This window comes from Nicotiana tabacum, chromosome 3 (assembly GCF_000715075.1).
Source record: "Nicotiana tabacum cultivar K326 chromosome 3, ASM71507v2, whole genome shotgun sequence".
Taxonomy (NCBI): Eukaryota; Viridiplantae; Streptophyta; class Magnoliopsida; order Solanales; family Solanaceae; genus Nicotiana; species Nicotiana tabacum.
Window position 1 is genome coordinate 126,196,255 of NC_134082.1, and position 144,179 is coordinate 126,340,433.

The 144,179-nt window shown below is 38.3% G+C and overlaps 1 protein-coding gene across 3 annotated transcripts; it reads left to right on the forward strand.

Moving 5' to 3' along the window:
• The first annotated feature begins 136,705 nt into the window (after positions 1-136,705).
• LOC107829648 (putative Peroxidase 48) lies at positions 136,706-140,601 on the forward strand. 3 transcript variants are annotated; one of them, XM_075249890.1, is made up of 4 exons: positions 136,706-137,407; positions 138,928-139,143; positions 139,691-139,856; positions 139,973-140,601. In XM_075249890.1, the coding sequence occupies exons 1-4, from the start codon at positions 137,150-137,152 to the stop codon at positions 140,434-140,436; spliced, it is 1,104 nt and encodes a 367-aa protein (XP_075105991.1). In that variant the 5' UTR covers positions 136,706-137,149; the 3' UTR covers positions 140,437-140,601. The 3 variants fall into 3 exon arrangements, with proteins under 3 accessions (XP_075105991.1, XP_075105989.1, XP_075105990.1); XM_075249888.1 differs by having other exon boundaries at positions 136,710-137,407; positions 138,984-139,143; XM_075249889.1 differs by lacking the exon at positions 138,928-139,143 and having other exon boundaries at positions 136,711-137,407.
• The last annotated feature ends 3,578 nt before the right edge of the window (positions 140,602-144,179 follow it).

Here is a 144,179-nt window from a genome sequence, read left to right on the forward strand (position 1 = left end):
CTGCCAACTATAGGATCTAGTGGGCATTCCTGTTCAACGCTTTCAGCCTCAATAACGACCCCATGAATATCCTCGTACTCTAGATAATCCTCCCCAATGCTAACTTTCCTCCATAAAATCCCCAAAGTCATACCTCACCTTCCCAGTACTCTATCCACAATGCACCGCCATATGCTCCATATCCATAAAACCCTTAATGGCTAGCACCGTCTCCACAAATGTCTTACCCACCTCTACAAGCATATCAACCACCTACCCGTAAGAGGTTCCAACAGAGGCCAGAGTACAAAATGAAAAGGCAGCAACAAAAAGAAAAGTCTTTCACTCCTATTGGATAATCATATGCCAGTTTGTTCCAAAGATTGAGGCAATTGGACATGTTGAAGTCGATTCAGATAAAAATGTCGAACCTCCTTCCAAAGAATTTTGATTATTCTCAAAGGTGTGCATATTGATCTAATGCCCCGGGGCACAACATAGAAAAGTGTTGGAATCTAAAAAGAGCAGTCTAAAAGCTTGTTGATACAGGTGACATTATCGTGCAAAATCTAGATGCAGCAGTCACTAGCCAAAGTCCATTGCCTATTCATAATGAGACACATATGGTGGGTATGATTTGTGTTGAAAAGGAATATGATAACTCTTCTGAATCCCTTGAAGGGCCACTCGCCGTAAAATTTGCAGCGCTATCAGTCTCGGTTCCAGAAGTTGCTCTCAAGAATGAGTCGTCAAAGAGGACCCAAAAGAAATTTGCTAAGGTCAATGTGATGGAGACTTGTGAAGGTCCTAGTAATGTCGATGTGCGAATTAGTGGCTAATATGTCGAGCTTGGTAATTGAAAAAACACTCCTTTCTTGGTTAGCCATGAAGGGTCTTGGTAGTTTATTTTGTCGGCGTTTCCGTTATCCGGGTTATTTCAGGGTTGTAATTCGGATATTGTCTTGTGACTAAAACCCTTCTATCCTTTTATTTTTCCTAGCCCAACTTGTCTTATTACCTCGTTTAGTGCTATCTAGGTTTGTTCCAGTATTGTAACCCCAGTTTATTTTGCTTGTTTTGTTGTTCGAACCCTTTCACCGTCTGTTTAGCAATCTCCTATTTTCTATTATTTCTAGTTAGTTTTTGTTTAGTTCTTTTTTCCTTTTATAGTTCTTTTCATGATGACTCAAGTGGCATGACATGCATGTGGAATTCTCATTTAGGTCTTAAACGTTAGTCTAATCATGAAATAAGGTTTGAAGATGACAGGGATATTTGAGGGAAATAAGTAAAGATTTGGACATTTGAGGTCATTTAAAGCCCAAATTGTGTGAAACTGGGCCAGATAGTTTGGGAAGTTTATAGGACGACAAGAATTTGTTACAAGAGAGTGCGTCCCAAAAAATTTGAAGCAAGCAACTTTGAGTTCAAGTGCATCTCAAGTTACAAGGTAAAGCCAAGAGAGTTTGTCCCAAACTGACAGAGGGTATCCATTGTGAAGAAAAAATCACCCAACGAGAGTTCTGTACTTGACAAGGCACTAAAGAGAATGGAAGGCATATCAGTGATATCAATGTCGAAGTTACAAAAGAAATATTGTGCATGATCTTTATTTTTCATCCTCAAGTTGCATGTGTTGTACTTGGCATTTTCAAAGATTGGGAGGCCATCTTAAGCTCCCAAACACTTTATACCCTTGGATACCCTTTTGAGCCAGTGCTGATTTCTTTGATCTCCCCTATTTTGGAATAAAGTTAGAGTCACTAAAAAAAATCCATGTGCCCATAAGGTTTTTTAGAAGTTCATCCCGAAAGAAAATAAAGAAAAAAAGATAAGAAAAGGGAATGAGATAAAGAAAAAAAAGAAGTCCCAAAAAAAGAGAAAAAGGAAAAAAAGATAAAAAGAAGAAAAAAGAAGAAAAAAAAATAGCAGTAACAAAAAGTATTCATGTGAACTACGTTCAACCTAATTCTTGTTACAACAAGATACATAGGCAGCCTTACGGTTCGGTCACTTTAAATAAAATATTTCATAGTCCCACGAAGTCAAGAGTGGGGCATTTTGTCTTAGAAATTCCATCTAAAAAAAAAACAAAAAAAAGAGAGAATAAGATTCTCTTGTTTTAGAAATTGGGGCAAAGTTTTAAAATGGATTCCAAAAGTTGTAAATAAATTAACCATGTTGTCTTAGTTATTTTGAGACTTTATGATATCCTCTCTTTCTAACCTGGTCCAAAAACCTCATTACAGTCCAAAAAAGACCTCCCAGATAATCTTTAAGAGTGCCGAGTTAGCCATCCCAGGAGTATATGATATTTATATCATGGTTAATGTCTTGTCATCTGCACAACGAGAGGAAAAGGGAAGAAAAGAACAAAATGAGAGAGTCTTATCGGTGAAAACCTACACAGGCACCATAAGGAGGCAGTAAGTTGGGAGAAAGAACAAAATGAGAGAGCCTTGATGGTGAAAACCCTTCGGGAACTACAAGTCCAATAAGAATCGTGAATCAGAGATGATCAGAGCATTGAAGCCCAGTTTCATGGCTTAGAGGTATAACAAGATTAGAACATTAAACTTACTGTACAAATTAGGCCACGTAATCCAAAATGCGTGTCATGGTCATTAAAGTTGGTATCCACATCCAATAAGTTTCTACTTGGTGATTTTCTTGTTAGATGTCATCTCTTTCTGTTGTTCCCTTAACTTTATTCTTCTTGCTTTGTTTAAGTCATCTTGATTCTGTTTTCTCAGAACAAGTAAAGACTTCAAAATTTGCTACCAGCTTTCTAATTGCACAAAGCGAAGTCTGTCTAGTACATCAAAATGGCTTAAGTCAGGAAAGAGTAGTATGCACACGAGGTTGGTGACAATTGACGTGCTTTAGGATTTATGTGAAATGCAAAGATTTAGTAAAATGTCTATTCATGAACACAATGCAACAGATAGAGCCATTTGGGGCTTGAACGAATTAGAGGTGTTTTCTATGATAAGGTTTGACAAGAAAGTGGTTAGCCAATAACAAGCAAGGTCCCCAAGTTGAAATCAAAGTTACAATGGTAAGTGTAGGAGCAATCGCCCTCAAAATCAAGACCATAAACCAACCAGCATGTTTAAACTCACAAGCTTTCTTTGTTTAAAACAGGGACGAAGACTATGTCCAAATCAAATCTTGGAAGCTTGAATTTTTCAAGTGCCATGCCCCAAACTTTGTCAGCACAAGGGCTGTTTGAGAAGGTTTTACTTGCTAGGCATTCCCCTAGTTGAGAAGACCATTACCTTCTAGGTGTTTTCCCTAGTTGAGAAGAACCGTACCTCCTAGGAATTCTCCCTATTCGGAAGAGTTTTTAGCTTTCCTTAAGTTCAGGGGTCCCGCCTGGAGAATAGGGTTAGTTTTAGTTTCCTTAAATTATTAATCTTTAGAATTCCTTAAGTTCAGGGGTCCCGCCTAGAGAATATGGTCAATTTTAGTTTTCTTAAGTTGTTAATCTCAAAGTTCAGGGGTCCCGCCTGGAGAATAGTATCAGTTTTAATTCCCTTAAGTTGTTAGCCTTAGTTTTCTTTAGTTCAGGGGTCCCGCCTGGAAAATACGGTCAGTTTTTAGTTTTCTTAAGTTGTTAACCTTTAGTTTTTCTTAAATTTAGGTCTCACCTGTAGAATAGGGTCAATTTCATTTTTCAATTTTTGTAAGTTGGATAATCATTAGTTTTCCTCGAGTTCAGGGGTCCCCCTTGGAGAATAGGGTGAATTGTTAGGTTAGTCAGACTTAGTTATAGTTTTCCTCAAGCACAATCTCAAACCTAGGAGACACACTTCCTAGTTTAGGTCATTTAAGTTCATCCCTAGGAGATGCACTTCCTATTTGAGTCATTTGAGTTCATCCCTAGGAGACACACTTCCTAGTTTGGGGTCATTCAGGGGTTATGTGGTCAAGATTCATCAGAAGGTCAAACAATTCTTTGTTATCCCGAAGTAGCTAATCAGAATGAAGCATGACAGTGATAGAAGAGGACAAATTTAGCAATACTGCTACAAACTAACAACCACATTTTCAAACTAACAAGATTTCATTTATTTGAAACAGGGGCAAGAAAATTTGTTCGATCTGCAGGGATCCTCCATAAGGAAAGTATGGTTCAAGGTCATTGAATTTTATTCTTTCTGTAGGGATCTTCCAGGAAGAGAGCATGGCTCAGTTAAGTTCATTTTCAGTTGTCAAGACCCTCCTAGATAATGAGACTAATTTTAAGTTCCCAGGACCCTCCTGGATAATGGGATTTGATTTAAGTTTTCAGGACCCTCCTGGATAATGGGATTTGATTTAAGTTTTCAGGACCCTCCTGGAAAATGGGATTCAACTAACACTCACAAATGTTCCCGGTACAAACTGGGGCAGAAAATTTTCTTTGTTTTGTCTATTTTGTTATGATTGCAGGCATCCACCTGGAGAACAGGGTCAACTTTCAATTATGTTCAAAATCAAGCAGGAGGATCTCTCATGAAGAACATGGTCAATTTTTAGCTTACAATTTCAATTCAAAGAGGCATCAGGAGCCCGCCTGAAGAACAGGGTGAACTTTCAATTTTCAAGTTCAAGAGGTATCAAGAGCCCGCATGAAGAACAAGGTTAATTTTCAGTTTTCAAGATCCAAATCAAACACAGCAAGAGCCCACCTGAAGAACAGGGTCAGTTTTCAGTTTCAAGTTTAAGTCAGAAGCAGCAGGAACCCGCCTGAAGAATAGGGTCAACCTCCAGTCTTTAAGTCAAATCAGAAGTAGCACAAGCCGCCTGAAGGACAAGGTTTGCAAGCTCAAGTCTACTCCAAGTTCAATTTTATTTAAGTGCAAGCAACATGGTGCCCACCTGAAGAATAGGGTCAATTTCCAGCTTTCTTCAAATTCAAGTCAGCAGGATGCCCACCTGAAAAACGGGGGGAATTTTAAGCTTCATGTTGAGGGATCAAGTGGAGATTCAAGGAGGATTCAAGACAAGAAGTAGATAGGATCTTGTATTTTTCTCTTATTTTTGCTGTAATTTTTGCTTTCAATTCATGATGTAATGGCAGGAACCGCGGACCGGAACCTCGACGGCACCTCAATCGGCTCTCCACCTCGGTATACTCCATCGCTTTTCTCACTTTTGAATTACACGTGGCCTAATTCCTTTATAGCCAAGGATATGTAGGCAGCTCAAATACCAGGGCTCAGTCAAAATCTTTTACCCACATTTTTTTTGAATAAGTGTCGGGTCTGAAATCAATTAAGTCACTTACTTGTTTCTTTGCTCAAACACACTTCGTGTTTCCAAGCAAAGAGGGGAAGCAGTAAGCACGTAATTTTTGATCCGTCACATTTTTAAAGCTATTTTTAGTGTTTAAATATTTAGTTTTATTTTAATAGTATATTTTAATTAATTAAGAGTAAGTTTTATATTTTTTTAGTCTTCTTAGCCCAAAATTAAGGCCCAACAAGACATGGACCCTATCCAATTTCCTAAATCAAAGCCCAATACCCTTTAAACCCACCAAAAACCTAATTTCCTTAAAAAAGAGCTGACCCTATCTCCTCTTTCGGGAGACCTTTCAAACCCTTCTTCTTCAGCACAATCCTTAATCCTCCATGACCTAGAGTCGCCGCCAGTCTGCCTTCCCCCGGCAAAAATTCGCCAGAAAAAGAGCCACCGACCAACTCCTCCCATCTCGAGCCGCCTTCACGAACCCTTTCACCTTCTACTGCCCAGTGACTCAATTGTTTTTTTAACCACCATGAACCTCTAAGCTTTGCCATCCACGTACATATCAAAACTAGTCGCAAAACCCATTTACAATACCATTTCAGATCAAGAGTTCAACAATTTCAAAGATATGGATGTGCGAATCTGAGTCAAGTTCGATTTTCGATTCTTTGAGGTGTCCCGTTTGAGTCTCTTGGTCAATAGTGTTCCTAGTTCAATTAAGGTCTGGTCTAGCTTTTGTCACTCGCTTTTCAGTCTTGTGCTACCAAATAATTGAGTTTAAAGGTCCAATCCCTTTTCTCTTCCCTTGAATCCCTTAATTTTATTATGTGATTTTTTTTGTTGATATATTTCTGATTATGTTATCTTTTTGAAGTAATATGAAGTTCTGTGTATGTACCATTATCGAAAATTTGGGGCTTATCTTATTTAACGTGATTTAATTTGTATTGCTTCATGAATCAATTAAATGAAAGAGTGAACTAATGAGTTAAGTTGAATAAAAGGAGCTGTGGGATTTGAATTCGAAAGGAAATAGAGTTGGGTTAATGTGACGTGATAATATTTCTATTTCGTTATTGCTAGTTTTTATTGACCGCTAGTAGCATGTTTAGGCCGACCGCACTTGGGTAGGAAAACTGTAGGCCGCTTCTTTTATTTTGCCGAGGTAAGAGGTCATTCTCTTTAGTTTATATTTAGGGGAATGCCCCATAGACATTGTATATATTTTTATCCGGGGTATGCCCCGTAGTATCATGTATTTGGAGGTCGTGACGAACCTCGTGAAAAAGTATAGTATACAGTAGTATTTAGGATAAGATTTTACTTTCTTTATATATTTTCTTTTATTAGGTGGGGATGCCCTCGAGCATCTGTTGTGTTTATTTTCTTTTATGTGGTTTTTTTACCTCAATTTGAATATTTATCATATACACAATCATAATAGTTATGGGACTCGGGGAATGCCTAACACCTTCTCCCTGAGTCAAATGAACCCCCTTACTTTGAATCACTGGTGCAAACTATTTTACTAGTCAAATGTGTTTTAAGGGATTTTGTTATTAAAAAAAACGGTGACCCGGCACACCGAAACCAAATGTTAGGTGGCGACTCTGAAAAGTCCTTTTCAACACAAACTTTTGTCACTTTCTAATTGGAAAACCCTTTTGAGCTTCAAAAATCACTTGTATGTATTTTTAAAGAGGGTTATTGATGAGTTACAAGTACCTTGGCACAAGTACTTTACTTTATGTTTTGATGATCTAACAAACTTACCATTCAAAACCAGATAAGGAACCTGTTACACATCTATAAGACCTTGAGATCACAAAGTTCCTGGTTGGGATCCAGCCTTTGGGAAAGCAAGGTAAATGCTATTACTGAATCAAAGGACATGCAGGAGCTGACCGTAGAAGAGCTAGTTGGAAATCTGAAGACCTACGAGATGAAGAGGAATATAGACAATGAAAGAAGAGAACCAAAGAAAGAAAAAAACCTGGTACTCAAAGCTGATAGCAATGAGTCAAGTGAGGAAGAGTAGAAGGAAAAGCTTAGGGAACAGGGCCCTACCAGTTTCCGAGGAGACTGTATGAAGTCAACTCTCCAACAGGAAAGTTGTTGCTTGCACACGTTATTGTACATGAATAGTGCAATAGTCAACTTTCTGTGGAAGGCTTTTTACCTACCTTGCTTACATCGTTGTAAGTGATGTCACACACGTATAAATACAATCAAGGAAGGTAAAATGACTTACTTCATGAGAGAACCAGATAAAGGACCTGAAGCATGTCTGGTACAATCATTCAAGTTAATCGACTCAAGATAATTTGGGCAGTAGTGCTTTAGATTCACAGAAACCATATTAGGGACCTGATACCTTGGTGTTCCCCTGACAGAAGTATAAGTCAACTGTACAGCTGGAAAGCAACTGCAGAAAGTGACTGCCTACAACAGTGCAGCAGATAGTGCAGCAGTCACTTCCCATTGAGATTGGACATCACTAAGGTAATGTCTTTTGTAGTATAAACCTTATACAGGGCACAAGATTTAGGTTCCAAGACTTGCAAGATTAGAAACAAAAATCCTCTCTCAAGACTTGCAACAACCTCTCTCAAGAACAAAGCTGCTGCAATCTCAAGGACTTGATCCAAACACATTGACAATATTTCAGCCACCACGGCGAAAATGAGAACATTGCACTAGGAAAATGTTGTACCCCTTGCTCGCTTAGATGGAGTTCTGGCTGTGGATCCAATCGACATCGGTTCGCTCGTAGCCATCAATGGAAATTTGGTTGTTGATCCCGAAAGCAGCATTTGCTGGGGTACCCGATCAGCTACTCCGAACGCACACGGCGGCGAAGATGGCGGGATCAGCCTGTGGGTGATCTTCGAGATGTTGCATGCCCAATAGGTAGCAATAGCCTAGCTCCAAAATCAGAACCACACTCCGAGCAGAGCTGAGTTCGAGCCATCCTAGGAAGTCATACATGTCACACCTCCTTTTTACCTACACCCCCAGAAGGGGTATACTATGGAGTTTTTCCAACTTAAAGTGACAATCAAAATGAGATTTATTTATTTATTTAAAGATTCAGAGTCGCCTCTTGGGATAGTTTATGGAGTCCTAAGTCACCGGTTCAAATCTCGAATTGAGGAAAAGATTGACTTTGTATCATAGTCCGCGAACCAGAAATCCGGGTAATGATCTGTTAACCCGGGAGAAGGTGTTAGGCATTCCCAGGTTCTGTGGTTCTAGCAGGGTCGCTCAACTGTTATTATTGGCCTAATTATCTGATTTTAAAACATTTTGAACCTATGTGCATTTTAATTTTAAAAATCGCTTTTATTTATTTTAAAGAAGATTTAACGTCGTCTAAAACATGTCTTTGGACTGCGCCACATGAAATGCACCCGCAATCCGAAACACATTTTATTCAACCTTATTAGAATTGGATTTGGGTCACATGAAATGCACGCCCAAGTTTAGGAAGGTAATATTATAAAAATAACACGCCTAAAGCAACTACGCGTTTTTAACTTTGCGAGGGCCATGGAGGATTTGCTAAATGGCACGCCTCGAGTTCTAAGGATTTAAAAGAAATAATTAAATGAGGGCCACGCATTTGAGATTTTATTTGGCGCGACACACCTCAATTATCTTTAAAAGGGAATTCACACTAAACTTTGGAGGGCCATGAACTATTTGAGTTGCCTAATATGGCACACCTCCAATCTACTTTTAAAAGAACCCAATTAATCAACTAAGGGAAATTTGCGGAGCTTCTACTTGTTTAAGCTAAGGATTCTACATTACAGGATTACTAAAACGCATTGCATTAGAAAGTTAAAAGCCCAAAAGGAAATTATTTCGGTCACTAAAGAACGAAATCCCTTTAAAAGCGTCTTCAGGTTTTGGGCTTAAACCAAGCCCAATTTTCTGATAAGAAAAGCACCCAAAGGTCCGTATCCAACATACCTTGCAGCTGGGCCTACGTGAGGCCCTGTTTTTCATGTCCCAAATATTCAGAACACCCAAATAATGTCACTTACTGATGATACCAAGAAATGAGATTGATTCAGTAAATTGAAACTCTAATTTTAAACGTCAACACCGATTAATCATCAAACTTCATGCTTTCAAAATTATATACATATTTGGACTGATTTGGCTACTGAAACAAACCAGTGATCAATGAGTGAGTCGTTGGGCTCGAAGGACAAGCCCAAAAGCCTAACGCTGGCCACTTTTAATGTCTATGTTTGGATTCGAATACATCTAGACTTGCACATTCCTCATGGAAACTCAAACCAAAACTTTTCAACATTAACACCATTCAATCCACAAAAGACAACATGCTGATTATTGGATTAAAAACCAACCTAAACCCATTCTTTAAGAATATGAGTACCAGAATCAAAAATGGAAACGACATGTAAATAACAACCAGATCTCTTAATTGTCATATATTCTAACTCACCCTATAGCCCTTTATACTCAAACAAAGTTCAACTTCAGCATTTGAAACAAGCTGACAACAACTTCAATAACATTTCAGAGCAAAGATGATCTGATAACTAAAATTGAGTGCAGACAGAAGCTTCAATTAAAATTCAGAATAAAGAGAATATAAAATATATCCAATACTTGACTAGACCTAATGTTAGTCAAGCTTTCATAATAGTTCAGAATCATGCTGAAGTTCAGTTATACAATACCAAAGTCTAACTACTAATGCAAATGGACAAAATGCTACCCAAGTTTCATAGTAGCCCTATGGCAAATGCACTAATAGCACTCATTTACTTGAACCAGAATTCAATCAATTGAGACAAAAAACAAATTTCAAATGAAAATTAAAGCAATGCTATTAAAAGTAGAATAATGTCATGCTTCAAATTTAGCTTTTTGTTTCACTCTTCAAGTTCATTTCACAACATTGAGGCTCGAAATAGATACCTGGAGATTTGAAAGAGCAAAGAAAAGAGGAAGAAATCAGTAGAGCATCAGCAAGAAGTCAGCAGCATAAGTCAACCAGATTCAGCAATTAAGACACTGAAAACAGCTCGCCAATTCAATGGAACAGTGACCCTTAACAAGCTTGAACCAGAAAACTTTTCAAAAATCCAATATCAATCCATTTGAAATCTCAGAATAAGAAACCTTTGTTTTCAGAAGTTGAAAAAAATCAGAAATTACTGAAAAAGTCAATGAAACAGTAAAACCCAGCCGTTATTGATTTTTCTGTATTTTCTATCTCTTCAACACTGCCTTGAATTCCAAGTTAGAGAGCCTTTATAGGCAAGGCATTTAGGGCAGCTAGATGAGAATCAGATTTGCACCTAGACCCTCTTTAAATTTTCATTATAACTTAGGAGTCCTTAAGTTAAAATTCAGAAATTCTCTTAGGTCCCTTCCCCATCTTCCTAGAAGCTTCCATTTCAGTTATACAAAGATTCCCTAGACTAGACTACCCAAATTATCCCTTAATGACCCTGTTATTACCTCTGAAACTAAATAGGTATAAGGTCAAATTGACCCAATGTTTCAATCCAGCCTGGGCTTGCAAGACTCAATATGAATCTCTTATTTTTTGGCTTTTGATTTCAATCAAACCAACAATCTATAATCAAACCTATAATCTAAATAGACTGACCCGAAATTTCCACAAATGAAAAACCCAGAAACCCCTTTAAAAAAATGAAACTAAAAACAAAAAAGAAAAGAAAATGAACCAATAAAATAAGCTAGGCCTGGTTATTAAACTAGTTATGCAAAACAGAATAACCGAGCAAATGACACATGATGAAGAAAAAGAAGAAAGGGTGCAAAAAAAAGATAAAAATGAACTTAGACGCAGAAGAAGAAAACATGCAAGAAAAGTAAGTGAAAAATACCTAAAATCTGGACGGCTTAATCTTGGATCTTCAGAGGAAGCTTCAATTTCTTGAACGAAATGGGCCTTAATCGTGTGTTTTCAAACGAGAACGCACGAATAAAGCCAATTTTGGCCTTAAAACTTCGTTAAACTTCACCGATTTGAGTTTTGGGATTTTAGGGTTCATGTCTTCCAATTAAAATTCGAGGAGTTTAGAGAAGATTCGAAGGAAACAAGTTATGGATTAGGTACGAGGGGGTCAAGGGGAGTTCGGGGTGTTGATTTGGGGCGATTTGGGACCAGCGCCGCCGGCGACTAGCGGTGGAAAATGGGGCGGTTTCTAGGGTTTTTTTCAGTCGTCTTTGAAGGAGACGAAGAGTGAGGGGGCGAGTGTAGGAGGGGGTGGGGTAAGGTCTTCGGACAGATTTATATGGGGGAAAGGGTCAATTCTGAGCCGTTGGATTTACAGGGATCAACGGCTCAGATCAAGGGCCAAGGATACGGCATCGTTTGGTTTTAAGTGAGACGGACCAGGTTGGGGACACGGGTTTTGGACCAGATTTAAGGGCAAATTGATTTGGGCTTTGGGAAAATTTCGAATTTTGGCCCAAACTAACTCTCTTCTTCTTTTTTTTCCTATTTCAAAGCAATTTTTCCAAAAATTCTTTTTTTTTTCAAAGTTAAATTTAAATCTAAATTAAATACTAAAACCTAATTAACCTATCAAAAGCACTAATTAAATCTAAATAATAATTACTACAATTAATAAAGAAAACAAATTAAAAGAAAACTACTCTAAATTCAAAATTAAAATAAAAAGTGCAAATTAAACTATGTTTTTGTAATTTTTCCGCTTTTATAGACAACAAATTTGCTAATTAATCTTAAAATATAGAATTAAATCCTTAATGCACATGCCACGTATTTTTGTATTTTTCATTAATTAAACACAATTAACATGCACAATCAATATGCAAATAATAACAGAAAATGCCACAAAACCCCACAAAATTGCAAACAATGGATAAATTATTTTGTTTTGAATTTATGGGAGTAATTCATATAGGACAAAAATCACGTGCTCACAACTGCCCCTCTTTGCTCGGAAACACGAAGAGTTTTCGTGCAAAGATAAAGTGAGCGTATACGAGCGATTTTTACCCGTTTGAATACTCCGTGGAAAGCATTTTTGAAAAGATTTGATCGCACCCTGCTTCTGAGGTTACCTACATAGCCTTGGCTATAAAGGAATCAGGTCAGTGTAGTTCAGGACGTTTTGGTAGCTTGGACTACTATGAAGCTGTGATTTCACTACTGCTGTTGCTGCTACTGCTTACTGAACCCCTTATTATACCATGTCAAAAAATAAAAAAAAGCTAGACTAGACTATGATCTATGCATTATAAAATCCTATCTATATCTTCAAACTTGCTCTTGTGGTTCTTGTTGCCTTGTTGACTTGTATTCTCCCGGTGAAATCCCTTTGTTGCCGACTTGAATTGTAATCTGAGATGTTTTCCCTTTCTCCAGGTGGATGCCTGACTGCTGAACTTGAATTATATTCCCATGCTCTCCAGGTGGGCGCCTGACTACTGAACTTGAATTTTATTCTCGTGCTCTCCAGGTGGGCGCCTGACTGCTGAACTTGAATTGTATTCCCGTGCTCTCCAGGTGGGCGCCTGATTGCTGAACTCGAACTGCTTCTCCCTGTTCTCCAAGTGGGTGCTTGATTTCAACAAAAATAGACAAAACAAAGAAAATTTTCTGCCCCAGTTTGGTAGCTGGGCACATATGTGAGTGTTAAACTGCATCATGTTACCAAACATTATCAAGAATTTGAAAGCTAAATCTTGTTATCCAGGAGGGTCCTGACAACTCCTATTTAAACGAAAATTTTAAAGCTAAATTATGTCTTCTGAAGGTATATCTTATTCTAAGTCTTGTTATCCAAGCAAGTTTTAAAACTACATCCTATTATCCAAGAGGGCCCTGAAAACTCTTAATTAAACGACAATTTTAAATCTAAGTTATATCTTCTGGAGGTATTACTTCTGCTACATCTTCTTATCTAAGAAATTATTAAAGTTACATCCCATTCTCCAGAAGGGTCCTGAAAATCAAAGGTCAAGTTTTATCTTAAGAGTGACTAATTTACAGCTAGGTATATTACCCTACACTAGAACTTACACTAAATTTTGTTATCCAATGGAAATTTTAAAGCTAGGTCCCATTATTCAGGAGGGCCCTGACAGCTCTTAATTGAATACTATCTCAAACATGCAAACTTTGAAACCAACTTATATTCCTTGGGGTTACATTTACGCTAGATTATGCTACTCATGATTGTTTTGAATTTTAAACTAGGTCCCATTTTTCATGAGGGTCCTGAGAACTTCAAATTAAATCCCATTATCCAGGCAGGTCATGAGAACTTCAAATTAAATCCCATTATCCAGGCGGGTCCTGAACGTTTACGGTCAAACCTGTCTGGTGCTTGACTTTCTTATGGAGGGTTTCTCTTAAACAATGAAACTTTTTGCCCTTTTTTCAATCAAAGAAAATTCTTGTCAATTTAAAATGTGGTGGTTAGTTGATGGCATTCTTGCTGAAGGTCTCTCTGCTGTCGTGCTTTGTTTTGACTGGCTTCCCCGAACTGGCCCTGAACCGCTTGACTTTCCGACTGACTTTCAACCCACATGACCTCTGATGACCCGAGTGTTCTATACCTGAACCGTTGTTTTACACTTCTAACCCCTTTAACTGAACCTCTGCATCTCCCATGGATTACTAAATCATTCCGCTAATGGAACTTTCGCTAGCACTTTATATCCCACTTTACATCATACTATCTTTGGTATGTTCTGGCCACACTGTGCTTTGCGATTTTTGAATTTGGTAGTGAGCTTTGAAATTCCTTCTTATTTTCTTAAACAAAACTGACATTGGGAACACCTTAGAGAAATAAACCCAAAAGAAATGAAATGCAATGACTTTCAGAGTTAAGGATAAAAAAAATCCAAAACTGGAAGACTATCTGAAGGGGAAAAAGAAAAGAGACTTATCTGAGTGGAGCAGCTGGCATCAATGATCATGACATGCATTTCAGATTAATCGGCCCAATCTATCCAACCAATGAACTTTCAGTTGCTATACTTTGTTGCCCCGGAGTTTCCATAACCTGACTTCTTCGCCAAAACCTTGACCTTGTTCAGCCCGCGGTGCCCTGAAGAGCTTTCGCCAATAAGCCTCTCTCATTTGTTCATCTCTCAACTCACTTTCGCCTTACGGTGCCGGTAAGGGTTTTCACCAATAAAACTCTCTCATTTTTTATTTCTCTCAGCTTCCGACGCCTTACGGTGCCCGTGAGGGTTTTCACCAATAAGACTCTCTCATTTTTCATTTTTTTGCTCGGACCAGAGTGTTGCCCCTGATATGAATCACCTCTACTTGCTCGACTTGGCATTTCTCGAAGACTGATCAGAAGGTTTTTCTTTGGACCATAATGTGGGCTTTTGGATAGGGTTAGAAAAAAAGGGCATCAAGGCTCAAAACAATTCAAATGGGTTCCAAATTACAACTTTCAGAATCAGGTTTCTTACACCAACCACAACTTTTGCCCCAGTTTATTTGCTTGGGGACTTTTGAGATTTTTGTTTTGATGGGACCGAACCGTGAGACTACCTACGTATCCTTACAAGGAATCAGGTCAAATGTAGTTCATGTCATAGGAATTGCTCTGTTGTTGTGATTTTTCTTTTCTCTTTCTCTTTTCTTTTCTTTTCTTTCTTCCTTTTTCATTTTTTTGTTGTTTTGTTGTTTTGTTGTTTTTTTTTTCTTTTTCTTCTCTTTTTCTTTTTTTTCCTTTTCTTCTTCTTTTTCTCTCTTTTTCTTCTTTTTCTTTTCTCTTTTTCCTTTACTTAATCTTCATGCTTGCGTTTCTGATCTTTGCTACTGATTCTGAAAGAGGGGTATGAAAGAAAATAAATAAGGCTCAACGGGGTAACAAGGGATAAAGTGTTTAGATAGCAGAACAAAATGCCTTCATCATTCCAATTTTCAAAACATGCCAAGTACAAACACATAATTTAAACAAAGAGATCATACGTAATATCTTTTGACCACATCAGAATTGATGGCCATTTCTACACATTTGCCTTCTATATCTGTTAAATGCAAAGCACCACTGGACAACACTCTAGCTACGATGAACGACCCCTGCCAATTTGGGGCGAACTTGCCTTTTGCTTCTGCCTAATGAGGAAGGATGCATTTCAATACTAACTGACCCACTTCAAACTTCCGTGGACGCACCTTCTTATTAGATGCTCTTGCCATTCTCTGTTGATACAACCGGCCATAACACACTGCTGCTAATCTTTTCTCATCAATCAAACTCAGTTGCTCCATGCGGGTTTTGACCCATTCATTATCATCAATTCCGGCCTCAACGACAATTCGAAGGGACGGGATTTCAACTTCCGCGGGTATTACTGCTTTAGTGCCATGTACTAACAAATAAGGAGTTGCCCCTACTGAAGTACGAACAATAGTACGATAACCCAATAATGCAAAAGGCAGCTTCTCATGCCATTGCCTAGAACCTTCCACCATTTTTTGAAGTATCTTTTTTGTGTTCTTGTTGGCTGCCTCGATTGATCCATTCGCCTTGGGGCGATATGGGGTGGAATTGCGATGTGTAATCTTGAACTGTTGACATACCTCTTTCATCGAATGACTATTGAGATTAGCCCCCATTATCAGTAATGATCACCTTTGGTATCCCAAACCGACAAATGATATTTGAGTGCACAAAATCAACCACCACTTTCTTGGTTACAGACTTGAATGTTTTGGCCTCTACCCACTTAGTGAAATAGTCGATGGCCACTAGAATGAACCTGTGCCCATTTAATGTTGATGGCTCAATTGGCCCAATGACATCCATTCCCCATGCAACAAAAGGCCACGGTGCAGATATTGTGTGCAATTCAGATGGTGGAGAATGAATCAAATCTCCATGCACCTGGCACTGATGACATTTGCGCACGAAACTGATATAATCTCGCTCCATAGTAAGCCAATAATAACTTGCTTGGAGAATCTTCTTTGCCAGCACGTGCCCACTCATGTGTGGTCCACAAACTCCAGAATGTATTTCGGTCATGATAGTTGTGGCCTGTCTAGCACCTATGCATCTTAACAATCCAAGATCTAGAGTTCTTTTGTACAAAACTCCTCCACTGAAGAAAAATCCGCTCGCCAACCGCCGAATTGTTCTCTTTTGATCGCCTGTGGCTTGTACCAGATACACCCCCATCCTGGTATATTCCTTGATATCATGAAACCAAGGCTCACCATCAAGTTCTTCTTCTACCACATTACAGCAAACATGCTGATCGTGGACCTGAATATGCAACGGGTCAACATAAGCCTTATCCGGATGATGTAACATTGACTCCAAGGTAGCCAAAGCATCAGCAACATCATTATGGATCCTTGGAATATGCCTGAACTCTACTGATCAAAACTGTTGACAAAGATCATGCAAACATTGCCGGTACAGTATAAGTTTTAAATCCCATGTTTCCCATTCCCCTTGAATCTGGTGCACCAGAAGGTCCGAGTCTCCCAAGACCAAGACTTCCTAGATACCCATGTCTGCAGCCAACCTCAAACCCAAAATGCATGCCTCGTACTCAGCCATGTTGTTAGTACAGTAGAAACGAAGCTGAGCCGTAACAGGGTAGTGATGTCCTGTTTCAGAAATCAATACAGCTCTTATCCCAACGCCTTTCATGTTAGCAGCTCCATCAAAGAAAAGTTTTCAGCCTGGCTCTCCAACTTGTTCCAACTCACTCAATGTGCATTACCTCTTCATCAGGGAAGTAAGTCTTCAAAGGCTCATATTCTTCATCCACTGGGTTCTCAGCCAAATGGTCGGCCAATGTCTGGGCTTTCATCGTAGTCCCGTTCACATAGGCGATGTCAAATTCTGTGAGCAAAATATACCACTTTGCGAGCCTCCCTGTGGGCATAGGCTTCTGAAAGATATACTTTAATGGATCCAAACGAGAGATAAGGTAAGTAGTGTAAGATGACAAATAATGGTTCAGCTTCTGTGCCACCCAAGTTAGGGCGTAACATGTCCTTTCCAGGTGAGTGTAATTAACCTCGTAAGATGTGAACTTCTTATTGAGATAATAGATGACCTGCTCTTTCCTACCGGTGATATCATGCTGACCCAACACGCAACCAAACGAATTATCCAAAATCGTCAAATACAGAATCAAAGGTCCCCCCGATTCTGGTGGCACCAACATATGTGGGTTCGACAAATACCCCTTTATCTTATCAAATGCTTCTTGACACTCATCTGTCCATTTGACCACAACATTCTTCTTCAACAGTTTGAAGATAGGCTTGCAAGTTGTCGTAAGTTGAGCAATGAACCTGATGATGTAATTCAACCTCCCTAATAAACTCATCACCTCAGTTTTGTTCCTTGGGGTGGCAATTCTTGGATAGCTTTGATCTTTGATGGGTCCAATTCAATACCTCGACGGCTGACTATGAATCCCAACAATTTTCCAGATGGCACATCGAATGCGTATTTTGCAGGATTGAGCTTAAGGTTGTACCTGCGAAGCCTTTGGAAGAATTTTCTCAAATCTCTGACATGATCAGACTGCTTTCTAGACTTTATGATTACATCATCCACATAAATCTCGATCTCCTTGTGTATCATGTCATGGAATATAGTTGACATTGCCCTCATGTAAGTTGCCCCAGCATTTTTCAAACCGAAAGGCATGACCCTGTAGTAGTATGTTCCCCATGGCGTGATGAATGTCGTCTTCTCCGCATCTTTCTCATCCATTAAGATCTGATGATAGCCCGCATAACAATCCACAAAATACCCAAGCTCATGTTTGGCGCACTTGTCAATCAGAATGTGGATATTTGGCAGTGGGAAATTGTCCTTGGGACTCGCCTTGTTGAGATCACGGTAATCGACACACACCCTAGTCTTGCCATCCTTCTTTGACACAGGTACTACATTGGCTAACCAAGTGGGATACCGAGTGACCCGAATGACTTTTGCATCAAACTGCTTGGTGACCTCTTCTTTGATCTTCACACTCATGTCAGTCTTAAATTTTCTCAACTTTTGCTTGATAGGAGGGAATGCCGGGTCAGTGAGCAATTTGTGAACCACCAAGTCAGTGCTTAGACCCGGCATGTCGTCATACGACCATGCAAAAATATCTTTGTACTCAAATAATGCTTTAATTATCTCTTCCCTGAGTTGAGGTTCAAGATGGACACTTATCTTAGTTTCTCTAATATTATCTGGGTCCCCTAAGTTGATTGCTTCTTTATCACTCAGTCTAGGATTGTGTTTTTCTTCAAAATAGCTTAATTCTTACTAATCTCTTCAAAGGCCTCATCCTCATCATATTCCGATTCATCATCACACTCTATTTCTTGAATTTCTATTTCAAAATTAGATTGGCTTTTAAGACTGGGCCGGAGATTCTTCATGCATGTCATGCCATTGAAACCAACATAAAAAGAACTGTACAAGAAAGAAAAAGAAAAGCAAAAATAAAACTATCAGAAATGATAGAAAAGGGAAATTGCATTTCATTGAAATTGAAAGATAACAAGGTTTATACATCCAAATGGACGGAACATAGAATCTGAATTACAATCCTGGAATAATCCAGATAAACTGAAAAAAAATCAAAGCAAACTACCAAAACTCCTTCCTGGTGGGGAGAGGAGTAGCTTCCCAATTGTTAATCTTTGCACTAGGCCCAACAAATTGCACATCCGCCTTACTAGAACCCTCTCCAGCTTCCACTGTGTTCACCTCGTCGAATAATTTCTCAAACCTTTCAAGCAACTCCTTATCAGGACCAACCACAGAACTGGGAACTATTGTTGCTAGGCGTTTCTTGTGTCGGGCCTGACAAATGATCTGGAGAGATGTGGGATGGGCTTTGGGAGGACCCATGCCCTCTGTTTCAACTTTCTAGCTCATTTTATGTCCGCAACTGTGGCCTTGAACCCCAAACCAAATGTATCCACATTCTTAGGGAGGGAATCCGGCTGTACGATACCTTGCAGAGATGCACCCAAACCTTTGCCCGGTACAAAACCATTTTTCAACATTTCAACGGCTACCATGACTGATGCAGAAGCTACCCTCGGAGTTGGAATGCACTTCCCTTCTAGAATGTTTTCTACCGATACCGTGTCAAAAACCTGATAAACCCATGGCCCCTTGTCATCTTCAAACTCTATGAACGGAACAATGGCATCACTGTGGGCACACAAATTATCCTCGCCGTGCACAACAATTTCCTGTCTATCCCATTCAAACTTGACCATTTGATGCAGAGTAGACGGGACCGCTTTTGCAGCATGAATCCAGGATCGACCTAATAGCAGATTATAAGAAACAGCCACATCGAGCACCTAAAACTCCATGGTAAATTCAACTGGCCCTATTGTAAGCTCAAGCACTATGTCCCCGACTGAATCTTTCTCTCCACCGTCGAATCCCCGAACGCAGATACTATTTTTGTGAATTCTTTCGTCATCCACCTTTAACTTGTTCATAGTGGAAAGAGGGAAAATGTTCTCACTAGAACCATTGTCGATCAACACTCGAGTAACCACGGAATCTTTGCACTTTACCATAAGATAAAGGGCCCTATTGTGCTCAGTGCCCTCTACGGGAAACTCATCATCAGAAAAAGTGACTCGGTTTACCTCAAATATCTTGTTAGCTATCTTTTCCAAGTGGTTTACTGAGATTTTGTTAGGAACATGGGCCTCATTTAGGATATTCATCAAAGCCTAACGGTGCTTGTCTGAATGGATCAATAATGACAATAGTGAAATCTGAGCTGGTGTCTTCCTCAACTACTCCACAATGGAATAGTCCTGCACTTTCATCTTTCTCAAGAATTCCTCTGCTTCTTCCTCGGTCACAGCTTTCTTCACTGTAACCGGGTTATCTTTGGAAATCTTAGCCTTTCTCAACTCTTCGGGGGCAAAGCATCTCCCCGATCGAGTCAAACCATGTGTCTCACAAACTTCTTCTTTAACCTTTTTTCCCTTGTAAGTTACTGTTACTCGTTCATAATTCCATGGGACAGCCTTGCTGTTGACTATTGGTAGCTGAGTTACAGGTTTGATAATGACAGGATCTGTGTGAGCACCCTCCACAATTACGACAGGCTTGTTCGCCACCTCTAGGACCATCACTTTTGCTTTTTCTTGTTTCACTACAACACCACTTGAAAACCCCTTCTTGCCTACCGCAGATGGTTCACTGTCTGTCCCTTTCAACTTGATCGCTGACTTCTCACTTGTTGACCTTTCAATCGACATGACTTCACTGGATCGAATCATCATGACGGTCTGTGAAGGCTTCTTGGGCTCCTCTCCTTTATGCACTATCTCGATTATATTTGTCTCAGGATGGGCCGGTAACAAATTCTGGTTGATATTGGGTGCCTCCGGAGCTTGGACCTCAATCCGATTAGTATCAATGAGCTCTTGAATAACTATTTTCAATTGCCAGCATTTCTCTGTGTCGTGCCCCGGACCACCAGAACAATATTCGCAACTCATAGAGTGATCAAGATTCCTTAGGGTAGGATTTGGCAGTTTTGGCTCGATCGGACTCAGCATACCCAATTGTCGCAACCTATGGAACAAACTGGTATAGGATTCTCCCAATGGAGTGAAGGTTTTCTTCTTTTGTAACCTCTCGTTCTTAAATGCTTGGTTGGGCCAGAAACCTGATCCAAGAGGGTTTTGGTAGGCTCTTGGGGGTGGATAGACATTTTGTAGAGCTGGGTATGTATTTTGTGGGATTGGTGCACGCCATTGTGCGTAGGCTGGAGGTTGGTTGTACATTTAGGCATGGTGGACAGAAAAATGGGGGTCTGGTGGTGGGTAGTAGTGTTGGGGAGGATTATACGGGGTATGGAGATAGGTTTGGTGGTAGGTACGAGGCTGATGATAGTGGTGAGGTGAACCCCTGGGTCCGAACCAAGCTCCTGAATCGATCGTTGCTACATCCTCTTTCTTCTTCTTTCCAATTACTCCCCCAATTCCGCTTTGAATGGCCTGGGTAGTTGCCTTAATAGCCGAATAACTCATGATTTTGTTTGTCTTGAGCCCTTCTTCTACCATACCGCCCATCTTTACCACTTCATTGAAGGACTTACCTATAGCTGATACTAGATGACCATAATAAGTATGTTTTAAGGCCTGCAGAAAATAATCCACCATTTCGCTTTCTTTCATTAGAGGGTCAACCCTTGTTGCATGTTCTCTCTACCTGAAACCATACTCCCTAAAACTCTCATTGTGCTTTTTCTCAAGTTTCGTCAAAGATAGACGATCCAGAATAATTTCGAGATTGTACTGGAGGTGACAAGCAAATGCCTGGGCTAAATCATCCCATGTGTACCATCTTCTGTGATCCTGCCGAGTGTACCATTCCAACGCTGATCCACTCAGACTCCGATTGAAATACGCCATTAGCAGCTCGTCTTTCCCGCCAGCTCCCCTCATTTTTCTACAAAAACCTCTCAAATGCGCCACTGGATCACCGTGCCCATCATACAAATCAAACTTGGGCATCTTAAACCTTGACGGCAATTGCACATCTAGAAACAAACATAGGTCTTTGTAGGCCACACTTACTTGACCTCCCAACCCTCGCATGTCTCTGAATGACTGTTCCAGGCTTTTAACTTTCCTGAACATCTCCTCATATTCGGGATTTTTAGATAGTTTTTCGGTTTCCGTAGGGAGGTCAAAATGAGGAGTGTAGGAATAGGGTTCGGGAACCTTGAAAGTGGGATCCAGGGGTTAATACTGGTTGTCGTGAGTCTGGAACAGGGGCTCACTAGAGGATCGGTATAATGCAACAGGTGGGTGTGCTATAAAAATAGGAGTGACTGGTGGAGGAGGGTACGAGACTTGTTTGGGTGGTGGAGCTTGTGATGTATGGGAAGTGGTGTCGTACCATTGTTGGTAGAGGGGAAAGGCCGAAGATGAGTTCACAGTGGGAGGTTCCTGGGGCTGAGCCAATGGCGGGATAAAAGCAGGGTTGGCGGGGTAAACTGGCGGTGGGTGCCCTTTTGCCCATGTTTGGTACATTTCAACCATCTGCTGCTTTAGCTTATACAACTCATCTTTCAGATTAACCTCCGATTCTTCCACCTCTTTCGACGAATCGACAATACTTGCCTCAAGTTCCTGGTTGGCCATGTTCAACTTGTTTTTAGACCGGGTATTGTAGGAGTGAGTTGCCAGAATGCCAATCAAACTAACCACCGGCCTCAACTAGAATTTCATCAATAACAAACTTGTTAGCGATTAGGGCTTTAACAGATAGGCAACCGCACATTTGAGGAGTGAATGCACTGTTATGCATTTGATCAGTTGCTTGCGTCATTCCGGCTTTTCCTTATTTCCATTTGCAACTTCTTTTTTCTCTTTTTTTTTTCATTCTTGTTTTTCCTTGCTTGATCTCTCTTTGTTTTTATTCTCTCATGACTCTTTCTTGCTTTGCCATTATTTACTTCTCACTGTTTCTTATTTTCTCTCTCTTTTCTTTTTCTTTTCTCTCTTATTCTTCCTCTTTTTTTATCACTCTTTTTCTTTCTTTTGGTTATGGTCGAATCCTAGGGAGATTGCCTACATATCATGACCTCACATGAATCAGTCCAAGCGTAGTTCTTGAAGATAAGTGCATAAAACAAATAACAAAACACTTTGGGATTTTCAAATTTTTTCCATAAAATAAAACAGTTTTGATTACAACCACTCATTCTACCAAATTATAAAATTAACAGACTCGAAAAGGGAAATTAACAGACTCTGACTCAAAACAAGACCAACAGACTCTGACAGAAAGGTGAAAACAACAGAATCAAAAACCAACTAACAAACTCCAATAAAAGAAAATGCAGACTAATAGACTCTAATGAAAATCATGAATACATTAATGCTGCAAATGCTCCTGGGGCCCGCGGGACATCATTAGGTCTCGCCACGGGCCTATATGCAAGATCCCTTTGAAGCCTCTTCAAATCACTCATTATCTGTCGGACAAATGTCATCACTACCTCGAAGAAAATGGTGCGAATCATATCCTCAAATGTTTGGCATTTCACGACAATGTAGTCGGCAATAGTCTGACCCGCTCTCGGATTCTACCCTTTTCCTGAAGCAGATGCCCGACCTGTTGATTCCGGGCTTCTAACACCTGAGTGTCATAGAGATGTTGATTTTGAAACTGTTTCATTTCTTCCTCCATCCGAGCCATCAAATCATAACAGTGTTCCCTATCAGCGTTAAAGTCCTTGGCCTGCTTGGCTGCCTCATTCTCGAGGGTAGTCATTTTTCTCTTCAGGCTGGTGATTTCCCCTTCATACTTTCTTTTCATTTGCCGCACAAACTGTGCCCGCTATTTTGCATTCTCCGCCAATTGAGCCCGGACTTTCGCCAGACTGGCCTCAAAATTTTCTAGGTCATCCTGACACTTAAGGGCTTTCCTTTTTAGACTGCTTATGAGCCTTTCATCTGCTCGGCTTCTTTCCGGGTTTTTAGCAGCTATTTTTATCTTCCGGATTTGAGCTTTAAGGGCTTCATTTTCCTGGGTTAGTATTTTCTTTTCTCCCTCATCTACGGCGGCTTGCAAACCATTTTCAAACTGAAGGTCCATGACTTTCCTTTCCAACTTGCTTATGGTAGCCCTGTACTCGTTTTCTTTGGTCAACCAGTTCCATTACACCTGTGCTCCGTCGGTGAACTATTGGACATGGGGTCTCTTTGCGGGCCTTTCGGGCTCATGATGAACTCGGGATCTTTTACCATACCAAGCAGTGTAACTAGGCTCCACCTCGCCTCTGGATATATCTCGTACTTGGGTTCTAAGCTCTAAGAATCTGCACTGATGCCAAATCCGATGCACTTTTTCTTCTGGAAAAGCGACTTTTGGTTCCAACTTAATAACCTGCCGACTCAAATCCTCATCGTGTGGGATGGTCTGGTATTGGCCTAACTGACGTAGAACTCGGTGCGGAGCATAAGGCTGGATACTCCGAAGACCCATCAATAGCCGAAAACATACCTTAGTCGACATGTAAATTACTTCACTGACCGAGAGCCACCCGAATGTCCATTCGATCTTATTTGCAGTCAAAGATCTCAAATGAGAATGCCATGCTTCCGTACCATCCGGGAACTTATAACCCTCTACCCGTTTTTCATGTTTTTCAATGCACTCGAGGCCAGTCATACCACAATTCAAGTATCTGGGACGGTGGCAAAGGTGTTCCTCCATCCATAATTGTACTAGCATATTGCACCCTTCAAAGAACTTACCCCCTTCTCGACAAAGGGTCAGAGCTCGGTAAATTTCTGCCAAAATCATCGGCATTATGGTCCCATTTGCCTTTTTCATCATAAAGTCGGCTATCCCCACGAGTCCTAACTCTATGTTCCCGTCTTTTCTGGAGCAAATCAAAGTACCCAGGAACGCCATTATAAAAGCTAATCCTCTCCGAGCTTCCCACTTGTCTTGGTTTCCTGCATGAGTAAGACCGGTATTTGACGTCTTAAATCCGCGGGGATTCCCGTAACGTCGGTACAAAAAGTACAATACAAAATCCTTTAGTCAAATTCCATCTCAGATGTCCCGACTGATGCTTAACAAGTCCAAAAATTTGTGAGGGGTTACTGTTCTCGGTGCTATCGGGTATTGATTTCTAAGATTCCCCTCGAAACCGGCGTAGCCTGCTATCTCTTCCAGTGTAGGAGTTAACTCGAAATCAGCAAAGTGGAATACATTATGTGTTGGGTCCCAAAATGGTATCAAGGCCTCAATTATGTCCTTTCTCGGCTTAACCTTCAAGAGCCCGACAAGACCGCCCAATGCTTTTATCATAATTTTTCTGCTATCTTCCCCCAAATCATGCCACCACATATGTAGCTCCAAAGGGATCTCTTCAGGACTGAGAAAGATTCATTTTGAGTTGTGCTCATCATGCACATTTATATGGGTGATTTTCATTAAAAGAAAATTATGACTCATTTTGACTCAAGAAAAATGACCATTTTTTTTTCAAAATTTCAAAAAAATATCCGGCTTTGCCAATACGGACTTTCAGCACTTCGAAAACGAAGATTTTAAAGTTGTGTCGGCTAACCAGCTAAAACCTTTAAAATGACTAAAGGTAGTTGTTCTTGCAAAAACTGCCTTTCGACGCCCTTTTGAGAGGACATTCGGCTATTTTTGACAAGAATGACATCACCTTACTTATTTGCAATAAACATAAAATTTGTTCTTTTTGGGCTATTTTTGCAAAAGGAAGTTGGATCCGATGGGGGTTGCCTACGTATCTCACATCCGGTGAGAATCAAACTGGCGTAATTCTGGCAAATAAAATAAAACCAACTATTTTCAAAACAAAACTATTTTTTTTTTCTCAAAAAATTGGGCAGAGTTTCAGTACCATTTGGACATTGGTTTTCCAAAACAGGCGATTTAACTCACTTAACCTTCACATTGTTATTCTCTTTTTTCCAACTTTCTCCCATTATTCAAAAGCCGGTCAGCATGCAAATCCAAATCAAATAAATGCACAAGTAGCAAGTAAGATGTATTAGGATGGTCTTTTCATTTTTGGTACACCTGTCCGAGACAGACCCAACCCCTGTGTTGAGTCTCCAAAGTCAAATGCACGTGATGCAAGCAAACGTTCCTAATAGGGATTGGACATGAAGTCTTGTTATACTAGATTTAAAATATGGGTTTATTGTTCTAGACCTAGCTTACCTGACCGGACAACTCAAGCCGAGGGGGGCAGCCTACCGGGAATAGAGAAGTTTCACCGGCTTTGCAACTTGTCCGAACCTCGTTCTAAATTTGGGATATGACTCTAATAGAAAAGAAGTCACACGAAGTGCACACTTCTCCATGATTTAGAAGACTCAGAGAGAGGATGGGTTTCATGGCAGTTTATATACAGTTCACATAATATCAAAGCGGTAAAAGCACACTTAGAACATTAGGCTCAAACATGTAACAAAATCAGATAATTAATAAATCCAACTATAACATTTCATCTAAGCTCGAATTCCTGAACCCTGAACCAGATATTCTGGGTTCGATCCCCAACAGAATCGCCAGAGCTATCACACCTCCTTTTAATCTACACCCCCGGAAAGAGTATACTAGGGAGTTTTTCCAACTTAAAGTGACAATCGAAACGGGATTTATTTATTTATTTAAAGATTCAGAGTCGCCATTTGGGATAGTTTATGGCGTCCCAAGTCACCGGTTCAAATCCCAAATCGAGAAAAATATTGACTCTGTATCATAATCCGCGAACCAGAAATCCGGATAAGGAATTCTGTTAACCCGGGAGAAGGTGTTAGGCATTCCCGGGTTTCGTGGTTCTAGCACGGTCGCTCAACTATTATTATCGGCCTAATTATCTGATTTTAAAACATTTTGAACCTATGTGCATTTTAACTTTAAAACCGCTTTTATTTATTTTAAAGATTTAACATCGTCTAAAAGATGTCTTTGGGATGCGCCACATGAAATGCACCCGCAATCCGAAACACATTTTATTCAATGTTATTAAGATTTGGATTGGGTCACATGAAATGCACACCCAAGTTTAGGAAGGTAATATTATTAAAATAACGCGCCTAAAGCAACTACGCATTTTTAACTTTGCGAGGGTCATGGAGGATTTGCTAAATGGCACTGTCACACCTCCTTTTTCCGCCCCCGCGAGGGTACAAGGGAGTTTTTTTCAATTAAAGGACAATCAAAACGGGATTTGTTTATTTATTTCAGAGTCGCCACTTGGGAGATTTAGGGTGTCCCAAGTCACCAATTTTAATCCCGAATCGAGGAAAAGAATGACTCCATATTACAGTCTGCGTACCAGAAATCTGGATAAGGAATTCTGTTAACCCGGGAGAAGGTGTTAGGCATTCCCGAGTTCCGTGGTTCTAGCACGGTCGCTCAACTGTCATATTCGGCTTGATTATCTGATTTAATATATGTCGAACCTATGTGCAAAATTTAACTTTTAACCGCTTTTATCATTTACTGTTATTTTTATCAAGAATTGCAACATCGTGGAAACACATCTCGAACCACGTCACATCAATGCACCCGTGGTTGTTGGCGTATTTCAACTCTGTTGAGATTTGGATTTGGGTCACATAAATGTGCACCCGAGTTTTAAGAAAATTAAATTATTAAAGGCGCGCCTAAAGCGACTAGCGTATCATTTACTTTGGGTGGGGCCGTGGAGTTTTGCTAAACGGTCCATCCCGAAGTCTAAGCAATTTTAAAGCAAATATTTACTAAGGGCCCCGCAATTTTGTATTTTTATTCGGCGAGGCTCATCTCATTCTTATTTTTAAAAGGAATTTGCAACGCCATGGACAAGCATCTCGAACCACGTCACAATCAATGTACCCGTGATTAGAGACACATTTCGACTCCGTTGAGATTTGGATTTGGGTCACATAAATGTGCACCCGAGTTTAAGAAGGTAAGACTTATTAAGGCGCGTCCTAAAGAGACTAACGTATTGTTATTTTAGGAAGAGGCCGTGAAGGTTCATTAAACGGCCAAATCCAAAGTCTAGTCAATGGTTATGTATTTAGTGAGGGCCCCAGTGATGTGTGATTTATTTGGCGAGACTCGTCTCATTTTTATTTTTAAGGATAAACCTACAGTGACTACATTTCTTCTATTAAGTTTGTCTCTAAAAATAAAAGAAAATTTCTCAATTAATTACATACTAAAAACGTAACTTATTAGTTATTAGTTTACGGCTAATGCGAATGGAAAATTGCGACCGAGTTTGTACAAAGAAAAACTGCTTTCATTCTATATTCTATTATTTAATAACACTAAAACATGAGATTGACACATCATAATATCAAAACAGATTAACTATTCTTTGATTAATAAAAACTAACATTATTAGATGAAGAAGTTATACATATGCGACATCATTACTCATTTAATCAATCAACTACATTTTTATACAAAGAAAGGAAAATATTATTCAAACACAGATCTAAACAGGAGGAATTCAACAGGAACAAAGCCTGATTAATATTTCATTTCTCTTCAAGCCGAGAGTGTAAAAATGTGTACCTGGAAATGGCAGTACAAGAACAAAAGAATGAGAAGTCAGCAGCAGTTATAACACAACAACAGCAGGTTCAGTAACACCGCCAACCAGTAACAACCAGTAGAATAACCCAGTAACGGATTGAAAAAAATCAGTAACACCAAAGTGCAATCGCAGTCGAAGCAGAAGAGAGACGGATACAAGATGCAGTAATTTACTGATTTTGAATAACCCTCGAGAAAAGACAAACGGAATTTATTCAAGTAGAAGTTCAAGTTGTCTTTCTCTTTTACTCTCTAACACTCTTGAAATTTTCCAGAATGTATTACTCTCAAAAATATTCTTCCAATAATAATCTCTAAGTCCTCTCAATAATGTTCAACCCCCTTTTAATGTGTCAAATGACCCTATATATATAGCAAGACAAGTCTTGAATCCCCAACCCGAAATTATTCCCCCAAGGCATGCTTTGTCCCCACTATCTAATGTTTTCTTTATTTTAAACCTTGTCCCCCATGCCTACATTAAATAAATACAACATCCCCAACCCATTATAATTTGTCCCCCATGCCTAACATAAACAAATGCAATATTCTCCTCCACTACATTATGTTTTGTCCCCCATTATGTTAAACAATTATATCAAACACCACCCCATTATATTTTGTCCCTCATGCCTATATAAACAATTATAATAATGTTCAATTACCAAACTACCCCTCCGACCTTATTGCAATTTACCATTCTACCCCTGAACGTACTGCAATTTACCAAACTACCCCCATCAGCTCTAAACAATCAATTAATCATAACTTAACCAAAATATAGTCAAGATGACCAATTTCTCAACAATCTTCAACAACAAATCACACGAACACGATGAACAATATAACTCAAAATTAATGGAATGAATTAACCATATTGGGAACCAATCCTGGTTAGTTTAGGCCATCAATGGATGAGCAAGGATACAACAATACAAACAACAAAATACATGATTCAAACTAAATCAACAAATCAAAAAAACAAACAAACATGAACTCACATTAAATCACTGGATTAAACATGAACTTTAAACAAAGATGGACATGAACTAAGTCTATTTTTAAACAACAAACATGACGGATTCACATGATTAAAACAACGTTTAACAATTTCTGAAAATACATAAAACACATGAAACAAATTGAACAAATAATTAATTAAATTTCAATTTGAATCTAACAAACATTAAACTAACAAATTTTTACCTAAACAATAAAACAAACATAAAATAAACATGAAAAACAAACTAATTAAATTTCCATTTGAAATCTGAAAATTAATTCAACAAAGCACATGAACAAACTAAAAATTTAACAAAACGATGAACAACAAACAAAACAAGAATCAAACATTTAACGATTTCAACTTCGAGAAATATAAAAACGAAATATGGACAAAAATAAGACTCAAAACCAACTAACCGGGGATGAACAACGACGAACTCGATTGTATGGACTATTTCGACAAACTCCGACCAAAGCTCGAACAAACGACGATGAAGGCGAATTTAAGCAGCAAACGAAGAAGTGAAGCAAACGACGCAGCAGTAGAGGCCTCAAGCTGCTCGACGTGCACACTGCACAGTAGGGTCGTTTGGCTGAGAGCAGCTGTTCGTCGAAGGAGGAGAAGCAGCGTCAGCTGCCATGGTAGAAGGAGGAGAAGCAGCAGCGACGAGCCTCGATGAAGGCAGAAACAGCAGCAGCCCGGGTTGTTTGCTCAAGCTTCTGCTTGAGCAGTAGCAGCTGCGGTGAAGAAGGCTGCAGCGAACAACAATGGCGGAGCAGACAGCAGCTATGGTCGTCGACTGTTGCGGCATTCAGCAGCTATGGTCGTCGAGGAGGAATACGGGGATGAAGAAAGCTGAAGCGGAAGCAGCAGCAGTGGCGTGAAGGAGGAGACGCAGGTCGTTTTGGAGAAGGTTGACGGAGAAGGCGACCAACGACCATGCGAGCTCATGCTCGAGCTCGACGAGGCGGCGACGGTGGTGTTGGAGCTTGTTCTGGGCGTGAGGAGATGGAAAGGGCAACCATGGGAGGCTAAGGCATCCATGGTTGTGTGTTTGGAGTTTTGGCGGAGAAGAAGTAAAGGTAGGGGGGGGGATTGTGTTCTTAGCTTTAGGGTTTTTTCAAAAAAATGAAAAATGAAGATTAGGAACGGTTAGGTCATTTTGGGGTTAATGGGGCGGACCGGGTTGACCCGGTTTGAAGTGGACCGGGTCATGGGGAAGGTTGGGCAATTATTTGGGCCTGGGGTTGAAATTTGAAGAAGTGGCCCAATCCGATTTTTCTTTGTATTTTTGTTCTCTTTTCTTCTTTTATTTTCTAAAACTAAATTATAAAAATACTTAAATTATTATTAAGAACTAAATTAAGTTATAAAAGCGCAAATTAACTCTCCATAACAATTAACGCACAATTAAGTAATAATTAAGCATAAAATTGTATATTTGGACATTAAATGCTAAAAATGCAAAAGATGCCTATTTTTGTAATTTTCATTTTTTGTAAACAAACTTAATTACTAATAAATTGTAGAATTAAATCCTACATGCAAAATGCGACATAGTTTTGTATTTTCTATTAATTTAACAAATAAACATGCACAGACAAATACAAATAATTATCCAAAAATGTCACAAAATTCTCAAAATTGCACACCAAGGAAAATTATTTTATTTTGCATTTTTTGGGAGTAATTCTCATATAGGGCAAAAATCACGTGCTTACAGGCACGCCTCGAGTTCTAAGGATTTAAAAGAAATAATTAAATGAGGGCCACGCATTTGAGATTTTTTTTGGCGCGGCGCACCTCAATTATCTTTAAAAGGGAATTCACACTAAACTTTGGAGGGTCATGAACTATTTGAGTTGCCTAATATGGCACACCTCCAATCTACTTTTAAAAGAACCCAATTAATCAACTAAGGGAAATTTGTGGAGCTTCTACTTGTTTAAGCTAAGGATTCTACATTACTAGATTACTAAAACGCATTGCATTAGAAAGTTAAAAGCCCAAAAGGAAATTATTTCGGACACTAAAGAACGAAACCCCTTTAAAAGCGTCTTCAGGTTTTGGGCTTAAAGCAAGCCCAATTTTCTGATAAGAAAAGCACCCAAAGGTCCGTATCCAACATACCTTGCAACTAGGACTGTGTGAGGCCCAGTTTTTCATGTCCCAAATATTCAGAACACCCAAATAATGTCACTTACTGATGATACCAAGAAATGAGATCGATTCAGTAAATTGAAACTCTAATTTTAAACGTCAACACCGATTAATCATCAAACTTCATGCTTTCAAAATTATATACATATTTGGACTGATTTGGCTACTGAAACAAACCAGTGGTCAATGAGTGAGTCACTGGGATCGAAGGACAAGCCCAAAAGCCCAACGTTGGCCACTTTAAATGTCTATGTTTGGATTCGAATACATCTAGACTTGAACATTCCTCATGGAAACTCAAACCAAAACTTTTCAACATTAACACCATTCAATCCACAAAAGACAACATGCTGATTATTGGATTAAAAACCAACCTAAACCCATTCTTTAAGAATATGAGTACCAGAATCAAAAATGAAAATGACATGTAAATAACAACCAGATCTCTTAATTGTCATATATTCTAACTCACCCTATAGCCCTTTATACTCAAACAAAGTTCAACTTCAGTATTTGAAACAAGCTGACAACAACTTCAATAACATTTCAGAGCAAAGATGATCTGATAACTAAAATTGAGTGCAGACAGAAGCTTCAATTAAAATTCAGAATAAAGAGAATATAAAATATATCTAATACTTGACTAGACCTAATGTTAGTCAAGCTTTCATAATAGTTCAGAATCATGCTGAAGTTCAGTTATACAATACCAAAGTCTAACTACTAATGCAAATGGACAAAGTGCTACCCAAGTTTCATAGTAGCCCTATGCCAAATGCACTGATAGCACTCATTTACTTGAACCAGAAATCAATCAATTGTGACAACAAACAAATTTCAAATGAAAATCAAAGCAATGCTATTAAAAGTAGAATAATGCCATGCTTCAAATTTAGCTTTTTGTTTCACTCTTCAAGTTCATTTCACAATATTGAAGCTCGAAATAGATACCAGGAGATTTAAAAGAGCAAAGAAAAGAGGAAGAAATCAGTAGAGCATCAGCAAGAAATCAGCAGCATAAGTCAACCAGATTCAGCAATTAAGACACTGAAAACAGCTCGCCAATTCAGTGGAACAGTGACCCTTAACAAGCTTGAACCAGAAAACTTTTCAAAAATCCAATATGAATCCATTTGAAATCTCAGAATAAGAAACCTTTGTTTTCAGAAGTTGAAATAAATCAGAAATTACTGAAGAAGCTCAATGAAACAGTAAAATCCAGCCGTTATTGATTTTTCTGTATTTTCTATCTCTTCAACACTGCCTTGAATGCCAAGTTAGACAGCCTTTATAGGCAAGGTATTTAGGGCAGCTAGATAAGAATTAGATTTGCACCTAGACCCTCTTTAAATTTTCATTATAGGAGTCCTTAAGTTAAAATTCAGAAATTCCCTTAGGTCCCTTCCCCAGCTTCCTAGAAGCTTCCATTTCAGTTATACAAAGATTTCCTAGACTAGACTACCCAAATTACCCCTTAATGACCCTGTTATTACCTTTGAAACTAAACAGGTATGAGGTCAAATTGACCCAATGTTTCAATCCAGCCTGGGCTTGCAAGACTCAATATGAATCTCTTATTTTTTGGCTTTTGATTTCAATCAAACCAACAATCTATAATCGAATCCATATTCTAAACAGACTGACCCGAAATTTCCACAAATGAAAAACCCAGAAACCCCTTTAAAAAAATGAAACTAAAAACAAAAAAGAAAAGGAAATGAACCAATAAAATAAGCTAGGCCTGGTTATTAAACTAGTTATGCAAAATAGAACAAATGAGCAAACGAACACATGATGAAGAAAAAGAAGAAAGGGTGCAAAAAAAAGATAAAAATGAACTTAGACGCAGAAGAAGAAAACATGCAAGAAAAGTAAGTGAAAAATACCTAAAATCTGGACGGCTTAATCTTGTATCTTCAGAGGAAGCTTCAATTTCTTGAACAAAATGGGCATTAATCGTGTGTTTTCAAACGAGAACGCACGAATAAAGCCAATTTCGGCCTTAAAACTTCATTAAACTTCACTGATTTGAGTTTTGGGATTTTAGGGTTCATGTCTTCCAATTAAGATTCGAGGAGTTCAGAGAAGATTCAAAGGAAACCAGTTGTGGATTAGGTACGAGGGGGTCAAGGGGAGTTCGGGGTGTTGATTTGGGGTGATTTGGGACCAGCGCCGCCGGCAACTAGCGGTGGAAAATGGGGCGGCTTCTAGGGTTTGTTTCAGTCGTCTCTGAAGGAGACGAAGAGTGAGGGGGCGAGTGTAGGAGGGGGGGTTAAGGTCTTCGGACAGATTTATATGGGGGAAAGGGTCAATTCTGAGCCGTTGGATTTACAGGGATCAACGGCTCAGATCAAGGGCCAAGGAAACGGCATCGTTTGGTTTTAAGTGAGAAGGACCGGGTTGGGGACACGGGTTTTGGACTAGATTTAAGGGCAAATTGGTTTGGGCTTTGGGCAAATTTCGAATTTTGGCCCAAACTAACTCTCTTTTTCTTTTTTTTCCTATTTCAAATCAATTTTTCCAAAAAATCTTTTTCTTCCTCTTTTTTTTTCAAAGTTAAATTTAAATCTAAATTAAATACTAAAACCTAATTAACCTATCAAAAACACTAATTAAATCTAAATAATAATTACTATAATTAATAAAGAAAACTACTCAAAATTCAAAATTAAAATCAAAAGTGCAAATTAAACTATTTTTTTGTAATTTTTCCATTTTTATTAACAACTAATTTTCTAATTAATCTTAAAATGTAGAATTAAATCCTAAATGCACATGCCACATATTTTTGTATTTTTCATTAATTAAACAAAATTAATAAGCACAGACAATATGCAAATAATAACAGAAAATGCCACAAAAATCCACAAAATTGCAAACAATGGAAAAATTATTTTGTTTTGAATTTATGGGAGTAATTCATATAGGGCAAAAATCACGTGCTCACAATACACATGGTCGAATCGACCTCGAGGAAACCGAATGAGAAAAAATCGGAGACCAATCATGTTATCGTAAAGATGCTAGAAGAAGTAACAAAGCGAATCGAGATGGGGGAAAGGAAGATCTAGGAAAACGATAAGAAGGTGGAAATTTATAACTCCAGGGTCGATCAAATCCCGTGGGCACCACCAATACTGAAAGGGCTAGATTCCAAAAAGTTTGTATAAAAACCTTTCCCCCAAGTGTGGCTCTGATACAAACCCCCAAGAAGTTCTGTATGCTTGAAATTCCTAAATATAACGAGACGATTGATCCAAACGAACACATTACCTCATATACGTGTGCTATCAAAGCAAATAACTTGGAAGATGACGAGATTGAACCCGTTTTGCTAAAGAAATTTGGGGAGACTCTATCAAAGAGTGCTATGATTTGATATCATAATTTACCACCTAATTCTATTGACTCGTTTGCTATGCTTACTGATTCTTTTGCAAAGGCATAGGCTGGGGCCATTAAGGCCGCGACAAGAAAGTCGGACCTTTTCAAGGTAAGGCATAAGGACAACGAGATGCTCAGGGAATTCGTATCTCGATTCCAAATGGAACGAATGGATTTGCCATCGGTCACCGACGATTGGGCTGTTCAAGCTTTTACTCAAGGTCTCAACGTTCGAAGATCCATAGCTTCAGAGTAGTTGAAGAAAAATTTGATCGAATATCCAGTTGTCACTTGGACGATGTACATAATCGGTATCAGTCAAAGATCAGGGTCGAGGATGATCAACCGGGGGATCCTTTTGGGTCAATTTATCCTAATAGGCCCGTGGATAGGGTTAAAAGCGATGTCGACCGAGAGCCAAGGTTAAATAAAGTTCGATACCAACCGTATAATGGAGACCGTAGAGGCACCGGATCTAGGTGAAACTCTGTGCAGAATTAAAGGAGAAATGATCGAGGTCAAGGTTCACAGGGACTCATGAGCAAGAGTGGTTTTTACAGGGATGTCGGGCCCAAAGAAGCACCGCAATTGTCAGAATATAACTTCAACATAGATGCATCCGCCGTCGTATTGGCCATCAATCGTATCAAAGATAATACATGGCCTCGATCTTTGAAGATTGATCCGGCCTATAGAAATCCAAACCAAATGTGAAAGATTTATGGTACCCATGGCCATAAAATAGAAGATTGTAGATAGCTAAGGGAAGAAGTAGCCCGATTGTTCAACGAGGGGCACCTTCGGGAATTCTTAAGTGATCGGGCCAAGAATCACTTCAAAAATAGAGATTCAAACAGACAAAACGAGCAAGAAGAGCCACAGAACATGATTCACATGATCGTTGGAGGGGTCGATATTCCTCAAGGACCAGTATTTAAATGCACCAAGGTATTGATCACAAGGGAGAAGGAACTCAGGATTACTTATTAGAAGGGACATTATCCTTCAATTGCGAGGATGCAGAAGGGATCATACAACCTCATAATGACGCATTGGTAATATCTGTATGCATGAATAAAACTCAAGTTAAATGTGTTCTAATTGATCCAGGTAGCTCGGCTAACATCATTCGATCAAGGGTCATAAAACAGCTCGGCCTATAGGATTAAGTTGTGCCCACAACCCGAGTACTAAATGACTTCAATATGGCATGTGAAACCACCAAAGGTGATATAACTTTGCTAGTAAACGTGGATGGGACCGTCCAAGAAACAAAGTTCCATGTGATCGAGGGCGATATGAGGTATAATGCCCTATTCGGGAGACCGTGGATCCATAAATGAGGGCAGTGCCATCGACCCTTCACCAGGTTTTAAAGTTCCCAATGCTAGATGGAGTTAAAACAGTATACGGGGAACAACCCGCCGCCAAGGAAATGTTTGCAGTAGATGAAGTGATACAAATATCAGCAATTTCGTCAACCAAAGGGCCAGAATCAAAGGAAAACCAGAAGGCTAAATAGCAACCATAGACACCAGCCTCGACCCAATCGGAGAAGTAAGGGATCGATAAGGATGATGACTACAGGTTCCCTCGATCTTTCATATTCCCCGATAATTCCGACGCTACCAAGTCGACGGTTGAAGAGCTGGAGCAAATCATGTTGACCGAACATCAGCTCAAATGAAAGGTATACCTGGGCACGGGGCTAGCCCCCGAGCACAGGGGAAAATTTATTCAATTCCTTAAAACTAACATGAATTGCTTTGCTTGGTCCCATCTCGATAAGATAGGGATTCCACCAGAAATCACCACTGATAAACTAAGCCTAGATCTGAAGTTCCATCTGATAAAGCAAAAAACCAGTCCGAGGTCAAGCATGCTTTCATCAAAGACGAGGTAACCAAACTTCTTAAAATAAGATCCATTCGGGAAGTCAAATATCCCGAATGGTTAGTGAACATAGTAGTAGGCTACGAGATTCTTAGTTTTCTCGATGCCTACTCCGGGTACAACCAAATACAGATGAACCCGGAAGAATAGGAAAAGACCTCGTTTATCACTAAGTATGACACCTACTATTATAATGTAATGCCATTTGGACTAAAATGCTGGTGCAACTTATCAATGCCTAGTAAATCGGATGTTCGAAGAACAAATAGGAAAATCGATGGAGGTTAATATTTATGACATGTAAGTTAAGTCCATGTGAGTAGAGGACAATTTGAAGCATTTTCAGTATACTGAAAGATACAACATGAAGCTCAACCCAGAAAAATGCGCATTCGGGGTCGGCTTAGGCAAGTTTCTCGACTTCATGGTATCCAATCGGGGAATCGAGATCAACCTTGATAAAATCAAAGCTATCAAGGACATTACGGTAGTGGACAACGTAAAAGTCGTGCAAAGGATAACGGGGTGCATACCAACCCTGGGACAATTCATCTCGAGATTTTCAGATAAGAGTCACAGATTATTCTCATTATTGAAGAAGAAGAATAACTTCACGTGAACTCCAGAATGCCAACATGCCTTGGAGGAACTAAAACGGTACTTATCGAGCCCGCCGTTGCTCCACACGCCAAAGGCGGACGAGCAGCTTTACTTGTATTTAGCAGTATCAGATATAGCAGTAAGTGAAGTCTTGGTCTGAGAAGGACAAGGTACATAATTCCCTATTTAATATGTTAGTCAAACCTTAGGTGAGGCCAAAACCAGGTATCCATGATCTCGGCCAAACCCAAACCACAATTAAGTAGCATGGCGGATGATACAATAATAACCCAACAAAGGTCGGGATCGAATCCACAGGGAGTTAGAATATGGGATTAGGTGTATATCTAAGTTGATTCCAAGTTTTGGCTTCAATTGTTCTTCCACAATGTTGATTGGTGTGCTACTTCTACTATACTCTATTGAATGCGAAGATAAAACTAAAGGACAATATTTTTAGTTTTGGTTGTTTTTCAAAGGATAAAGGAATCTAGGGTCATGACTTCCACTTAGGTGGTTACCTAACGGGTTATAAACTGTAGGACAAGTTTGATTTAGCGGGATCGTAGTATAGCAGTCACACGCAATTGCTCACTCTATACCTCTCGGTAGTTTGAGTGATTTTGTCCAACTTGGCTTTCTCAAGCCCAAATGGGTATTGCACAAATCAAGCGATATAAGCACAAGCCAGGTCTTACTATCTCTATATTTGACCCTTTAATTGGGGCTATCAATTTTTTGAGTTCACCCCAATTTCTTGTTAGTCAAATTTTTCTAAACCTAGTCTCTCTTTCTCAAGCAAAGACTAGGTCAATTAGGCATGAATCAATGTTTGCAACCATTAATTCTAGAAATTAAGCATAAACAAGGCTAAATATCACTAACTCTATCACAAAAAAGCCCTAAAATTAAATACTCACTAAGTACCTACACTAGGATTGGGTCACAACCCTAGATAAAGATTATCTACTCATGGAAAATGAAGAAATACAAGAAGAAATTAAGAGAGAATGCATAATAATTTATTAAATAAAAAAAATCTAATGTTAATAAGTCAATCTAGTACAAAATTGATTAAAGAAGTAAAGAAAATGGCTCAGGTGCACCTCTGCAAACTAAACTTAACCTAAAAATGACAAAAAGTACTATTTATACAAAGCTAAAAATATCTAACAAAAATGCCCCTGCGAAGGTTGTGCGGTTGCATAATTATGGTGCGATTCGCCGCACTCCTAAATTTCCAGCTCTCTGAATCTCAACTCTGCGGTCCGCATAATAACGGATGCGGCCGCACTTGACCTCTTGCGGCCGCACAGTTTCAGTGCGGTCCGCACTCCCTGAGTTGGCCAAAACATACTCTTTGAATCTCCTTTTGCGGCCGCACGAGGATTGTGCGGTCCATACTGCTATCTCATTTGCTCTATTTTGATTCTTGTTCAATTTGGACTCCTTTATGAGTTGATTTTGACTTCTTTGGATTGTTTTCTAATATTCCAGTAAGTAAGAACATTTCGTTAGTTTCCGGAAATACCTTTGAGCATTTTTTAGCTAAAACACAAGTAAAAGAGAACAAATAAGCAGTCAAAATCCCTGCTTATCAACTCCCCCAAACTTAAGCTTTTGCTTGTCCTCAAGCAAATAAGGCAATTCCCACCTTCACTAGAAAAAGGGATATTTCAGCTAGCCTAAGGTGAATCAATTACACATCAATTAGGACCAACAATTACCCGCAACACATATGAATTATCAACAACCCATGATATGACTTTTTGAGTACCATAGTTTTAGTGTGACTCTAGAGCATCAAGAGTTGACTCTATTCATCAAGGAAGCTCGCTCTTTCGCGTAGGTCATTATGGATTGCATACTCCTCCTCCTCTACTCTCCATTAGAAAACCTCACATTAGAATGTAACACTCGAAGCAAGGATTGTGAAAAGTTCGCTCATCTCTCTCAAAAGAACGTCACAAGTTCGACTTTAAGTACCATAAGCTTGCCCCTCATGTAAATCACCGCTAATGTAAGCTTACTCAACTTGAAATCATGTAGGGCTTTTGCTAGATGTAATGAAAGCTTTTGGATCAAGGTAGGACTTGTTGGAATAGAATGGGTTCATCTTTCCTTAAGCACTCCATTTTCTCTTTTCGACTCATACTTTCTCGACTCTTTGAGTCATTTTCTTCTTCCTCGGGGGAACTAGAGAGACGTAAAGCCACTATTTCTTGAGCATGATATTCATTTTTCTCCTTTTGTATTTACTTCAGCCTTTTCTCCTTATTTTCTTTTGGATTCCCTTCAACTCTTCACTTTATTCAGTTTTTTTGGCATTTTTTTGGTTCTTTCTTTCTTTTCTTTGCCTTCCCTTTTTTCATTTCTTTCTCTTATTTGTACCTTTTATCACTTTCAAACTCCTCGTCTCTTTCCCAAACTTATGTTTTTTCCAATTGTTTCTCAAGACTGCTAAGGAAAGATTGAGTGCCAGGAGAGGGTCATTACAAAATAGATAAAGGCTTGTAATGCGGTTATTGAAAGAAAAAGGGGCTTTGGATCAAATAGGTTGACTAGGGATATCACATTGGTAGGCTATGAAAGATTTCAAATTTCTATTTGGATCAAGGAGAGCCTACAATTATTTCTCAAGCCAAGCTACACTTAGAATTTCCCCTAGACAAACATTCGGGGCAAGTTCTAGACCACTAGCACGGGTACTTGGACTTGTAACTAAACATCTCACCTCTCACGCTTTTGGATTGCTAAAGAGATCAGATTCAAGGGCCCGCAACAACCCTATCTAAGATTGAGAATCACAAATAGCTCGATTTGAACCACTCGATGACTGCTTACGTCAACACAAGAGTCAAAAGAGTCACAACTAGAGCTATTTTCTGCCAACAATTTATTTTTAACTATATGATCATAGGTAAATGTGTTGGTACCAAGTGAAGCATGATTGGGACCCCTTTTATTCATTACTACTATATTTACTAAAACATATAAGAAAAATGGAATCAATCCCTTAAAAAGGTTGTCACCCCATCCATCATTGGGAAGAGCCACTCGGTTCACATAAAATTCCACCTTTGGAAAGAACCGTGGCATTAAGAAAACCAAAGGCTTAATTTTCATCAAAATGTAAAAAGAACATAGAAAATTAAAAAGAATCTACTAAAGTAAATAAGAAGTTGTACTACTAAAGAAAAGCAAACAAAAGAAGCTAGGAAATAAACAACAGAAAGCGAGATAAAAGAATATACAAACCGAAGTCAAATTTATACATAAGGGAGAAGAATACATACATAAGGGGAATGAATATTTACATCAAATGGAGAAAATATATACATATCAAAGGAAAATAAAGATGAAAGAAAAATAGTATCAGAGTTATTACAGCCCAAATGTCAAATAATCAGGATAGACCACCCCCCAAATGAAAAACAAGCATTGTCCCCAATGCTTAACAAAAATAAGAACAGGGAAATGGTAGAGAGTTAAGAGAACTCCCTATGTGGTCTCTGTCTGCATAGGATCATCAACAACCTCAGCCTCAAGTTGTATCTCATCATCACCAAGTTGAGGGTCAACTGGGTTGTTGAGTATCCAGATCATCTCCTCAACAGTGTGGGAAGTGGCAACCGACTCCTCATACTGGCCGGTTACTTCCTCTAGTGTTGGTTGTGTTGCTGGTGGTGTTGTCTCCATAAGCAGGTCCAATGGAAAATCTCAGGCAAATGCAATCTTCTCGACCTCCTTTCTCAACTTCTCCACTGGCCTCTTTGATGCTTGAGACTTCTTCATCTTTTTGACTTGCTTGCTCAAGTCTGCAATGATCTTCCCATGCGCCACTAGAGTATCCAAAATGGTCTTCTAATTTTCCAGAATTTTCTTTAATGCTTCCTCCACTGACGGAGGTACCTGTGGCTGAGTTGGGGCAGCTAGGGCTGAGGATTGTGCTGCAACAACACTGGATATATCAGTCAGCTTAGTAGTAGTTGCCTTCATCTAGTTGTTGAGACTCACCAATGTTTGGGAGACTTGAAGCACAGTCAAGGATAGGTAGATGAAAATGGTACTGGCAATGGTGCTAAAAGCCTAATAGAAGCAGGGGGTCTGGTAGATGAAGATGGTGGCATGGCTGCTGTCGCGGTGGAAGTACCAACTGCTGTGGAAGGCTCGACAGCTAAATTAGTAACCACCACCGCTGGCTCCTCAGACTAGCCAGTGGAGGTAGTAGCTTTACCCTTGAACTTCGGGTTGTCAACTCCTTGAAGGTGGTACCGGGAGAAAGGCTTCTTGGCCTTCACATCTGTATCATAATGCTTAGACTCCACTCCTTGTTCCTTGAAGTATTCGGGGAGGAAGTTCGGTTACGAATATGATCTCTCTTCCTTCTGGATAGCTAAAGTGATGTTGGTGGACATGATGGTACCAACATTTATCGGATACCCCTCCATAATAGAAGCCATTAAGATTGCACGGGGAAGTGGGAGCATGTTTTCATTGAGGCATGGATCGATGCGGCTACGCATAAACGATTGATACCCTTTTGCTTTAAAGTTTAGGGTGGCCTGGAAACACATAAGAACTAAAAGTTAGTTACAATTGAAGCTCATAATGCATACATGAACATGATTGACAGTTGCAGCAAACATTCTTAGAAGGGGCACTGCGGATCACACAAAAGTTAGTGCGGCTGCAGACTGCCTATTGCAGACCGCATAAAAATGAGTGCAGCCCAAACTTTCCATTACAGACCGTACAAAAATTAGTGCGGCCGTAGAGCCCCAGGTTCAGACTACTGGGGTCTCTGAAGTTCCATCATTGCGGACCACACAAAAATGAGTACGACTGTATAAGTCCATTGCGTACTGCACAATTTTGAGTGCGCCCGCATAAGTCAAGTTCACTATTCTTAGAATTCAGAGGGCTGGGACCGCACAAAAGTGTGTGTAGCCGCATAACCTCTACTGCGGACCGCACAAAAATATGTGCGGCCGCACAGTTCGAATTTCACCGGCACTGGCCTAGGGTTAATACAATTTTGGTCTCAAATGGTCATAGTTTTAGCAATCAAACCTCATTAGCTAATTACCTAGACCCCAATTAACGTTCAACAAGCTACCCACATGATTCCAAGCAAAAATAACGAAACACTGACATTTTTGAGCATATAATTAACTCTACATCTACGAACAAAACAAACAAAAGATGACGAATCTAATGAGAAAATTAACATACCAGTAATGATGATACAAGTGATGAAGTGAGGGAAAAATTTGAGAGCAAATGGGAATTTTACTGTGCAAACTTGGCTTTGGTCTCAGAGGAGAGAAAAGTGTAGAGAAAAGAGACAAGTTTTATTTATACTTTTACCTGTGGGACCCTTTTTTTACCTAAGTGCTGTCGCATAATTTTGATGCGGATCGCACTCCTTACCTGCCTTTGAGATGACTGGCTGCGGACCGCACAAAAATGAGTGCGGCCGCAGCATCAGTGTGGACTGCACGAAAATGTGTGTGGCCACAATTCCTTAAGCAATTTTAACAGACCAACTTCAGAGACTATGCACTTTGACACTTAGCCAAATTTTTCATGCACAACCCCTACAATGCACAACCATTCCTACATACACTTCAAAACTGGTAAGCACAAAATCAAGCCTATCTAAAAGAGGAAAAGTAATAGAAAGAAAAAGACATGGGTTGCCTCCCAAGAAGCGTCTGATTTAACGTTGCGGCACGACTCAAATTACTAATCACTTGAAATGAAGAACCGCCACAATGTGGCCATCATCAACCTTCCCAAGATAATGTTTAACCCAGTTCCCGTTGACTCTAAAGACCTCATCATTCTTATTTTTCAAATCTAGTGCACCAAAGAGGGTTACATTCACTACTTCAAAGGGCCCACCCTATTTTGATTTCAACTTTCGCGAAAAACATTCTTAATCGGTAATTGAACAATAGCACTAGATCACTTTCTTTGAACTCCTTGTTGTGGATGTACTTGTCATGGAGGTACTTCATCTTCTCCTTGTAAAGGAACGAACTTGTGTAGGCATGATACCAGAATTCATCAAACTCAATCAATTGTGACACCCTTAGGTTTGCTGCAACATCCCACTCAAGGTTCAACTTTTTCAAAGACCACATGGCCTTATGCTCGACTTCTACCAGAAGATTACATGCCTTCCCAAACACCAATCAATATGGAGACATCCCAATTAGCATCTTGTAGGCCATCCTATAAGCCCAAAGAGCATCATCAAGTTTTCTTGACCAATCCGTCTGGTTGGCATTGACAGTCTTTGACAAAATACTCTTGATCTCCTGGTTGTAGACTTCAACTTGCCCGCTTGCTTCAGGATGGTAGGGGGTCGATACTTTATGAGTGACACCATACTTTGCGAGTAAGGTATCAAAAGCTCGGTTGTAAAAATGCGAACCCCCATCACTAATAATGGCCCTCGGAGTACCAAACCGTGTAAAGATGTTTTTCTTTAAGAATGCCACCACACTCCTCGCTTTATTGTTGGGAAAAGCAATGGCGTCGATCCACTTGGAAGCATAATCAACCGCGACTAGAATGCAGGTGTTCCCACAAGAACTAACAAATGGACCCATGAAATCAATACCCCACACGTCGAAGATGTCTATCTCTAAAATGGTGGCGAGAGACATTTCATTCTTCTTAGAGATCCCACCGGCCCTTTGGCATTCATCACAATGCTTGACAACCTTGCTAGCATCCTTATAGAGCGTAGGCCAATAGAACCCACAACTCAAAACTTTTCCCGTCGTACTTGCTCTACCATGGCGACCACCATACGGTGAAGAGTGGCAAGCCTCAAGAATACCCATTCCTTCTTCCTCCGGCACACATCACCAGATCACACCATCGTTACATATTCAAAAGAGATATGGCTCATCCTAATAATAATCAAGGCAATCGCGTTTGAGCTTTTTCCTTTGGTTTGAAGAGAACTCATTCGGGACAATGCCGCTCACAAGATAGTTGGCTAAATCGGCAAACCATGACATCCCGGTCATTGAAACGGCTAGGAGTTGCTCATTGGGAAATGAATCATTGATATCAAGGCCGTTATGTGGCCTCCCCTCCTCCTCAATCGGGATAAGTGGTCTGCCACTTGGTTTTCACTACCCTTGCGGTCTTGAATCTCTAGATCAAACTCTTGCAATAGAAGCAGCCACCACATCAACCTTTCCTTAGAATCTTTCTTGCTCATAAACTACCGAAGCTCTGCATGGTCGGTATGAACAATCACCTTAGTACCCATCAAATACGACCGAAACTTCTCGATAGCAAAGACAATAGCAAATAGCTCCTTTTCGGTCACTATGTAGTTGACTAGGGTATCATTCATGGTCTTGCTAGCACAGTAGACCGGATGGAAGGTTTTGTTGATTCTTTGACCCAACACCGCTCCAACCGCAACATCACTAACATCACACATAAGCTCAAAATGCAAGCTCCAATCCGGTGCGGTAATAATATGAGTATATTCAACTTGAACTTAAGCAACTCGAATGCCTTCATACAATCTTCATTGAAATGGAAATTGGCATCCTTTTCTAAAAGTTTGCAAAATGGGTTCACCGTCTTGGAAAAATCCTTGATGAATCGACGATAAAACCCCGCATGACCCAAGAAGCTCCTCCCTTCACGGATGTAGGGGGAGGGAGTTTGGAGATCACCTCAATCTTGGCCTTATCAACCTCAATACCATGCTTTGAAATATTGTGGCCGAGGATAATGCCTTCCTCAACCATGAAGTGACGCTTCTCCCAATTCAACACCAAATTTGTCTCCTCACATCTAGCCAACACCCTATCCAAATTGTTCAAACAATCTTCAAACAAGTTCGCAACCATAGAAAAATCATCCATAAAAACCTCAAGAATGTCCTTCACCATGTTGATGAAAATAGCCATTATACACAGTTGAAAAATTTCTGGTGCATTACACAACTCAAAAGGCATCCTCGAGAATGCAAAAGTACCATAGGGACAAGTGAAAATGGTCTTCTCTTGGTCTTCAAGAGCAATAAGGATTTGATTATAACCAGAGTATCCATCAAGAAAGCAACAAAAAGCACGCCCGGCCAACCTATCAAGCATTTGGTCAAGAAATGGAAGTGGGAAATGATCTTTTCGAGTAACGTTGTTGAGCTTCCTATAGTCCATACACACTCTCCACCCGATGACAGTTCTTGTTGGGATCAATTCATTCTTGTCATTTGTTACCACAGTCATGCCAACTTTCTTTGGGACATATTGCACCGGAGAAGTCCATGCACTATCGAAATTGGGGTATACAACCCTAACATTTAACCACTTGATTATCTCCTTCTTCACCACCTCTTGCATTGCTTCATTCAATTTTCTTTGATGTTCAACGGAGGGTTTGGCACCTTTCTCCAAAATAATCTAGTGCACGCAAAAGGCGGGGCTTATGCCTTGGATATCTGCCAAAGTCCATCATATTGCTCTTTTCCTCCTTTGTAGCACCTCCAATGTGGACTCTACCTGCATGTTAGTTAAACAAGAAGAAAGGATAACCGGTAAAGTAGAAGAAAGGCAAAGGAATTCATACCTGAGATGCGGGGCAGTGGCTTTAACTCCAAGATCGGAGGCTCCTCGATTGAGGGATTTGTTGGAGGAGTCTTCAGGTTTTCAAGATCCAAATATAGCTTTCGGGGATCATAAGTGTACGACCCCATGCCTTGCAATGCATTTAACACTCCACATAGCCATCACTCTCCTTCTCATCATCTAGGTTGAGCAAAACGACTTCCAATTTGTCCTCAACATTTTTTGTTGCACTAGCGTCATCAACTATCACTTCGGTCACCAAATCCACAAACGAACATACTTCATTACTATTCGGTTGCCTAATTGATTTGCACAGATGGAAGACCACCTTTTTGTCATCCACTCGGAAAGTGAGCTCACCGGCCTCCACATCGACAAGATCCTTCCCCATAGCAAGGAAAGTCTACCCAAAATAATAGGCACCTCATAGTCCACTTCACAATCAAGGATCTCAAAGTCCACTGAGAGGATAAACTTGTCAACCCGAACCAATACATCATCAATAATACCCAAAAGCCTCTTCATTGTTCGATCCGCCATTTGCAACCTCATGGATGTGGGTCCTGGTTGTCCAATTCCCAAAGTTTTAAACACCGAATAGGGCATAAAGTTGATATTTTCCCCGATATCACATAATGCTTTGAAAAAATTGGTGCTCCCAATAATGCAAGGGATTGTGAAAACGCCCATATCTTCCAACTTTGGAGCCATTAAGTGCACAATAGCACTTGTAGACATGTGATTTTTTATCCTCTCCAAGTTTTTTTAGATTTTAGCATGTAAATATTTAATTTAGGCCTAATATCATTATTTCAATTAATTTTAACTCTTTTATTTTATTTTATTACAAAAAAAACGAAAATTACAAAAATAGTTTCATTAAGGTTTTGTAGTCATTTTTAATCTTGAAAAAATACCAAAAAAATATAGTTTTGTTTTAACAGACAGTCTTATTTTAATAATTATTTTTATTTAAGTAGGGCTAATTAATATTTTTTGGTAATATTTCTATATGGGTAGATTTTTAGTAATTAAGCTAATTTTAAGCAAAGCTAGTCATAAAGACCCAAGTTTCTAGTCCATTTTCTGAGCTCAATACCTTTAGAACCTTTCTTAAAAATCTAGGGACCTAATACACAAAAAGACCTAGAACTAATCACCAAAAAGTACAAAATATAACCTAGTAGCTAAGGACCTAGATCTAGAATATATAGACTAACGCCTAAAAATTTAGGAGGAGACTAATCAGCGTCGTTCTTCACACAAGGAGACCCATCAGCTCTTCTTCCTCAACAAGAGGACACCAGAACCCTCGCCCAAAGGACCCGTTGTTTCTTCTCCATCCGTTTCTCTCGCACCAAACGTCCACCAGCTTCACACTCAACAGCCGGCTTTCACCACCGTTAAAACGCAGTCGAAGTTTCGGTGCTGAAAGTCCATTCGAGTTAAAAGTTTTTCTGGTCAAGGTTCTGTTTGCGATTCCGATCCCGAGGCTGTTATTTGATTTCAGTTTTTCCTATCTCAATGGTTATGGCTATTGTACAAAGCTTGGCTTGAAGTTTTGTTAATATATTGAAAGAGGTTTCCCTCAAATTTCTTCGGTCTAGCTTGGTCTTAAGTTTATTTCTTCCCTCTGTTTGAGTTCATCGCTGCTGATTAGTTGCTGCAATCTCATTGGAGATGCTCACTAATAATGTTTGATCGATGTCGTTTTAGTTCTAGTTTTTCGGTGCCTAGTCGAGTTTCCGTATGCGGTTTATTACATTTTGAGCTCAAAGCAGTACTACAGTTGATTTCCATGCTATACTGAGGGTACAACGATCAGATGTAGGCAGAAGAGGTTGGTTTTGGCCAAAGCTGGAGTGATTGCGCAGGCGACGCTGCTATGCTTTTGCCCTTTCAGGTAATCCATTTCGAGGTTGGCTTGAATGGGTTTGTTTTTGGATCTTTTTCTGTAGTAAGTTTCTATTGTTGTGGATATTCTAATGCAATTATGTGCTGGGAATACTCTATTTGATAATTCAACTAATCTCTCAAGAGAATTAGATATTTGGAAATCTAAAGGTTTGTTCTATGATCTCTGTATCCGTCACAATAAGTGTTATTAGTATTTGCTTTTCAAAATAAGTTATCTAGTTAGCAAAGAAAGCCACTTTCCATGAGACAAGCCGTCTAGACCATATTCAACAAATAGCTTGGATAAAGACAAAGAAAAAATTAAACTACCTTAGGTACTTAGCTTTACCGCACCTTGAATTAACGTGCATATGTCCTATGATTTGTTTCTTCGTGTTTGATTTTAAAATCGAAGTTACCGGTATGCAATTTGAAGAATGAATTAAGGCAACATGGTTTGGACAACTGAAATGTGTGCTATTTAATGGGTTACGAGATTTGGTTAAGAAACCTGCTTGGAATGTTTTAACAGATTTTATGCTATTGTAGCTTGGAAAGCTCTTCATGCTCTCATTTTGTTTGTTTAATTAATGGAATATCATAGTTTGCTTTAGGCATATAATTAAATAAATTGTCATAGCTACGGGTGCGGTTCTCGTGACATAGTTGTGATTTGTAATTGCTAAAACCCGGGGGTACATTTCATGTGGCCCGGTTCTAATTTTCAACAAGGCTAAATAGAACATGTCGTGAACCACGGGTGCATTTCATGTAGCGTGGCTTGCGATACGTTTTAAATAACCTTGAATTAATTTTTTAAATAATTCAAAGCGGTTATAAAGTTAAAAAATGCACAATAGGTTCTAAATGTGTTTAAAATCAGATAATTGGGCCAAGAATAATAGTTGAGCGACCGTGCTAGAACCACGGAATTCGGGAATGCCTAACTCCTTCTACCGAGTTAACAGAATTCCTTACCCGGATTTCTGTGTTCGCGGACTGTAAAATAGAGTCAAACTTTCCTCGATTCGGGATTCTAAATCGGTGACTTGTGACACCATAAATTATCCTAAGTGGCGACTCTGAACTCTAAAAAATAATATCGTTTCGATTGTCACTTTAATTGGAAAAAACTCCCTTGTACCTTTTCGGGGGTAGGAAAAAGGAGGTGTGACAACACTCACTTGATGAGCCATCTTGATGGTCTCACAATTCATTGATCTTTTCTTGGTTACCAAATCCTTCATGAATTTTGCATATCCTGGCATTTGTTCCAATGCCTCAACCAACGACACATTAATTGACAAACTTTTCATCATATCAATAAACTTTTTGAATTGGTTTCCACTATTTTACTTTGCAAGCCTTTGAGGGTATGGATGAGGAGGCCTTGGCATTTGTGCCTTAGCCTTTGGCACCACCAGTTCCGGCATGTCATCACGTGTTCCCTAGACGGGTTCACCTCTTTTTGCGTCCCCTCCATACTTTCATCTATATCAATTCTCACTTCTCAATTAGCTTGAACCACATTGCTTGGGATTTCATCCTCTTGAACCACACCATCTTCATCCACAGTCCTTTTTTGATTTGAGGTGGTTGCATCCCCACCTTTTCCACTTCTAGTAGTCACGGCCATATCATGTACCATATTATTCCCACCTTTCGGGTTCACCACCGTATCACTAGTAGTGCCCCCTTAGGAAGAGTGTTCAACGCTTGTGATATTTGACCTAATTGAACCTCCAAATTCCGAATAGAAGTGTTGTGTGAGGCTATTTGAGCATCAGATTAGGCATTCTTCTCCATCATCTGTTTAAACATGTTTTCAATTCTACCCATCTAATTGGAAGAAGAGCTTGGGCCTTGAGAAGGATAGGGAGGTGGATTGCTTGGTTGTTGGAACATCGGAGGCCTTTGAAAACCCGACCCCCAGTTGTTGTTGTTGTTACACCCTCCTTGATTATTTCCTCCCCAATTTCTTTGATTGTTGCCACCCCAATTGCCTTGATTACCCCAATTGCCTTGATTTCATTGATTGTTCCAATCGCCTTGATTAGAATTTCCATCACTCTAATTGCCTTGGTGGTTTTGGTTGTTCCAATTACCTTGGTTCCCTTGTGACCTCCATTGTTGTTGGTTTTGTCCTTGAGCATTGTTTATTTGACCTTGATAATTGTTGAAATATTGAACTTCTTCGTCTTGCTCATTGAATGAATCACCTTGATCATAACCACCATCATCTTGCATAAATTGTTCCGGATGGTTTTGCATTTGTTGACCTTGTTGTTGTCTTTTGTTTACCATTATATTCACACCTTCCATTGCATTCACTTGTTTCGGCCCTTGAACTTGTTGAAGTTGAGCCTTGGCCAATTAGTTCATGGTAGTTGTCAACTTGGCAATAGCTTGCCCATGGTTATGTAGCTCCTTGTGTAGGTGAATAACATTAGGGTCACCTTGTGGTACATCGGCTCTACTTTACCACGCCGAAGAGGTATTTGCTATCTCATAAAGTAATTCACAAGCATCTTCATATGGCGTGTTCATGAAATTCTCCCCGGCGAGTTGATCAAACACACATTGGTTTGTTGTGATGATCCCCCTGTAGAAGGTCTGTTGGATCATGGCCTCAGTCATATCATTGTTCGGGCACTCTTTAACCATGGTATGATATCTTTCCCAAATCTCGTGCAATGGCTTATTGGGTTCTTGCTTGAAGGCAATAATCTCATCCCTAAGTGTCGCCATATGTCCCAGAGAAAAGAATTTGGAAATGAACTTTTATGACAACTCATCCCAAGTGTGGATGGAATGGTTGGGCAACCTTTCTAACCAGTCCAGTGCCTTTCCCCGTAGAGAAAAGGGAAACAGTCTCAACCCCAGCGCGTCCTCAGAAACATTGGTTTGCTTGCTACCCTCACAAGTATCGACGACACCCTTTAGATGCTTGTAGGCATTTTGGTGTGGAGCTCCGGTGAAGAAACCCCGTTGGGCAAGCAGTGTAAGCATCACGTTGGTTATTTGGAAGTTGCCCGCCCTAATCCGTGGCGAGACTATTGCACTTTCATAGCCCTCGTTTGGCAACACCCAGTGCGCTGATCTTGGTGGAGGTGGGGGATGGAGGGAAAAATTATCATGAAGCGGGCGGCCTCGTCTATTAGCTTGAGGTTTAAGAGGAACCTCATCCATCGAATCATCGTCCACTTCCTCCTCTAATGGCACATTTCTAATGGGATCGTTGTTGAGAGCCATTTTTCGTACCTCAATTCAAACACAAAATTAGTAACTCTGAAGGAAAGGAAAACAAAACAAACAACAACCTAGATATATAGCTAAAGCCGTTTAACTCCCCGAAAACTATGCCAAAAATGTTGATCTCGGCCAAACCCACACCACAATTAAGTAGCGAGGCGGTTGATGAAATAATAACCCAACAAAGGTCGGGATCAAATCCACAGAAAAGGAAAACAAAACAAACAACAACCTAGACATATAGCTAAAGCCGTTTAACTCCCCGAAAACTGTGCCAAAAATGTTGATCTCAGCCAAACTCACACCACAATTAAGAAGCGAGGCGGTTGATGAAATAATAACCCAACAAAGGTCGGGATCAAATCCACAGGGAGTTAGACTATGGGATTAGGTTTATATCTGAGTTGATTGTAAGTTTTGTCTTCAATTGTACTTCCACAATGTTGATTGGTGTACTACTTCTACTTTACTCTATTGATGCGAAGATAAAACTAAAGGACAATATTTTTAGATTTGGTTGTTTTTCAAAAGATAAAGGAATCTAGGGTCGTGACTTCCACCTAGGTGGTTACCTAACGGGTTATAAATTACAGGGAAAGTTTGATTTATCAGGATCGTGGTATAGCAATCACACGCAAATGCTCACTCTATACCTCGCGGTAGTTTGAATAATTTTGTCCTACTTCGCTTTCTCAAGCCCAAATGGGTATTGCACAAATCAAGCGATATAAGCTCAAGTCGGGTCTTACTATCTCTAGATTTGACCCTTTAATTGGGGCTATCAATTTCTTGAGTTCACTCCAATTTCTTGTTAGCCAAGTTTTCCTAAACCTAGTCTGTCTTTCTGAAGAAAAGACTAGGTCAATTAGGCATGAATCAATATTTGCAACAATTAATTCTAGAAATTAAGCATAAACAAGGCTAAATATCACTAAACCAATCATAAACAAACCTAAATTAATTCTAGAAATTAAGCATAAACAAGGCTAAATATCACTAAACCAATCATAAACAAACCTAAAATTAAATACCCATTAAGTACCTACACTAGGGTTGGGTCACAACCCTAACTAAAGATTTAGCTACTTATGGAAAATGAAGAAATACAAGAAGAAATTAAGTGAGAATGCATAATAATTGATTAAACAAAGAAATTCTAATGTTAATAAGTCAATATATTACAAAATTGCTTAAAGAAGTAAAGAAAACGGCTCAGGTGCACCTTTGCAAACTAAACTTAACCTAAAAATGACAAAAAATACTATTTATACTAAGCTGAAGATATCTGACAAAAATGCCCCTGTGAAGGTTGTGTGGTCGCATAATTATGGTGCGGTCTGCACAATGGGCTTCTGCGGCCACACAAAAATGCCGAGGTCCGCATTCTTGGAAAATTGGGCTTGAAATCTTCAAGCTTCTGCGGTCTGCACTCCTAAACTTTCCAACTCTCTAAATCTCAACTCTATGGTCTGCATAATGACGGCTGCACTCTTCTGCGGCCACATAGTTTCAGTGCGGTCCGCACTACCTGAGTTGGCCAAAACATACTCTCTGAATCTCCTTCTGCGGCAGCACAAGAATTGTGCGGTCCGCACTGCTATATCATTTGCCCTATTTTGGTTCTTGTTCACTTTAGACTCTTTTGTGAGTTGATTTTGATGTTTCCCAATATTACTACAAGTAAGAAAATTTTGTTAGTTTTTGGAAATATTTTTGAGCAGTTTTAAGCTAAAACGCAAGTAAAAGAGAGTAAATAAGCGGTCAAAATCCCTACTTATCAATCCACATCTAGAAAAATTGGCCCTCGCTTTGATAAGTGCCTCTAGGAAATAAAAACCATATTTTCAATGTCATTCCATATGTGTAGTAACAACTTATCCACTTCGAAATATTTTGCATAAGCCCGAACTTTCGGGCCGATTGGCCAAATGGGCCATGGAAATCAGCGGGTACGATACTGAATATCGACCCTGAATAGCCATCAAGTCTCAAATCTTGGTAGACTTCATGGTTGACTTCATGCTAGCCCTAGTACCCAAGGTCGAAAGGGAACTATTAGTTAGCTCGGGTACATCCTTGGGAATCTGGACCCTCTATATGGATAGTGCGATCGAACTTAAAAGGGTCCGAGCTTGGTATCGTGTTAAAATCACCTACAGGTACTGTAGTTAGACAATCTATTAGAATAGTAAAATTGACTAACAACGAGACCGAATATGAGGCTATGATTGCAGGTCTTGAACTAGCCAAAAGCTTGAAGTAGAGGTGATCGAAGCCAAATGTGACTCCCTCCTCGTGGTGAATCAGGTTAACGGAACCTTTGAAGTTCGAGAGGAACAAATGAAAAGATACATGGATAAGCTACAAGAGACTCTACACCGGTTCAAGGAATGGACTTTGCAACATGTGCCTCGAGATCAAAAAAGCGAAGCCGATGCCCTCGCAAACCTAGGGTCATCGGTCGAAGAGAACGAAGTCAGTTCGGGAGTGGTCATACAACGCATGAGGTCGGTGTTCAAAGAAGGCCACTACAAGATAAACTCCACAAGCTTGACCTGGGAATGGAGAAACAAATACATAGAGTATTTGAAGATTGGGAAACTTCCTTCAGATCAAAAGGAATCGAGGGCCCTACGCACGAAGGCAGCCTGATTTAGCTTGGCCAAAGATGGAACCTTACTCAGAAGGATGTTCGACAGTCCGCTAGCGATATGTCTGGGACCGAGAGATACCTAGTATGTTTTGAAGGAAGTCCACGAAGGAACATGTGGGAACCACTCAGGTACCGAATCACAGGTTCGAAAGGTAATTAGAGTCGGCTATTACTTGATTGATATGGAAAAATACGCAAAGGAGTTTGTGCAAAAATGTGATAAATGTCAAAGACATGCTCCGATGTTCATCAACCCGAGGAGCTTCTACATTTAGTTTTATCCCCATAGTCATTTATGAAGTAGGGAATGGACATCGCCGTCCCTCTTCCATCGGCACCAGCTAAAGCTCAATTTGTTTTATTAATGACTGACTATTTCTCTAAGTGGGTTGAAGCACAAGCCTACCAGAAGGTCGAGGAGAAAGAATTCACCGACTTCATTTGGGACCACATCGTATGTCGATTCGGAATACCATAAAAAATTGCGTGTGACAACGAAAAATAGTTTATCGGCAGCAAGGAGACCAAATTTCTCGAAGGCCTTAAGATCAAAAGGATCTTATCAACACCTTATCACCCAGTGGAAATGGACAGGCCGAATCGCCCAACAAAACCATAATACAAAACCTCAAGAAAAGGTTGACCGACGCCAAAGGAAAATGGAGAGAAATCTTGCCCGAAGTTCTTTGGGCGTATTACACAACTTCAAAGTCCAGTACTGGGGCATCCTCGTTCTCTTTAGTTTATGGCGCCGAAGCTTTAATACCGGTTAAAGTCAAGGAGCCAAACATCAGTTTCTGATATGCGACAAAGGAATCGAATGACGAGGTCATGAATACAATCTTAGAATTATTAGATGAATGATGTGAAGTTGCCTTTGTTCGATTGGCTGCCCAGAAACAACAGATTTAAAGGTATTACAATCGAAGAGCCAACCTTTAATATTTTAATGTCGGGGAATTGCTGAGGAAGGTCACGTTAAACACCTGAGATCTAAATGAAGGGAATTTGGGTCCGAACTGGGAAGGTCGTATCAGATTTTTGAGATCACAAGGAAAGTATCCTACAAGCTCGGAATGATGGACGGAAAACAACTACTAAACAATTGGAATATAACTTAACTCAAATGGTATTACTGCTGAGGTAGGACCCCATTTCAATTATTTTATTTTTTTGACTAACACTTGCAGGTTATCGACAAGGAGCGGCACGAAGCCTTTAGGTCTGAAAGCACGCGTTGCACTCTTTTTCCCTTGAAATGTTGTTGTCCTAATTGGGTTTTTCGGCAAGGTTTTTAACGAGGCAACAATGGATCATGCTCACTTAGAATTATAGTCCAATCGCGACTCGGTATCAAAGACTGTGTTAATAGTATTGGAGATTTCTTTACAATCAACCTCGAATACTGGGGATTACCCTCGGATATCGGATTGTTCCAGCAAGGAAACTATTTCAAAATAAAAGGGTCTCGATAGATAGGATTTATTGTAAGGGTCAAACGGTCAAAACGAACCGTGCCCACATAGATTGCTTGAGCCTAATATAAAACATGTATGCATGTGTGACTATTTTTGACAAGAATAAAGAGAAGTACTTTCCTTGCAGCTATCTAATGTCTTGGAAACAATTTCATTTTACAAACCCGCACTTTCGATCTATTATGGAAACAAGCCCAAGGGCCGATTGTAACTAGAGTTTAGATAATCACTCCCACGCTCAGGGACTGCCATCCATAGAATAAACTCGAACAAATCAAACTATTGGATGTCAAGGGTATGAGACCTCTCAGGCAACCCTCGGATTTTAAAGGCCACAACCATGCCCACTCGGGGACTGTTATCTTAGGCAAGCCTAGATAACTCGGGAAAGCAAGCTCACTAGGCTACACCCTAACTACAAGGCTACGACCAATTTAACACAGTTCGAACAAAAGGCTACCCTCGGCATGATCTTAAACTTAGATATTTTCGGGAAAAAACATCGGTAACACCTAATCCCAACAACGCTTTAACCCAGAAGGGCAATAAAGGCATGGTTTGCTCGAATCCTCGAACGCAACTTTATTTATTTTATGCTAAGACATTGCAACCTTTGCAAATACAAACAATAAAACAAAGGAAAAATTTTAGAGACCAAAAGGATAAAAAATCTTATATATGTACATAAACGATCTTTTTACAAAGGCCAGATCGGCCAAAAACGAAATATAAAGGCGTAAGGGCTACTTTTACCTCGAGTTCGAGAGATCATTCTCACTCGACTAGAAAGCCTAAGGTCTACCTTAAATCGAGTTTGAACAAATCCTCATTCGGGGACTACAGTCTATATTAATTCGAGTTCGAACACTCGCTCAAAGATAATCGATCAAAAACAATCGAGGGCAGTACTTATTATTGGTCATTCCCATATGAAACTTGGACCTTCGAATGCAACATCATTTTATGACAACATTATAAATTTATGCTAAGGTGTTCTGACCTTTGAATAAATCAAAAAGATAACAGACTCAGAAGACAGGGAAGGGAAAAGGTTTTATATATTCATTAAAAACTTTTTACAAGGGCAACATGGTCCGATAGAAGTTCTTTACAAAGGAAGTGACTCAGCAAAAATTCAAAAAACTATTTAAAAGCCTAAGTAGCCTGGTCATCTTCGGGAGAGGCATCTCCGCCCTCGGGATCTTCCGCGCTTTAGGATTTTCTCAAGCTTCCAAACTTATCGTCATCATCGGGGTAAGCTAATCTCCAGGTTTCTCTCTTGATCTCGGTTGTGAGATCAAAGCCCCGAGCATACACCAAGATTTCTTCTCTCATACCTCGAATCTAGTTGTGAGATCAAAGCCCCGAGCGCATGACACTAAACCCAACTAGGACTGAAGCCTCTCGATTTTCTTGGCCTACACCAAGATTTCTTCTCTCACACCTCGAATCTAGTTTTCATCCTAGGCTAGTTAGGCCCGAGCTTGTTGGGCTTCATTTAAAAGACAAAGTGTTTCCACCTCATCCATATTGGTTTGGTCTTCTTTGGTGACCAAGCATCGGAGGTGACTATCCACCCCTACAGCGGCAGAGAGAACCTGAGCATCATCCGAGATCGAGATGACAATTGATCATTTATGCCCGGGATCGAAGCTGGGGTATGGGAACTAGTCAGTCAGTTTAAAGCTCGAGGAGGCTTCATTCGAGCTCTTCCTCGATACTTCCAAGTCACCTAGACCCGTGACGTCTTCCACTCCAACAAAGTAACCACGAAAAAGGTCTTCCGCCCCATAGACCCCTTCACCGTGGCAAGTCTCCACCGCCTAAGCATCCTTGATCGTCGAATCAGAGAATGAAGGCAATGAAGGGGAATCTCAAATCTCTATTGCCACAAGTAAATCTTTTGGGGTGCTGCCTTCATCTTGGGGGTCGTCGGACATGGTTTCTTCATTAGCATCCACCGCCTCCATGATAGCCTTCTCACCTCGAGGAGAAGCGACTTCAGCTCTTTCAAGCTTGGGGACTTCTGTTGAGGCTTCCCCCTGGGCTCATCAAATCGAGGTAGAGCAGTTTCAGCTCCCGCATGCTCCGAGACTTTTTGAGCATCAGTGTCGGCCCACGTTCGAGCCACCTGCCCGGTTTATTCTTCATCCTCTTTGGACTCATCTAGTAGCCAATGGACTTAGTCCATTGTTAGAGGTATGACATTTCCCTTGGGCTTATGGGTTCACCTCTTTTTGGGCTTCTTCTCATCCGACTTCGTGGAACTCGGAGCCCCTCTCCTCTTCCACTCTTTCTTTTGCTTCGGAGTAGATGGTTGGGGAAAGATTTCCTCATCACCAGATGGGGGCCTCATTGGCACATCTTTCCCGAGACCTGCAAAAGAAAGATAAGTAAGATCGAAGGGAAATTCGAACAATGGTCAAATTGTTAAGTCACAAAGGAAAACATACCATGGTTACAAGCCTCCCATCGACCCTTCGCCAAATCGCACAATACATGCTCAGCATGTGTCGATTTTGATATTAGGCTCCTACCTAATTCTCGAGTTGGGGAACCACACTCGACATCCAAGCAACAACTGCATCAAATAAAACATTGATAAGGAAGGATGAAAAAATGAAGACAATAAGAGGAAATTAAGAACGGAGTTATACTTACGTCTCATATTCCATTTCTCAGAAAATGGCATACTCCCGGTCGGGATCAAGTTTAAGGTCTTCACTCGGACAAATTGGCCCATCCAACCCTGATCCTTGTCCTCATCTATGCTCGAGAAAGGTGCCTTAGAGGCCCGACGTTGAAGCTTTATTAGTCCCCCTCGATAGAGTCGGGGGTTATATAGGCGTATGAGGTGGTCGAGGGTAAAGGGAATGCCATCGGCTTGGCTTACAAAAAAACAAAGTAGTATTACTATCCTCCAGAAAAAGGGATGAATCTGGCTGAGCGTCACTTCGTACTTCTTGCAGAAGTCTATAATAACCGGATCTAAAGGACCCAATGTGAAAAGATAAATGTAAACACTTAGAAACCCTTCCACATGGGTAGTGATTTATTCCTAAGGCGAGGGCACCACCACGTGCTTGTCGCCCTAGTTGCAATCCTCTTTAAATTGGTCGAGGAGATCTCCGATGATCGTGCATATATACCTCAAAATTGGCTCATATCAAATAGGAACCGAGGTGGTCTTTTCAACCTTGAAGTCGGAGTCGATGACGCACCCTCCGGGAAAGAATTCTTTAGGCTGTGGAACTTTTGCAGAACAGTTTGGAAGTCTTGGCCATTTTGCTTTTATGAGTGAAGAAGAATGGAAACTAAGAAGAAACACTTGGTATTTTGTGATGAAAGAGGCAAAGAAACACCAAAAATCTGAAAGTTCAAAGCTTTTATGGAGGAAAAGGATTTTGGAGATTAGATCAAAGAAGATTTGAAAGTAAAGTTTGGACAAAAGAAGAAAGATACATTTATAGGTTGAAGACGATGGTTCAGAACCGATAGTGGCCGACAACAACTGACAGGCATTTACTGTCTTGATATCAAAACCGATGGGATGTTTCGGTATCCACTTGTCGCTGACGTCATGGTTACGTCATGAGTCAATCGAGATGGGATTGGAAAAGATCATATCGTTTCTTGTCACCTTCTTTCCAAGAAATGAGGGGACTATCTGTCGTGCCCCTTTTTCTCGCAAAATCGGGTTTTGACATGTGACAACCCTTTTAAGGAAGGTGTTAAAAAAGAGAGTTGCCACCTAACGGTTTTGAGGTGCGTTACGACACCTATTTTGCAGATAACTCTTTTTGGACTAGTTTGTGTTACCAAATATTGGGTAAGGGCTCGAAATGACCTCAAAGAGAAGATGTTAGGCACTCTTCGAGGTCCACAGTAACGCACCTATTTTGCAGATAACTCTGTTTGGACTAGTTTGTGTTACCAAAGATTGGGTAAGGGCTCTAAATGACCTCGAAGAGAAGGTGTTAGGCACTCTTCAAGGTCCACAACTGTGGGTCCCAGCCGAACCCAATTATGTGAATTAGTCTATGTGATCAAAGACAAGAAAACAAGGAATTTAGGAAGTTCATTATTAAACACAAATAATTGATTTAAAGAAAAGATGGGGATCCTAAATTTTTTAGCCTAAAGGATCACCCCGTGCAACAAAAATAATACTTCGTAACTCCCTCAAGATGGGGTGTTACTCATATTATTCAGCGGGCACAGAATATCATCTCCTACTACCTGATTACTATCTTTAAGTTATTACCTAAAGCGCACTAGTTGATTCTAAACCGTGCCTTATGTGTGCACTACCCGTCCCATGCCGATGGTCCATACGGCTTTGGACCTCTATTTAGGTAGTTCTAGACTTCACTTAGGCTGCTCAAAATGATAAAATTAATCGACATGCAAAACAAGTTGGACTTCATATACAAAGCAATTAAGGGCTCAAGTTAGCCTCCACACTTTGATAGCGATTGCACGCAAACACATTGGGCATTTGAAAGTTTCAGAATTGAGACGAGTTAAAGTCCTTAAATCCTATAAGCATGATTTCTATGTGATTCTGGATTTTGAACGCACAAACGGTTTCATGTGCCAAGCTATTTTTTAAAACGATTTCTGAGTGACTATATAGTTGCATACTGATTATAGGTTGTAAGCAGTTAAACCTATAAGCATTAGGTGATTTATGCAGTAAAGTTGTTTGAAGACATAAGGTTAACAACATTAATAGAACACCCTATAGGCAGGATATCTAGCAATTAACAATTATACTTCACTTTATCCTTATAGGCATACTTTCTAGGTGGGTACCATTACTATGAGAATAACAGAAATAGCATCTAATCTGATTATGTTCCTATAGTCATGATATCTATGTGAACATTATAAAGAGTAGGTATTTGTGAATCAACGTAATCCTATAGGCACGGTGTCAATGTGAACATGCTGCAATTAAAGAATCGATCATTTTTTATTTCCTATAGATATGATTTCTAACAAACATGTGGAAGAAGAATATATATTAAATTAATTGAACACCTATAGGCAGGTTATCTATCAAACACAATAACATCATATGTTCGAGCAAATTAAACAACTATAGGCAGGATTTCTACCCGTTTCATGCAATATTAAAATAAGCCCAGTTTTCCAATTTTACTAATACCCCAATGTTATTATATTATTATTACAGTCCCAATGAATGAAATAAATTACAAAGTTACAAAAAAACTATAGTAGGCCTAAGACAGGCCCAAAGTATACCCGGCCAGGCCAGGCCTTCAATTTCAAGCCCACATAATTCACAACAACCCAGAAGTCATAGCCAGAATCCAGTGACCATCAAAGATTCAGAAACAGCCATGTACACAAGTCTATTGGCTTATTCAGAATTGAGCAATTAGGACAAAGGCAAAAAACCTTGGACCCTGATGTGTCAGAGTTCCCAAGGGCTTCAAGAACCCAGGGTAGTGCCCATACTAGGGAGGTTATAGAGGAGATTCAGGGATAATGCAAGTTTTAGTATTAAGCGAATGATCAAAGACCCAAATCCTAGTGTGTCAGAGTTCACAAGGGCCTCAAAAGGATCCTGAGACACTAGGGAGGTCAAGAGCAAGAGCCTTGATAGCCTTGGCTTTTAGCCGGCTAAGGATAAGGAGTTCAGAATAACATAAGTGATAATGAGAGAGAATGGATAATAGTTGAGGGACAGAACTGAAGGGGGACAAACATAATAAAGTTGAGCACATAGAGCAAACAAGCAAACAAGCTTTAGGTCTTAAGAACAGACTTAGCAAAGATTCAGAAGAACAAGCTCAACACCTAGTGCATAAGTAGTCACAGGCTTGTAGGATTGAAATACAGATTCATAACAAGGAAAAGTTCCAAATTATGTTAAGTATAGGTTCTTGTGTCATAAAATAGCCATGCTACTTTCACATCAGGCAGCAGAATATCATTTAGACATAGTAGGGAAGCACAAATTATGACAACATACTCATGAATCAAGTGACCCAAAACATGCTGAGGAGTATATTAATTGAGAACTAGTCATGGTTGATAGAACAGGATCTTGACACAGAATTAAAACATACTATCTATGCAACGTGGCCATTATAGAGATTCGGAACAAGAAGGGGAAGATAAACTCATGTCATACAGTAAGTGTAAGCATTCAGGTCTAACTTAATAGACCAATTAACTAAAGAAAGTTCAAATTATGCGGATGGAGCATATTCAAATAACAGAATGGACAACCTTAAGCAGAGTTAAACACCAAAGAGATGCTAACAAGTGTAAAGGTCACATACAACAGTAGTTCATACATATTGGCTAAATGAAATTAAGAGAATCTTGATTACTTGAATTAGGCTTAGGCATGTTTCAGATTACCAACATAATGAAGTAAAGATTAGAGAGACCTAAAAATTAAAGTAAAGGAATCAAAATTGCATACAAGAACAGCCCAGAAAACACATTAAGCTATGAACTTCAGAAGTGAAAACATATGCAAGTTACAGATACATCGGAACGAAATTGCAAAGGTTTAGTAACTTACTAGTTAAGCAAAAAACAAGAAAGAACAATGTGCACAGTAACAAGAACTCAGAATTTCTGGCCTTGGCTTTAAGCCGGCCAAGAACTAGAATATGGAACAACAATATGAGGGAACACAGAGTAGTAACTTCAGTTTTTAGTAAACATTAGCGATCCCAGTCCCTTTCAAAGGGGAATGGGGAGGGGTATATATAGTAGTAGAAATTAACATCCAAATAAGGAAAATCATCAATCAAACATGAGAAAGGAAAGAATCATCACATGGAATTAAAAAATCAGTAAGGAAAAGAGAAAAAATCTCAAACCCTAATTTTAGGGAAAGTAAAAATCGGCAGAAGCTAGACAAAGAAAAATCAAACTCACACATAATATGATGAATATAGATAAGATAACACTTAAAATCAGATATTTGAACCAATATTGGCTTGATCCAAAGAGATCTGAAAGCTCTAGTTTTAGGGTAAGTAAGAATCAACAAAAAAAAATATAAAGATTTCGTACCCATAATAGAACAAGAGTGAATATAGACGGAATAGAAGAAAGGTCAAGGATTTGAACCGATTTTGGTTCGATCTTTAAGAGATCTGCTTGCCATGTTTAGGCAAGCAGTGTAGAGGAGTAACCAGTACCAAGAGGAGACTGTGGATGGCAAGTAGTAGCAGGCAAATCCCATATCTGATGGGATTAGGAGAGGGATTTGGGGGAAGGTGGCTAGGGCTTAGTTGAAGAAGAAGAGGACGGGTTTGAGAGAGTTCCAGGGCGGCGGGTAATGGGAAATGGCTAGGGTTTGGGGGTGAGGGAGTAATTAAAAGGGGTTGAGGGTTGTGAGTCGCTGATCATTGTTTATCAACGGCTGTGATTTAAGGGGACTGGGTCAGTTTGGACGTGGCAGGATTGGGCTTGGGTGTTATTGGGCTAGGATTTGGGTAGTTTAGGTCCAAAAATAGGTAATTTGGGTTGTTATTTAAATACCCAATATTTAGCAAGAAATAATTTATAAAAATAATTAATAAATAGAAAAAATATTATTTGTGCACTAAAATGATTAAAATAATATCTTAACATTATAAAAATATGAAAAGATATTTTTTGCATAAATATCATAATTTTACATGAATGTTGGCTATTATTGCAAAAATGTGCAATTAGCCTAAAAATGTAAATATAATTATAAAAAATGCATTAAAATATTTAAAAACATACATATTGGTATAAATAATGAATTTGGATGATTAAATCATCATAAAATAATTTAAAGGATAATTATTGGATATTTATATAATAAAAATGCAGAAAGAAATTAATTTAAAGCCTTTAAGAAATTATGGAAAATCACGAAAAATGCCTGTATGGGTTCATAAACCAGATGATGATGAAAATATACTATTTTGCAGGTATATATGTATTTTTAGAAATATGAGGGAAAATTAGGTATCAACAACTGCTCCTCTTTACCTGGGAATGATGAAAGAATTATCGGGTAAAGAAATGATGACTGTTTTTGACCGAATGGGGTGAAGTTAAAAATAGAGGCCAAACTCCAGTTTCTGAGTTACCTGCATATCCCTGGTTTTACAAGAATCGAGCCATGTGTAGTTTTGGAACTAACGGTGAACGAAACCGGTGGAGTTGTTATGGAATGGTCGTGTGCTTCGGAAAGGGTTCTTTTGGGAAGGATAGTATCGGATGGATTTATACGGAGTTATGAATGTGAATCTGAAATATAACAGATGTTTTATAGAGCAAGTTTCTGAATAGCCATAGAGAAAAGTAAGTAATTGATGATGGTTGGTTACGTTTAAAACATTTGCAGAATGTGAACGTTGTAAACAAAAACTGGAGCGAAGATTGCTCCCGTTTGAGTAACGGTTACTTCCTGTATTTCCTGCAAAACTTAAAACATGATGCATGCAAATATATATGGGTTAATGTGAGAATTTAAACATGATGCAAATTCCCTTTGGACCATGGAGATTGTCTTTGGACGGTGAGGATAATGTCCTTAGACCATGACATCCCGGGCCATAAATTATGATATAAGGATTCGCAGATCATGAAATGATGTTCTCGGGCCATGTGAATGGTGCCTCTAAACCATGACGCCTTTGAATAATGATGTGCAATATTGAGAGATCCTCAGGCCATGACATGGTGTCTTCAGGCTATGAGGATGACGCCTTTGGACTATGATGCCTTTGGACAGAACGGCGATGTTTTATCCCATGAAATTCAAAGACATAATGCTCAGTCATATAAGAGAAACAAGACAGGTCTTAGTCTTGCATAAGATCGGGACAGAGCTTAGCCCCGGGAAGGAAAAATAGTGCTAGATTTTTAGTAGCATAGCATTCAGCATCAGGCAAGGAAAGGAAGAGCTTAGCCTTATCCAATTGGGGAGGCAATGTTTAGCCTCATGCAAGAAAGGGAGACAGTGCTTAGTCTCATGCAATGAAAGGCAATGCTTAGCCTTATGCAGTTGAGGAGGCAGGTCTTAGCCTCATGCAAGAAGAGGAGACATGGCTTAGTCTCGTGTAATGGAAGACAGTGCTTAACCTTATGAAATTTGGGGAGGAAATTCTTAGCCTCATGCAAGAATAAGAGACAATGCTTAGTCTCATGAAATGGAAAGCAGTGTTTAGCCTTATGCAATTTGGAGAGGAAATGCTTAGCCTCATGCAAGAAGAGGAGACATGGATTAGTCTCATGCGGGGGAAGGTAGTTCTTAGCCTTATGCAGTTAAGGAGGCTGGGCTTAGCCTCATACAAGAAGAGGAGACAGGGCTTAGTCTTATGCAAGAAGAGGAAACAGGGCTTAGTCTTATGCAATGGAAGACATTGCTAAGCCTTATGCAATTTGGAGGGGGGCAGGGTTTAGTCTCGTGCAATAGAAGGTAGTGCATAGCCTTATGCAGTTGAGGAGGCAGGGCTTAGCCGCATGCAAAAGAGGAGATAATGCTTAGTCTCGATGCGGTGAACAAATAATAAGTAGTAGCAGAGTATTTCTTAGCTGGAAATATATTTGCATTTGGCAGTTTTGTTATTATGAAGACAGTGACTTTGATACGTGTATACTTGCGAATAATCCTGTCATGTTCATTGTGCCTGCGTCCAAAGAAAAATTGTGAGTTTTTCGGTGAAGGTTAATTCACACATTCGCCTTGTTGCTTTGCATTTCTTTGCTCTAGAGATCCTGTTCGAGTTACCCTGGGTAACATCTGCTGCCATAGCAATAAAGTTTTCAAAAAATATGAAAGCACTTTGATAAATACAGTTATTTAAAACATAGTAGTATGCAATATCAAGTAAAATAGATGAATCAATGATTGTGACACTTTAGAGACATTGCGACTTCTTTGCACTAGAATTTTGAGGGTCCTCCTCAAAATTTTGTCCCAATTTAATAAGCGATTCTTCGTTCGTTCCGCACTTGATGAAATTGGCTGGACTTGTTCAAAATTCTGCCCTAGTTTCTGACCATGGGGAAAATGAAAATTTTATTAAGATGTGACCGAACCCACAGCGCTGCCTATGTATCCCTTCTTAAATGGGAATCAGGTCAAGCATAGTTCAGTTACATCAAATGAAGAAATGCAAACAATCCTAAACATAGTATCTTTTGACTGCATCTGAATTGATAGACTTTGGCCAAATTTCTCCGTCCATTTCTGTAAGTATGAGTGCTCCTCCTGTTAGTACTCTGTGAACCATGTAGGGTCCTTGCCAATTAGGTGAAAATTTTCCTTTGGCTTCATCTTGATGCGGGAAAATCCGCTTCAGCACCAGATCTGGCTCTGACCTTTTTGTTAAAAGCTCTAGACATTCTATTTTGATAAAGTTGACCATGACATACATCATTCATTCTTTTCCCGTCAATAAGAGCTAATTGTTCGTAACGACTTTGTATCCATTCTGCATCTCTGAGTTCTGTTTTTTGTATAATTCTTAGAGAAATAATTTCGACTTCGGCGGGAATAACAACTTTAGTACCGTAAACCAACATGTAGGGAGTTACTCCGGTTGATGTGTAGACTGTGGTACGATATCCCAATAAGGCAAATGGTAATTTCTTGTGCCATTACTTGTGGTTGTCTACCATTTTCCTTAGAATTTTCTTGATGTTCTTGTTGGCGGCTTCCACGGCTCCATTCATTTGAGGTCTATATGCTGTGGAATTCTTATGCTTGATCTAGAAGGTTTCACAAATAGCTTTCATTAAGTCGTTGTTGAGGTCGGCGTCATTGCCGGTGATGATGGATTCCGGTACACCAAATCGGTAAACGATACAATCCCTGACAAAATCTACGACGACTTTCTTGGTTATAGCCTTGTAAGATGCAGTCTCAACCCATTTTGTGAAGTAGTCTATGGTCACTAAAATGAACTTGTGCTTGTTTGAAGTGGCGGGCTCGATTGGACCGATGACGTCCATTCTCCATGCGACAAAAGGCCAAGGTGAGCTTGTTGCATTGAGTTTATTTGGCGGTACCTGTATCATGTCTGCATGTATTTGGTACTGCTAAAACTTTTGGACATACCTAATGCAATTCGTTTTCATAGTCATCCAAAAATATCCTGCTCTTAATTTCTTCTTAGCAAAGACGAAATTGTTCATGTGTGGTCCACAAGTTTCGGCATGTATCTATTCGAGCAGTTTGGAACCTTCCTTGGCATCAACACACCGTAATAATCCTAGGTCTGGAGTCCTTCTGTATAGAATTCGTCCACTATGGAAGAAATGATTGGATAATCTTCGGAGTGTGCATTTCTGAGTATGGTTTGCATGCTCCGGGTATTCTCCTTTTGCCAAGTATTCCTTGATATCATGGAACCAGGGATTCCCATCCGTTTCTTCTTCAACATGAGCATAATAGGCTGGCTGATTATGGATTCTTACTGGAATAAGGTCGATGAAATTCTTATCCGGGTGTTGTATCATGGAAGACAAAGTGTCCAATACGTCTGCGAACTCGTTCTGGATTCTCGGAACATGTTTGAATTTTATCTTTGTGAACCGCTTCATCAACTCTTGCACGTGATACAGATATGGCAATATGTTGGTATTCTTAGTAGCCCACTCTCCTAGAACCTGATGTACCAGAAGGTCTGAATCACTAATTACCAGCAATTCCTGGATATTCATGTCAATGGCCAAATTGAGCCCCATGATGCAAGCCTCGTATTATGCCATATTGTTGGTGCACGGAAACCTAATCTTCATGGATACCGATAATGCTGACCTATATCTAACACCAAAACAGCTCCAATACCTACTCCTTTGAAATTTACAGCCCCATTAAAGAACATTCTCCAACCGTCGTAGGTTTTGGTGATATCTTCTCCTATAAATGGTACTTCTTTATCGGGAAAATACATTTTCAATGGTTCGTATTCTCCTTCTACAGAATTTTCTGCAAGATGATCTGTTAATGCCTGTCCCTTGACCGCCTTCTGAGTCTCATAGACAATATCAAATTCACTCAACAGTATCTGCCATTTTGCTAGCTTCCCTGCAGGCATGGGCTTTTGGAAAATGTATTTTAGAGGATCCATCCTTGATATGAGATATGTAGTGTATGCACAGAAGTAGTGCCTCAATTTCTGAGTTATCCATGCCAGGGCGCTACAGGTGCATTCTAGTAAGGAATATCGTGCTTTATAGGATGTGAACTTATTACTCAGATAGTATATGGCCTACTCTTTTCTCCCTGTCTCGTCGTGTTGTCCCAGGACACAATCGATAGCTCCATCTAGTACAAACAGATAGAGTAGCAGAGGTCTACCAGGCTCCGGCGGGACCAAGACTGGTGGTGTGGATAGGTACTCCTTGATTCTGTCAAAAGATTTTTGACATTCTTCAGTCCAACTTATTGCAACATCTTTCTTCAGTATTTTGAAAATCGACTCACATATCACGGTCGATTGTGCTATGAAGCGGCTGATGCAATTGAGACGCCCCAAGAAGATCATCACATCTTTCTTGCTTTTTGGTAGTGGAAAATATTGGATAGCTTTGACCTTTGAAGGGTCTAGTTCAATCCCCCGGCGACTGACGATGAGACCTAGCAATTTCCAATAGGGACTCCAAAGGCACACTTTGCACGATTCAGTTTCAGATTGTACCTTCGAAGCCGTTTAAAGAATTTCCTTAAATCTGCTATATGATCTGTGCTTCTTCTGGATTTGATAATGATGTCATCCACGTACATCTCTATTTTTTGTGAATCATGTCATGGAAAATAGTCATCATAGCTCTCATATAAGTGGCTTCAGCATTCTTTAGGCTAAACAACATTATTTTATAACAATACATCCCCACGGAATGATAAAGGCTATTTTATCGGCATCTTCTTCATCCATCCAAATCTGGTGATATCTCACAAAGCAATCCACAAAGGATTGGAGTTCATGTTTGGCACAGTTGTCGATTAGTATATGTATATTAGGTAACGGGAAATCATCTTTGGGACTTGTTTTTTTTAAATCCAGATAGTCGACACATACTCTGACCTTCTCATCCTTCTTTAAAACTGGCACGATGTTAGCCAACCAAGTAGAGTACTCGACCACTCTGAGAACCTTAGGTTTGATTTACTTAGTGACTTCCTCTTTGATTTTCAGACTCATATCAGGCTTGAACTTTCTGAGTTTCTGCTTTATAGGCGGACACATCGGATCGGCATGTAGTTTATGAGCCATTATAGATGTGCTCAAACCGGTCATATTATCATAAGACCATGCAAAGACATCTTCGTATTCATTCAGGAAACGGGTGTACTCTTCTTTCTTTGATGATAACAGGTGAATGCTTATGTGAGTTTCTTTGACTGTTTCAGAATCTCCTAAATTGACTATCTCGGTTTCGTCCAATTTTGAATTAGGCTTGTTCTCAAAATTTTCCACCTCTCTGACAACTTCCTCAGGAATTATATCATCTTCTTCTATTTCCTCTGAATCACTATCCTTATGCTACGTCATCTCATTATTTGTCACAGCCGTCGGTTCATCATGATAAGTAATAATAATGTTATGGAGAGAAAATGTAAAGGATAATAATAAATACTAAAATAACAATGCATTAGATAAATCTTGAAAACATTAAAACAAGTACGACTCAATAACTCGAGCAATTATTTCAAAACAAAATGCGTCTAAAATGAAATACTAAAAATGTCTCAAATGCTGAAAATTGTTAAAGATAAATCATGCTAATTGCCAGGCTTCCCAGGAATTCGACAGGCCCGAAATGGTGCAACAGTCCAGTTCTTGAAAATAGCTCCCTTTCCCACGGTCTCAATTGTAAGGTCTTCCTCCTCTTCCTCAACTATTGCATTGTAGTCCATGTCTTCATCATCCAGAAATAGATTCCTTAGGCCAGCTAAAGCCTCATCTTCTTCAGATCCCCATATTATGGCAGTCTATTAGAATGTCTGGTGCAGATGCAGTATTGGCTACTCAAGTGAGTAATAAGGACCACACCATGGTGGCGACCAATTCTGATACTCGTGCCAGGTGTATTCATACCCCAGACCAAAATTTGTGTCGTGGTGTTTTAGTTGTATCGGTTTGGTGATCCCTTGGAGACTTGCCGAGACCCTTGTCGGGTTCGTACCCTGTCCATAACAATATGCTTTTAATTTTATTACTCCACCATTTATTTTTCTCAATTGCATTGACGCGCTAGATGCGATGGTATGTTTCTCCACCCAACTTCCTTCTATTTTCGACAACTGGAACAATTTGATTAGTGTAGATTGGGTTACTCCCATCCCCATGGATGATCACTTCTTGATGATTCTATTCAAATTTTATAGCTTGGTGTAGAGTGGAGGCTACGGCCCCAGCAGCATGTATTCATGGTCAACCCAACAGCAGGTTATATGTGGCGGATATGTCCATTACTTGAAATTCAACATCAAACCAAGTCGGGCCCATCTACAAATATTGATTGATTTCCCCAATCGTGGCCCTTTGATACCCATCGAATACTTTCACGTTCATAGTTCCTGCTCGTATTTGAGCAGGGGTTTTGTTCAGATGATCTATCATAGAATACTCTCTTGCTTGTACCTTTCTCCAAAGATCATCCAGGCCAGTTTCAACGATAGGTGGCTTGGGAGCGGCTTCTTTTCTTGTTTCTCCTAAATGCTCGGGCGTATAAACCCTACCATTTCTAGTCATGCCTTGTGCTGCACCTATTTCCTCCATTTTCCCCTTTCCTTTCTTTCTTGCCTATGAAGCATAGTCCCATGGTATAGCATTTAAATTAAAGGACGCTGTAGGTGCTACCGTTACAGTGAAGGGTGTGGTTACCTCTACCTCAAACGTAGTTGGCATGGCTGAGGGCGTTGTTACTTCAACCTCGAACGGGGTTGGTGCGGCTACTTCAACCTCAATTGGTGGTTGAATCTGCACCACGATAGGTGTGAGAATGACTATAGATATCTTAGGTTTATCCCCTTCATGAATGAGCCCGATTGATCCTTCTGGATCCCATTCTTCATCGATTTCTATCACATTTACCCCTTCGCCTTTGTGATCTGGGAGGGGGTTGTTGCGGACATTTGGTGCAGCCTCTTTTGCTTGTATAACCTTGGTGTCAATCAACATCTGGATCTTATCCTTCAAAGTGCGGCATTCATCAATAGTAAGACCTTTCATGCCCAAGTGGTAGGCACATATCTTGTTTGGATTGACCCAATGAGAGGAGTTTTGAAAAAGAGAACACGAAGAATTACTTGGCAAAAAAAATTGTGTTATAGATACTGTCAAAGAAAAATTAGCTTTTTACCAAGTTTTTGAAGTGTGAAATTTAGCTACACTCGGTGGTATTCATAGGACACATGATATCTAAGAATGAAAAGATGGTAGATTCTGAGAAAATAGAAGCACTTCCTAAATGGCTGAGACCCATTTCTCCTAGAGAGATTGATTTTTTTTATTGGGCTTGACAGGCTACTACAAGCATTATTTGTATAGGATTCCTCTAGAATAGCACCACTACTCACCAAGTTAACATAGAAAGTCACCAAATTTCAGTAAATGTAGGAATGTAAGACGAGATTCCAGAAGCCCGTCAATTTGTTGAGGGGTTTTCATCTATTGCAGCCCCTATGACCAGGCTGACCCAGAAGGATTCTCCGTTCCAGTGGACGGAAGAGTGTGAGGCGAGCTTTCAGAAGCTCAAGACAGCTTTGACTATAGCCCCAATTTTGATATTGCCTACAGGTTCGGGGTCTTATACTATCTATTGTGATGCCTCGAGGATTGTCCTTGGAGCGGTATTGATGCAGGACGGTAGGGTGATTGCCTACGTGTACAGACAGTTGAAGTTACATGAGAAGAATTATCATGTCCATAATCTCGAGTTAGCTGCTATTGTTCATGCCTTGAAGATCTGGCGTCATTATTTGTATGGTGTGCCTTGTGAGATTTATACTAACCACCGGAGTTTGCAACATCTATTCAAGCAGAAGGACCTTAATTTGCATCAGAGGAGGTGGTTAGATCTGCTAAAGGACTATGATATCACCATGTTGTATCATCCGGGCAAGGCCAATGTAGTGGCTGATGCTTTGAGTCGCCGAGTGAAGAGGTTGGCTTACTTACCAGCATTGGAGAGGCCTATGGCGATGGATGTTTAAGCCTTAGCCAGCCAGTTTGTGAGATTGGATCTTTCAGAGCCCAGTCGGGTTCTAGCTTGCGTGGTTTCCTGGTCTTCCTAATTTGATCGTATCAGAGAGAGTCAGTTTGATGATCCTCATTTGCTTGTCCTCAAGGACAAGGTTCAGCACAGTGATGCTAGAGATGTGACTATTGGTGATGATAGGGTATTGAGGATGCAGGGTCAGATTTGTGTACCCAGTGTTGATGGGCTTCGGGAGTTTATTCTAGAGGAAGCCCATAGTTTGCGGTATTTTATTCATCCGGGTGCCGCGAAGATGTACCAGGATTTGAGGTAGCACTATTAGTGGAGGTGGATGAAGAAAGATATAGTTTGGTTTGTATCTCGGTGCCTCAATTGTCAGCAGGTGAAGTATGAGCACCAGAGACTGGGTGGGTTGCTTCAGCAGATAGAAATTCCGGAATAGAAGTGGGAGCGGATCACCATGGACTTCGTAGTTGGTCTCCCACTAACTTTGAGATAGTACGATGCCATTTGGGTGATTGTGGATCGGCTGACCAAGTCCGCACACTTTATTCATGTGTGTACTACCTATTCTTCGGAGCGATTGGCGGAGATTTATATCCGGGAAATTGTTCGTCTGCATGATATTCTAGTCTCTATCATTTCAGATAGAGGTACTCAGTTCACATCATGTTTCTGAAGGGCCGTACAACAGGAGTTGGGTACTCGGGTGGAGTTAAGTATAGCATTTCACCCTCAGACGGACGGACAATCCAAACGCACTAATTCAGATTGTTGAGGATATGCTATGTGCGTGTGTGATTGAGTTTGAAGGGTCTTGGGATTAGTTCTTGTCATTGGCGAGTTTGCCTACAACAACAACTATCAGTCCAGCATTCAGATGTCACCGTACGAGGCTTTATATGGTAGGCGGTGTAGATCCCCGGTGAGTTGGTTTGAGCTGGGTGAGGCTAGATTATTGGGCACACACTTGGTTCAGGATGCTTTGGAGAAGGTTAAGGTGATTTATGAGATATAGAAAGAAAGGGAAGTTGAGTCTGAGTTTATTGGTCCTTTTGAGATATTACGGCGTGTTGGGGAGGTCGCTTATGAGCTTGCCTTACCTCCCAGCTTGGCAGGAGTTCATCCGGTATTTCATGTTTCGATGCTCCGGAGGTATCACGGTGATCCGTCGCACGTGTTGTATTTCAGTTTAGTCCAGTTGGATAAGGATCTATCTTATATTGAGGAGCCAGTGGCGATATTGGATAGGCAGGTTTGAAAGATGAGGTCAAAGAACATTGCATCAGTGAAGGTTTAGTGGCAGGGTCATCCGATCGAAGAGGCGACCTAGAAAACCGAGCAGGATATGCGCAGTTGTTACCCTCATCTTTTCACTTCTTCAGGTATGTCTCTATGCTCGTTCGAGGACGAACGAATGTTTAAGTGTAGGAGTATGTAATGACCCGGCCGGTCGTTTTAAGAATTAACGCTCTGATCCCCTATTAATTGCATTCCTCGTGTTTGCTAAACCTATTGTGAGTTGCCGGGAGGAGTTATTTGAAGTTTCGGAGAGTTTTGAGCGTTTAAGTTTTTAGAATTTGGACCGTGGTCGGAGCAGTGTGAAGACGGCATCGGAATGGAATTTTGTTGGTTCCGTTAGCTCCGTTGGGTGATTTCGGGCTTAGGGGCATGTTTGGGTTGTGTTTTGGAAGTCCATAGCTTATTTAGGCTTGAAATGCCGAAAGTTGAATTCTTGAAGTTTCCGGTTCGATAGTAAGATTTTGATCTAAGGGTCGGAATGGAATTCTGAAAGTTGGATTAGCTCCGTAGTGTTGAATGTGACGTGTGTGCAAAATTTCAGGTCATTCAGACGAGCTTTGATAAACTTTTTGATCGGAAGCGTAATTTGAGAGTTTTTGGAGTTCTTAGGCTTGAATCCATGGTTAATTCGATGTTGTCTTAGGTGTTTTAAGGATTGGTATAAGTTTGGATAGTAGTATATGACCTGTTTGTGCCTTTGGTTGAGGTCCCGGAGGCCTCGGGATTATTTCGGATGGTTAACGGGAAGTTTGGAGTTGGGAATTTGCAGCTGAAGCTGCTGAGTTTGCTGTCATACCCATACTTGCGGCTTGGGGACCATAGGTGCGAGCCCGCAGAAGCGAAAGGGAAGCCTCAGATGCGGCCAAGAGGAAGAAAGGTTGAAACCGCAGATGCAGAAGTGTCACGCAGGTGCGGTAAATTGGTCGCAGGTGCGGAAATGGGAAGTTAATGAATTATTGCAGGTGCGGTTGCTTTTCCACAGAAGCGGGAACGCAGGTGCGATCCCTTGGCCGCAGAAGCGGATTTGCTGGGCAGAAAACAAGACATTTCGAGGGTTTGAAATCAAAAGTTAGAAAATCGATTTGGAGCTCGGGAGAGGGCGATTTTGGGAGGATTTTGAAGAGGAAATTAGTGGGTAATGATTCCTAATCCCTTTCTAGTTGTATTCCTATAATCTAATCTTATTTTTGCATTTAATTTCGGATTTGGGATGAAAATTGAGGAAAAGTGGAGAAAAGTTCTTAGGCCTAATTTTGGGGTTTTAATCTAGATTTTGATGTCAGATTGGAATAATTTTGGTATAAATGAACTCGTGAGAGTATGAGGATTCTGAATTTGTAAATTTGACCCGATTGCGAGATGTGGGCCAGAGGGGCATTTTGGTCATTTTTCCTAATTTCACATATTAGCTAAGAATTAATTAGTGGAATAAGTTACTTGAAGTTATATTTACATTATGCAATTGAATTGAATATATTTGGGCCATTTAGAGTCGAGTACTCGTGGTAAGAGCATGGTTTCGGGTTGATTTTGAGAAGGTTCGAGGTGAGTGGCTTGCCTAACCTTGTGGGGAGGGAAACTCCCCTTAGGATTTGGTATTTGTTGATATTTGAAATGCCTTGTACGTGGAGTGACGACTGCATACTTGTGCTAACGGTTTTTATTAAGTAACTTTAATTGTGTTTCCTTTCCCATTTTCACTACTTGCAATTTAAGCCCGTTATTAGCTTAGAGAAACATGTCTAATTGACTTAATTGTTTTACTTGCTCAAACTGCCTTATTTGGATTATGTGCAGTATGCTAGGCTAGGAATACCTGTTTTACCTTGGTATGGAATTTGAATTGAATTGTGTATTCTTCGTGTTGTTGTTGTATGTTTACTTTGGGACTACGGGATGGTATCCCGGCATATCCCCCTGTATGTTTACTTTGGGACTACAGAACAGTATTCCGAGAGATCTCCCCTGCACTTTTATATTGGAACTACGAGACTACACCAGGTGGATCCCCCCTGTACCGAGTATTTATATTTGGGACTACAGATCGGTATTCCAGGAGATCCCCCGCGCGCACAATGAGTTGGACTGCGGGATGGTACCCGGGAGATCTACTGGATATTTATATTTGGGACTACAAGACAGTATCTTGGGAGATCCCCGGTTGTTATCTCTATGTTGAGTTGTATTCCTTTCCATGATTATTTTGTCTCTGTTATAGTTGTTGTTCTTTCTATCCTGTATTACTTCTTACTGTTGCACCTAATTATATTGTCTTATTCTATATTGTTGCACCATGTATTTCATTTAACCTCAGTAGGGCCCTAACTTTCCTCGTCATTACCCGACCGAGGTTAGGCTTGGCACTTACTGAGTACCGCAGTGGTGTACTCATGCCCTTTCTGTGCATGTTTTTCATGTGCAGATCCAAGTACTTCAACTCAGCCCTACTACCCTTGAGGCGAGGCGATTTCCATAGACTTCGAGGTATATCTGTCGCGTCCGCAGACCGAGGAGTCTCTTTCTATTCTCTCTTAAAGTATTAGCCCTTCTGTATTTTCTTCTATTTAGACATTCTAGAGTTAGATACTTGTAGTCATTCAAAAGCTTGTGATTTCATGAGATTTTGGATTTTGGGAAATGTAGTTCCAGTTTGAGAGTTATATTGTAAATGTCGAGCGACATCGTAAGTGCTTCATTTTGATATTTTTCTACAGTTTTGGCTAGTTTTATTCTATTGTTCTTTTTTCCACAATTTGTTAGGCTTACCTAGTCGTAGAGACTAGGTGTCGTCACGACAGTTCACGAACGGCGAACTTGGGTCGTGACACCAACACTGGAAGAAGAACAGATGAACAAGTTCTTCGTCTGAACTCAGGATCCGCAATATTATGAAAGGTTGATGGTTATTGAAAACCATAAATTTTCTAACATCATCAAATTAGGAGAAAGAATAGAAGAGGGAATTAAAAGCGGAAGGGTGACAAATTTTGAGGCACTACAGGCTACAAATAAAGCCTTGCAGTCGGGGGGTATCTCTAAAAAGAATGAAGTAGGGGCAGTAATGGTAGCCCAAGGTCCGAAGTCTCCCATCACATACCAAACACCACCACCCACATATCAGTCTTCACCTCCCAGATACCAACAACCCGCCGCCACTTACCATACTTATAATGCTTAGCCAGCATACTACCACTCACCCCAATCCTGCCAAAACTACCAAAAACCCAAACCAAATTTTGATTGTAGTCTGCCCAGACAATACACACCTATTGCTGAAACCATCGATCAGTTGCATGAAAGAGTGAAGGCTGCCGGTTATGTCATCCATATTCTCGTCGTTTCCCAAAGTTACAGGTTTAATCTTGAATGAACCAAGTCAGGAAAAGTAAAGAAGGTTCAATTAGATAGAATCAGTAACAATCAGTCAGGACTCATTAAAAGGAATTCGAAATCAATCAATTAGTTGGTAAAGACCTTTTGAAAGAAGAGTTCCCATATATAAAGAACACCAACATGTGAATCAAGAAGTTATATAGAAGAGAGTTTACTCAAAGAGAGGTTCAGAATCATGAGCAAGAAAGGGTACAAGTCTAGTTTGCTGACTCACAATGAGTCTGAGAGTTCAGGGTCCCAAAGCGGAACCCTAACTCGCACAAATTCAAAATTGCCAAAAAAACCCAAATCCTAGGGTTTCATAGAGATGAGAAATCAAGTCATTGGAACAGGCTCAAAAGCCTCTTTCAAAGAATTATGAGAAAGAAACAGATATGATACAAAGAAAGAAAGCTAATTACCTATCAAGCCAAGAAAACTACAGATCTCTGTAGCTGAGGATGGTCTGGGACAACTCTGCACTGCTTCCACTTTCTTCAGATCCACCTGAATACCCTCACTCGATACCACGTGGCCTAAGAATGCCACGAAATCCAACCAAAACTCACATTTCGAGAACTTTGCATATAACTTCTTTTCTTTCAAGGTCTGAAGCACTATCCTCAAGTGCTGCTCATGATCTTCCCGACTCCGGGAATACACCAGAATATAATCAATAAAGACAATGATGAACGAGTCAAGATACAGCCGGAACACACTGTGTATCAAATGCATGAAGGCTGCTGGGGCATTGGTCAGCCCAAATGACATAACAAGGAACTCGTAATGACCATACCAAGTCCTAAAGGCAGTCATCGGGATATCTGGCTCCCGAATCTTCAACTGATGGTAACCTGAATGCAAGTCAATATTAGAAAACACTCGTGCACCTAAAGTTGGTGAAATAAATCATCAATACGAGGCAAAGGATAACGGTTCTTCAACTGATGGTAACCTAAATGCAAGTCAATCTTAGAAAACACTCGTGCACCTGAAGCTGGTGATATCTGGCTCCCGAATCTTCAACTGATGGTAACCTGAATGCAACTCAATCTTAGAAAACACTCGTGCACCTAAAGCTGGTGAAATAAATCATCAATACGAGGCAAAGGATAACGGTTCTTCATTGTAACTTTGTTCAACTGGTGATAATCAATGCACATATGCATAGAACCATCCTTTTCTTCACAAACAAGACAGGAGCACCCCAAGGTGATACACTGGGCCGAATAAAACCCTTATCAAGCAATTCTTGTAACTGATCCTTCAACTCCTTCAACTCAGGAGGGGCCATACGATACGGAGGAATAGAAATGGGTTGAGTGCCCAGCAACAAATCAATGGCAAAATCAAAATCTCTATCGGGCGGCATGCCCGGAAGATCAGCTGGAAACACATCAAGAAAATCCCGTACTACTAAGACTGAATCAACTGTAGGGGTATCAATGCTGACATCTCTCAAATAAGTTAGATACGCATCACACACCTTCTCAACCATATGCTGAGCCTTAAGGAATGAAATAACTCTACTAGGAGTATGATCTAAAGTACCCCTCCACTATACTCGCGGTACACCTGGCATAGCCAACGCCACTATACTCGCGGTACACCTGGCATAGCCAACGTCACAGTTTTGGCGTGACAATCAAGAATAGCATAATGGGGCGACAACTAGTCCATGCCCAAGATAACTTCAAAATCTACCATGCTGAGAAATAATAAATCGGTTCTGGTCTCAAAACCACTAAGAGCAACCATACACGACCGATAAATGCGGTCCACCACAAGAGAATCTCATATAGGAGTAGAAACACAAACAGGGGAACTCAAAGAATCCAGAGATACACCCAAATGCAGGGCAAAATAAGAAGACATATAAGAATAGTGGAGCCTGGATCGAATAAAACTGATGCATCTCTATTACAAACTAGGACAATACTTGTGATGATAGAATTAGACGTGACAGCCTCGGTATGGGTAGGAAGGGAATAATATATGGCTTGGCCTCCCCCTAGAGCGACTTCTACCTCCCTGACCTCCACCTCTAGCTGGCTGAGTAGGTAGGGTAGCAACTAGAGTTGTAACCATAGCCTGAGAACTCTGCGGGGCACGCTGTGACTGAGAAGTCTGTAGAGGTGCAGCTCTCCTAAGTCTGGTGCAATCCCTCACCATATGGTGTGTGTCACCACACTCAAAACAAGCTCTAGGAGGACATGGAGGCTGTGAATGGCTCGGGCCAGGTCTGCTGTACTGACCACTAAAAGCACCATGCGTAGGAGGCGCACTAGATACTAGAGGTGCATAATAAATCTCCTGAGGCCTAGGAGGAGCTGGAATACCACTAGTTGCTGGAAGAGTTGAATGAATGGGGCGACTCATATAACCCCTACCATGATGAACTGTAGTTGGAGCACGGGCACTAGAATAATGGCTTGACTCTCGAGACCTCTTGGCGTCCCTCTCCTCTCTATCCCTAGCATGCATACCCTCTATCCTCCTAGCAATGCTTACCACCTACTAATAAGAAATATTCATCTCCAACTCATGAGCCATACTAGACCTGATGCTGGGAATAAGCCCCTCAATAAACCGGTGAACCCTCTCGCGAACAGTAGAAACCAAGGTTGGGGCATGTCTAGCCAAACTAGTATAACAGACAGCATACTCCGAGACAGTCATAGTACCCTGACACAAATTCTCAAACTCTGTGTGCCATGCGTCCCTAAGGCTCTGAGGAAAAAACTCTCTCAGGAACATATCTCAAAAATTGAGTCCAAGTCAAGGAAGTTGCCTTATCCGGACTCTCTAACTCATAGGTACGCCACCACTCATAGTCGGCTCCTCGAAGCTGGAAGGCAGTGAAGGAACCCCAGCTCGATCCTGATATACCCATGGTACGGAGAATACGGTGACACTCATCTAGAAATCCCAGAGCATTATCCGATGCTAGACCACTGAATACAGGAGGCTTATACTTCTTGAACCTCTCAAGCCTCAGCTGTTGATCCTCGGAAGTCGCTGCCATACCCTTGGGCTGATCTGGGGCTACAGGCTATACAGGAATAATCTCTGGGACCTGATCAACATGCAATCGCTGCTTAGGAGTGCGGGCGGCGGGAGTCTGTGCTCCTCCCCTGGCCTGAGATATAGCTGCAGTAAGGGGAAGCAACCCTGCCTGAGCTAGGAAGACTCCCGATCTTTTTGCCATCCACAAAAGAATTTCTCTCGAATGACTTTTGTAAAATCCCATTCATCGTTGGGATAAAGAGATTTCATTTTTTCGATTATTTCATTTTTTAATGAAAAGTGGTTAATATCTATCTCCCTTAACCGTGCTTGCTGCTCCGCGTTGAACTAGTTTAGTGTCTTTCGAATGAAGTCTTCCCTAATTACGTCATAAAGTTCTTCCTTAGGAAGTCGATTTATTAGAGAAGCCATTTCGTTCTGCTCAAGTTCAACGTTGAAAAATCAAAGTCTTGAATTAGAACCCATTGTTCATATAGTATGTTGGGAAGCTCATTTAGATTTGGAAGAGACGCTTCCCCCCTTTCTAGCGGCGTTCCTAGGGGGCCTAAGCGAAATTCCAGATGGTGTACATGCTCATGAACTGCGCAAGAGTCTCCTGGAGAGCTGGAGTAGTAGTGGCAGTAGGCGTATCAAATGCATGGACTCCAACTGGAACTGCTGGTGGCACCTCAGTTGCAGCTCTCACGGGTGCTCTGGCTGCACCGCGTGCGCGTCCTCGGCCTCTACCCCGGCCCCGACCTCTGATGGCTCCAATAGGGGGCGCGAGTGCCTGATCATCTCTGGTAGCACGTGTCCTCACTATCTGTGAGAGAATAGAAGATAGAAGTTTAGAATTGTGATATCAAAATCTCACACAACAAGGAAATAAAATGAAGTGAAATTTTCCTAACAGTTACATAGCCTATCGTAGATAAGTACAAACGTCTCCGTACCGATCCACGAGACTCTAATAAACCGGCTTGTGATTCATGACTCCTATGAACCTAGAGCTCTGATACCAACTTTTCACGACCCAAGTTCGCCCTCCGTCAACTGTCATGACGGCACTTAGTCTCTACGACTAGGTAAGCCTAACAAATTACGGAAAAGAAAACAACAGAATAAAACTAGCCAAGAGTGTAGAAAAATACCAAAATGAAGCACTTAAGATGCCGCTCGGCATATACAATACAACTCTCAAACTGGAACTATATTTCCCAAAACCCGGAATCTCATGAAATCACAAGCTTTTGAATATCTACAAGTATGTAACTCCAGAATGTCTAAATAAAAGAAAATGCAGAAGGGCTAATACTTTAAGAGAGAATAGAAAGGGACTCATCGGTCTGCGGACGCGGCAGATATACCTCAAAGTCTCTGGAAATCACCTCGCCTCAAGGGTAGTAGGGCTGAGTCGAAGTACTTGGATCTGCACATGAAAAACATGCACAGAAAGGGCATAAGTACACCACATCAATACTCAGTAAGTGCCAAGTCTAACCTCGGTCGGGTAGTGACGAGGAAAGTCAGGGCCCTACTAAGGTTAAATGAAATACATGGTATAACAGTATAGAATAAGACAATAGAATTAAGTACAACATTAAGAAGTAACACAGAATAGAAAGAACAACAACAACTATAATGGAGACAAAATAATCACGGAAAGGAATACAACTTAACATAGAGATAACAATCGGGGATCTCCTTGGATACCGTCCTGTAGTCCCAAATATAAATATCCAGTGGATCTCTCGGGTGTCGTCCCATAGTCCAACTCATAGTGCGCGGGGGATCTCCTAGAATTCCGATCCGTAATCTCAAATATAAATACACAGTACAGGGGGAATCTATCGGGTGCAGTCCCGTAGCCAACATAAAAGTGTAGGGGGAGATATCCCGGAATACCGTTCCGTAGTCCCAAAGTAAACATACAAGGGGATCTCCGGGGATATCTCCCGTAGTCCCAAAGTAAACACACAGCAACAACACGAAGAATACACAATTCAATTCAAATTCTATACCAAGGTAAAGCAGGTATTCCTAGCCTAGCATGTTGTGCATAATCTAAATAAGGTAGTTTGAGCAAGTAAAGCAATTAAGTCAATTAGACATGCTTCCCTAAGCTAACAACAGGCTTAAATTACAAGTAGTGTAAACAGGAAAGGAAACATAATTAAAGTCACTTAATGAAAATCGGATTTTCAACAATTAGCACAAGTACGCACTAGTCACTCTACGTACAACGCATTTCAAATATCAACAAATACCAAATCCCAAGGGGAGTTTCCCCCACACAAGGTTAGGCCCAAATCTATTCAATTCAACTGCATAATGTAAATATAACTTCAAGTAACTGATTCCACTAATTAATTCTAAGCTAATATGTGAAATTAGGGTAAATGACCAAAATGCCCCTCGGGCCCATGTCTCGAAATCGGGTCAAATTTAGAAATTCAGAATCTTCATACTCTCATGAGTTCAATTATACCAAATTATTCCAATCCGACATCAAAATCTAGATCAAAACCCCAAAATTAGGCCTAAGAACTTTTCTCCACGTTTCCTCAATTTTCATCCCGAATCTGAAATTAAATGACCAAAACTAAGATTAGATTATAGGAATAGAACTAGAAAGGGATTAGGAATTGCTACCCACTGATTTCCTTTTCAAAATCCTCCCAAAATTGCCCTCTCCAGAGTTCCAAATCGATTTTCTAACTTTTGATTTCAAACCCTCAAAATGTCTTATTTTCTACCCAGCAAATCCGCTTCTGCGGCCAAGGGACCACACATGTGGTCCCGCTTCTGTAGAAAAGCAACCGCACCTGCGATAATTCATTAACTTCCTATTTCCGCACCTGCGACCAATTTACTGCACCTGCAGTCATGCAGGTGCGTGGACACTTTCGCATCTGTGGTTTCAGCCTTCCTTCCTCTTGGCCACATCTACGGCTTCCCTTTCGCTTCTGCGGGCTTGCACCCGCAGTCCCCAAGTCGCAGGTGCGGTTATGACAGCAGATTATGACAGCAGACTCAGCAGCTTCAGCTGCAAATTCCCAACTCCAAACTTCCCGTTAACCATCTGAAATCATCCCGAGGCCTAAGGGACCTCAACCAAAGGCACAAACAAGTCATATACTACTATCCAAACTTATACCAATCCATAAAACACCTAAGACAACATCGAAACATCGAATTAACCATGGATTCAAGCCTAAGAACTCCAAAAATTCTCAAATTATGCTTTCGATCAAAAAGTCTATCAAACCTCGTCCGAATGACCTAAACTTTTTCACACACATCACATTCAACACTACGGAGCTACTCCAACTTTCGTAATTCCATTCCGACCCTTAGATCAAAATCTCACCATCGAACCGGAAACTTCAAAAATTCAACTTTTGGCATCTCAAGCCTAAATAAGCTACGGACTTCAAAAACACAATCCGAACATGCCCTAAGCCCAAAATAACCCAACGGAGCTAACAAAACCAACGGAAATCCATTCCATGGCCGTCTTCACACTGCTCTGACCACGGTCCAAATTCTACAAATTTAAACTCTCATTTAGGGACTAAGTGTCCCAAAACTCTCCGATATTACAAATAAATCCTCCTAGCAACTCACAATAGCTTTAACAAATACGGGGAATGCAGTTAATAGGGGATCAGGGTGTTAATTCCTAAAATGATCGGCTGGGTAGTTACATCTAGCCTTACTTTCGCAACTTCTGATCTCCATCGAGTAGCATACTCTGTTGGCTTCTTCTTAATATTCTGAATGTATGAAATGTCTGGCACATTTTCTGTATTGAACCTAAACCGATCCATAAAATCTGACATCATACTTACCCAGTTAACCCATTTCTTCAGTTTGACTAATGTACCAAGATAGGGCGTCTCCTGTGAGGCTCCTCATGAACTGCTTCATGTGGATTCGTTCATCTTTACCAACCCCTACGAGCTTGTCACAGTATGTTCTCAAATGTACCTTTGGATCACCTATCTTGTCGAACATCTCGAACTTAGGAGATTTGTAACCCTCTGGTAGTTCTACGTCCGGTTGAATACACAAATCTTCATAATTCAAACATTCAATGCCTTCACCACCTTCAACACCCTGGACTTGACTAGTAAGCTTCGTGAGCTCCTCTACCATGTTCTTGATGAGCAAGTACTTCTCGGTGGACTCCGTTGTGTGCAGGGTCTATTGTGGAGTGTAGGGTAATGTTTCCACATATATTGGGTTGCTATGATGAACTCTACGAATTTGAGAGTAGTGGTGGTCGTTGGTTGAGTTTTGAGGATCGGGGTAGGTTGTAGTGCATTTTGAGGAGTGGTTAGGTGGTGGTTTGTGGATACTAGGTTGGATGATGATGATGTTGTGGAGGACTCGGTACTAGTGGAGGATTGGGATTTTGAGGAGGTGTGGCATATTGGTGAGGTGTGGGAAGATTTTGTTGGTTTTGTGTGTTCTGGGGAGGTGCTGGATTTTTGATGTTTTGTTGGTTGACGTCGTGGACGTTCAGGGTAAGGGAAAGGTTTGCCAAGTTCCGGACCTGCTCAAGTTCCCCTTGTAGCTCCGATATCTTTTGTTCCAATTGTAAAACCAAGTCATTCTGTGCGGAGTGCTTCGACCATCTGAAGTTTCGACATTCTCCTCATGAGTAGCATTGTCTTTCCTTATTTTACTTGTATCATCCATTCAGGCTTTTCCTTTGCTTTTAGGATCACTTGAAGGAGGAGGGAGTGGAGGAACTCTAGATCTGGTGTGATGTGTTGATGATGTCAGTCCGCACGAACCAACCTTAGGGGATAGGAATAAACAAATAAAGAAAAGAAGAAAACAAAAAGGTAAACAAGTTAGTGAGGAGTATTAAAAGGATGTTTGCGGTATATAAACACATATTGCGGAATTATAAATTCGTGTCCTAATTTGGGACCTCATTATGCCCGAGGTAGGCCTAAGCGACATATAGATTTGGATAAAATCGATGCTAATAAATATGTCATTTCATTAATATGACAAATAAACCAAACCTCTACTAAAACTACAATAATTATAAGGAGTCACTAATGGCATTTTCCTTATTACAACGAAAGTCTAAAACGAGTCTAGAAAGCAAGTAAAACATAATCTATTTGGTCCCATATGGACCTTCTCCATGCTTGGTCTTCTTTGCTCCATCAATCATATTCCCCAGGTCGTGCATGTCCAACAACAGATACGCCTTTGCTGAGCCCTCCTTCATTGACATCCATGTTTTAACAGCCTGCAACCCTGTTTCTCATCTTCCCTTCAAGCTACATCAACCCCTGCTCTAAATATTCCAACCTCTCCGTTGACTTAGTAGTGATTTCTCTCCACTCGTTGATTGCTTCCATGTCCACTTTATATTGTCCCAAATGCCTGGCTTCAGACTCCAAGACCCTTTTATGCAACATCATGTATTTGACTTGTGCTTCAGTAGTATCGTCTATAACCCTATTCTTTAGATTAATCCCCGGCTTGACATCCCCTGCTATATCATCTACCAACCATGATGGAAACAAGTGCACATAGCCGACATGATACCGATCTGGCTCGATGGTATCTTTCTCCACAATGACCTTCTAATGCCACATGTTTTGTGCCTCGAACTTGAATGGAATGGCATTCCCCTGGAAGTCTTCCTTGTACTGAACCATTTTGGAAACTCGTGGTATAACATGCTTTCTCCCAGCTTGTCTCATAACCCTGACAGGAGCATAAGGATGATCCCCCTTAATCCGATTAACACTAGATGAGGAGTATCTCTTGACCTGATGATGAATTCACTGCTAGGGAACCACTCGAACATCCAATGTACTTTGTCATCAGTCAGATTGTTGAAGAAGTGTGCCCAGCTCACAGCGTTTTTCGGTTGCGCAAACCTGTTTGGACTAAAAGTCATTCTCTTTGGATGGTGATAGGCTATGTGGTCATTCCATGGTCGCTGCGAAAGTTCTTGATGGTATTCTTGTTACCCCCGCAGTATTACGTCGATATTGCACCCCGCAGTATTATATTACGCTGATGTCACGCCTTGTAGTATTATATTACGATGATGTTATGTTCAACAGTATTATATTACGATGATGTTACGCTCTGCAGTATTACATTACGATGATGTTACACCCTATAGTATTATACGTGAAATTGTCGTAAGATAATTGACCTCCGTTCAAGAACAAGATTATTTGGAGATTATAAGTAGTATGATATTTCAAACAAGTGATGAGTTAATTCGTGAAGGGGAGAGGGTATGTAAATCGAAGAAAGTACATTTTGTTAAAGATTGTCATGTTGAGATAAAATACGGCCTGAGCTAAAATACCCGGTATTTATAGACTAGTATCATACAAGGTACCATATAACCATGAGTAAGGTGTATAAGGTGTGTTAAAGTGAGTAGTATTTTAAGTAATTTGACATAATCCTTAATTATGTGAATTATTAGATAATAGGGGAATTAACTAATTAATTAATAATTACTTGTGGATTAATTAAAATCTTTGGATAAGATTAATAATCCAAAATGTGGCAGCCACATGGAGATACATATGGTGACTCTTGAATTACATGGAAAGGTGTCACATTTTAAAGAAAGTATGTGGCACAAGTCTTGAAAGGTGGGGCCAACACCACCAAGAATTGAAATCAATATCTAAATTCAAATTAAAGATGTATTACATCTATGTGAAAGGCTTCAGTAAGTTTAGCTTCATTTAGCAACATGAGTTGCTTCAATCTCTCACTCAAACGAGACTTTGTAATGTTATAGCAACAAAATTTTGCGATTCTAAGGGAGTCTGGTACAATCTTTCTCAAGAATATCATATGGATTTTCCGCTACTTCGATCCACCGTTATGTGTTATTTGCAAAAGACGTGTGTTAGAGGAATTTTCAAGGGAATCGGTCTAGGTATGTTAAGGCGATCCCTTCTTTCTTTTTGGCATGATCTATATGACATGAATGAAAGGAGAAAATGCACAACTTCCATAAATGACTCTATTTATAGAAATGCTAGAGATGCCTATGTTCTTGATTCTCCATGTGTCCTATTATTCTATCATCTGTCCATGGGTCTCACAAAAATATGTAAGTTGAAAAAAAAGTTTACTTCTTGATATTACTCGAAGGCATAATGGTTTTGTGACATTCCAAGAGATTTTATTGATGTCTCATACATTGCATTCATGTTCATTGACCCATGACCAAATGACGTTATATATACATGTACATTGACCCATGACCAGAGGGCGTTATATACGCGTATATTATATGTATATGGGATATGGAAAAAGGTTATGGCGTTATATACGCACCACCACCTGATCAGCTGGTGTACGTTGATGATTTGCCCACAGTGGCCGAGATGATATGATGGGATGCCCTCAGAGGCTTGATGATGTTATGTATGCATATACCGATTCATGGTATGACATTCATACGCATATGCACGACATTATAATATTAAATGATTCACATAGTTATTCAGATATACATGTTGAGTATTTTACTCTATGTTTCTCTCATGTCTACTAGTTACTAATTTTCATTCCTTACATACTCGGTATATTATTTGTATTGACGTCCCTTTTTGACTGGGGACACTGCGTTTCATGCCCGTAGGTCCTGATACACAGGTCGAGAGTCCTCCAAGTAGGCTATTAGCTCAGCGGAAGGTGTTAGTGCGCTCCATTTGCTCTGGAGTTGTTGCTTCTTTGGTCAGTATGATTAGTACATATATTTATTGGTATGGAAGGACCTTGTCCCGACCTTTATGATATTATGTATTCTTAGAGGCTTGTAGATAGATTTCATGTATACGGATACTTGTATGGCCTTGTCGGCCTATGTTTCTAGTATATAAAGAATTATGCCGGCCTTACTGGCCCCTACTTCATATGTATAAGTTTGTATTCCCTTATGCTTTACTCCGGTTCATTTACCTATGATAGAATGATATGAAAGATATGTTATGTTGGTACTCAGTTGAGTAAGGTACCGGGTGCCCGTCGCTGCCCATCGGTTTGGGTCGTGACAAAAGTTGTATCAGAGCAGTTCTGTCCTAGGGAGTCTACAAGTTGTGTCTAGTAGAGTCTTGTTTATGGATGTGTCGTGCACCACACTTATAGGCAGGAGGCTATAGGGCATTTATGATTGTCACTCTTTCTTCTTACTTTAGATCGTGTGGTAGAGCGTAGTCATAGAAATTCAAATTCCTAAATTTTATTATATTCGTAATACAATGATACATACATCCAGAAAGACTGCTGGTAAGAGATTGCATGTGGTTGTGGAAGAGTTGATTCAGAGAAACTCGATTTTGCGTGATGCTTATGATGAGTAAATGTAAGGTCTTCAGCAGATCATGTGTGTACTAAGATGTGTAAGCCTCTTGATAAGGATCCTTAAGGGAAGAATATCTATCCACCTTTATGGTGAAAGACAATGAGAGATTCAGAAGATAAATACAAAGTTCAACAAGCAAAAGAAGCAAGATAAAGAAGGGTACGAGGCACCTAGTTAATGAAGGATAACAGTATTTACAATTCAGGCAGACGAATATAAGCCTTTCGAGTTACCTTCAACATACAAAGGAATGTACAATTGGCCACACCCATCTCATTTATGCCCTATGGGGACTAACATAAGTAGTATAAGAGAAAGACAGATATCAGGATCTGGCTGGGGTTAGAATGACCCAAAATGGTGGATAGATTGTTTGCGTTAGTTGACATTTCCGAAGGATATTGCAAATGTGCTAATAGATGTCCTTGTGAGACACCCAGATGGTGCACTCTAAAATAGTACAGCTAGATATGAATACTACAAAGATAGGCGCTGGAAGCCTTGAAGGGATAAATATTATCTTAGTATAGCTCACGTCCCTTGTAGAGAAACAATGTTAGGCAATTTAAAGAGCTAGTGGATGGAGCAAGGGGAGCTAAAAGTAAAAGAATGTCTTGTTCGAGTTTTCAGAATAAAGTGATAGACAAAGATGTTAGCGGGAAATAAGAAGAGAGTTACTAAAGCATTATGCGTAAGATATGGCAGTATTACAGAGTCTATAGTCAAGTGAAGGAAAACACGAGAGGTGACAAGGCCTTGATACAACAAAATAATATAGGCCATAAAGTCATATCCTCATTTTAGGAAATGACTCCGTGACTCCAATGTGACTACCAGAAGGAAAAGTTAAACCCTAAAATAATAGAAATCAGTATGGATTAGTGAATAAGATAAACTAAATATGAATTAGGAACTGAGTGATTTGATAATGGTCGGCATCATGAGAATTTCAAATTGCGTTCCGGTGATAATAGAATGGACAACAGAAGAAGATTCATGAGAAATTCAGAGAATGGTCATGCAGGAAGACGCTTCCCTAAAGCAAGCAATGTGAGCAAAGTTAAGCTTAAGGGACTGCATGTGCCAGTTACACTAAGTGTCACCCTCGTTGTAAGGAATTTCGTTATGCTTGGTACAGAAGGATTACCACAAGGCGAGTAAGGGTCATCGATGATGTGAAAAGATGCCAAAGATGAAGAGTAAAACATATATAGGTAGATCGTCATTGCTCCAACTCTTAGCATTCCCCTAAAGGGGGAATATGGAGTGATATGGCATGAAGTCAGAATTTAGTGGTTCTAGATATCATGGAATAGTAAAGAAGAATGTGATTAAAAATGAAAAAAAGGATGAGATTGAACTTATTCATAGCCTACAGATATGCTACGATTCTAGAACACTATGCAAACACGATGTTAAGGAAAGGAAGTAAGGGTCCCTGCCCGAGATGTTATTGATAGATATCAGTGCGAGACGTAAGTTAAGACAAAAGAAATAACCCAAGAAAGATTACGCAAAATATTGATATGAGAACGGACCAATGAGTAGTTAGTAGTTGATTCAAGAAAAGCCTAGTTATGGCTAAACAAGAAGCTACAGATGAGTCAGCAGATCGTGCAAGATAAACATAGTAAAATCCAATATAGTGAATTCAGCCCCACAGTTATGACATTGTAATACTTGAGAAATATTCAGATAGGAGTTGGGGTAGTTAAAGGTATCATATGAGTGTTATGTAGATAAAAGAGAGTGCCACTGGGAAGACAATCAAAATATTAGCTCAGAAGCAACCCTACAAGTACAAGGACATGGAGGTAAGTAACTATGGATAATTATAGGCGAGGAAGGACATCAAAAGGTTCATCGAGTATACAATGTATTAAGCTCACAGCTTTACAAGAGTCAGAGGATCCTCCCTAAGTACTACAATAAAAGACTAGATGAGAAAGTAAGGAATAAGGCTTCAACCTAATCTCAGTGACCTAAAGAGAAAATGGTCTTATAACAACAGCCTCACAACAATGTTGTATGCACTTCATAAGAAAGTGGCACCTACTGTGGCTAATGAACGGGAAGCAAAATCAGAAGTGATATTTAAGATCATATGAGTTGTATGGAATTTCAATATGCGTGAGAACTCAAATAAGCTAAGTATGCATGAAAAAAGGGGGCAAAAAGACCAAGAAAAGCAATTGACTACATTTGAAGAAAACTGGAATGGAATCGAAAGGAATTATTCGATTAATGATCAGCCGTAGAGACTCCGGTATAAGCTAAAAGAAGGAATTGGGTGCAAGTCATAAACAAAGGATTGAATCATTAGAAGACTTTATCATGGTTTTCCATAGCATCCATAAAAGGCTAAAGTAATAACTAAATTCCATTAGCCATAGATCGAAAGATAGTTTGAGCCTACATAAAGGCTAATCAGAAGAAAGAGGAAACTAAAGAATTACATCAACTAAGTAAATTAAGAGTATGCTTATTGGACCCAGAAAGTTACAAACATCATGATTGAGAACATTGTAGAATCACTCTTAATATCATAGGTACAAGAGAAACAGTACAGTAGCCATATTCTATAACATCTCTACGATAGAGCCAGTTAGAAGAGTACCAGTATGGAGCTACCACCAGATTGTGTATGCACCAGAGGTGCAAGTATTATAAGAGAGCTTCAAGTTGTGGATGTGATTATACCTATGTGAAAGGGAGGTCATGAAAGAGAGACTTTAAGATAAGTAAGATAAAGGTGGACAACATACGAGATACTCAAATACAGAAGGTTGTGAATAGTCCTTACTTTGGATAGAAGGCTAGAAGTGCGGGGATTTAATATCTAGGAATAATAGCGGCATCATCAGTAGCATATCCTCCAGCCTATGGTCTAGGTATCGAGAAGCCTAATTAAGATAATAAAAAAGAGTTAGAGACGATGTGATGTCTCGCTTGATATTTAAGAAGACATAAGGAAATGTATGATGCAACCAAGTTGAAAGGTTGTAAGTAATATAAATAGATATGTGTAGGTCGCAAGCTATTGTATGGTGAAGCGACAAGGTTCTAGAAGACATGAGTAAGGATAAGAAAGGGCGAGTGAGAAGGTAACGAAAATGGATAAGTCCTTAGAATTAAGCCCATAAAAACAAGAAGAGCAGACGATTTCTTAAGTTATACGAAGCTCACTATAGCCTGAATGAACCCAAAGGAGTCTAAGACTAATAGCATTTAGAAGAGATGGAATGTTGTAGAATGGGGTGTGATTATGGCAGTTAAAGGACGACGTTTGGGCCTTCGATTGAGTAATGGTCTAACAAAAAAAAAAGAAAGGGACTTCATGAATTGGACAGGATTAAAATAGCCATGTAAGGCGAGCCACATTGGGATGCTATGAAATATGGTTATGGAAGTATAATATTGTATCACCCAGGTGGATCAGAAAAATCACTTCAAATATTCCATGATGCAATGTAAGCCCTAGTGATAATATATTACGTAAGAAATTTCAAGTTATCAATGGATGATTGTAGATCAACATTGAGGTGAATCAACAATGAATGGGTAAAAGTTACAAAGTACGAGATGAGATTGGGCCATCAGTCTTAAGATGAACAGTAATGAAGAAGTGTTAAATAATTTAGCTTTATGCATATAGGATAAGCAACGAGAGTAACCTGGAGTTCGGTAGCAAACCTCAGTAATGATAAATCGAAGTAAGAATTCTGGTATAATATGGCCTACTTATATGTAGTAAAGCTAATGACGCCAAAGGGAAAGCTTGGCATAATTTTGCACAAAAAGAAGCCTAGAGATTGGCTAAAAGCTGGAAGAGAAGAGATGAGTCAGGCGCACATGCAAAGTTAGAGTCGTAAAGGCTGCATGATAGAAGGTAGCAACAGTTACGAGATTAGAAGGATTCTCACTACAAGTCGTGGTGTAAGAAAGAGGCTTAAAGGGGGGAATGCCCTGGCCTTTGGAATTCATTCACATAATAGTCGCCTAGATGGCAAGACGAGTACTAAAGTATTTGCAAGACCTATGGGTTATGAGAATGATAAGTGCATCAGTCAATATTCGAGGACGAATGTTTCGAAAGGGGGAATGATGTTACGCCCCGCAGTATTACGTCGATATTGCACCCCACAGTATTAGGTTCGGTTTTGTTACGCCCTACAGTGTTACGATGATTTTTGCGCTCCGCAGTATTATATTACGATGATGTTATGCTCTGCAGTATTATATTACGACGATGTTACACCCTGTAATTTTCGTACATTAAAGTTTCGTAGTAAGTTAATCGTTGTAAGTTCAGGAATGAGATTATTTTGAGATTATAAGCAGTATGCTATTTCAAACAAGTGATGAGTAAATTCGTGAAGGTGAGAGGGTAAGCAAATCGAAGAAAATAAATTTCGTCGAAGATTGCCATGTTGGGATAAAATACGGCCTGAGCTAAAATACCTGGTATTTATGGACTAGTGCTATACAAGGTACCACATGACCATGATAGTAAGGTGCATAAGGTGTGTTAAAAGTGAGTAGTATTTTAAGTAATTTAACATAATCCTTAATTATGTGAATTATTGAATAATGGAAGAATTAACTAGTTAATTAATAATTAGTGGTGGATTAATTAAAATCTTTGGATAAGATTAATAATCCAAAATATGGCAGTCACATGGAGATACATATGGTGACTCTTGAATTACATGGAAAGGTGTCACATTTTAAAGAAAGTATGTGACACAAGTCTTGAATGGTGGGGCCCACACCACCAAGATTTGAAATCAATCTCTAAATTCAAATTAAAGATGTATTACATCTATGTGAAAGGCTTCAGTAAGGTGAGCTTAATTTAGTAGTGTGAGTTTCTTCAATCTCTCACTCAAACGAGACTTTGTAATGTTATAGCAATGAGATTTTGCGATTCTAAGGGAGTCCGGTACAATCTTTCTCAATAATATCATATGAATTTTCCCCTACTTCGATTCATCGTTATGTGTTCTTTGCAAAAGACGTGAATTAGAGGAATTGTCAAGGGAATCGGTCTAGGTATGTTAAGGCTATCCCTTCTTTCTTTTTGGCATGATCTATACGACACGAATGAAACGAGAAAATACACAACTTCCATAAATGACTCTATTCATAGAAATGCTGGAGATGTCTATGTTATTGATTCTCCATGTGTCCTATTATTCTATTATCTGTTCATGGGTCTCAAAAAATACGTAAGTTGAAAAAAAAGTCTACTTCATGATATTACTCGAAGGCATAATGGTTTTGTGACACTCCAAAAGATTTTATTGACGTACTTCTCATGCATTGCATTCATATACATTGACCCATAACCAGATAGCGTTATATACGCGTATATATGTATATATATGTATATGAGATATGGAAAAAGGTTATGGTATTATATACGCACCACCACCTGATCAGTTGGTATACGTTGATAATTTACCCACAGTGGTCGAGATGATATGATGGGATGCCCTCAGAGGCTTGATGATGTTATGAACGCATATACCCATGTATGGTATGACATTCATATGCATATGCATGACATTATAATATTAAATGATTCACAGAGTTATTCAGATACACATGTTGAGTCTTTTACTCCATGTTTCTCTCATGTCTACTAGTTACTGATTTTCATTCCTTACATACTCGGTACATTATTTGTGCTGACATCCCTTTTGCTTGGGGACGCTGTATTTAATGTCTATAGGTCCTGATAGATAGGTCGAGAGTCCCCCAAGTAGGCTATCAGCTCAGCGGAAGGTGTTAGTGCGCCCCATTTGCTCCGGAGTTGTTGCTTCTTTGGTTAGTGTGATTAGTACATATATTGATTGGTATGGCAGGACTCTGTCCCGACCTTTATGATATTATATATTCTTAGAGGCTTGTACACAGATATCATATATACAGATACTTGTATGGCCTTGTCGGCCTATGTTTCGAGTATATAAAGAATCATGTCGGCCTTACAGGCCCGTACTTCATATGTATATGTTTGTATTCCCTTAAGCTTTGCTTCGGTTCATTTACCTATGATATAATGATATGAAAGATACGTTATGTTGGTACTCGGTTGAGTAAGGTAGTGGGTGCCTGTCGCAGCTCATTAGTTTGGGTCGTGACATTTCTCCCATGTGAAGGTGTTCCAACAACCATACTTGCAGCAACAGATTGCTACCCTCGAAGTGTCTATACCCCTTCTTGCAACGGTCTAAAGCCTGGTACATATCAGCCAGAATCATAGGGAGAATAGTGTAAGTTTGCCCCTCAATCCCCTCCATTAGAACCTTAGTGACCATATCTAGGTGAGTGTGGATCCTTTCTCCTTGTATTGGAAAAACCAGCATCCCCAGAAAACAGACAATGAATACAAAAACTTGGCAGTGAGCCCACCCAATGAAGTGATGGCAAACTCATCATGGTAAAGGCGGTGTGACTTGTTATGCCCATAATGCTCATAGAGGAAATCGAATGGTATGTAGGACTTCCTCAGACAAACTAAATCATCATTTTTCCTGAAACCCATCATTTTTAAGAAACCTAGAAGAGTGCGGTTTTCCGATACCAACAAACCAGGGCTATCCCATCGGAGCCCAGCGAAACCTCCTATTTATTCTAAAAGGGGAGTCATTTCTATGTCACCAAAGAGGAAAATGGCTCTCTTCTCATCCCAGAACATGGTAGAGGCCTCAATTAGTGCATTGTTTGGCTGAATGTCTAACATAGAGGATAAATCCCCGAGGACTCTTTTCATATGGTTTTGTCACTTGGTGCGAGGTTTTCCCACCAATCCAGTAGCAAAGGTGGGATATTTCAAACAATGCCGAACATGGGGACTTCGTGCCTCATTTCTGCAAAACAAATAGAGTTAGCCCTTTCCCCTTCCAGATTTGGCTATTTACACATTAATGGTCAACATATTGGCACGTTTTTCTCCAAATAATGCAAAGATCGTGATTGTGTCCATTGGGATTATGGAAATCCCGGCGGACTTTGGATAAGGCTTGTCTTAGCGAGTTATTATGCGGACAACATTCTAACTCATACTAGGTTTAGACATAATGCATGCACAGTTAATATTAGAGTGGGGCTTTCTAGAAAAGTCTAGACCAATACCCTAAAGCGGACAACTTGAGAGGGAAAGGCACGGAACCGTCGACCGCACCGCTGATCGACTACTTTTACCGCAAATAAACTTTTTCAAATTTAAAGGATGATTTAGGAAGAGCGTGGACACTCATCAAGTGTCATTGTGGTATTAATTACACGAGTGGAATATGATGTGGAGCATGCTTTATGCAAAGATAAAACAATACGTTGTCAAATATTTTTGCATGTTGAAAGCAGTAAATGCAGTATTGAATACAACGTAAAGACAAAAAAAAAAGGAATACAAGGAAGAAGTTAGTTTGCGCAATATGAAAATTGTGATAAAGTAGATAAGGGAGTGAGGGTGGAGAGGGACATGATATAGCAATTCTAAAAAAATGTCTAATGGAAAGTGCATATTATGACCAAATTAAGCAGAGATTTGCATGTGAGTTCAAATAAAGGGAAAACAGGAAAAGGGTGTAGAAGTAGCAAATAAAAGGGAAACGGGAGTGGGATATTCATGTAATAGCAAAATAATAAAGACACATTTATTAGGGAAGACTAATTTATATAGACCAAGTTCGCTTATGGTAAGAGCCTAAAATTCCCCAGCAGAGTCGCCATGCTGTCGCGCCCCTTTTTCTCGCGAAATCGTGTTTTAACACGTGACAACTCTTTTAAGGAGGTGTTAAAAGAGAGAGTCATCACCTAACACGTTTAAGGTGTGTTAGGGCACCTATTTTGGAGATAACTCTGTTTGGACTAGTTTGCATTACCAAAGATCGGGTAAGGACTCGAAATTACCTTGAAGAGAAGGTGTTAGGCACTCTTCGAGGTCCACAACTATGGGTCCCGGCCGAACTCAATTATATGAATTAGTCTATGTGACCAAAGACAAGGAAACAAGGAATTTGGAAGTTCATTATTAAACACAAATAATTGATTTTAAAGACAAGATGGAGGTCCTAAATTTTTTAGCCTAAAGGATCACCCCGTGCAATATAAATAATACTTCGTAACTCCCTCAAGATGGGGTGTTACTCATATTATTCAGTGGGCACGGACTATCATCTTCTGCTACCCAATTACTATCTTTAAGTTGTTACTTAAAGCGCACTAGTTGATTCTAAACCGTGCCTTATGTGTGCACTACTCATCCCACGCCTATGGTCCAGGAGGCGTTGGACCTCTATTTAGATAGTTCTAGACTTCACTTAGGCTTCTCAAAATGATAAAACTAATCGACATGCAAAACAAGTTGGACTTCATATATAAAGCAGTTAAGGGCTCAAGTTAGCCTCCACACTTTGACAGAGATGGCACACATACACATTGGGTATTTGATAGTTTCAAAATTGAGACAAGTTAAAGTCATTGAATCCTATAAGCATGATTCCTATGTGATTCTGTACTTTGAAAGCATAAACGGTTTCATGTGCAAAGCCATTTTTTAAAACGATTTTCTGAGTGACTACATAGTTGCCTACTGATTATCGGTTGTAAGCGGTTAAACCTATAGGCATGATATCTAGGTGATTTATGCAATAAAGTTGTTTGAAGACATAAGGTTAGCAGCATTAATAGAACACCCTATAGGCAGGATTTCTAGCAATTGACAATTATACTTGATTTTATCCTTATAGGCATGCTTTCTAGGCGGGTACAATACGTTGAGAATAACAGATGTGGCATCTAATCTGATTATGATCCTATAGGCATGATATCTATGTGAACATAATAAAAAGCAGGTATTTGTGAATCAACGTAATCCTATAGGCATGGTGTCTATGTGAACATACTGCAATTAAAGGATCGATCATATTTTTATTTCCTATAGGCATGATTTCTAACAAACATGTGGAAGCAGAATATATATTAAACGAATTGAACACATATAGGCAGTTTATCTATCAAACACATTAGCAGCACATGTTCGAGCAAATTAAACACCTGTAGGCAGAATTTCTACCCATTTCATGCAATATTAAAATAAGCCCAAATTTCCAATTTTACTAATATCCCAGTTATTATTACATCATTATTACAGGCCCAATGAATGAAATAAATTACAAAGTTATAAAATAACTATAGTAGGCTTAAGACAGTCCCAAAGTACACCCGGTCAGGCAGGCCTTCAATTTCAAGCCCACATAGTTCACAACAGCCCAGAAGTCATAGCCAAAATTTAGTGACCATCAAAGATTCAGAAACAGCCATGTACACAAGTCCATTGGCTTATTCAGAATTGGGCAATTAGGATAAAGGAAAAGAACCTTGGACCCTAGTGTGTCATAGTTCCAAAGGGCTTCAAGAACCCAGGGCAGTTCTCACACTAGGGAGGTTATAAAGGAGATTCAGGGATAGTGCAAGTTTCAGTATTAGAGGAATGATCAAAGACCCAAATCCTAGTATGTCAGAGTTCACCAAGGCCTCAAATGGACCCTCAGAAGTGCTCACACTAGGGAGGTAAGGAGCAAGAGCCTTGATAGCCTTGACTTTCAGCCGGCTAAGGATGAGAAGTTCAGAATAACATAAGTGATAATAAAGGAGAATGGATCATAGTTGAAGGACAGAACTGAAGGGGGACAAACATAATCAAGTTGAGCAGATAGAGCAAACAAGAAAATAGGCTTTAGGTCTTAAGAACAGACTTAGCAAAGATTCAGAACAAGCTCAATACCTAGTGCATAAGTAGTCACAGGCTTGCAGGATTGAAATTGTCACGACCTAAATTCCATCGTAGGTCGTGATGTCACCCGACACCGTTATCAGGAAAGCCAACTCTAATTCAACTAATGTGTTCTCATTATTTTTATCAAAACAACCCCAACATTTTCAATTAACAGTTAAGCTTTTAACCAGTCAATAATTAACAAGTTCGTAATAATGTAAATACATCCCAAAATAATAGTCTACAAGTGTGTGCCAGGAACTAGTGTCACAAGTACTGGGGCAACTAGTAGAATGTACAAAAATATCACTATCCTACTGCCTGAAATAGAATGGACAGTACATAATCAATAACAAAAGAAGAGAACTCCGGTATGCTGCTGAACGACTCATGAGGGCAGCTCGCCGTGAGATTTCGATCAGGAGTCAGGAACGCGCACCGGAGGGGTAACTAGATGCACCTGCCTCAGATCCTGTACAGTTAAGTACAAAAGCGTAGTATGAGTACATAAACAACATGTACCCAGCAAGTATCCAGTCTAACCTCGAAGAAGTAGTGACAAGGGGTCGACTTGACACTTACTAAGGTCAATATCAATAATATTTAAGGTTTCGCTAAGCATGGATAGCATGAATATAATGACAGTCTCAGAACAAGGAGAAACAGTATATCAATTGCAATCATGTCATATAATAACTTACATTTCAAAACATTTAAACAGGGTAAATCATAAATGAATTTCACATAAACAACATGCGCACATTATGCCGAGGTCTTACGGCCCGATCCACATAATAATAATTATGCACTGCCAGATGGTTGAATGGCACAAACCATAGATACATCTATTTCTACTGAGGCGATCGGCCCGATCCACAAATAGCAATTATTATCAAGAAGGCACATATTGTTCATTTATAATCAAATAAATTCATACAAGTTCTCAAGTAAGTGTATACATTCGTTTATATTTATTTACGATTCGTAACATGTCCTAAGTGATCTCAGTTAGCAAGCAAGAACACAAGCATTTGCATGTATGGCATGATACGGGTCCTAAACTACCCAGACATTTAGCACAATAGTAGCTACGCACGGACTCTCGTCACCACGTGCGTACGTAGCCCCCACAGATAGTCACATACATTTATTTAGTTCACCTAGGGGTTATTTCCCTCTTACGAGGTTAGAAAGGAGACTCACCTTGCTCCAAAGCGTACTTCAAATTTGAAGAACACGCTCAAACCATCAATTTGAAGCCGAACGATCCAAAAATAATCAAACGGGATAAGAACTAGTCAATACAAGCTCAAGAGTTCATATTCTAACTATTAAAGTAATTTCCCAACCCAAAATACAAGTTTCCTAAAATCCATCCCCGGGCCCACGTGCCCGGATTCTGAAAATTCTCGAGGGAAGTTGTTACCCATAACCTAAGGATCAGAATATATGATTTGTACTTCATTCCATAACAAATTTCGTGGTTAAATCTTGTTTCTATCAAAACTCTAGGTTTTTAAACCCATAATTTTCACTAATTTACAAGGTTTAATCTACCCCTAAACTATGTATTAAACTCACATTATGTAGAAATAACTTACCTCACAATGCTAGGCCGAAATCCCTTCTTTGAAAGCTCCCAAATCACCCAAGAATTGAATGAAATGTGTCAAAATGACACATTTCTTGTATTAAATGAAGGCACTACCTTCAGTGATTTCCCCACCAGCGGTTAGGGACCGCATCTGCAGTCTCGCTTCTGCGAGGGAAGGTCCGCATCTGCGGAATTGGACCGGACTGGTTGGGACCGTATTTGTGGTCATGGGGCCGCTTCTGCGGAAGAGGAGCCGCATCTGCGATTCCTGGGCTCCTCCCCTTGGGCCGCACCTGTGAAGGGTCGACCACTTCTGCGGTCTCGCACCTACGGTTGGCCAACTGCATGTACGGTTATGATAGCAACCTGGAGCTTCAGCTCCTTCCAAAATTTCCTAACTCAACTCGAGCCTCGTCCAATTGACGCTCGGGCCCCGCCTGAACATACCGACAAGTTGGAAATCATAAAACGGACTAGCTCGAACCCTCAGGACACCCGAAATAATGCTAAATATAAGAATCACCCCCTAAAACCAATTGAATCAAACTTATGAACTTCAAGTTCTTCAATTCACATCCAATGCAACGAAACACACTTATACTACTCGGATTGACACCAAATTTTGCGTGCAAGTCTTAAATAAAAATATGGAACTATTATTGGTCTCGGAATTCTGTTCGGACCTCGATAACACAAAAACCCGCTCTAAACCAAATATTTAAGAACTTCAAAATCCTTAAGGAATCAACTTTCACATTTAGGCGCCAAAACGCTTCCAGGTCATCCAAAACCCGATCCGAACATACGCCCAAGTCCAAAATCATCATACGAACCTGTTGAAACCTTCAATTCCCGATTCCAAGGTCGTTTACTTAAAATGTTGATCAAAGTCAAACTTGGCCTTTTAAGTCAACCTTAAGGAATCAAGTGTTCCGATTTCAACCCAAACTCTTCCAAATCCCGAACCAATCATCCCCGCAAGTCATAAATCAGTAAGAGCAAGTACAAAAAGACTTATTTAGGGGAATGAGGTTCTTGAAAGCAAAATAGTCAGTTAGATCGTTATAGAAATACAAATTCATAACAAAGAAAAGGTACAAATTATGTTGTATTGGTGCTAGTGTCATAAAATAGCCATGTTAACTTCACATCAGGAAGTAGAACAGCATTTAGACATAGTAGGGAAGCATAAATTATGACAACATACTCATGAATCAAGTGAGCCAAAACATGTTGAGGAGTATATCAACTGAGAACTAGTCATGGTTGACAGAACATGATCTTGACACAGAATTAAAACATATTATCTATGCAAGGTGGCCATTATAGAGATTCAGAACAGAAAGGGGAAGATAAACTCATGTCATACAGTAAGTGTAAGCATTCAGGTCTGACCTAATAGACCAATTAACTAAAGAAAGTTCAAATTATGCAGATGCAACATATTCAAATAACAAGATGGACAACCTTAAGCAGAGTTAAACACCAAAGAGATGCTAACAAGTGCAGGAGTCACATACAACAGTAATTCATAACATATTGGCTAAACAAAATTAAGAGAATCTTGATTACTTGAATTAGGCTTAGGCATGTTTCAGATTACCAACATAATGAAGTAAAGATTAGAGAGACCTAAAAATTAAAGTAAAGCAATCAGAGTTGCATACAAGAATAGCCCAGAAAACACATTAAGCTATGAACTTCAGAAGTGAAAACATATGCAAGTTACAGATACATAGGAACAAAATTACAAAGGTTTAGTAACTTACCAGTTAAGCGAAAAACAAGAAAGAATAATGTCCACAGTAACAAGAACCCATAATTTATGGTCTTGGCTTTCAGCCGGCCAAGAACCAGAATATAGAACACGAGTATGAGGGAACATAGAGTAGTAACTTCAGTTTTTAGTAAACATTAACGATCCCGGTCCCTTTCAAATGAAAATGGGGATGGGTTTATATAGTAGTAGAAATTAACATCCAAACAAGGAAAATCATCAATCAAACACGAGAATAGAAAGAATCATCCCGTGCAATTTAAAAATCAGTAAGGAAAAGAGAAAAAATCTCAAACCCTAATTTTAGGGAAAGTAAAAATCGGCAGAATCTAGACAAAGAAAAATCAAACTCACACATAATCGGACGAATATAAACAAGATAACACTTAAAATAAGAGGTTTCAACCAATTTTGGTTCGATCCAAAGAGATCTGAAAATCCTAGTTTTAGGGTAAGTAAGAATCAACAGAAAATATATAAAGATTTGTACCCATAATAGAGCAATAGTGAATATAGTTGGAATAGTAGAAAGGTCAAGGATTTGAACCGATTTTAGTCCGATCTTTAATAGATCTGTTTGCCATGTTTAGGCAAGAAGTGTAGAGGAGTAACCAGTACCAAGAGGAGGCCATTGATGGCAAGTAGTACCAGGAAAATCCCATATCTTATGAGATTAGGAGAGGATTTGGAGGAAGGCAGCTAGGGTTTAGTTGAAAAAGAAGAGAGGGGGCTTGAGAGAGTTCCAGGGTGGCGGGTAATGGAAAATGGCTAGGGTTTGGGGTTGAGGGAGTAATTAAAAAGGATTGCGAGTTGTGTGTCGTTGATAATTTTTTATCAACGGTTGTGATTTAAGGGGTCTGGGTCAGTTTCGATGTGGCAGGATTGGGTTTGGGTGTTATTGGGATGGGGTTTGGGTAGTTTAGGTCCAAAAATAGCTAAAATTTGGGCTATTATTTAAATACACAATATTTAAAAAGAAATAATTTATAAAAATAATTAATAAATAGAAAAAATATTATTTGCACACTAAAATAATTAAAAATAATATTTTAAAATTATAAAAATATAAAAATACTTTTTTGCATAAATAGCATAATTTTACATGAATGTGGGCTATTATTGCAAAAATGTGCAATTAGCCTAAAAATACAAATATAATTATGAAAAATACAGTAAAATATTTAAAAACATACATATTGGTATAAATGATGAATTCGGATGATTAAATCACTATAACATAATTTGAAGGATAATCATTGAATATTTATATAATAAAAATGCAAAAAAAATTAGTTTAAAGCCTTTTAAAAATTATGAAAAATTACGAAAAATACATGCATAGGTTCATAAACTAGATGATGATGAAAATATACTATTTTGCAGGTATATATGTATGTTTAGAAATATGAGAAAAAACTTGGGTATCAACACTATCTATATACGATCAAAATCGGGCTTGACTTGGAGCGAGGCAGACCAAGGTTCGACCCTATATTATATCGGACCACGGTATAAAGGTAGACTGTCGAGTTCGAGACTCGGAGACCGATCGAGATCGAGGTCGGCTAAGACCGGAGCCAGGTAGGATAGAGATTGATCAAGATCGAGGGAAGATTACCGGACCAAATAACGAAAAACCAAAATATCCGCAATCGAGCGAGGATCACGGCGGAAATATCGGCACGTATCAAGAAGAGGTCGATTAATTAGCCAATCATGCGATTTTTTACTGTATTTAGAATTGTACTAAGAGTAGGATTCATCTACTATATAAAGGGGGTCTGTTCATTTGTAAAAAGAATCACATTCAAGTTACATAAAGCAATATATCGTCTTCTTAAGCTCTCAATACTTTGCTATTCTATTCATACTTTCCAGTAAAATACTTGTTTGATTCGAGGGTGACTTAGCTCGAGGATCAAAGCTAGACGTCTCATTTGGTTTGCATTATTTTTTAATTTCAATATCTATTTACGTTTTCTCTCAATTTGTACCAAGTGAAATCACATATCTTTAAAACCACAGTATAAATTCAATTGTTATCTGTTTTTAGGGTAAACAACTCATAAAATTGCTTTTCTTTCATGAGAATACAAAGAAAATTACTAATTTCACTTCTCGATCTCATTTGGTGTTTGAGCACCACCACCTTCACTACTTTTACATAACATAATGAATTTTTTTAATTCGATGCGATAGGGAACTGGAGGGGTTATACAATTTATCACTCAATTGGTAGAGGACAAAAAAAGATGGAGGCAATATCATGTAAATTGGTTATAAGTGGGTTTTCCATTAAATAGTCAAATCATACAAAGATTTATTGTGTGTTTATTGTGCTATGATCCAATTAAGTAGCAATTTTTTTATGAGTGAGAGAACAAACATATAAAGTGCAAACATAGAGCCAATATGATCAATACAATGATGACTTAATTGATTCCCTCGACATTCAAACCAGCTAATAGCTAGAATGTGGAGAAAAAAATTAATAGAAGATTTAGCATACTACAAGAAAGTGGTGTAGACTTTAGACCTCCAACGGCTCTAACTTTGTTGCCATAAATAGGTCTTTGTCCTTATAGAATGCCGATCATCCACAATATTTAGTTTGTTCATGTCATTTGCTTGGTTAATCACTTCTTTTCAATTCTTTATCTTCTTCTTTATAATTCAAGCATATACAACTGTCTTTATCTATTAAGTATCGATTGTTGTATATGTTTCTTTACCCGTAAAATGGTACAGTTAAATTTATTACGTGATTAATAGACAAGCAAATTAATTTAATTCAAGAAATGATAAAGAGATAAAACTAATATTAAGATTAGCAATTGAAATTGAAGAAGATGACAAGCCTGGCTCCGAATGCAGTATCTCCAGAAGCAAAAATGGAAATATCGACAAAGTGCAAATAAAATTCTTAAATTAAGAGCGAAAGTAGTAAAATTAAGCTTTGGTATCCAAAAAAATTTCTCTCTCTATAATGGCTGCAGAGCCTGCTATTTATAGCTTATCTAGAGAAACAAAGACCCTAGGATCAAGCTCCTCTTAAATGATAATAAAAGAGTTATTGATGAACATGTAACGGCGGACCATGAATGAAAATATTCTCTGCAATGGTCGCTCATTTAATGTTAAAGAATATTCCCTCACTGAATGTTATTCGATGGCAAATTCTTGATTTTCCCTCATTGACTACGCTCCCTTCGGGTTTTACCCGGTGCTAGTTACATTTGTTGTATCCGATATTTCCTAGCATATCTTCGATTCCATGTATGTTACTATTCGACTATATGCTATAAACAGGGGTTGATTTAGAGGGGTGAAAAGGTGTTCACCCGAACCCCCTTCGTCGAAAAATTACATCGTATATATAAAGTAAATCTGTGTTTTTCCTCTATACATTATGTTTTTAATTCCAACTAGCTTTAATCTATTTTAACCTTTTCTTTTAACCCCCTTAGCGAAAATTCTGCCTCTGCCATTAGTTATAAACTAATTTTACTCTATAAAATGCTATCATCTTAAATTGATGTTAACGTAGTCGAGTCTTTCCCATGATAACTCTTCTCGCTCTAAATTTAAAGAATTACTAGTTTTAGAGTACGCACTTTGCGCATGTACCTTATATCAAAAGAGATAAACTTTTTAAAAAATAACATAAATAATAATATAAAGATGTATCTTTGTTATAAAATAAAAATTAACAAAAAATTACAAGTTCCCGAAACTAATAAATAATCATATATTAATTATAGGAGTAATGTTTGATTGAATGGGTAAATATGTCGTTTCAAGCTATGTATACGTGTGTTTATGTCATATTATGCATTATCAATAATTGAAAAGGTTTTATCCATAGTTTACTTAATTTTATGAGTGTGTTAAAACTTGTATCCTCATTCTAATCATATTTTAGTAATCATATTAGGCATCCCAACTGGACAAATACTAACCATTGTGTTTCGAGGTTTGACTCCAGTCTAGTGGTTATTTTTTCCAGTTTGTTCTCATTATTAGTTGTTTTATTGTACAAAAATATTGTAGGTGTAATATTTGGTTGAAAGGTAAAGACGTCGTTTGATTTTATTTCTAAAGTACTTCATTTACGTGATCGAATACATAATACAATCATATTTTATTCCTATTTAGTGAGACAAAGAATATACACAACTCTTATTAAAAATAAATTTCTTATCTTATACATGTGTAAGGCAAGTACTAAGAATTGACTTACGGAAAAGGGTCAAATATGTCCATGTATTATCGAAAATAGTTTAAATATATCCTTCGTTATACTATCTGGTTATATAAAACCCTATCATTATACTATAAAACAAATATACCTTTATTTTTAATGGAGTGTCACGTGATTTTACCATATTAAATTGACCCATTCCTTTCTTTTTTTACCCAGTTCACTTGCAAAAAATACTACCCGACCGAAAGTTTACTTGTTAGCGACAAAACGAGAAATAAAGGATTTTGCATAAATCATCAGAGGTTTGTCGGAACCGTAAAAAATGGATTATATAGAAACATCAAAACATTACATACAAGGTTAGTAAAACTATAGGTGTTATCGGGCGGGTTGGGACGGGCTGAACGGGAAAAATCCCAGCCCGTTCGGTTAGCGGGCTAGGAAAATGGGCTGCTGGCGGGTTGGGAAATTTCGGGTTTTTTAGGGCCCATACGGGTTCGGGCTAAGCAGGTTCGAGCGGGCCGGGCAATAGTTTTTTTCTTTAAAATTAAATTTTATTTTTCTTATTCAATGTTATTGATAGTTAAGTATTTGCAAACTTTTAAGGGTTAGAATTAAACTTTAAAGTTTAAAGTTTTAAATTTGAAATTTATATTTTAAAATTATAAAATTGAAAATTTGAAATTAGAAAGTAAGTGGCAACAAAAAATTATTTAATAAGACCAATAGGCAATATGTAAGGAACAAATTCCGAAGGCTTTCATTTTATATTTTTAATACCTCAAATTAATTTGCAAGTTCTTTTTTGATTTTTGTATTTTTGAACTTGTAAATTAAAAGTTTACACTAATTATAAAAAATAAGAAATAGTACATCACATGCTTTGCATCATTTTTGTAAGTTCTTCCATGTCAACATGAGGTTCTTGGTTTCCGGCATTGGTTGAATCGAAACCATAAACCATTATATCTCCAATTTCTTGGTCCTTCTCTTCGTCTACCTCGTCACACCCTTGGTTTCGTCGTTCTGGTCTTATCCAATCTCTGAAGCACACTAGAATTTCCAAAGCGTTGTTGCCCAATGAATGACGGGTATCTCCTAGCTGCTGCCTTGCTTGGCTAAATGCGCTCTCTGATACAACTGTTGAAATCGGCACATTTAGCACGTCTCGAGCAATGGCCGAAAGAACAGAAAATTAATTTGAGTTGCTCTTCCACCAACCCAGCGGTAGAAAATCCTTTGTGAGAGGCTCTGGTGACTTTTGCAAGTAGAATTGTAGTTCATCAATATTCCTGCTACTGGTTTGTTGATGCTCTCCTAGTGTAGACCAAATCAGATAATCTTGAACACAATCATCATCATCCATAGTTGTTCCAGATGTTGAAGGATTAGTTGAAGGAATATTTGCATCTACAACCGAAGAAGCATCAACAATGTTAGCATAATAATTATATAAAGTTTGTAAATGTGCGTGTAGCTCAGAAATACAAGTGTCAATATCAGGAGTTTCAGTTAGTCCGATATCCATATAAATATATAAATCTCTAATTAATTGGCGACACTTTATCATTTTGACAGTAGGGTTTAAAATAGCATCAGTTAGGTAAATATAGAAAATTAGGTAGAAATATTTTTTAAACTTATCTAGCAGAGATTCAACAACAGTAGCATATCCTTCTTTCTGCTTCAAATTATGTAGTAAAAGAGAAATTTCAGCAATATGAACTAAACCATTTGCAATAGTAGGATAATAAGCTCCAGAAAACTCAAGTGTAGCCACATAAAAATTTTGTAAAAATTGTACAACATCATAAATGACATTCCAAGTTTTAGATGTTAACAAACGCCTAGGATCGCTACAATGAGAATTAGCAACTTCAGTTATAAGCATTCTATATTTATAACAACATCTTAAGAACAAATAAGTATAATTCCACCTAGTAACTATTTCTTCAGGCATGAGTCTTGGTTTTAGTCCATAGTGTACACATTTTTCCTTAAATGCATTTAATCTAGAACTTCATTATTTTCTTGAATTACACCAACAGCTCTCCTAACTAAAGTAATTTCATCTCTAAATAATTCAAGGTCACTCTTCACAATCAAGTTATAAATATTACATGCACATCTAACATGAAATATTTCAGGAAGTAGTGGGTGTAGATGTAATTTTAATATTGTAATAACAACATTGTTGTTAGAAGCATTATCAAATGACATATACAAAATTTTTTCTGCAAGATTATAAAATATATCAATTTCATGGATAGTATTACTTATAAATGCACTAGTATGACTTTGATCCTCATCATATTTAAATGCAATAATAGGTTTTTGCATACAAAAATTATCACCTATCCAGTGGCATGTAACAGTCAAATAATCATTTCCATTTACAGCACGACCAATATCAGAAGTAAGAGAAACTCTACAAGGAAGACTTGCGAATAAATAACGTATATATGTCTAATATTGTCCAAAAAGCCTAAAGATATCAGCTCTACAAGTACTTTTAGGAATACCTTTAAACATAGAGTTATAAATTCTTTGACTATAAGTAACAAGATACGGTGAAGAAGCAAAACCAAAAGGTAAACAACCTAAAACAATTATTTTAGCTAATTCTTCCCGATCTTTCTTAATATCGTATTTCCCAAATAACCTCCCAGTACTCGGGTTAAGTTTTTGTTGTCCAGATGACTCATCTACTCCCCAATCAAGAGGGTATTTCTCTTCCATATGCCTACGAAGTTGACCCGTTCCCCCTCCTTTATCGGGCTCATGTGTATAATGTTCACTACAAATTTTACATTTTACATAATTTTTTGGATCTTCTAATCTTTCAAAAAACGTCCAACACTTACTTCTTAATCGTCGATTCTTCTTAATAGGGAGAGGAGGCCTATTTGTTGCACCCCTAACATTTTGAGTTTGACTACTATTACCAGGTATAGGTGGTGGTGTTTCAAGATTATCGGATGATTGAATATCATCTAACATATCATCTAAATCATCATCTACACCAAAATTGTCTTGCATTCGCTCATAATCTACATTTAAATTTTCAGGTGAACTTTCAGAAATATGTGTAAAGCTACTAGAATAACCAACACTACCTCTTGTTCTTTTGGAAGTTTTTTTACCACCTCTTCTAGTGCAGGCTTTTTTGGCCGCTCTAAGTAAATCCATTATGTAAATTAAATTAATAATTCTAAATAATAAAATTAGTGCACACCAAATAAGATAAAGAGATGGAACGAGTGTACCGAGATTCCGGATGCCGCACTAATTTTGAATTTTTGATATCAAAAATCAAACTTCAATTGATAGACCGAAATTTGATAGTTGATACTTGAATACTTGATACCACACTTCACTTGAATACTTAATAATTGATATTTGATAATAATAATTTTGTAATAGCTAAACTAAATAATTGATGAAACTTAAAATAATAATAATTGAAAATTTGAGAATTTAAGAACTATAATATCAAGAGAGAATTGAGAGATAATTAAAGTAGTAAGAGAGTGAATTGTAAGAAAAAGTGAAGAAGAAGGGGGCTATTTATAGATTTTAAAAGGTTAAAAATGTAATTTTCAATTATTAGGGGTGAGAGGGCTATATTTTTAATGGGGGCCGAAATGACCATTTTGCAAAATCTAGTCGTTCCCCAACGGTCATTTTTCAATTTGACGGTTGGGAAAGGTCCAATTAATTTTTTTAAAAAAATCCAACGGTAACCAGGTAATAACCCGTTAACGGATGACGGGTTACGCGGGTTCGGTGCCCCGTTAAGTAAAAAGTGTTCGTCCAAAACCCGCCCCCTACCAACCCGCCTTATAGTGAACAGTAGCGGACTGAACCGGGTTGAAAACGGGTCAGCCCAATCCGATTAACAGGTATAAGTAAAACCGATGAAGCAATACCAACACTGTCGATGAGACCATGGCAATAATAAAAAAATTGCAATTTCTCCAGCAATTTAATAAGTCTGGATATCAAGATTTTGGCAGATTTCCAAATTAAAATCTAATCCCAAAACCAATTAGACTAATTCGATACAACAACCCATAATTTTGGTTTTGAAAAATGAAGTAACCATCAGACAGACAATAAAAGTCGCTTGAGACGCTGCTACAAAGGCGTTAGACAATAGAACTGCGGTCAGAGGGAACATGTGCACAAAGGTCGCCGGAAATTCTTCGGCAAGATTCTGACCAAACATCGAGGTCGGAGTTTCAGCTATCTATTTCGTCTCTCTTCCGGATCCGTAAAATAAAATGAAAATATGAAAATGGAGAGCAAATGACTCGCCGAAAAAATGTATTTCCGGTCAGATCCAATAAAATCCAGACCCAAAACTTTCAGATCTCCGGCCTCTTTTACGTATTTCTCTAGATCCGTTTATAAATGTGTATATAGGTATAGAGAAAACGAAGAGAAGGTGTGAGGTGACAAATTTAAAGGTTCTCCATGATTTACGGCGAGTTCGCCGGTGGAGATTCCGGCGATAGTCATTACAGTGAGGTGAGGAGAAGAGGGGGAAAAGAGGAGAGAGAAGCAATGGAGATGGACTTTGGAGTATTTTTTGCAAGTGAACCGAGTAAAAAAAATAAATGAATGGGTAAATTTAACCTGGCGAAGGCACGTGAGACTCCTTTAAAAAAAGTGTGTATATATATATATATATATATATATATATATATATATATATATATATATATATATTAAAGGAAAAAAGTTACCATATATAATTAATATTGCGGTTAAGTCAAGTGACAATTTATTAAAAAACCACTTGGTAACCTTATTAAATCAAAATTAAAATATATGTTATATTACACAAATTTTTCAGGAAACAAACATTCAATCATCTCATTTTTATCAGCTCTTCTATAAAATTCCATTTACATAAGTTTAATTGTTAATTTTTTTAGAATTAATAAATTAAAAGGTACTGGAAATAAGGAAACACCAAAACTTAAACAAAAGAACCGTACATTTATATTTTAAGGTTATTTGCACCTAATTCAAACAACATAGATTACAATTTGACATAATTTGTGTCCGCGCATCGTGCGAGTACTAATACTAGTATATATTAAAACAAGAAAGTTTGCATTATGGTTAAGCCAAGTGGCAAGCTACTATAAAGCCACTTGGCAATCTTAAAGAATTTGTGGGAGATTGTCAAATAAGGAAATATCACTTAAGAACTATATATGGAATTTCATTTATTAAAATAAGAATTCTTTTTTTATATATATATTAAAGGAATAAAGTTACCATATATAATTAATATTGCGGTTAAGTCAAGTGACAATTTATTAAAAAACCACTTGGTAACCTTATTAAATCAAAATTAAAATATATGTTATATTACACAAATTTTTCAGGAAACAAACATTCAATCATCTCATTTTTATCGGCTTTTTTATAGAAAATTTCCTTTACATAAAGTTAATTGCTAATTTTTTTAGGATTAATAAATTAAAAGGTACTGAAAATAAGGAAACACCAAAACCTAAACAAAAGAACCGTACATATATTTTTTATGCTTATCGCTATCTCTTCCTAAAACATTTCCCAAATAATAATAATAATAATAATAATAATAATAATAATCTATATATTTATTAAAATAACATTTGCACTATGGTTATGCGAAGTGACAAGCTACTATAAAGTCCAATTGGCTAAGGATATAGCCACTACCCTATCTCAACTAATAAATTAAAACAAAATTAAATCTAAAGGTAAAAACAACACCCCAATCTTAACTAATTATAAAGAAATATATGGAGGTATTATCAGCGCATACTACTATTGCTCCTAATAATAAATAATCTATACATATATTAAAGAAATAAAGTTTATACTATGATTAAGCCAAGTGGAAAGTTACTATAAAGCAACTTAGCAATTTAGAATAATATTTAATTAAAATTGGAAGGTAAGATTCTTTTTTTTGAATTTAAATAGAAAGATAGAAAATAAGATTCTTTTGAATCTGAACAGAAAGAAAGTAAATATTTTTGCTAAGGATATAGCCTACTGCCCTATCTTAACTAATAAATTAAAACAAAATTAAATTTAAAGGTAAAAGCAAGATCTCAATCTTAACTAATTATAAAGATATAGATTGAGGTATTATTAGCACATACTACTGTTGCTCCTAAGAAGAAGAAGACGAAAAATAAGAATAATCTATGTATTTTCTGTCTATTGTTTCTTAAATAAATTGATTCAATTCTTTTTTAAGCTTTTAAATTGAAAAACAAACAAACCAAATCTTATCCAAGCTTTTCAATAGGAAAAGGAAACTCCAAGGATAAAAATAACACCTCAAAATTTTGGTAAAGTATAAGAAAATATGAGTAGATGCTCTTCTATTTTTTCTATTATTGGATTAAACATAAAATAAAATAACTCTATAAGATTTGATAGTAGAAAAATTAATATACAAAGAGGTAGTAGAAATAGCGCGAGAGAAATTATAATTGTAAAAATGCTAATAAATAAATAATATTATTAATAAATTTAAATATTAGTATGAGTAGTAGAATAAGAGAATAAAAATAAATAAAAAGTTATTACAATTAAAAGAAAAGTCAAATTCATCTATAATATATTATAATACGAGTAGTGAACAAGGGTATGAACTATTCTAAGTTATGGTTAATATAATAACATGAACAAAGAATTAAAAAGAAAAAGAGAAAAAATATGTAAATAAATAATTTCAGTGTAGAAATATATAAAGGGATAATACTTATTTGATTCTTGAAAAGAGAATCTTTTAATAATAAGAAAAGTCATACTATATGGATAAGATACACGTATTTGAGAATATATATATATATATATATAAATTAAAACCAAAATCATAGACAATTGACATGATTTCAAGAAATAAATTAGAAATATAAAAATATAAGTTAAATTCTTATGTAAATAGGGGATAGAGATATTGTGAGAAACTATAGTTTAAATTAATTTAAAACATAAAGCTATATATTTTGTTCAATTAACATTTCAGGTTTGAGAATCAAGATGTGTGATATATATAGTTTGGATTCGAACAATTTTAAGCGATTCTCAATAAGACAATGGTCATGGACATGCAGTTTGGTTCAATCATTTTAATACAACTCCGATAATATTAGAAGGAATTAAATTAACCATAAATGTACATAAGAAGAGGAGGAATTGATGGCAAGCTATACATCAATTTTGTGAGGATAATATTTTTAAGTATGAAGCTACTCAAACATCAGTTGAATTAAATATCAATTGTGTTATGTTACGGTAAAATTAATTATCTAAAATTTTATAATTTGTCTTATATCTCAGTTGTTTGAAGGCGATATGTATACTTTTTAGTTTTTTTAATCGATTCTAGCAATTACTATGCTAAATTAGATAGGAATTGGGAGTATGGATTCTTTTTTGATAGCTGGGGTATGGACTGTGACTTTTTAGTCAATTGTTGATATTTATGCTCTCATAAATTATTTTAACCAATTGATTGAGCAACTGTTGAACAGAGTGAATATATAGAGGGATATTAGTGTATTATTTGGAATTGCTATTTACACATAATAAAGCGAATTACAAAAAGCAAATGTAACTTAATTTAATTAATAAGAATTACCAACCAAGCTATAGGAACTCATCTTCTTTTAGGACATATGCATGGTATAAGAGAAATATTAAAAGTAGATTAAGGTTAACTTATTGAAAAACATCTTGATTTTTTAGAAATGAATTGCTAAATAACATTAAAATCCATAAAGTTGAAATGTTTAATATTCTTGCTTACAAATAGTGATCTGAATAGCTCACTATGTTCTAAAAGTATCATTTAAATTGTTAAAAGCAACTAGGCTTTAATTGTGTGATTAAAATTAAAGTGGCATCAAAATCGTTGAGTAAATTCTAATCCAATTATTCCATATGTTGATAATTCCTAAAGTGATGATATGTTGGTGTCAATAAATCATCAGGTATGTACATATTAGTATGTCTTTTAACATTAAAGATGTAAGTTAATGTTGTAAGAGGTATTTCTGTTGAGATAATAATAAAATATTTTTTTATAATTGAAATTAAAATATTGCTAAATATATTTTTATTAATTATTATTTCATATAGTATTATTAATTTTTGAATCAATATTATATTTTATTTGTTTGTATCTCCAATTATATGTGGAGTTATAATACTTGAGTTTCTGCCAATACTTATTTATATGACTTTTTATAATTAAAATTTAGAAGGATCACAATATTATCCGTATATCGTGCGTGTACAAATACTAGTTTATTTTATAGTATAATGGTAGGGTCTTATTAGTATAACGAAGGATATATTTAAACTATTTTTAATAGTACAGGGACATATTTGACTCTTTTCCGTTTTACTTATTATATTGACTAATTAGATGAATATTAAGTAAAATTAACTTTATAATTTATAAGCTTACTCAAAAATACTCTTATTTATTTTTGCCTGATTTATTGGGTTAGTATCATAATTGATTGGATTAAAAGTAATAAAATATAGGACTAAATTTAAAATAGTAATAGACGACTAAAATGAGAAGAAAAAAATTAAGCACATGACTAAAATGAAAATAAATAAATCATAAAATATAAACTAATGCATTAATGAGTCTTGACACAACAATATAATATTCTTGGAACAAAGAAAAAGGTAATATATCTATACTATATTAAAAGCACGAAGGCCTTAGCGAAATGTCGTTTGTCTTTTTTGTCCCTTAAAAATAAATTTCACACTAGACAAAATAGTCATTTTATTATTTTTCTAAAATTTAGGAATTTGAAATCAATTAAAATTGTACATATTATATTTTTCCTTATTTGAAATTATATGTAATTAGTCCTAATATATAGGACTCACGCATACTATGACTCAAAAAAAATATTTCCTTTTTTGGAGAAAAAAACTTTAAGGTTTAGACGATTGCAATTTGCTTCGTTGACCAATAAAATATCTTCATTTATTTATGTCTTAATTTTAAAAGAAAACATATCCAATTTAGACAAACTCAATAGTAAACGAAACGACATTAAGTTTTTCTCCAATTATTCCAACAAATGACAACATTCTACATTGTTTCTATAAGTTAAACTATTTATTATAAAATATTAAATCAACATTATTCATTTACAAACATTACATTGTCATTTATCAAATTTTTATGAGCTATAAGACAGCATTTTCATTCCCAAAAGACTAAAAGAATTAATGTTTGCTATTTATTTATTAAACAAATCTTATTAAAGGTATTTTTATGTTATTGGTTTGTTTTTCATATATATCATCAAATAATAATAACCTCCATCCATATCTTATGTATATCTTATGTTGCTTCTGTTATTTAGCATATTATATGGAAGTCTCAACTTTCAGCTTGATCTTGCAGCTAGAAAGTTGTCCGAGAATTGTTATAAATATGGGAGTGAGAATCAAAATGGTCCGTCTACCTTGCCAAGGATTGCCGTGGAATTTGGTACTTCACATGCTGCAATGGAAGATCAAAGAGAAATTATGCTTGGAGTTCTTGGACAACAGGTTAGATCAATGCCTGTTTAGCTTTACAGTCATATCCACTCCAAATGATTTCCCTCAAAAAGGTTATTATTGTTGTGTAGATTGAAGGTCATTTTTCAGTCGTTTCCCATCATTTTTACTATTTTGCCTCATTTTCTTGCAATGGGAGTTGTGATGTGCTGCAGAGGGAATCAGAAGCTTGCTTTATTTATGAAGATGTTGCCTACCTGTTGTTGTGGGAGTCAATATGCTTTCTGATGTTAAGATATATACAATAATTATGGATAGGTTAGAAGGAAGAATCTCTAGAGACCATCGAGACAGCATAAAACAAACACAGACATGCATAAGGTCCAAAATAGTGCACTTCTCACTCTTTGTGCAATGCAAAAAGAATAATGTATCAGTAAGAACCGAGGTCTAATCCATTATCAAAAAAGAAAAAAGAACCAAGGTCTAATCATTTTTTAAAAACTTGAATGCATTATGTGCCTGGCAGAATACGATAATTCAAGCGCAAAGCAATCTGTTTCTAATGTCTAAACAAAACAAAAAAAGAACAAATAGTCAGGTATCCTTGACATATCATATGATGCATTAAAGTAGGTCAAGCACATAATTTTTTCTGATATGAGAGCATTTTATCTGGGGTTCTTATGGTTAGATTTGGAGAGATCTATTCACTCCTGAGAGGTTAAAACTTGCAGATGCTTTTAGCAATTCATTTCATATAGTGAACTAAAGTGATCTTTATTGATGAGTCATACACCTCTAATGACAAGATACCTGAAGTATGAATCTCTACTGCTTTTAACCCAAGATGTGATGTAGGTGAAACTGTAAAATGGTATAACTTAATGAACCTTCCTCCAGTATTAATATGTATTGTGCATTCTAGTATTTCTTTCTTGATGAGTCTTAGATGTGGCATAATGACTTTTCGTTGTTGTGGCCATTTCTTGGTTCCAAGAGCGCATAGTGTGTGACCATTTTTCCTTTTAGCTGTAGGTTTGTGAGCCGTTAAGAGCATCAATACATGGTGCTCCTTTAGAAGATGCTCGCCATTTGACTCACCGTTATGACAGAATGCGCCAGGAGTTTGAAGCCCAGGTATCTTTCAACTTTTTTTGTTTTTTGGGTTGGGTTGATGGGTTGGGCTGGTGTAAAAGCTTGTTTATAAAATAAAAATAAAAAGAGAGTAAGGAAACAGTGGGATCTGTCCCTTATATCACCAAGGAATGTACCCCTACCCGTTGAGGATGAGGATTTCCCTGCAGTGGAGGAGATGGTTCCTCCCCTAGTGATCTCTAAAATGTGCTTATGCTTCCTCTCAACAACTCCATTATACTGAGGAGTATAGGCACATGGAGTTTGATGGATAATTCCAAGCTTTTTAAACATCTCACTGCACATTGAGTTTACAAACTCAGTGCCATTATATGTTCTAAAAATTTTAACAATTTTGTCCAACTGAGTTTTAACCAATACTAGAAATTATTGTAGTAGGACACACACTTCAGATTTCTGCCTAAGTAAAAACACCCGGGTCATTCTTGAAAAATCATCAACAACTGTCAAGAAGTATTTATTACCATCATAGGAAGGGGTCTTGTATGGCCCCCACAAATCCATATGTACTAGATCAAAACTACTCACAGTTTTAATACTACTAGTAGGAAATGGTAACCTTGTCTGCTTAGCACAAGAACAGACTACACATTGTTTTACACTGTTAGTTATGAGTTCTGCTTTCATATGTAGCTACTTCTTAAGAATTGTAGTTGCAACATGACCGGACCTCTTATGCCATAGGTCAATGTCCTTTGTTGTAGTTGTAATCGTCTGATCCTTGTCATTTATTCCTTCTGTTACTCCTAGAGAAGTTCCAACAACTTGCCTTTCAAGTATGTAGAGTCCATCATCCTCTCCATCAATCGCCTTCACCTTCCCACTAAAGAGTTCCTGAAATACACAGAAATCAGGAAAGAAGGTTGCTGAGCATTTTAGTTCCTTTGTCAGTTAAGACACTGATAACAAATTAAACTTAAACTGTGGAGATGTCACGAACAACCTCCTAAATTCCCTCAATGAAGCCGGTAGGGAAGACAACGAAAACGCAATGCCAAGTGCTACACCTGAGGGGGAGATCTCACCCACCCCCCACCCCCCACGAGGGCGTGACTGTCTCGCGCGAGAGGAAACCAACATCAACATCCGCAGCAGGAGAAGCACCACCGGTCGTGAAAAGGCTATTAGAATAGTGGTTGACAAACACCTTGAGCAACATGCTCAACAAATCCGTTCAAGGAGATATCGGAGGCACAATACCCGCAGAACCCGCAACCGTCGCTGATGAGCCAGAAACTCCACGGATAGGTAACACTCATACTGTCATTGATGCAAGTAATGACTTGTAATGGCCATACCGAGTCCTGAAAGCAGTCTTCGGGATATCAGGCTCCCGAATCTTTAACTGATGATAACTCGAATGCAAGTCAATCTTAGAAAACACTCGAGCACCCTGTAACTGATCAAATAGGTCATCAATACGAGGCAAAGGATATCGGTTCTTCACTGTAACTTTGTTCAACTAGTGATAATCAATGAACATACACATAGAACCATCATTTTTCTTCATAAACAAGACAGGAGCACCCCAAAGTGACACATTGGGCCGAATAAAACCCTTATCAAGCAATTCTTATAACTGATCTTTTAACTCCTTCAACTCAGGAGGAACCATACAATAAGGAGGAATAGAAATGGGTTGAGTGCCCAGCAACAAATCAATACCGAAATCAATATCTCTGTCGGGTGGCATACCCGAAAGATCAGCTGGAAACATATCAGAGAAATCCCATACTACTGGGACTAAATTAACTGTAGGGGTATCAATACTGACATCTCTCTCATAAGCTAGATACACGTCACACCCCTTCTCAACCATTCGTTGAGCTTTAAGAAATGAAATAACTCTACTGGTAGTGTGGTCTAAAGTACCCCTCCACTCTAATCGCGGTACACCTGGCATAGCCAGCGTTACGGTTTTGGCATGACAATCAAGAATAGCATAATGGGGCGAGAACCAGTCCATGTCCAAGATAACATCAAAATCTACCATGCTGAGCAATAATAAATCAGCTCTGGTCTTAAAACCACTAAGAGCAATCAAACACGAGCAATAAACGCGGTCCACAATAAGAGAATCTCTCACAGGAGTAGAAATATAAATAGGGAACTCAAAGAATCCTAAGAATACGCCCAAATGTGGGGCAAAATAAGAGGAACATAAGAATAAGTGGAGCCTGGATCAAATAGACTGATGCATCTCTATGACAAACTGGGACAGTAGCTGTGATGACAGAATCGGAGGCAACAGCCTCTGTACGGGCAGGAAGGGAATAATATCTGGATTGGCCTCCCCCTCTAGGGCGACCTCTACCTTCCCGACCTCCACATCTAGCTGGCTGAGCAGGTGGGATAGCAAGTGGTGGTGTAATCATAGCCTGGGAACTCTGTAGAGCACACTATGGCTGAGAAGTCTGTGGAGGTGCACCCCTCCTAAGTCTAGGGCAATCCCTCACCACATGGCGTGCGTCTCCACGCTCAAAACAAGCTCTAGGAGACATGACGGCTATGACTGGCCCAGGCCAGATCTGCTAGACTGGCCACTGAAAGCACCTCGTGCAGGGCGCGCACTAGATACTAGAGGTGCATAATAAGGCTCCTGAGGTCTAGGAGGAGCTGGAATACCACTGGCTGCTGGAAGAGCTGAATGAATGGGGCGACTCATATAACCCCTACCATGTCGAACTGCAGCTGGGGCGGGCACCAGAATAATGGCCCGACTCTCGGGACCTCTTGGCATTTCTCTCCTCTCTATCCCTAGCATGTATGCCTTCTACTCTCCTATCAATGCTCACCACCTGTTGATAAGCAATATCCATCTCCAACTCCCGGGCCATGCTAGACCTGATGCTGGGAATTAGCCACTTAATAAATCGGCGAACTGTCTCACGAACTATAAAAACCAAGGCCAGTGCATGCCTAGACAAGTCAGTGAAACGGACAACATACTCCGAAACTATCATAGTACCCTGGCGTAGATGCTCAAACTCCGCACGCCATGTGTCCCTGAGGCTTAGAGGAACATACTCACTCAAGAACATATATGAAAACTGGGTCCATGTAAGGGAAGCTGCATCACCTGGACTGTCCAACTCAAAAGTACGCCAGCATTGATAGGCTGCTCCTTGAAGCTGGAAGGCAGTGAAAGAAATCGTACTCGATCCCGATATACCCATGGTGCAGAGGATACGGTAGCACTCCTCTAGAAATCCCTGAGCATCTGTTGATGCTAGACCAATGAATGTAGGAGCCTTGTACTTCTTGAACATCTCAAGCCTCCGCTGCTCATCCTCCGAAGTTGCTGCCCTATCCCCTGGCTGAGCTGGGGCTACAGGAGGTACCAGTATAATCTCTAAGATCTGATCAACCTACACTCGCTGCTCAGGAGTGCGGGCAGCGGGAGTCTGTGCTCCTCCCCCAGCCTGAGATGTGGCTGCAGCAAGGGGAATTAGCCCTGCATGTGCTAAAGTGGTATACATGCTCATGAACTGCGCAAGGGTCTCCTGGAGAGCTGGAGTAGTAATAGCGGTAGGCGTATCAGGCGCCTAGGCTCCAGTTGGAGCTGCTGATGGCTCCTCTGTAGCAGCTCGCATGGGTGCTCTAGCTGCACCACGTGCACGTCCTCGGCCTCTACCCCATCCCCGATCTTTGGCAGCTCTAGTAGGGGGCGCAAGTGCCTAGTCATCTTTTGTAGCACGTGTCCTCACAATCTATGAGAGAATAGAAGATAAAGGTTCAGAATTTTGATATCAATAATCTCGCATGACAAGGAATCAAATGAAGTGGAATTTTCCTAACAGTTACATAGCTTTCAAAGATAAGTACAGACGTCTCCATACCGATCTGCGAGACTCTAATAAATCGGCTTGTGATTCATGACTCTCATGAACCTAGAGCTCTGATACCAACTTGTCACGACCCAAGTTCTCTATCCGCGAACTATCGTGATGGCACCTAGTCCCTACGACTAGGTAAGCCTAACAATTTACGGAAAAAGGAAATAAAATACGAAACTAAAAAATTACGAGTAATATAATAAAGAAGTTTAAAATGCCGCTTGGCATATGCAATTTTACTCTCTCAAACTGAACACAAAACACTCCCAAAACCCAAAATCTCATGAATCACAAGCTAAAGAAATACATAGTGTTCTAACTCCAGAAGTCTAAACAAGAGTAAATACAAGAAGTCTATAGCTAAAAGGGTGAATAGAGAGGGACTTCTAGGTCTGTGGATGCGGCAAATATACCTCGAAGTCTCTGAATCACTCCGCCTCACGGGTAGTATGGCTGAGCAGAAGAACCTGGATCTGCACACGAAAAATATGTGTAGGAAAGGGCATGAGTACACCACAGCGGTACCCAGTAAGTGCGAAGCCTAACCTTGGTCGAGTAGTGACGAGGAAGGTCTGGGCCCTACTAGTTATATATATATATATATATATATAACAAGGTAAAATAACGTAAAGTGAAACAGTACAATTAAAGATGCTAACAGACAATAAGGATGAAATGGAAGAAATAACTCAATACACAGAGATAACAACAGATGATCTCCCAGGATAACGTCCCGTAGTCCTAAAAAAGTAAATGTGCAGAGGATCTCCCGGGATATCGTCCTGTAGTCCAAATCGTAAATGTGTAGGGGGATCTCTAGGAATACCTATCCGTAGTCCCAAATATAAATATCCAGTACAGAGGGATCTTCCAGGATATCGTCCCGTAGTCTCAATTATAAATGTGCAGGGGGATCTCCCGAAATACCGATCTGTAGTCCCAAAGTAAACAAACAAGGGGGATCTCACGGGATACCATCCCATAGTCCCAAAGTAAACACACAACAGTCTCAAGAAAGAAATCTACAGTTCTATTGAAAAATAAACAGGAATTTCTACTCTAAACATGCTACACAAAATCCAAGTAAGCAATTAAAACAGATAAGGCAGTTAGGTCACATAGTCATGCTTTCCTAAGCTAAACAGGAACTTCTAGTACAAGTATTGCTCAATTAAAATAGAACACATATATTTACTTAATGAAAGACGGGGTTTCTCAATAATTAGCACGTGTACGCACTCGTCACCTCACGTACACGACTTTCATATAACAACCGTAACAAAATCCTAAGGAGAGTTCCCCCACACAAGGTTAGATAAGCCACTTACCTCGAACCAAGCTCAATCAATCCAAAATCACGTTATTGCCATGAGTATCCAATGCCGAGTGGCCCAAATCTAATCAAATCAATTTCATAATATAAATATAACTACAAACAACAAGTTTAGCCAAAGGAACCGAAGCTAAGGCAAGAAAATAGAAAAACGTCTGAAAATCCTCCCCGGGCCCACGTCTCGAAATCGGGTAAAAGTCACAAATTATGAACACTCATTCACTTACGAGTATAACCATACCAAAATCACTAAAATCCGATACCAAAATCTCGATCAAAATCCCAAATTTTGGCCTAAGAACTTTTTCTCAATTTTCCCAATTTTTCACCGATTTCCGAAATTAAATGATAAAACTAACAATAGATTAATGTATTAGAACCAAATTAGAGTTAGGATTCATTACCAATCCTTCTCCTTCAAAATCTCTCCAGAAATCACCCTCCACCGAGCTCCAATTCAATTTTTAGAGTTATGAACTCAAACTCTCGACTTTTCTTGTTTTTGCACAGTGATTTCCGCTTCTGCGAGGGGTTAACCGCACCTGCGTTCCTACTCCTGCGGCTCCTACTCCGCACCTGCAGAATTTCATTAAACGGCCAAATTCCGCACATGCGTCCCTTTATACGCATATGCGGTTCCGCTTTTGCGGTCCTTGGGCCGCATCTGCGACCACTTCCCTTATGCCTTAGACCGCACTTGCGGTTGCTTAACCACTTCTGCGTCGCCGCACCTGTGGTCCAAACTCCGCAGGTGCGAAATCAACAGGTTCAGCAAGATCAGAAATTTCCTAAGTCCAATTCAACTTCCGTTAAGCATCCAAAACTCACCCGAGGCCCCCGGGACCTCAACCAAACATGCCAACCAATCCTAAAACATCATACGAACTTAATCCAACCCTCAAATCACTTCAAACAATGCTAAAACCACGAATCACTCTACAATCCAAGACTAATGAACTTGAAATCTCAAGAATTCTATAACCGATGCCGAACCCAACCAAACCATGTCCAATTGACTCCAAATTTTGCACACAAGTCACATTTAACACTACGGAACTATTCCAACTTTCGGAATCAAATTCCGACCCAGATATCAAAATTTCACTATCGATCTAGAAACTTCAAAAATTCAACTTTCGGCATTTCAAGCCTAAATAAGCTACGGACCTCCAAAACACAGTACGAACACGCGCCTAAGCGCGAAATCACCCAACGGAGCTATCAGAGTCGACGAAATTCCATTCCGGAACCGTCTTCACACTGCTCCGACTACAGTCCAAATTCTAAAGCTTAAACTCTCATTTGGGGACTAAATGTCCCAAAACACTCCGAAACTCAAAACGAATCTTCCCGGCAAATCACAATAGCAGAAATAAACACGGGGAAAGCAGTTAATAGGGGATCGGGGCGTTAATTCTTAAAACGACCAATCGGGTCTTTCATTGCTTTTGGTCATCTTTATCGTATTGCGTTTTTTTGACCGTAAAGTAATTTGGATACTCCTTTTCAGCCTAAATTGTTATATAATTTGGATCAATATAATAAAACTAAAATTCATATTGTACCTAATTGCTGATAACGTGTTATAAAATAAAGACTATAAAGTAAAGACAAGTATAGAGAGAAACTGATATATTATTCGAATTCAAACCGATGTACATAATGAACTGAAATCTCTTCTATTTATAGAAGAAAGGAAGTTGATGTATAAGCTGCTACGCAAGGTGCTGTGTAAGCTGCTACGACAAGCTGCTGTGTAAGCTACTACGCAAGCTGCTGTGTAAGCTGCTACTGCAAGTTGCTGTGTAAGCTGCTGTGTAAGCTGCTACTATACCAGATATGGATAATCTTCTACTGAAAGCAATGTTTATCCATAACGGAGTACTGAATGAATAAGCTTATTATATCCGGTATGGATAATCTTCTACCTAGGGTAATATTTATCCATAACCGGATACCGAAGTGATAAGCTTCTTCAGGAAGCTTATTTCCAATAGAGTACTAAATAGATAAACATATTTACGGTGGAGTCCCATATGGATAAGCTTCTTCAGGAAGATTATTTACAACGGATTACTAAATGAACATCCATAATATAATATATTTATAACACTCCCCCTTGGATGTTCATTAAAAGATAATGTGTCTTATTAAAACCTTACTAGGAAAAACCACGTGGAAAAAAATCCTAGTGAAGGAAAAAGAGTACACATATTTAGTAATACGCATTGCTAGGTGACTCATTAAAAACCTTATAAGGAAAACCCCATGGGAAAAAACCTTAGTAAGGGAAAAATAGTGCATTGCGTATTTTACTCCCCCTGATGAAAACCTTGTTTCAAATATTTGAGTCTCCGTATTCCAATCTTGTATACCATCTTCTCAAAAGTTGAAGTTGGCAAAGATTTAGTGAATAAATCTGCTGGATTATCACTTGAACGGATTTGTTGCACATCAATGTCACCACTTTTCTGAAGATCTTGTGTGTAGAATAATTCTGGTGAAACGTTATTCGTTCTATCTCCTTTTATAAATCCTCCCTTTAATAGTGCTATGCATGAAACATTGTCTCTGTATAATATTGTGGGTCTTTTATCATATTCCAACCCACATGTTTCTCGAATGAATCACTGATCTCAATCATATGCACTCCCTTCTTGCCGGTTTGAAATCGAGCTTTATGGGTATCGGATAAATAACCTGCATCTGCATTACCAATACGATCTGCACCACTTTTATTAGCATTAGCAAGATAAATAAGTGCACTATCTACACCGAGATAGAGTATTTCAGGACCAAGGAGCTCCTCATCCTCTTCTAGAGGTTGGAACGGATCCTTATTCACTTCAAGTGATTGAATATTCGTTGATGTACTTAATGGGTACACTTTGTCCATGTAAAAGTATTTTTAAGACCCTCTTGGAGCTCTTCCGGAGTTCCAGTAAGATTTATGTCACCAACATAAACAGCAAGTGTAACAAATTTTGATGACATTTTCTTTATAAAAATACATGGACAAATAACATAATTTATATAACTTTCTTTCAGCAAATATTTACTGAGGCGATTATACCACACACGCACAGATTGCTTTAAACCGTACAAAGATCTTTATAATTTGATCGAGTACATTTCTCAAGACTTTGAATTATATGCTTCGGGCATTTTCAATCCTTCAAGGATCTTCGTATAGATTTAGCCAAATAAGTCATATAGGCTAAGACTTGTATCTAAATGGTATGACATCTTCAAGTGTTTGGACTGCTAGTCCGATCCTCACAATCTTTTATAATATTGTGCACTATATTGTATTAAATATATCGTCGACAATCATTTTGTGTCAGTTCCGAAACGACATAACTTGTGGAGATCTCATCACTTTCTTTATTTTCAAGTACCTGAACTTTTTCGGGAGTTTCATGAAATGATATGTCGTGGGCTCTTCTAGAGCTTATTTCCTCCTCATTTTGATCATTGGCTCCTACTATTTTTCAAGGATTGTTACCTTTGGAACCGATTGGTCTACCACGCTTCATGCGTACAGTAAACTCTATCCTTCAGGGATTTTAATTTTAATAGGAGCATTTGCAGCTGAAATATGATATTTAATTTTGGATCAGCAAATGCTTCTGGTATTCGACTTGAATTATCTTCTAAGTGAGGATCATGATAATTCGATTCATATAGCATATTTTTCAACTGTTTATTCCATCCCCCAAATGTTAGAAAAATTAACATAAATCCTCAATCATCTTTGGGAAACATATCTTTATGTATTATGGTAGAGAAATTAATTATATACCACACAACAAAAGATAGTAAAAATACTTGGTTTCTGATCATAAACCAATTGTGAAGGGAGGACTTATCATATATTGTTGATCTGATGCATACAAGTGCTGCTATATGCAATTTAGAAAATCTTAGACCAACACATGAAGATTTGTTCTCATAAGCAATGGTTTAGCCATTAATAGGAGGTATTCAATGCTAAACCAGCTTGGATATAAACAAACATTATCAAGATGAACTGTCTTGATTTCATAATCTGAAAATTATGCTCTTAATCGAGAAAAGCAATTCCAAATGCCAAACTACAAGTTGACAATAATTACACATGTAACCATCTCATATATGCACCTATAAGTGGTTCACATGATAGGTGAACGGGCCCATATTCACCTTTTATATATTTCAGAATCAGGGGTCTTAGTCCCAACTTTAGCTGGTATAATCAATTCATTATGAGAACAAGCAACACATGAGAATTCCTGAAGAATCTTCTAGTTCTTTAGTATATGCTTATCTGAATTCTCAAATAGCTCATTTAAAAATGGCAAATGAAAACTTCAAGTTTATCATGTCATGTGCTATCTCTTAGTAAACTTCTGGTTTACTATGGCATAAACTTTTGCTTTAGTAAACTTCTGGTTTACTGTGATACATGATATAGTACAAATTAAAGAATAAGGCGGGTAACTTCTCACATACATATTATTTTACCCCCTATGATTGTGGAAACATGAAGATTATCAATCTTCCAATCATTTGTAGTCTCAATATGATAGTCATTTGTATTAGTAAACTTCAGGTTTACTACAACATATGTTTTGACCATAATCATATAATATGAATGACATATTTGTATATAAGCTCTTCGAGAGCCTTCATTTATTATCCACAATCTAATATTTATCTGGCACTACTGGTGTCATGTATTCTTTAGGCAAACATTTAGCTCTTCAGGAGTTGTTGATACATTTTGTACTATCAAATATTGCTCAGACACTGCTGGTGTCATGAGAGAAAATCACAATCAAATAAACAATGTAAAACAATTGTTTAAGCACACGAAAACTCCTCTTCATAATATTTTTCCACTTCAGGAGGCAATTTCAATTGTGTTACTTCTTCAGGAGCAAATTTAAAATACAAAATATTGAGTATATATTCTCTCAATTATATTAACTCTTATGGAGGTGAATTGTAATGTATTCACATCAAGAGCGCGTTCATATTTACCCGACTTATTAGTATTGTCACATTCACTTTAGGGAATGAATTAATATTATCAAAAGTTCTCATCCTTCAGGAAATCGAACATAATTATCTGAATGTGCATTAATCACATCAAATTGTGATGCCTCAACCTATTTTAAAATATTTACTACTTCAGGAGCAAATCGAGGCGTGCATTTAATATAGAGAATATTTATGTAGCTTACCTTCAATTGTAACCATAAAAAGCCTAAATTATCACTTCTGATGATCATAGGCATATACCACTTCTGGCAGTTAACAAAATATAATTACAATGAGATATACGAAATATAACCACTTCTTGAGGTTGTATATTTCTTGCAAACTCCGCTAGAGTTTAAGTTGATCTAATAATGTTATCCATATTCTTCAAAATGACATAAACAAGATATATTATAGTAAACATCATTATCAAATCATAATTTTTCTTTATGTACAACAATTACATAACCATACTATCTATTACAAATAACAAAAATTAAAATATTTACATTTCTACAGATTCTTCACCGATTACATGACTTGTTTCTCCTTCTGGGAGTGCAAGGTAATCAGTTACATCCAAATGCATGAAGTCTAAATTATCTTCAGAAATAAAATTTGCTTCAACATTTTTCTTTGTCTTCTTTAGGGAGGCTTGATAAAGCTCAACCAGGTGCTTTGAGGTACGACAGGTACGTGACCAGTGCCTTTTTTCTCCACATCTATAACATGCATTTTCTGCATTTGGTGCTTGCACCGCTTCATGCTTTTGTTCCTTCCTTTTCCACTGCTGGTGGTGAGGAGTGTTCTTTGGTGCATTATTATTACCATGATTAGAGTTTCTTTCCCGACCACGACCATGACCACGACATTTTCCACGTTTAGCCTGGTGGAAGTTCGTCTTATTCACTTCAGGGAATGGACAAGAACCAGTAGGTCGGCTTTCATGATTTTTCATTAATAGCCCATTATGTTGCTCGGCTATAAGAAGATGTGAGATAAGTTCAGAATACTTTTTAAATCTCATCTCTCGATATTGCTGCTGAAGGAACATGTTTGAGGCATGAAAAATGGTGAAAGTTTTCTCCAACATATCATGATCAGTACTATTATCACCACATAACTTCAATTGGGAAATAATTCTGAACATAGCAGAATTATACTCACTGATAGATTTAAAATCTTGTAGCCTTAGATGAGTCCAATCATATCGTGCCTGTGGAAGAACGACCATCTTCAGGTGGTCATATCTATCTTTCAAATTATTCCACAGTATGACTGGATCTTTAACAGTAAGATATTCCATTTTCAGGCCCTCATCAAGGTGATGGCGTAGGAATATCATTGCTTTGGCACGGTCTTGGTTTGATGCCTGATTTTTGTCTTTGATGGTGTCTGCCAGACCCATCGCATCAAGATGAATTTCAGCATCAAGCACCCAAGACATGTAGCTTTTGCCCGATATATCCAGGGCTACAAATTCAAGTTTAGAAAGATTTGACATTATTTAGGAAAAGAAAGTTCTTACCTCAGATACTTTCAAAATATTTGCTCGAGATGACAGAGTCTCGTGCTGACAGAAAGTTTTTGGCCTGCTGGTTGCTATTGATTCAAGTTGTTGTTGAGGTTCCTGAGTTGGAATCTCCTCTACTGGCTCTCCTTCCAAAGGGTAATCTTCATTTGTTTCCTCCTCTGCTTCTTGTGTAGGAAAAATAAATTTTCCCTCAAACTCCACTTGCTTAGAAGCGCCTTTATTTTGTTTGGTGTCTTCTGTTACCTTATTTACTATAGCAGATTCATCAAAGGTAACATCTCTGCTGAATATTACTTTCTTTGTCATAGGATACCATAAGCGATATCCTTTGACTCCAGAAGTAATTCCCATAAAAATAGCCTTCTTTGCCCTTGGATCCAATTTTGACTCCGTCACATGATAATATGCAGTTGAGCCAAACACGTGCAAAGAGTTATAATCTACAACAGGTTTTCCATACCATTTTTCAAATGGTGTCTTGCCATCAATAGCAGCAGATGGTAGACGATTAATGAGGTGGCATGCATATGTAATTGCCTCAGCCCAAAATTCTTTGCCCAAGCCAGCATTGGACAACATACACCGTACCTTCTCCAGCAAGGTCCGGTTCATACGTTCTGCCACTCCATTCTGTTGTGGTGTATGTCTAACAGTGAAGTGTCGGACGATGCCATCATTTTCACAGACCTTATTGAAATGATCATTTTTTATTCACCTCCATTGTCTGTGCGAATACACTTGATCCTCCTGCCTATTTGATTCTCCACCATCGTCTTCCATTTGAGAAAAATTCTCAGCACTTCATCTTTGTTTTTCATTGTATACACCCACACTCTTCGGGAAAAATCATCAACAAAGGTTACAAAATAGTGTTTCCCACCCAATGAAGGCGTTTTGGAAGGACCCCAAACATCAGAGTGTACATAATCCAAAATGCCTTTAGTATTATGGATCGCTGTACCAAATTTAACCCTTGTCTGTTTCCCTTTGACACAATGCTCACAAAACTCCAAGTTGCAAGCCTTTACTCCTTTTAACAATCCTTGATCTGATAGAGTTTTCAAGGATTTTCCTCCAGCATGTCCCAAGCGCATGTGCCATAGCTTGGTTGCTTCTGCCTCTTTGTCGTCACTGGATGTCACTGTCGCTGTCCCAATAACTGTACTGCCACGATAGCGGTACATATTATTATTCTTCCGATTAGCCTTCATTACCACTAGTGCACCGGAGCATACTCTCATCACTCCATTTTCTGCAATGATTTTGAACCCTTTTGATTCTAGGGCTCCTACAGAGATGAGATTCTTCTTCAAATCCGGTACATATCGAACATCTGTTAATGTTCTGATCATTCCATCATGGTTCCTTAATCGTATTGAACCAATGCCATATGAGGTAAGAGGGCTGTTATCCGCTGTGTGGATGACTCCATATTTTCCATCTTGAAAATCCATGAACCAGTCCATGTTGGGACACATATGATAGCTACAAGCCGAGTCCATCAACCATATGTCTGATGATGTTGATGACTCTGTTGTAACTAATGAGAAGTCTGAATCATCACAATCAGCTACATTTGAATCCATAATGGCCTTTCCATTGTTATGTTTGGCCTTATTCTTCAACTTCGGACAGTCTTTCTTCCAGTGCCCTTTTTCTCGACAAAAGGCACATTCATCTTTGCTGGGTCTGGATCTTGACTTGGATCTTCCCTTCTTTGTCCTCGTTTGATTTTGAGGATGACCCCTCACAAATAGTGCTTCTCCTTCTCCGCCCTTCTGTTTTTCTCGCTTTCTTTGTTCATAGCTGTACAAAGCCGAACAAACTTCTCTAAGAGAAACTTCGTCATTTCCATGGAGTAGAGTAGTTTCAAGGTGCTCGTACTCATCAGGAAGTGACGCCAACAACATCAAGGCCAAGTCACCATCATCATAAGTTGTATCCATATTTTGCAAATCTGTGACCAACTTATTGAAACTGGTGATATGTTCATTCATCGTGGTACCATGAACATAGGTGAAGTGAAACAGTCTCTTCTTCATGTACAATTTATTTTGACTATTTTTCTTCAAAGATTTATCCTCCAGTGCTTTCCATAATTTACTTGCAGAAGTTTCCTTTGTGTATGGATATTTCTGCTCTCTAGCAAGGTAGGATCGAATGGTACCGCAAGCAACACGGTTGAGAATCTTCCAATCTTCTTCTCTAATAACATCTGGTTTCTTTTCTTCAATGGCCAGATCTAGCCCTTGTTGAAAAAGGACATCTAGAACCTCGCCTTGCCACATCCCAAAATGCCCGGACCCGTCAAAAATTTCTACCGCAAATTTCGCATTTGACACAATTCTTGTCATAAGCGAAGATGCCAATGATGACGTATTGTTGACACTTGATGTAGATTTTTCTTGTTTATTGTCTCCCATATTTGACACAAATATTATTTAATAGCTGACGACACAAATCAAGATTATTTCCTTTCTAATGTAGAAGATCAGACTAAACTGCAACCACAGAGCATACTCAGACAGAACCTTGACTCAGTTACCAAGATAAATCTTTTCTGATGTGGAAGATCAGACTATGCTGCAACCACAGAGCATACTTAGACAGTACCTTGGCTCTGATACCAATTGTTGCGGAAGCCAAATGTATATAGTGTGAATAAGTCACAACTACTATACAAAAAATTATGACAGCCACCAAATAATAAATAAGACAATAAAGCAACAATAAAAGGAACACCAGAATTTACGAGGTTCGGCTAATTTTGCCTACTCCTCGGACACAACCAATATTTTATTTCACTCCAAAAATACAAGTGAAATAATACTAAAGAGAGAAGATACAAATGCCTTAAACAGATGAGAAGGCAAATGAGAGGTGTGTTTAAATCCTAAACATTAGGCCTTCTTTTATTGGGAAAATTTCCCAACCAAATGGCTAACCCACCGATGTGGGACTTTGCCAAATTCAACAATATTAAATTCTTTATGATTTTGTAGCAATTTCCAAAACCATCTTTTTTTGAATTAACCAAATCAATTAACAAATATGAATAAAGAAAAAAGTAGGGAACGGGAGAATGGAGGAAGAAAAGAGATAAATTTTGAGACTCAAAAGTTTCTTTTCAATTTTTATTCCACTAAAAAGGAATATGAAAAGTTGGCATTGTAATATGTATATTTAAGTTTTTTATGACAAGGAATGAGAAAGGTTTGAGTAGAAATAGTTCTGAAATTTTATTATTTCATTTGTTTTAGTTTCATTCTTGTTGATGCATAAAAGTTAAAACTATTTTGTTGATTCAAGTGATAGTGTTATCCGAAGAATATCCATATAGAAAGCAAAGGATGCAATGGAACTTTAGAGATTTGAAAGACTTTAAATATTTTCCGAGAAGTGCAAGGAAACATCAAGGAACATTTAAACTTAAATAAAAAAAAAAACTATCTCCTTCATGTCAGTCCCAAAATTCTCTTCGATTTCATAAAAAAAGAAATTAAAGGATAGAAGTCTAACATACCTTGGCGTAGATTTTTTTCACTCCAATGACTTTGACATAAAGATGAACAATGATAAGCAAAATAAAGCTGTTGCAAGAGAAGCTATTCCAATGCCTTGTTAAAGTGCATTCTCACTCTAGCTCCTCTTGCATATATATCATTCTCCAAAAAATTTTATAACTCTCCAAAAAATAACTCCTTAGACATGGAGAAAGGAAACGTTTTTTGCCTTTAGTAATGTTTAATACTCCACATTAATCACATCTTGTTTTTTAAGGTGACTTTTGGATTATTTAAATATAGGACATAAATCAAAAAATAGGTAAAGAAAGCCGAAAAAAGGAGAAAAAAAAATAAATAGGCTCCTTGGCGATAGAGATGTGCCATGTCAGCATTTCTTCCCCTCCTTTATATATATAACTGGGAAATTCATCCGCGCGAATAAAAAACATTTTCTCTTAGAAGCATAAAAATTGTAAATTTACTGGAAAAGAACGTTGATAAGTAAAATAAATGAATAGGGATTAATCATCGCATTTAAGTAGCTTAAGAGCATTTATTTCTAGCAAAAAAGTGAGATTTTACTATATATATATGTGTGTGTGAAAAGTACGGCTAACTTGCCAAGAAGCAAGGACATGAGATTGTTATTGTTTTGCAATATAAATGCGTAACATTTAAACTAACATGCTAATTAGCAGGAAAAGTATAATTTATTACGGAAAAAAATACAGAGAGAAGGAAAAATAAGAGGAAAATAATTAGTAGCATAACATAATGAAATTTAAGATAAAGAATAAATATTACCTCACGTGATTTGAAAAGCTAAAGGGAAATAAATATAAGGCACATTATAAAATAATCCTACCTTTAGAAATGAGTAAAGCCATGACTTTAAAGTTGTTATGCAAGATTACTGTTTGTGTCGAATTCTAATTAGCGTTTTTGTAATTATTTCGAACTACTCCCTCCGGTCTAAAATAAGTGATTTTTTAACTTTTTTTCTTGTGGTCTAAAATAAGTGATTTTTCTAAATTTCAAGAATGAATTAATTATTTTTTTCCTGCATTGCCCTTGGAGTAATTAACGTTGGAGTATGTATTAAGAGTGTTTATGTGAAGAGACAATAAAGATTAATATGGTCAATTTCATTGCTAATTAATGTTAAAGAATGAATTTCTTAATATGTGTGAAAACAACCAAAAAATCACTTATTTTGGACCGAAGGGAGTAATGTTTTAGTTGGAGCATTGAATTGTTGTATTTGTGAAAGATATGTTGAGAAACATTGAATCGTAGCACATGAAATGCCTATGCTAGAGTGCTTTTACAACTGTTGCCTCGACTGTGGAAGGCTTTTCACATAAATATATTATATTGATTGGTAATTAAGTAACTTAGTTTTTGACTTAAAAAAGTAACATAGCTGAATCAAAAGTCATGAATAGAAGAAAATTTCAAAATTGTCAATTTAGTGTCAATAATTTGATATTCAAAACTCATTCATCATATGGAAAATCAGGTGTTGTTAGTCCATACGGAGCAGTGCCAACTTATTTTATTTGTAAAAGAAAACTGATTTCATTTTTCTTTTCAGTAAACGGAATTAGATATTTAAGTATCTGATTTCTTAGTCCGCCTACTTTTCCATTCCGTTAGTGACATCTCCTTCATGAGTCCCAAATTATAACTCTTGTATTTCGGTGACTGATTCGTATATGAATGTCAATCATCATTCCCAAGCCTCATCAGTGGTTTTTCATTTTTGTTTTTGTCTATTTAGATTTTTCTTAATTTTAACTATGTGTTAGTCGCTAACTAATGGAAATGGAGGACTACTGTTAAAAAAGACTGAATAGAATTACCAGTTAAAAGTTTACAACAATTCTTATGAGCTTGCTTTGCTTCCCAGTCTATCGGGAGTTCATCTAGTTTTCCACGTGTCTATGCTCCGGAAGTATCATGCTGAAAGATCATACGTGTTAGACTACAACACGGTTCAGCTAGATGAGAGCCTGGGTTATGAGGAGGAGCCAATTTCCATTGTTTACAGGCAGGTTCGCCAGTTAAGGTCCAAGAAGATTTCTGCAGTAAAGGTTCACTGAAGGGGTCAACCAATCGAGGAGGCGACTTTGGAGACCGATGAGGACATGCAGAGTAGATACCCTCACCTATTTGTTACTCCAGGTAATATTCTAGACTCGTTCAAGGACGAACATTTGTTTAGGAGGTGGAGAATGTAATGACCCGATCGGCCATTTTGATTTCTAGATCCCCGTTCCCCTAATTAAAACTCCCCGTATGTGCTTTTACTGTTTTATGACATTACTTAATTCCTTATAGTGGCTTATAATGGTTAAGTTTGACTTTAGTCAACGTTTTGAACCGGGATTTGACGGTTCCAATAGGTTCGTATGATGATTTGGACTTCGGTATATATTTGGATCGAGTTTCGGATGACCTGGGAGCGTTTCAGCGCTTAATATTGAAAGTTGATGCTTTGAAGGTTTTCAAGTTCTTTAAGTTTGGTTTGGAGTAGGTTTTGGTGTTATCGAGGTCCGTTTGGTATTCCGAACCTAGGAATAGTTCTGTATGGTGATTTAAGACTTGCACGAAAAATTTGGCGTCATTCCGAGTAGTCTAAATATGTTTCGACGCGTTCGAAGCTAGTTAAATAGTTTGAAGTTTATAAGTTGATTCAATTTGGTTTTAGGGTGCGATTCTTAGTTTCGATATTATTTTATGTGTTCCGAGAGTTTGAGCAGGTCCGTATTATGGTGATAGACTTGTTGGTGCAGTTGGACAGGATCTCGGGGGGCTCGGGTGCGTTTCGGACCGCTCGGAGCTAAGTCTAAACTGCTGGTATGCTGGTTCTGGTTTCCTTCTTCGCGAACGCAGAAGGACCCTCGCGTTTGCGATGAAGGATTTGGAGACTGGACGCTTTTGCTCTTCGCGTTCGCGAAGAAAGGGTCGTGTTCACGGAGGCTTGGAACCATTGGCCTTCGCGTCCGCGGTTGACTCGTCGCGTTCGCGTAGAAAACCTGAGCCTGGGCCTGGGAAACTCTGTTGCCTTTCACGTTCGCGAGTGGAGACACGTGTTCGCGATGAGTGGGCGGCTTAGTGAATCATGCTCGCGAGTGACTTCTCGCAGTCGCGAAGAAAACCTTTTCTGGGTTTGTGAGTTTTGCCTTCGCGATCGCAAGGGCTTGTCCGCGATTGCGAAGAAGGCTGACCTGGGCAGTGACTTAATAAAAATTGGGATTTTGGCCATTTTGTTCACTTCTCTCGTTTATTGGCTGATTTTGGATCTTTTTAAAGAGGGATTTTCACCTAGCATCTTGAGGTAAGTGTACTTTATACAATGTGAGTTTAATACTAGATTATGGGTAGATCTTAACATGAAAATTGTAGAATTTTATTATTTTGTTGAAAAATCTAGGTTTTGATAAAAATAAAATTTAACCTCGAAAATGATTATGGAATTGGGTGAAAATTATATATTTGAGTTCGCAAGGTTATGGGTAACATTTATCTTCGAAAATTTTCGGAATTCGGGCACGTGGGCCCGGGGTTAATTTTAAGAATCTTCCAATATAGGTTGGGTAATTACTCTAATAGCTAATTTATGAACTTATGAGTGTATATTGATTAATTTATATAATATTTGGCTAGCTTCGAATTGTTCGACACTAAGTTGAGGCCATAGAGTGAATTTGTGGGCCGGAAAGTGAGCTTTGAGACGAGGTAAGTCTCTTGCCTAACCTTGCAAGAGGGAATTTACCCCATAAGTATTTTAAATTACCATTTGCTTCTATTTGTGGGGGCTACGTACGCACGAGGTGACGAGAGTCTGTGCATAGCTACAAATCATGCTTAAGTCCGGGTAGTTTTAGGTCCCAAATCATGAAATACTTGTATTGTTGCACTTTACTTGTTAATTTAAGTGCCTAAATTATATTGGAACTTGTTAAAGGATTCGTAAAGACCGAATTTCACTTACTTTGAGTTTTGGCAGGTTACTTGGCCGTTAATAGAAATTGTACTTCCTTGTGTATTAGTCTTGTGATAGCTTTTAAATCAGATGTTCATAGAGTATTCTCTCTTCTTGTGGAGCGGGCGGAACGCCTCGGCAGTATAATAGATACATCTATGGTTCGTGTCGTTCGACCCTTGGCAGTATACACATTATTCTGGATCGGACCGTACGACCTCGACATAAATCGTGCATGATAATGCTTGGAGCCCTAATACACTTGATATTATTTTTATGACTTGAAAGGTTATAATTTATTTAATGTCCTGAAATTGTTGAAGTTAGCTTGTATCAGTTGGAAATTTTTAAATTGACTATCAGTTAAAGAACCATTTATTCATTGCTGGTTATTGTATTATTATTATTATTATTCATGTATTCCATGCCTATTTAGAATTTATAGATTTTAATTGTTGGTCATAGTAAGTGTCGATATCGACCCTTCGTCATTACTTCTTCGAGGTTAGACTGGATACTTACTGGGTATATATTATTTATGTACTCACGCTACACTTCTGCATTAATCGTGCAGGATCTGAGGCAGGTGCATCTGGCAGTCATTCAGGCGCGCACCCCCGTTATCCCGAGGTATAGTGGTGAGTTTCTCTCTGAGTCCGTTCTGCACCAGCATTCTCTCTTTTGTATTTGCTTTCTGTCTATCTTATTTCAGACAGTAACATAGGTGTTTTGTATATTCTACTAGTTGCTCATACACTTGTGACACTAGATCTTGGGAATATGTTAGTAGACACTTTTATGGATTTTGAGTATTTATTTCTCCATATTTGCTCTTTCATTAGTCCACGCTTTACTTTACTATAATTTTTCATTTCTCATTTACTTAATAAATAAAAATTAACTACTTTGAAACTATTAAAAGGAATAAATATATGGTTAGTTCACCGTTGACTTGCTTAGCGGCGACGTTGGGCGCCATCACGACCTAGAGGGGAAATTGGGTCGTGACACTCTCGACAAGCCATAAAACCGACTTCACTGGTTCTGGCAAAGAAGAAGCGTTATCAATAATAATATAACTTGTCAGGCTTTTCCCGTAATTAGCTAACTGGTCAGCATCCATATTGCCTTCTCTGTGGATATGAACAAAAATAAAATTACCACTGCTAGAGAGATGGACAATCTGATCAATGATGTGCTGAATATGCCAGGGGGCCTTCAATTTCGTAATTAATCGTGTTAATAATCAGTTGAGAGTTAAATTCCACAATCACCCTAAATAGGCCTTTACTAATACACAATTTTATGACATGGAGCAAAGCTTTAGCCTTCGCCATATTATTACTTTCCTGGCCGTAGTACTCAGCATAGGCCAAAATAAAATACCCCGGGTTATCTCTAATGACACTCCCTCTTCCAGAGCCACTCGGATTTTCTTTGCAACAACCATCAATATTCAGCTTTAGCCAACCATTAGCAGGCTTCTTCCAGCGAACCATTTGAATACTTACAGCTTGTTTAGCTTTTTCCACAACAATGCACGTATCATTCCAATTCAAAGGCAACTGGACATCAATGAAACACACAATAAATCTTTTGTATAATTTGGTCATTTAGTCAAAATATAGAAATAAAGAATTTAACAATAGAAAGTATTTTATCCTGCTTAATACACTTATTAGTCACTTCCCCTATATGAATTTAAATTGATCGAACTAATTACAAAAAAGAATGATGATATCACAACAAGCAATCCTGACCCTTGAAATATAACTTGGCTCCTTCCTTCGAACTTGACCGTCCATCTGTCACCTTTTATATATCAGCTATTTTTTAAGTACTGTATCATTTTCAGAGTACATGCCTTTTAATTATTTCTAGACCTTAGCACATATACACGTGTCCCCTTACATAACTTTCCTAAATCCCTTCCATTTCTCCCTTTCACCTTCGGGTTCCTTACAATTCTGATTGACCTTGCTCTCAATTGAGCGACGAAGTTCGGAGACTCACTCTCAATGTATCCAATTCTACCAAAATCTTGGCCCAAAACAAAAAAAGAAAGAAAAAGGAAAAAAGAAGAAGAAGAAGAAGAAGAAGAAGAAGAAGAAGAAGAAGAAGAAGAAGAAGAAGAAGAAGAAGAAATGCAATTTGTTATACGGTTATACTCCATCTTATGTTTCAAACCCTGGCGCGCGCGAGCTAGTTTTCTGTGTATATATATAGCGCTGCAGATTAGAAAGCAAGTCAGGTGTCAATTCCTCACCGACGGCTTCCCAATTTTCAATTTCTGTTAAGTCGCCATTTTCCACTACTCTCTTTTCAAAATGTTGAACAAGAACTGGGCTTTAATGGCGGTTTTCTCATTCCTGGTTGCCTGCATTGTGACAACAATGGCAGCGCATGCAGAGATTGCCCTAGGAAGTGCCTCTCGTCTTAGTATGCCCCTCAGATATGGTTATTATGATGAGAAATGCGAAGATATTGAGAAGATTGTGGGGTCAACGATGCAGAGAATTGTGCAGCTGCAACACAACGTCCCAGCACAACTCTTACGCCTTCTTTTCCATGATTGTTTCATCCGGGTATGTTTACTCTCCATTTTCTGAATCCTTGATTAAATATATTCAATTTTATATTTTTTGTTGTTTCTTTCCCAAATTTTAGGTGCTCTTGTATGTGCAATGATGTTCTTCTTTTCGTACTCTTTATTTCTATTTTCTTGTACGTATGCAGTTTGCTGACTCTTGATATGTACATCATTTATTGGGGGTTTTCAGAGTTTTATGGGATTATAGTATTATTCATTTAATTTTTCTCATCACTCTAGAAGCATATTTGTCTGTTCATGTATCTATTGTGCGCACGCCTACGTATAATCTTTCTTTTTGAAAATTTAAGCATGATTAAATCAAGAAAACGACTTAGAACCTTTTATAATGAAGCAGAGGAAGGGGATTGAAGAGGCTTGCAATCGTATTATTGGAGACTAAGGTCTTACACTGTCAACTCTACTGATTCACTTTAATTTTTTTGGAAGCAAGTCTAATTCTTATTATCAAGAAAATGACGATAATTGATCTGTTTTGTGTCTTTCCTTCTGTTATTTGATGCAGTTCTTAGCTTTTTTGGCTGTACAATCTCAAATGCATGTGTCCGCTATCTGAATACAAATACGTACTTCCAGCATGTATTCTCTGTTAGACTGTTATACCCCATGCATGTATTCGGATGTGACTTCATTTTATGTATTTCTCTTATACGTTTGTAGACATTTCTTTTATAGTTAGCCTTGTGATGTTTGTTGTGTTGCATTGTGTTAACTTTTTGTGCCGTCTCTTAGTCTTTTGTACTAAGGTCCTTAACTTCTTCATCCTCCCTATTTTCAGAAGTGTGTTTTTACTTATTTCAAATTATTTTCTCTATGTTGATTTATCTATACTGGTTTTGTCCATGAATATGTGTATTTACAATACTTTTGTGGATTTTGTATTTTTCCATATTTGGCATTGGATCCTAATGCGCGCACGATCTTGATTTGTGCATGGTGCATTTGTATTTTTTCATATTTTATTTCTTTGATCACTTGTGGATGCTTCTTTCTTTTTAATTAGATGTGTGATCTTGATTTGTGCATTGTGCACTGTTATTCTTCATATGTTGTAATGTGTCTTTGTGCATTGTGTTCGTCGTCTGATTCAAGATGTAGGTTTTAAATGATCCAATTTGGTCTATTGCTTTCTCAGTTTTGAATGCGTACATAAAGATAAAAACATGTACTGCTCTTCTCACTAGTTTCAGCAGATTCGCTTATTCAGTTTTGGTTTTTTTTTTTTTTTTTTTTTAATGTATATTTGCCTGTAGTCATATTCCTCTATGTGTGTACCCACACCCATTTTCCCTCTTTTCCTATGGGTAATAAAAAGAGGATGAGATGGCATTACTTCTGAAAAGGTAGAGGTGAGCTTTTAGAGTCATAAGGGAGTCAAGAAATGATATTAAGCAAAAGAAGGATCTCGGAGCAGATTGTGAAAACAGTTCCAGACAATGACTTTATTGTCTTTTTTTTTTTTTTTTTGATAAGGTAGAGTTTCCAGACAATGAGTTTTCTGTTTTATTGATTTTTCAAGGTTGTGATGCCTCTGTTCTTCTAGCTGACAGTAATGAGAATGGGACTGTTGAACGTGAGGCCATCCCGAACAGAACATTGAAAGGCTTCGATATAATTGACATGATAAAGGATGAGATTGAGGAAGAATGCCCAAGGATTGTCTCTTGTTCTGATATCCTTGTCCTTGCAACAAGAGATGGCATCGTTCTGGTGTGAATTTGCCCAATATCCTTTGTTTCTTATAGTCCAGCACCTTAAGTTTCTTTGCTGATTTCCTTATTCTTACTCTTAATAGTACTTACTTTCTATTTTACATGGATCTGTTTCGTGATCCTGTTCAAGGTGCAACTGGAGAGTAGAATCATAACCAGGGCACAGTTCTGGAAATATGGGAATATTCATAACCAGTGCATCATGGTATCTTCTAGCGGTGCGAACCAAATTGGCATTTCAACATCAAGTTTATATCTTTAAACTATTATGTCTTTGAAATAGTTTAGTTAAATGATCTTGTAGTGCATATTCAGATATCTAGGACATAATAGAATGCTTTACACCTCTTAGAGGTATCATATAGTAGTTAACAGGGCACACTTCCGAAAATATGGTGCAATATTTATAAACAGTGGATTATATCTTCTAGTTTTGCGAACAAATTGACACTTTATCATCAAGTATTATATCTTTAAGCTTTAAGTATCAAAAAGTATTATGTCTTTAAGCTTTCCCTTTCACATGCTGTTTTTGTACATTTTAGGCTGGTGGTCTATACTATCCTGTGCTTATGGGCAGAAGGGACAGTAAGGAGTCATTCTTTGATGAGACAATGGCTGAAATTCCACGACCAAATGGGAATATCACTGAAACTCTTAGGCTGTTTTCGCTCAGAGGATTTGATGAGAGGGAAACAGTGGCACTACTTGGTATATCTTCTAATCCTACTAATTTAATTTTCATATGATGGAGTCTGTATCCTCTTTTGGAGCACATGTACATCTTTTAAAATTTCTCTTCTTTTTATTTTCTTCATCATCTGAAGGAGGACATAACATCGGGAAGATTGGTTGTGAATTTATTCAGCTAAGGTTCAGTAATTTTATGGGGACAGCTATTCCTTCTGGTTTCCTTGAAGAGTTGATGCAGAAGTGTCCAGACGATAACAGCACCATCACAAAAATGTTCAATGAACATACCGCAAGGGGTCTGAGTGAGTCTGCTATGTCATACTCTCAGGGACTGTCAGCACTTTCCTCGTTTGGAACTTCATTTGATAATCACTACTACAAGACTTTGATGAGAGGACGAGGGCTGCTGTTTGCTGATCAACAGTTGATGGCTAATGAAAAGACGGCAGCAGTGGTGATGGATTATGCGTTGGACGAGGGGACTAAATTTAGGACTGAGTTTGCTCATGCCATGGATAAATTGTCAAATATTGGCGTCCTTACTGGATTCCAAGAAGAAGTTCGGCACAGTTGCTCCCATCTCAATTCCGATCAATGAGAACTACCTGGGAGGAGTAGACTGACTTAAAGTTTCTCATGCTTTACATCTGTACGTACAAATATGTGCGTCAATATAATATTCTGCTTTTAAGGTACATATACTACTAAAAGAAATAGGTTTCAAATCAAGAAGAAATTCAAGATTTTATTAAGAATTGTTAAATTTCTGGTATCACCGTTATCGATTGTGGAAAAATAATTGTAACATTTATGGAAACCCTTCCTTTTTCCTGAAGTTACGACGCAAAAATATATACAGGAAAACGGAACAGTTCGTTCATGCTATTTTTTCTTGAAGATGTTAATATCACGCATAAACAAGAGAATCATATACGGAAGAATTATAACCATGGAAACTGTAGACATTATTATCCAAGATTTCGTTTCTCTTAATTTCTTATGAAACATGGAATTATAATAACTCTAGTTGCGTGGATCAAAGAAAGATTTCCAACACAACATAGATGAAACTACATAATATATTTAGAATGAGCAAACTTTGTTTCGCAAACAAGAACAGAAAGAAGGTAAAAACCATACCTATTACTCTTTTGTTCTAAGTAAGCTGTTCATTCACTGATCGAAATCATATCTGAGAGGTACGGAATCAGGTTGTAGACTGATCATCGATAATAACCATCTATGTCTCGGTCCCGTATGCCCCTCAGATATAGCTTCAAACAATGAACTTGTTCTTCCTTTCAGCTAATCAATATACTACTAGGGTTAAAGTCACTATCCCTACATATAAGAAACTACCACCGCCTAATACATGGTAGCGTTTCTTTTCCGGAAAATATTAATACTTGTGACGCAGCACTTTCCATATACTCCATTATATACTGCCAGCCTCAGCCAATCCAACAACTCAGCCTTAATACAAAACTAGTTCGACATATGAAGCTTCTAATTTATTTTTATTTTTTTGGAAATTATATCAAAAAGGAAAATTATAACAATTTCCGACATAAGCAGTGACTGGTTTAGAGTATTTCATAATTTGAAGGGGGAAATTAATTGTTCAAGTTCATTTGAAGGTATCTTTTTTATTTGGCCCAATATAAATCAGAAAAATCTCAAACAGATTTAAATTGACATAGTTGTGCGGGCAATTGTATTGTGAATGCAAATACTAGTCGAACTAATTAACATATACACCACAAATTAAACAAGTTACAAAAGCATATCAGAAAAGAAAAAAAAAATTAAATGTCATTATTAGTTCTCATAAACTTGATTGGAATTCAAAACATACATTGAATACTACGCTGGAGAGTCATATAACTAATAGGAAGGTCCTAAATCTATATCTATCTATATCTATATCTATCTATCTATATATATACTATATTAAAAGCACCAATGCCCTTAGCAAAATATCGTTCGCATTTTTTCCCCTTTTAAAATATATTTCATATTAGATAAAATTGTAATTTAAATTACAATCCTAATTTTTAGGACTTTAAAATCAACTACAATTTTGCTTATTTAACTTTTTCCTTATTGAACTAGGTAGAAAATCCTAATATTTAGCCCTTTAAAATCAATAAGAGTTTTACCTTATATAAATTTTCTTATAAAAACGTTAGAAACTACTATTATTAAGCTAAGTTATACAAGTCAAAAACACAATGGCTTTAATAACACAAAAGATCCAAAGCTTACATATGATTTGTTTATTGAAAATAGAATTCTTATTACATAAAGTTATAATTACTGTTGAATATCTTAAGGAGTTGAATTAACAAAAAGACTAAGTTACTTCTTTAATATTGAGAGCAAATAATTAAATCTTTGAAATAATTAATTAGCAAAAGAATTCAAATCAATTTTTTTTTTTCAAATTTATCATATAAGTAAAATTATTTAACAAGTTGAAAAACTCTTAAGATACATAAATTTATTTTTTTATAAGAAGTGCACTAGCGGTGAAAGAAATAAAAACTAAAGCAGAATCGATTATAGTGATAAAAATATAAATTTGAAGAAATAAGGATAAAATAGTAGAAGACAAAATGTATTATAAATGAGTTGTCAGTTCATTTTGCTTTTTTTCTTGCGTTCAGTAAAAAATGACAATGGTTGTATAGTTTTTTATATTAAGTTATTTATATTAAAATATTTATTCAACACAAGTCATTTGTTAAAAATTTACATTGTCGTTACCAATCGTGTAGGATATATACGCCAACCTTTTTCGTTCTCAAATTCTTAATAGACTAAAAGATTCATTTTTTGTAAATTTTTGTTATTTGAAAAATCTATAAAAATTATGATAAAGGTATTTTTATGTTTTGTGTTTAGTATTAGGTCAGATAAATAACAATAATTTTCACAAGATATTTCTCCATAAATCTTCATAAATCACAATAAGACATTGTAAAGTTTTATAAGCTAAGATTCTTCTTTTTTTTTTTTGGGTCAAAAGTTTCTTCATTTTTTGAGATACGTACATGGAAAAAATTATCATTTAAGGATTTTTTAACTTTTATTTTTTAATTTTATATAATTTAAACAAATATAATACTTACATGATATTTTTAAAATTATGTATTTAATGATATGTTTACACGCGCAAAGCGCGTATCCTAAAACTAGTACTATATTAAAAGCACGAAGCCCCTTAGCGAAATATTGTTCGCCTTTTTATCTTTTAAAATTATATTTTATATTGGATATAATTGTCAGTTAATTATTTTTCTAATTTTTAGGACTTTGAAATACACAATTTTTTTAATTATTTAGTGATTCCTTATTTGAACTATGTAACAATTTCTAAAATTTGAAATTTCGAAATCAAATAAGATTTTACCAAATCGACTGAACCAATTACTATTTTATTTCCCATTTAATTATTGTACGTTTTTGTGTGTGTTTATGTGACTTTCTTTTTTTTAATTTTTGTCATAGGTTTTTTCTTACACTAGTCTTAGAATACGCGCTTTGCGCGTGTACCCATGTCATGAGTAAAAAGTTTTAAAAATCACATAAATATTATTAAAAAATATTAATAATTTTGTAAATAAGTAAACTAGTCTTACTTTTGTAAATAATTCACATTAAAAATAATTTTCTAAAGAAGTCAGGATGGTTCTTTTCTTATATGGAATTAAAAATAAACTTGGCACTTTCTGAGAAGAAATTAAATTATGTTCAAAGTAAAAACACGACATTTCTGCAATTCAAAATATAGATAAAAGGGGGTAAACAAAGTCCATAATTTCGTTTGGCAATCAACTAAGTTTTTCCATAACAATTTTTTTTCCTTTTTAATTAGAATATCTCTCTTTAGAAATATTTGAGTTTTCTGCAAGTTTGATAAAAATAAATGGTGATCCCAACTAGCTCAGTAATGAGAGAAATATTGATCATAGAAGTCATTTGGGCTGACCAATGCCGAGCAACATTTATGCATTTGATGCACAATGTGTTCTAGCTTTGTCATTGTCTTTATTGATGACATTCTGGTATACTCTCGGAGTCAGGAGGATCATGAGTAGCACTTGAGGACAATGCTTCAAACTTTGAGAGAAAAAAAGTTATATGTGAAGTTCTCGAAATGTGAGTTTTGGTTGGATTCCGTGGCATTCTTGGGTCACGTAGTGTCGAGTGAGGGGATCAAGGTGGATCCGAAGAAAGTGGAAGCAGTGCAGAGTTGGCCCAAACCATCCTCAACTATAGAGATCCGTAGTTTTCTTGGTTTGGTGGGTTATTACCGTCGGTTTGTTGAGGAATTTTCGT

Coding starts and splice junctions, on each gene's coding strand:
- LOC107829648 (XM_075249890.1), top strand. CDS start 137,150: ATGTTGAACAAGAACTGGGCTTTAATGGCGGTTTTCTCATTCCTGGTT. Junction 137,408..138,927: donor TCCATGATTGTTTCATCCGG/GTATGTTTACTC, acceptor CCAGACAATGAG/TTTTCTGTTTTATTGATTTT. Junction 139,857..139,972: donor GGAAACAGTGGCACTACTTG/GTATATCTTCTA, acceptor CATCATCTGAAG/GAGGACATAACATCGGGAAG.